The sequence below is a fragment of the Cibotium barometz genome, chromosome 57 (assembly GCF_041138505.1).
Source record: "Cibotium barometz isolate CiBa-2024 chromosome 57, ASM4113850v1, whole genome shotgun sequence".
NCBI lineage: Eukaryota > Viridiplantae > Streptophyta > Polypodiopsida > Cyatheales > Cibotiaceae > Cibotium > Cibotium barometz.
In genome coordinates this window covers 35,451,556-35,595,734 of record NC_141102.1, presented here as the reverse complement: position 1 = coordinate 35,595,734, position 144,179 = coordinate 35,451,556, and the positions used below count along the sequence as shown (strand labels likewise).

Here is a 144,179-nt window from a genome sequence, read left to right as displayed (position 1 = left end):
AGGTCGCGGACCACGGACCCATTGTGCAACAAACCATTATAAGAGCCTTCTTGTTTTGTAACAGATTTGTAACGGTTTCTTGGAAACGGGTAGTACTTGGATGGATGTAAACAACAAAGGGGGAATTATTTGGATATGTGTGGATTAGAGGAGAAGAAATAGAGATTAGAGCAAAAGGAATAGAGAATGCCTTCTTGCTTTGTAACAAACTTGTAACGGTTTCTTGGAAATGGGTAGTATCTAGATGGATGTAAGCAACAAAAGGGGAATTATTCAAATATGTGTGGATTAGAGGAGAAGGAATAGAGGATAGTTGAGTACTGAGTGGATGAGTGGAGATTTTGCTATTGTACTACATTGTATTATTCAAGCTAAGACTGAAGAATGTTGTTGGGGTTGGTCTCTCACTTGTCTTTGCTCTCCTTTGCATTATTCTATCTATTTTGCATCATTCCATGTTAAGTGCATTTCTGACGAGAACTCTTGTCTGGAATCATGACAGGCCTATGAACTAACGTGCATGTAGACATGATTAACTCCCCTAGATTAATTAGATGGGTAGCTCAACATGTCAGTGTTGGCTTATTTCATTGGGCACAATTGCATTAGTTGTGCTTTTCAGGAGCCGACTAGGTGGTCTAGAGAGGTAAGCCAAGACCTTCAGTTTGTGTGTATGTTTATTTGGTGTTTGGGGGTGGTGCCTTGTATACCTGATATCATCTTGTCTTCCTATAGTGCTAGCTAGTTGTAGCTAGTGTGAGAGCTAAAAAATCCCTCATAACCATGTCCATGATGCACTTTTTTTTTTGGAAACTTTTTTCTCTTTTAAGAAATGTCTTGGGACTAGCATAAAAATGAGCTGCAACATACGTCTCCTAGTCTAAAGGTAGTTTTTACACATTTATATCGACCAAGAAGGTAAGTAATGTGGGAAGGCCACATGCCTACCCTTGCAAAGATATAGAAAAGCCTAGAAGGACAAAGACGTTGAAAGGAGAAGAGAAGGCAGTGAAATCAAAGATGGCAAGTCCTTCTTTGAAGGAAGGAAGCTGACTGGAGGAAACAAAGGAACCAATCAAAGACGTTGAAAGGAGAAGAGAAGGTGGTGAAATCAAAGATGGCAAGTCCTTCTTTGAAGGAAGAAAGCTAACTGGAGGAAGTAAAGGAACCAAGATGACAAGTTGAGAGCTATTTGATTGAGAAACTGACAGAACAAGAGCCAATAGAAATAATTGCTAATTGAACTAGTGCTAATGAAAGGAGGAAGTGAGAGATTCTATGTTGACTAAATTAGTGTTGTCTAAACCACAGCTGACTAGAGGAAGCAAAGGAACCAAGTTGATAGGTTGAGGGTTGTTTGATTGAGAAGTCGATTGAACAAGAGTTGTAAGAAATAAATGCTCACTAAACTAGTGCTGACAAAAGGAGAAAGTGAAATTTTTTTTTGTGCTGATTGAATCAATGTTGTCTAACCCACAACTGACTGGAGGAAGAAAAGGAACCAAGCTATCAAGTTGAGAGCTGTTTGATTGAGAAGCTGACTGAACAAGAGCTGACAGAAAAAAGTGCTGACTGAACTAGTACTAACGAAAGGAGTAAGTGAAAAAAATTATGCTAGCTGAATCAGTACTGTTCGAATCAGAGCAAACTAAAAGAAATGGTAGGATGGGAGCTAATTGATTGAGAGTTGACTGAATGCAAACTACCTGAAACATAGCTGACCAAAAGAGGAAGAGGTAGTGTGCAATTTGTTTGAATTTGCTTAATTTTGCCCATTTTAGAAGGGGACTTGTGTGCAATTTGCTTGATACTATTTTCATTGAGTATTGTGTTGTAGTTTTGGCTTATTGCTTCAATCACATGCATACTTTGCTTGCATGATTTCATGGCGGATCATTTCCACACTTAAGTCTTTTGACATTTGTATTGGAGTGTGAAGGTTGGTTCGGCTTCGAGGAGACAACGGAACGGTAAGAGGTATTGTTGGGTAAAGGTTTGTCTTCTCTATCTCACCAAAAGTTTGCAACTTTGGTCATGAGAGCTTTGTCTCTCTTGTCTGTTCCATGTATGCATGCATATTCTTTGTGGTGAATGAGATGGATTGTTCATCTACATTATATGTTTAATTCATTTGGTATCTTAGTGGTGCTTACAGGAGCAATTAGGTCCCATTTAGCACATCTTTGGAGGTGATAGTTTGGCTACGAACAAGAGGAATGAAGAGGTGGGAAGAAAGGAAAATGTGACCTTGTTTGTGGCTTGGACTTCTTCAGTGAATTACGATACGAAGACCAACTGGTATAGTTGCATGCTACCATTCCTAGTTTTAACACGAAGGAGGTGAGTATTTGATGGGTATTGGTAAGGCTTCTGAGCTCTAAACTCCTCACAACACACATGCACTACTCACATGCACTATATGTTACAACATACACTTTGTGGTCCCTATTGTGAGTCCTCACGAAGTCTACAAGCACATACACGACTATATATGATAGATATATCTTCTTGGGACTAATTTCACTTATTTGGTTTATCTATAGTACATCGCAATCATGTCTACGGATCGATGAGGGAGTGTATCAACTAGAGCTTATGAGAAGATTGAAGACCTTAACTGCTACGGACTCCATTATACGACCACCTAATCTATGGCTACATCCTCAAGTAAGTCCTAAAATCTATTGTTTGTATCCTTGAGTAGCCTATTATGTTATATTTTAGCATTCCAACATGGTTGGGAAGTCCAATTTTGACTGGGTAGGAAGGGGTACGAATTAGAATAAGTGAAAGATTGTTAAAAAGTTACAATTCTCTGAACTACAATGACTTTTGATGCACAACCTAGAATGAGAAATTGTTTACATCAATAGAAAGATCATCTTGAGTAGATAACTTTTGGCTACTTGAACATCCCAATCGGACTTATGAGTCAAAAGTTGTGAGGTGCACAAGTTAACCGTGTCTGTAGGAGTTGTCCATGCTTGGCCAAAAGTTATCCACGCTTGGCATTTTCTCTCAACTCAATAACTCTTTTTGAGTTATGAATTTTACTTGATGTTATAGAGGCCTTGTAGTAGGATTGTGTCACGTATGACCTCAAATTGCTAAATTTAGAAATTGCTTAAAATTGGTAACGCTGCTCTTTTCCTCATTTACGCCTAGCTAAAAATAGCAAGTGGAATTTGGAAAAGAAGACCTAAAGTGCTAAGACTGAAGATTAGTAGTTGGAAATACCACATATTAAGCCTTATCTCATTTCAATACGTGTAGACCCACCTGCAAACCACTCCAAAAATGAACTTAAGCAAGGGTACATGGCTAAAAATCAAGCATTTCTGGGCTGATTTGCATGAGTTATCTACGCCTAGCCTTAACTTCCACACGGAGAGTCCAAATCACTTGAAACTTTATAGGTGGAGGAACCCTACTAGTACTTACACTAAACTTGACAAGGCGGTGAATTGGCTATTTTTAATAATTCTCCGGACCCCAAACCTTAAGCTAGCCTCTTATCCACAACTGGCTATAATTAGCAATCTATATACCTATTCCAAGTAAGCATGTGTATGGAGGTGGTCCTTGCCTAGATCTATCGCCCTGTCCTCCAAACAAAATTCTATTCTGACCACTTGTGTGAAGACGGCTAGGGACCTGGCAAAAATAGCCATCTATAGAGTAAAAAAGAACAAACAGAAATTAAAACTGATGGGTATGGGACCTTTTTGAATTTAAAATTTATAACCTCTGGTTCAACAAGATTAGAAACCTTGGATGGAATCTCCTTTGATTCCTTTGTGAATGGAAGCAAATTGTGTAAATTCTATGGACATCTAACTGAATCCAAGTTGAATGAAATGCATAAAGCTCAATAAAAGAAATAACTAGAAAAAGAGAATAGAAGATTGGATCAGGTGGAAGGCAAGGCCCAAGCCGAAAAAGCAAAACAAACAAGAAAAGAATATATATAAATAAAGCTGAGTGCTTGACGCACAATCCCTTCAGGAGATGATAAAAACATTTTGTCCTACGAAACATGGGAATGAATGGGAAAACCTAAACTTAAGGAAAAAAATCTTGTTTTGAGTTCATTCAATGGTTATGATTCCAAATGGCTCGGCATATTAACAAATTCCTACCATGTTGCAAATGATCTTTTGGAAGGTAGTTTTTATGTTGTTATGAACGTAGGTGAGATGTCGGAAGAGATCATACTGAGCTGGAACTAGATGGCCAAGTTTAGATCAACCCTAACTGGAAAGATCATACCATGAGCATGATGCTCCCCTCTAGAGTAAACACTATATATCTAACTAATGATATACCAATAGTATGGTCTAGCTCAGTAAGGGAACCTAAGCACTACATTTTAGATACGAAGGGGAAGATTATAATTAGTGTAGTAGAACCAGAGCCAGATTTGATGACATTGTTGGCCCCTAAAGCTGAAACCTTTCCAGAAGCTAACCAAGTTCTTGCTAATGAATCTCCTATAGTCTCAGTTCTTCTAAATGCAGACATGCCCAATGTAGTGGTAAATCGATAGTGATGGGTGGCACAAAATAATTTAGTAAATCTAGTTATGCATAAGCATTAAAGTTGTTTTTGGGTTCCCAAAAAGCAAGTACATTACTTGTCAGTGAAGGATGAATGGAGCCCTCTAGCAGTGAAACCTCAAAGAAATCAAGAGGCACCGATTAACTAGATTTAATCTCTCTTTTGCATATTTTATTCATATAATTGATTTTTTCACTTGATTTCAATCAAAGCTTTTGGGATGAGCCTAAACATAAATAAATGATTAATTCTCAGCATATTTTCAGCCTTGCTTATACTTTTCGATCTGTTGTTAGCTTTGATTTGCTATTTTCTATCAAAAAATGTTTTTTCAGCCAAAATTAAGTTGAATTGCAATATTGCTTTTTGATTTCCAATTCATGGTGGTCATTAAATATTAAGTCTATGCAATTTGTATATCCTACTTTTACATATTCTAATCATAATTACGATTTATAGCAAATATGGGAAGGTTATGCCGAAATTTTTCAGATTTTGGCAAAGCCTATAAATTCATCGAAATTTAAAATTTTCAGTGATACATGACTAGAATGACTCAAGATTTTAAATGACAGTCCATAATCATGTTCCACATAGGCATGCAAAACTTTATCCCTATTTGAGACAATTCACTGACTATTTTTAGTATTTTATGCTAAATCAGGCTATTTGGCATTAATTATGAATTAGCTACATAACACAAATGATGAGGGCTGGTCACAAAGTGAAATCACTTCTATGTTAAGTCTCGGTACCCTCCACATACCTATCAAATCTTATACCCATTGAAGGTCACTTGCTGTACCCTACACTAGGTAGCCCCAGACTGCATTTTTTTGGGCTGATATTGGAAATTTGACTATTTTCTTCCAAACCAAGTAGTTTCTGCTCCTACTCATAAGCAACTCTTGCATAATTCGGAATGTCACATCCAAAACCAATGAGATCATGCTTATGCACCAAAAATTTTGAGTATCTATTTTTAGGCAATATCATTTTTGGACCAAAATTATGTCTGAAACTGGCCGAACAAGTAACTTTTTGACTACTTCCTGCTCTAGTACTATTCTTGTTCCCATATCAATTTCTTTTCAAAACCCAACCTAAAATATTAAGAGGATCTAGGTAAAAATGTATTGAGGTTAACAAAATTCTTAGTGTGGAAACTGTAGAAATCTTTTACAAGCAGAAAGTAGAAAGCAAGATAAAATTATGCAGCAGCATGTAACACCATATTATAGAATTTGGGAATCTCCCAATTCCCATTTTTGAATACTAAAAAAGGGGGGACATGGATAACATGTTTGTAAGTTTCTCAAAGCCCTATCATGTGACCTATCATTGGAAAGCGCTTGAAAAATGGAATCTAAAGAGCCATAAACCACTCATTTTGGATTAATGGTGTTCAAGTTATGGAAAATCCAAAGTTTTGACCACATGTCCCAAACTTGTGGGAAATTCCCATATTCCCCAATATGGTGTTATGTGGAACGTATTACCAAGTTGGAGGCAAGGGTAAGGGAGACTGAACAACAAAATCAACTCATAGTTGACCTCCTCACACATCTTGAAGAAGAGAAAAGAACATCTACATTATGGGCTGCAAATTGCAATAAGATTAAGGGAGATAAGGAGCAACTTGAAAGGAGAAATGTAGATTTGACAAAAGAGAAAGAGGAAACAGGTAAGGAGCTAGCCACTATGAAAAGTGAAAGAAGTCAGCTCCAGGAGGTAGCAAAACAACAACTCAAAGAGACAGAAGCCAAGCTAACAAAGGAATCACTCAACACACAGAGAGACTAACTGCTCCGCTGTGATTGATGAAATGGAAAAAAAACTTTGTGAAGCCAAAGAAAACTTCATCACACAACTTCAAAAACATCAAGAAGAAGAAAAGAAGGTTGTACTGAGAAGTATTGAGAATGAGAAGGCACTTTCTTCCCAACTAGAAATAGCACAAAAAGAATGCCTCGGGTTCAAAGTAGAAGTAGAAGAAAAGAGAAAAGATCTAGAGTCCTCTCGGTCGGCTAGGAGAACTCAATGAAGGAGAGTCCTCCCTAAGAGAACAGGACCAAGGTACGCTGCTAGATACTACTGCAAACCATGTAGGCTAGAGTTGGCTACAGCAGTCGCACTTTGAAACCCTCCACAAACCCAATCCTTTTTCACATCACCTCTTCTTTTATCGCTCCTGAAAAAGAAATTTATTTTGAGTTTTCCCCTTATACATAAGGATATAGAGTGGATGGTCTAGAAACAATGCACCTATATTAATTATGGCCATTTTCACAATGAAATGAAGCTAGAAAATGCTAAAGACATCTTTGTGGTTCCAGTTCATCCTATAGTACTTAACTTTAGAGCATGGGTGAAAGTCTTGATGCATTCTCAGAAATTCACAGAAGATGAAGAGATAACCCCCTTAGGTTTGCCATAAAATCTTTCATTTGATTCTCAGAAATTCACAGAAGATGAAGAGATAACCCCCTTAGGTTTGCCATAAAATCTTTCATTTGATTCTCCTTGTCCTCTCCCAAGGATTATATAGCTAATAGAATAACTTGGTTGACCACATATGGACTCTATGAGGTAAGGGATTGCTAAAATTATCTAAAGATTAGAAATAGAAAATCTTACCAACCTTTGGGGATATGGAAGTTATACCTTTGTGCACCCATTTAGAAAATCTAGATGCACAGGGTTCAAGGGAATTTGATTTTATTCAGCTCAACTATCCCATACTGAAGGAAGAGGAAGAAACAGATTTAGCAGAAGGTATTCGTGATTACTTCTAGGATAAGCCTGAAAACCCAGATGTGGATGAGGATAAGAGGAAGCAACTAAATAAATTAACCTATCCTTATACCATGTCTATCTTCTCAACCACTCTTGGCTGAAGAATTCCTGGGAGTCAACCAAGTAATCTGGACAAGCCTACTGACCAAAAAGAAGCAGATACATCTCAACAAAAAGTACATGTACCACCGGCTCAATACTTAGTAAATGAAAGGAAAAAATGGTCGCATAATTCTCAATGGGTAGTATATGAATTGGAGCAGTTGTTTTGGAGATTGAAGCTACTTCTAAGGCCAGCCTTAGAAGAAGCCCGAGAAGCACTTGCTATTGATGTAGAATCTACAGCAATCATTGTGAACCTAATTCAAGATTGTGAGACTCAAACCAAAAAGGTGGGAATTGAAATACAGATTCTCTTCACGAAGATGGAGCGAAAGATACTAGACACTCAGGATATCTTTCATCAAGAAAGGGAGCACTGGGAAAGTAGGAAGGAAGTGGTTGTTAAGGAGGTACAAACTTGGAATATACTCTAGAAAGAATCAGAGAAGAAAGGCCTTGCAACATTTGGGATATTGCCTTAACAGATAATTACTTTCTTCAGTCAGCACCAGTGGCACATAGGAACATTTACACAATAGTTAAAATGCTACTAAGCTGCTTCAATGTGTCAATAGTCACCTTGCACTTAAATTTTCATGACGACATGAGAAAATATACAGAACTTAATGTCATATCTATCACATTATGTTGGGCCCACTCTAGTCTTTGGTTTGTTCTTTGGTGATTTTACAGGGTGTAGGATGTCAGAGATTATTTTCTCTTTCCTATGCATCCATTTGTCCTCAATTTTAGAGCCTGGGCTAGGAACATTATGCTCACACATGCATGGAATGAGAGTGATCCACCATTAGAATTGTCATCTCCTCCTAAATTATACAATTTTTAAAGCCACTCAGAAGATAGTACATGGTGGTTAGAAGTGTATGGTGTGCAAGAAGTGAGGACTATCTACCAACACTTGTTAGGTAGAAATAACTCTTTTTACCATCCCTTAGGGTCTATCAAACTTCTCTACAAAATACACAACTATTTAAAGAATATGCTTTCACATGATGTTGATACAGGAGTCTATGTTGATTTGGTCCAGTATCCACAAGTAGACACACAAGAAATCTACAAGTTGCAAAATAAATATCATGACCTCTCGAAACTTGCAAGCAGATTTAGGGCTGATTTGAGCAAAATAGAGAGAAGCAAGAAGAGCTTAATTGGGCTTAATCATGGAGTAAGGAGGCTTAATTGGAAGAAATTAAGGACTAAAGAGGGAGAAGCTAGTAGAGAGCATCAATTAAGGGCTAAAGAGGGAGAATCAAGTAGAGGGCCAAAAACATTTCATTTTGCTGCACAGTTTAGAGGATTTCAGCAATTTTATTTTAAAAAATCACTAATTTTATTTATAAAAATGCTTCAATTTGCCTTCATAATTAGTGAACATACTAAAAATTCAATGTTATATTTTTATGTGTTGTCTCAAAATGCTAGAAACCTATAAAAATTACCTCGACATGATTGAAACCTATTTACTATTTTTAATAAATCCAAAACCTATTTTTAGGCAATAAAAATGGTATATTTTGCACATAATGATTAGTAAATCAATGAGATAATTAATGGGATATTAATGAAAGATTAATTTTATTGTGTTTTCATCACAAAAATTTCTAAATTGATTATGTTGAAATAAAATGTGAAAAATATATTTTTTATAAAAATTATAAAAATTAAGAAAATTATTAATGCATTTTCTAAAAGGAATTAGGTGAAATGATGAACTAGGAAACGTTTCAAAATGTTGGAAAGATAATGTGAAAAAATATAAAGAGATGGAAATGATATTTTTTGGTTATACTTTATTAATTAACAAAAAAAAGATTAAAATAAATATTAAAGAAAATTCATTTCCATGCATAATCAAATCCATCAAAGTTGTAACACATTATGAAGGATTGAATGTGTATTTTTCATGTTTAGTTAAAAATAATTAAGTGTCAATTTAATTAGTTTTTTTAAGTGTCAATTTAACAAAAAATAAATATTAAAGAAATTAGTTTCCATGAATAAATAAATCCATGATAATTATGAGAGTTGTAATACATTATGAAGGACTGAATTTATATTTTGCATGCTTAGTTAAAAATAATTAGGTGTTAATTTGATTATTTTTTCTAATTATGATAGTTTAGTTGTTAATGAAGGAACCCTAATTTACAATGATATTTTTTGAAATTTTATTCAAAAAAAGTATGATTTCAAAACCTTATTTTGAATTTTTTATGATTATTGGATGCACTTTACTATTTAAAGATTAATTTTGAAAATACACTATTTTATGCAAAGAATTTAAACAAAGCATGTTAATGAAGAGGGAATTATGAGTAATTGAATGGATCAAAGTTATATCAAAGTGTGTTTTAACTATATAAAATTTATGAGTTTCATCATGGTGGTGTTCTTGGAAAATTAAGGATTTACTTGATTTATAGTATTATAAATAAGGTTGATATTTATTAATAATTAGTAAACCATGTCTAAATCTTACCTGTAATTAAGGGAATGTTTTAGAGTGATGGAGAGTAATCCTAAAAGTGTCAATATACCAAAAATAATAATCTAAACACATAATATTCATTTTCTTGATTTATGGGTGCTATTTTAGAAAATTAATATCTCCAAAATAAGTGAGGAATTAAGGGCAGTATTGAACTATGACTTATTTTAAAATTATATGAAGTTTTTCTATGTAGAAAGGTTTTAATTTATGCTTCCTTTGTGAGTATGTTTTAGTGGAGGGTTAATAACTTAACATAGAGATATATTTTGGGTATGTCTTTAAAGAGAAAAGTTCTTACTTTTCTATATAGAATATGCCTATTAAATTTCAAGCTTAGTTAATTTATTTTGAGAGTATTTCCTTTGTAAATTGACCTTGAGTGGTAATTTCTTGGAGGATCTATGAATGGAGATCTAGGAAGAATTTTAGGGTGGTGTAAAGAGCTAAGTTTCCTATATCATGAGCCTTGTGCCTTCATTTCTATTATTGTTGCTAGTGATTGCTTTTCTTATGTGTCATTGCCATTGAGCTCTCTCTCTCTCTCTCTCTCTCTCTCTCTCTCTCTCTCTCTCTCTCTCTCTCTCTCTCTCTCTCTCTCTCTCTCTCTCTCTCTCTCTCTCTCTCTCTCTCTCTCTCTCTCTCTCTCTCTCTCTCTCTCTCTGTGCGTGACATTGCACAAGCCCTCCTCCCTGCTCGCACTGCGCGCTGGTTGTCTCTCTCTCTTTGCGCCCCCCTCCACCCTTGCTTTGATGCCCTTGTTTGTACCCACCCACCCACGATGCCCTGCTCGCGTTGCACGCTCGTGGTCTCTCTCTCTGCGCGCCCCCCTCCGCCCTTGCTATGTTGCGCCTGTTTGTACCCATGCACCTGCGTTGCTGTGTTGCGCCCATTTGCACCCGCGCTCCTAGCGCAACACCTCCCTTAAGTACACTATGTGGTGTACTATGTGTCGGCCTTGTTTTTCCCACCCACCCTTGCTCAGGCCCCCAAAGGGCAGCAACTAGGGGGAAATAGCCACAATGAACCTATCATACATAGCCAGGTATGAGTAGGAGTTAGCTTTTCGAGGCGAGACCCGCACATCAGGAGGAGTACTACGTGGCTCTAGGGGGTAGCTATCCTTTTTAGATCCCATCTCCAATAGATTCTCAGCATTGTCCCCGGAAGGACGAGGATGCACGATATCTTTGGGTGCGGCTACAGAGCTTAGTAGTGTGACAGAGTAATCCACATTGCTGTGTGTTATTTTTCACCACGCCACTCCCCTTATGCTGCTGCACAGCATGGCTAGTCACCGTACTTACCATTATATGGGGATATCATTGAGTTCTCATAGCTGGGGAAAGTCCTCCTGCTGCTTGAGATTTCAACGCCAAGATGGGAAGTCAACAGGTCCCACTACTCGATCTAGACGACCCTATCAAACTACAGGAGCTGGACATCACTGACACAAGGCTGCAGTGACCATCACAGGACCATGAGGAGGTCATAGTGTATGGAAGATATTTCTTAGAGCTGGGAGCTGCACATGGTCTCATTATCTATAATGAGATGTCCCGATGGCCCTCCTCCAGCACCCTCACTTCCTTCCCTCACTCAAGAGGTACTAGCATTATGGACTACCTTACGGGATCTCCATCTTGGCACACCTTCTCCCCGACTTCTCCATTCCGCCACCCCCTTTTGAAGCTTACCATGCCTACCTCTCTTTCACTCTTACCTGCACATCACCCGTCCCTCCACCACCACCCCATCTCACATTACGCCAACTCCAGGATGTGGAACCTACTGTCCCCCTATCCACCCTCACAGCACAGCTCACCACCATACTCCACTGCTTCTTTCATCTGCATGTGAGTGGTGGTCTACCGCCACCAAGCCACCTTGCGGTTCCATGCCCTAGAATTGTTGGTATGATCTTGGGCTCTCCCATTGCGTAGTCTACGAGGTGGTACAGATTGGGAAAATCACGAAGTGCCAAGCGCAACGGATTTCTCAATGGCTCACCCAACGCAACAAACAAGAGTTCCATGCTCGAAAAGAGGATGAGTTATACCAACTTTTCCTAGGGCCGCGAATTGCAAAGAGACCTGGAGGAAACTCCGAGAACATCGCTCTCCCACACCTACCCGGACACATGGCACTCCTATGCATGCTCCCTCTATCATATCCTCCATTAGCCACGCCTACCCCCACCACCAGATCCCCGCCCCACCACCTCCACCTTCTTCACAAAGGGCATGGTCCTCAAGGCCATTCGTAGACTACGTAATGGTGGGCAAGCCCAGGATCATGAGGGACTCACTGTCGAGTACATCTTGCATGCCGATGATACCCTGGCACCCCTACTAGCCTACATGTTCAATAGAGCCCTTTGTGAAGGATTTCCACCCTCTTGGTCCACCAACACCATCACCTCCATCCTCAAAGCCCGGAGATCCACTTGATCCTAATAACTACAGGATGATCATGATTGGCCACACATTGGCCAAACTCTGGATCAGTGCTAGAGGTGAAGCTCAGTTCATTTGCAGAGAGCTCGAGATAGGCTAGCTTTCGAAGAGGAGCTACTCTACCCTTGACCACATCTTCACCCTCTGTGCCATCATTGAGGAGGGTAAAGCACGACATCAAAGGATTTACTGCTGCTTTGTGGATTTTCGCAAAGCTTTTGATACTATACCCCGAGCCCGGCCTCCTACACCATCTACAGGAGATCAGAGTCCCATCTAACATGGTTTGGAGCATCATCGCCCTCTATAAGTCCGTCACACCGGACGAGTGAGAGCCCCAAGAGGTACATCACATGAGATTTCCAACACTATTGGGGTGAAACAGGTCTGCCCTCCTTTATCACCCACTCTTTTCGGCCTCTACATTGATGATATCTCGAGCTTCATTGATGGATTAGGTGGGGCTGGCAGGCATATTGATCCCCATATTACTTTATCCAGATGACATCGCCCTCCTCTCAGACTTAGCCGAAGGGCTTCAGAGATAGTTGGATGCCTTAATTGACTTTTGCACTTAGTGGGACCTCTTTGTTGACCTTTGTGTGGGTGAGCAACAAGAAAAGGGCTTATGAGCCCAAGTATGCCCCGGATAATCCCATACAATTCATCTCAAGGGGCTTTGTCACGGATGGGGAACCTGAAGAAGGGGGATGGACAAGGCCCTAAATGCAAGAAGTGTAGAACTCACATGCAAAGGTGATCCGGATGTAAAATTTTGTTTACTCAAGAAGAAAGCAATTCTAGTTACACAAGAATAAGATCAACCGCGATCAATTGTAGTTTTCGCCGAGCAAAGGCCATCAAGATTTGGGCTCCTTCAAGTGGACAACAATGATCATCAACTTTGTGGGCTTCGTTGTTGCTAGTGCAACGTCCACCGTGATCGCTAGGTGTTGGCAGCCATTCAACCATTGGCCCCCGCCCAAGCATATCCGTTAGACAACTCCTCTAGAATGGAATCTTCTTTCTTGTAAACAACCTTGTAACTATTCTTGCCAATGGGTAGTACCCGGGTGGATGTAAAGAAAGTAAGAGGAACTATCCAGATATACTAGAGAGAGAAGAGAGTAGAGAGTGTGACCTATGGGCGCAATTGCGTTGTACTTGGTGCTAGTCTTTCACTCTGATGATACATTGATTGTTGGTGTAATTGTCCATTCTATATACTATGCAATTCTATTTGATTTCTAGGTTGTGTTAGTGCTTTTGTCTGGATATGTCTTCTAACTGGAATCTGGATCCAATATCATTCCTATCCGAACGTGACATCTATGTGGAAATAGAATCAAGAGTCATGTTAGGAATCTAATCAGATGTGGAGCTAACCTCTGTGATATTGCGACTAACTCCCTTAGCTTAGACAGATCGGTGGCACAAGTTACAACGCGTTAGTGTTGGCTTATCATGTTGGGCATAGTTGCATTAGTCACGTCTCTCCGGAGCTAGTAGGTGGTTTGGAACCATGTAAGTGTTGGTGGGTCTCGATCGACACCGATAAAAACCATTCGTGGACACTTGTGTGTCATAACATCCAGCCCAATCTGAGTCTGTAAATGTATGCAGCTGTGATCTACGCCCCTTGGGATAAAATAACCCAAAGTGTTTAGTGTCCTTTAGGTAACGGAACACACATTTGACAAACTGCCAATGCGTTGTACCTGGGCTATGCATAAATCTACTCAATATTAAGACCACATACTGAATGTCAAGCCTGGTGTTACACAAAAAGATAAGGCATCTAATACAAGCCGGCATCAAAAGGATCACCTGCATCTTCAAGACTTAGTCGTAAACCTGGCTCCATAGCTGTAGCCACAGGTTTATAGTCTTTAAGATCGAACCTCTTCAACAATGTATTTATGGATTTCCTCTGAACAAAACCACAAGGCTGACCTCCTCATGGAAATCTCCATTCAAGATGCAAGTTTGATATCCAACTAACGTACATTCCAACCTTTGTGTGCTACTAATGCAATGATACTCCACATGGTAGTTGTACGACATGTGGGTGCAAAGGTTTCACCATAGTTAATGCATTTTTCTTGTGCAGAACTCTTTGTTGCAACAATCCTTGCTTTCTATCGCTCGCAACACTACCATCATCTTTACGTTTAAGCTTGTAAATCCATTTGCCAACAATAGCCTTCTTGCCATGAGACAAGTCTACCAAATCCCATGTATCATTTTTTAGTATCGAATCATACTCAGCTTACATAGCACTCATCCAAATTTCAGATTCCTTTACTTCATCAAAGGAGACATGTTCCTCTTCATTACATAAACTAGCATGACCTACATCAACATGAGATACATGATGAGAACCTGTTTCTCTTCATTACATGTTCCTCTTCATTACATGTTCCTCTTCATCATTACATAAACTAGCATGACCTACATCAACATGAGATACATGATGAGCCTACTCACCACAAGAATCCGCTTGGTTATAGAATGATAGAGACAATAATCCTTACTTTCTGATCTGTATCCCACAAAAATACATTTAACAACCTTATCGTCAAGCTTGCTACAACAACCTTATCGTCAAGCTTGCTACAAATTTTCTCAAGCGCAAGTGCATAAACAAGACAACCAAAAATACGTAAGTGAGACACAGAGAGCTTTCTACCATTCCAAAGCTTAAAAATATATAATTATATGCAAAGCCTTTGTATGACACTTGTTCAAAACATATGTTGCACACATGACTACTTCTAGCTAGAAACATGCAGTAACTCCTAACTTTTAATCATACTACATGTCATCTTCATGAGAGAGGTTTTTTGCGTTTAGCTACACTATTTTGCTGAGGTATATAGGGCATAATAGATTGGTGTTATATCCCATGATCAACCATGTATGTGTTAGAAATCTAGCATGGTATCATACTAAACTAAAACATGAGGAAGACCGCAAAGGAATGAAGCAAAACTGAGAGATACTTTCCATTGATGTGACCCCTGAATAAATAGGGCCAAATACAAGACCATGAGTGAGAGTGCTTATGGGGTAAATGTAGAGGTGCCACATGGCACACACTCGAGACTCAAGACAAAACTGAAACTAGGCAAATGTAGACTAGAGAAATAGTACACCTAGTGTGCACTTATTTCCAACACCCTTCTTAAGTGGACACTAGGAGGAAGACAAAAAGACAAGACTAGAAGACAGACATAAAGACCTATAGACTGAGAGACAAGACATAAGACATGACAGACAAAGATCCTGAGACACCCCTCCTCAAGTGATATCCTCATATGGGTCCACAAGGGTAGGTACAAGAGTGGATCATAGACAGACAGAGAGAGAGAGAGACAATCGGCCAGTAGAGTGGTCCCACAGAGAGAGAGACTGTCAGATAGACATGAGAGAGTCTGACAAATAGAAGATGAATGGGGACATTGACAGAAAATGCCAAGAGAATGTGGATAGCTAATCCACAAAAGAGAGGCATATAGACTGATAGACAGAGTGTCAGAGACATGTGACTGTAAGATCACACAAGATAGACACATAGACAGAGAGACTGACTGATTGTAGATAGACAGAGAGATGGACCTTGACTGATAATCCCTCCTCAAGGGCAATCCTTCTGCTAGAGTGAGTAATGCAGGGGTGCCTCTTGGATAGGGACAAAGATAAGTCCATGTAGACAAATAGTCATGACATTACCCCATGATCTACATCATTGGTGATCAATGGTGGTAGATAGCATGAAAGCATAGACAATTATGAGAGAGATGGGAAGGTCTTACCATATTTGGCAGTGTCTAATCCCGTACAAGATAGAGAAGTAAATGAAATTCAGAATTGAGATTTTTGATTTTTCAAGAAATAGAGAGTAGACTAAAAATACTTCTTAGATGGAGAGTGCCTTGAGCTGCTGCTGTAGAGGTTGCTAGAGTAGAAGATGAAGACATGGAAGTTGGAGTGGAGGCCGGAGAAGAAGATGATGAGGCACAAACTGACTGAACAACAGCACCCGGCCTGGTATAGACAGCAGCTCCACAAACACGCAGCAACGAGAGAATGGCAGGGTAGACAGGAGCGGCCAGAGGCTAAGGAGACAAGCGGGCAGTTCCAGCAGGAGATGGCGGGGCAGATGCAGCGCAGGCCTTGCTGGAGATGAAGAGGCAGAGGCGTAGAAGGGAGCGCGGTCCAGGGGAAGATGGCGCAGATTTGCAACAGGCTGGAGCTGAGTCGTGGCGCGACAGAAATATGGCGGGGCAGAGATTGCGCAGGAGCAGAAGCAGCAGGTGGGCAGAAACAGGAAATGGCGCGCAGATTTTTGGGACAGATATCGGAGAAGGATAGTGGGGCAGAGGTAGAGGATATCTGGGAGAGGTAAACTGAAAGGAGAAGAGCATGGTATCATACTAAACTAAAACATGAGGAAGACTGCAAAGGAATGAAGCAAAACTGAGAGATACTTTCCATTGATGTGACCCTTGAATAAATAGGGCCAAGTACAAGACCATGAGCGAGAGTGCTTATGGGATAAATGTAGAGGTGCCACATGGCACACACTCAAGACTCAAGACAAAACTGAAACTAGACAAATGTAGACTAGAGAAATAGTACACCTAGTGTGCACTTATTTCCAACAGTATGCATGAAACTCCTTAGACATGTTTTTTGCGTTTAGCTACACCATTTTGCTGAGGTGCATAGGACATAATAGATTGGTGTTATATCCCATGATCAACCATGTATGCATGAAACTCCTTAAACATATACTCTCCCCCTCGATCAGTACGATTATATGTAGAAACACTTTCAACCATAGTAACAAAGTGCTTAAAACACATAAAAACCTCTTATTTCTATTTCAATGGATATACCTAGGTATGTCTGAAATAATCATCAATGAATGTGACAAAATAGATGTAGCTCCCAATAGATAGTGTCCTCATAGGACCACATGTTGGGGTAAAGGCGTTATGCCCACCCTTATAGTGTGTACAAGCCCATAAGTTATAGTACATAGTACACTTAGTACTTTTAATGTACTAAGTGCACTATGTGTACTAGTGCAATATACATGTGTGATAGGGGAGTCACACACTCATGCTTTTTCATGAGTTGACTTATCCCCACAACTCTCTCTCTCTCTCCCTTGCTTCTCTGTGTATGTCTCCCATGAATGAACTCTAAACCCTAATTGCAGTTTCTCCCCATCAACTGGTATCAGAGCGTTGGTCTCTCCAGATTCTTCTTGAGTGCTGATTTCTGTCATTCCTTGCCCAGCCAGTAGGCGTGGGCTGGCTCAGCTGTTGCCCAGCCAGCAGCGTGGGCTGCCCCAGCTGCCCAGCAGCCAAGCGATGACTGCCCAGCAGCCAGGCGGGCTGCACAGCAGCCACGAGCGAGGAGGTCAGCACACGGCGCAGGCAAACGGCGCAGGCGAACACTGAAGCAAGGCGCTGGTGGCCAAAGAAGCGAGTCGGCTCAGCAGCGAACGCAAGCGTGTAGAAGGCGCACGGCGAAGCAAAGCATAAGCAGCTACGTGAGCGACTCTAATCAGCAAGGCGCTAGGCGAATACGTCAGGCGGGCGTTAAGCGCTAGGCGAAACTGGAGGGTGTGAGCGTGGAACGAACACGCGTGAGCAACGGGGGGCACCTACTTCCGACTTCAGGCGCCTACAACAACTGAAGCGCAAGGACAGTCAACGCAGCAGCAGCCACTTTTTTGCATCTGAGCGTGGAGCGAAGACGCGTTGGGCAGCACTTCTTGATCTTCATCGCTGCGCTCTCGGCCATTTGCTGCTGCAGACTCGTCAGGCTCGCTATGGTCCCTCCTTCCTTCGCATTCTGCCATTGCCCGCAACAGTCACCTGTGTAAAAGCGCCTCTCTTGAGCCCGACTACAAAGGTTTGCATGAACAGCAGCATCAGCATCAAGCATCAGCACCAAATTCATCAACCCGCCTGCAAATCAGAGAAAAATCCAGAAAATTCAGAGGTATTTTGCTTCAATTTTTTTTTGGGACTTGCAATTGAGCAGGTACAATTATCAACTGAGCAGGTACAGGTGCCCAATTGCTCAATTTCTGAGCAAAATTGGCAAAATTGGGTGACATTGGTCACATCCCACGTCAATTGGCAGGAAATCGGTGACATTGGTCACATTTGCAGTCAATTGGCAGTAAATTGGGCATTGAAATTTGGGGCTTTTGATGTAAATGTGCAATTAAGCACTCATACATGCTGTATGATGTGAAAAATCGCACATTTGGGCAAAATTGCAGCAAATTGCAGTGCAAATCAAGGGGCTTTTGTGCCGATTTGGTTGATTTGCATGCAGGCAATCGCATTTGATGCTGTGAATAATGTGTTGATGCCTTACAAGCACTCAATGTGCCTGTAAATCAAGGGGCTTTCATGTATTTGATGTATATGTGGCCAGGGGGAAGCATCGTGAACACTCTGGATGCCTTCATGTGCGCCAATGTACCATGCATGATCAGAAATTGATCTCAAATCAAGGGGCTTTTCAAGTTCGTATGCTTGTTGAGCTTGGCAAAGCAGCAGGCAAGCCATTTATGCCTTGAATCCTCAAAAATCAGCTTGCAGTCAAGGGGCTTTTGCCCAATTTCTGTTCGGGACTGTTGTATGCAGTGTTCGTGACTGTAAAAGTCTGATTTTCACTCATTTGGACAGCCACGAGAGCATTTATTGCTATTGTACCTGCTGGTACAGATTTGGCACAGCTTTGTGCATGTTTTGGCATGGCTGTACACTGTTTTGAGTGATCAAAAGGTTCAAATTCAGCTGCTGAAATTGCCGATACAGGTTTGGTACATCATTGGTGAGCGCTTAGTACTGCTGTACAGTACTTTGGAAGGGCAAAAGAGCACATTCAAGGTGCTGTCCAAAATCTGCAGCAACCAGATTTTGGTGTTTTCATCACAAAAAGTGGGAGAAAAGTTGCATTCTTGCTTCCGCAGTGGGAGATAAAGCTTGGGAGAACATTTGTGAGCACTTTGTGTGCTTTGGGTGCAGTGTTTGCACATTTGCAGGGAGTCAGGCATTACAGGTTGCATTTTGCTATGGCAACCACAGGTGAGAGCTCTTCATTGCTTCACATCAAGAAGCTTGAAGGCTCGCATAATTATGATATTTGGCAAACCCAGTGCTACAATGTGTTGCTTCAGAAAAAGCAACATAAGCCTATCAAAGAAAGGGGTGTGATGCCCGCTTCTCTTACAGCTGAAGAGTGGGAAGATATGGATGAGCTGGCAAGATCTACTATCATGTTGTCTGTGTCAGACTCATTACTTTTCAGCATTCGTGAAGAGAAGACAGCTTGGGGAATGTGGCAGAGATTGCAGGACTTGTATGCCCAACAAAGTGCCTCAAGCAAAGTGTATTGGTTGAAGAAACTCATAGGTCTTCAGATGAAGGAAGGGGCGTCTATGACAGCCCATTTAAATGAGTTTAATGGTATTGTCAGCCAGGTTATCAATCAAAAGTTGGCAATGGACGATGAGTTCAAAGCCACTTTTCTGTTATGCACTTTGCCAGAGAGTTGGGACACATTCAGGACAGCCACTAGCAATTCGAATGCTATGCTGTCATATGCAGATGTTGAGGGTGCTCTTCTTCAAGAAGAGATGAACAGGAAAAACAACTCTGTTGGCAAGTCTAATGCAATGAATGCACGTGGGAGATCCCAGCAAAGGGGGAAAAGCCAAGAAAGGGGAAGGAGCAAGTCTCGCTCCAAAAAGGATTTGGAATGCCATTATTGTGGCAAAAAGGGACACATCAAAAAGCAATGCTACAAATGGAAAAATGATCAAAAGGAAAAGGGAAAAGGCAAAGACAAAGAGAAGGATGAAGCCAAAGATGTAAAGCCAAAGGGCAAAAGTGGAGTCAAGATCGAAGAAATCAATGTGTCACATGCAGGTGGCAGTGAGGATGAGGTCCTATTTACTTCTTCACTTGATGCCCATTCACTTCTTACAGGTGGTCATGGTATGCACTCATGGATCATTGATTCAGGTGCCTCCTTTCATGTCACAGGTTGCAGAGACTTGTTTGTCAGGTACACTGCTGGCAATGAAGGAGTGGTTTATTTGGGTGATAACCATGCATGCAAAATTCTTGGCAGAGGTGATGTGAGGCTTGTATTTTCAGATGGCTCACAGCTTATGCTCCATGATGTCAGGCATGTGCCTGAGATCAAGAAGAATCTGCTTTCTACTGGACAGCTTGATGATGCTGATTATGTAACCACATTTGGTAGTGGAAAGTGGAAGATTAGTAAGGGCTCACTGGTTGTTGCCAGAGGCTCTAAGGTGGACACTCTTTACTTTATGCATGCAGGTGTTTGTCACCATGCTAATGTAAATGCAACCGAGCTGCCGGAAATTTCTATGTGGCATAGCCGGTTGGGACACATGAGTGTCAAAGGAATGGAGCAATTGTCTCGTTTGGGTTACTTGCCTTCTCTAAAGTTTTCAAGTTTTCAGTTTTGTGAGCATTGTATATATGGTAGGCAACTACAGTGCCCCCACAAGAAAGCTCTTGGACAGAAAGATGCTCAGTTAGAGCTTGTGCATACAGATGTATGTGAGATGCCTCAGCTTTCTTTGGGAGGGGCAAAATATTTTGTGTCTTTTATTGATGATGCCACACGCAAGGTGTGGGTTTATCCTCTTCGTTTGAAGAGTGATACATTCTCAGTGTTTGAGAAGTTTGTTGCTCTTGTTGAGAATCAAACTGGCAAAACACTCAAAGCTTTGCGTTCTGACAATGGTGGAGAGTACATGTCCAAACAATTTCAGGACTTTTGTGATGCTAAAGGCATCAAGAGGGAGCTCTCTACTCCTTATGATCCTCCACAAAACGGGACAGCAGAGAGGATGAACAGGACCATACAGGAGAAGGTCCGTTCTATGTTGTCACATGCTGCATTACCTCATGGTTTTTGGGCTGAAGCTGTTATGACAGCCGTTCACCTTATAAACAGGTCACCTAACACGAGGCTTGGTGGAAAAGTGCCAGAAGAAGTATGGACAGGGAAGCCTCCGTCATACAAGCACTTGAGAGTGTTTGGTTGCGTTGCGTACGTGCACATACGCAGGGAAATGCGCACCAAACTTGATCCCAAGTCTCACAAATGCATATTCCTAGGATATGGTGACAGAGGTGAAATGGGGTATAGACTTTGGGATCCCATGAATAGAAAGATCATACGCAGCAATGATGTCATTTTTGATGAAACATGCATGTATAAGGAGCCTGCAAGGCAACAGGAGCCTGGCAGAGTCATCTTTGATGATGATGGACATCATGGACAACAACAAAGGGCTGTAAATCAGCCATTACAGCAGGAAAACCAGCCCTTAAATGGTGCTGAAAATGGTCCAAATGGACAGCCAGATATGGCAGAAGATATCCCTATGGATATACCACAGTTAGAGGAGATACCGGGCATGATTTTTCAGCCTTATGGCATGGAACAGGAGCCACCAATGGGTGATATGCAGGCTGGACAGCAACCTGCAAATGATGGTCATTGGGTACGGAGGTCCACTAGACCCTCCAGAGCGCCTGACAGGTTTGTTCCAGGGGTTGACTATTTGATGCTTACTGACTGTGGGGAGCCCTCATGTTATAAAGAGGCTTTACAGAGGGCAGACAAAGCTCTATGGGAGCGTGCCATGAAGTCAGAGATGGATTCTCTGCATAAAAATGGAACTTGGAAGTTGGTGCCTTTGCCTGCAGGCAAGAAGGTTTTGCCATGCAAGTGGGTATACAGGCTCAAAGTTGCACCAGATGCAAAGCCAAGATACAAAGCCAGGTTAGTGGCTAAGGGCTTTAAGCAGGAATATGGTGTGGACTTTGATGAGATCTTCTCTCCAGTGGTCAAAATGACCACACTTAGAGCTGTGTTGGCTTTGGTTGCGCATGATGATCTGGACTTGATTCAGATGGATGTGAAGACTGCTTTTCTTCACGGTGATCTCCATGAGGAGATATATATGCAGCAGCCAGAGGGTTATGCAGTGAGTGGAAAGGAGAAGCTTGTATGCAAGCTGAAAAAGAGTCTTTATGGGCTCAAACAGGCACCAAGGGAATGGTATCATAAATTTGATACATTCATGAAATCTCAGAAATTCAGGAGAAGTGACATAGATCACTGCTTGTACACCAAGAAAGCTTTGGATGGCAGTCTCTTGATTCTCATTTTGTATGTTGATGATATGTTGATTGCCGGGAAATCTCGTAAAGAGATGGATGCTTTGAAAAAGAGGCTGCATGAAACCTTTGATATGAAGGATTTGGGTGATGCAAATCACATTTTGGGTATGCGGATACTTCGGGACAGAAATCAGCATGTGTTGTATTTGTCTCAGAAGGAATACATTGGCAAAGTCTTGCAGAGGTTCAATATGGACGGGGGGAAGAAAGCTAGTACTCCTTTGCCTCCATATGTGAAACTCAGTGCTATGGACAGCCCACAGTCAGATAGAGACAGGGCTGATATGGCCAAGATTCCGTATGCTTCAGCTTGTGGCAGTCTCATGTATGCCATGGTTGCTACTAGGCCGGACATTGCATTTGCAGTGGGAGTGGTTTCTAGATACATGGCCAACCCTGGCAAGAAGCATTGGGAAGCAGTGAAAGGTGTCATGAGATACCTGAAGGGCACACAGGATTTGTGCATTTGCTTTGGCAAACAGGATGCATTAGTGCATGGTTACACGGATTCGGATTATGCCGGTCATCCAGATAACCGGAAGTCTACTACCGGTTATGTGTTTTTACATTCACAGGAGGTGCTGTGTCATGGATATCCAGGATGCAGAAGTGCACAGCCTTATCTACTACAGAGGCCGAGTATATTGCAGCCACAGAGGCTTGCAAGGAGGCATTATGGCTATCTCGGTTAGTGGTTGATTTGGGCTATACAGGGGATATTCCATTGTTGCATTGTGACAGTCAGAGTGCCATTCAGCTGGCAAAGAACCCTGTTTTTCATGCAAAGACGAAGCATGTGGATGTAAAGTATCACTTCATCAGAGAGGTGATAGAGAACAAGCAAATTCAGCTTGTTAAGATTCACACGGATGACAACCCGGCTGATCTGTTGACGAAGAGTTTGCCTCCGGAGCGGTTTGCTCATTGCAGACACTTGATGGGCATTGGATGAGGCCAGTTTCAGCCTTGATATGGCCTTGTATATTATCATGTACATGCTGATTTTTTCTTTTCCTTTACTTAAGGGCACTTTGCCTTTAAGTGGGAGGTTGTTGGGGTAAAGGCGTTATGCCCACCCTTATAGTGTGTACAAGCCCATAAGTTATAGTACATAGTACACTTAGTACTTTTAATGTACTAAGTGCACTATGTGTACTAGTGCAATATACATGTGTGATAGGGGAGTCACACACTCATGCTTTTTCATGAGTTGACTTATCCCCACAACTCTCTCTCTCTCTCCCTTGCTTCTCTGTGTATGTCTCCCATGAATGAACTCTAAACCCTAATTGCAGTTTCTCCCCATCACCACATACATCACTACGAGCTTAATCCATTTATATGCTAACAAGGCAAATAAGAATAATTCAATAAACTAAAATAGAATGATAAATCTAAATACTTACTTTCTTTTTTCTCATATAATATATTCTTTATTTATTTTAAAATTCAATAATCTCCTTAAGGCTACTCCTCAACGCACTACTATCATGGCACTCGTGGAGAAGAGATGGAAGTGAATGAAGAGGCATATCCATGGCCTTGCTGCTATCCTGCCTACAAAGCACTCTCACTTTTCATAGATTAAGAGTTGCTTTCAATTAGGGATGCTTTCTTACCGAAAGTAGTACCCGATGATAAGAATGGACAATTTCAATTCTTACAGAAGCTCATCAACTATAACGATCAAAGGAGTCCCATATTCGCTAATGCCGTATGTTGTAGAGATTCTATGGTGAAGTCTCTCTTTTGGTGGAAGTCATTTGCTTACTTACCTACAAAGAGTAGCTTTGAGGATTCTAGCACAAGTAACCACTAACCACTAAGTTACTAACTTGTTAAGAGATTCTAACTCTTAAGACTTGAGCTAAAAATTATAATTATGTATACATACTAGAATCCTGAACATTGTTTATGTTTATTATGGATTGGGATTGCTCTTCAAGTGTATCTGAGAGGAACTGGAGTTCCTACTCACTTATACACACGAAGTTACGCAATCGATTGAGCACGAGACAGATAGAGCGACTACTCTATTATCGCAATAACTTGCATGGTGCATGCAATGCACGATATGACTCAAGCTAAACAGGTATACTGCTACGTTATACCTATATAACTTTCAATATTGTATTATTTACAATTGAAATATATTGTAACTTGTGGATTTACTAATAAGCCCAAAGCCCCTAATCAATTACAAAACTTGTAGATAAACATCGACGAATTCAAGTTGACGGTGGTGGAAACTCTTAAAAGTGTCCACAAGGAGCGTAATGCAAAGGAGAAGGCCATATATGCGGAGCTCTACGAAGAGCTAGAGGAGATTGATAGACGAGTCTCTCGCACTCGTCGGTGGAGAACAAGTTTGTCTCATTCTTACTTTTGGCTCCCGAGGCTCTGGTCGCCGACTTTTTATATATTCATGACTCTTTGACATGTACACTTATCTACTTTCATTTTCTATGCAACATTCTAAATTTCTATATTTTGGGTAAGTTGTAACTTCTCTAAGTTTTGCATCTATGTGTATGTGTGTATAACAATATATATTTATATTTTTAAGTATTTTTTAAATGGACCGTACCTCCACCGTATTTTTATTTTCAAAATTTAGTGGTGCGTTCCGAGACCGTATTTGAACGTATTGTACCGAATCGAGCTTTTCGTACTTGACAACTATAGTCCCTGAGGCTGCACTCAAGGGAACGGAGAAGATCATCGCGCAACTCTCTGGCACCAATGGTCGGGAAGGATGGAACAACACACAAATCCAAATGGAAGCTACATTCTCCTCGAAAATATCAGCTCCTTCGCCAGGGAGACATTTGAAGAAACTGTAATCCACTGGCAGTCCCACGATCCTGGGGGAGCCACCTGGTGACTCTGGTGGAAGAGCCCTCAATGGGGAGGCAGCAATGGTCATCTCTACCGGCTTCGAGACGCGATGAATCAATCGGCAGACGGAACTCGTTGTCTGCCTCTGCTCCGGATCGGGTGCAGCCAGAGGGCGGCGGGAATGCTCAGGAGAGGCGGAGGGAGGGGGGGAGTGCGGGTTCAAAAGAAGAGGACAGGGCTAGGGGGACTGCTGCAGGAAGAGTCGGAGGCGAACACGAAGCTCTTGACAAGCTCTACCCAACAACATGAGTTACAAAGTTAGTTTATGATGTGACTAAGTATAATTAGTTTTTAAGAAGGATGGAGGGACCACGAAGAGGAATAAAGCAAGGAGAGCAAAAGATAAAAAACACATTGTTAGTCCATGAGCTGATGTCAAAAGCAAGGATAATCCATTCAGGCATCCTGCTGGGTTAATGGTGAGGCTTAATATGCCCATCAGATTGTAGACCCTCCAAACTGCCACCCAACCACCCAGATCCTTGATAGTAGCCGTCCATCATCTCCTGTACACCATCATCCTTGCAGTTTTTTCATCCAGTATCCTAGCAGTATGCCTAACCCTGTATGCACATCCTTGCAGTACGTCCCTACACACAATCATCTAATGTCCTCACACGAACACATGAAATACCATGTGCACCATATATTGAACACATGAAATACCCCATATATTGAACAATCTCTCTTTGAACACATGCATGTGTGCACATGCAAACATGAACATTGTTGGTGATTGTTCTGCTGATTTTCTGGAAGACGTGACAAATAAATTGTATTGGACACATCAAAGGGCCATCCATCATTGGTGATATTAACAGAGGGGGCCTCGAAACATCAACTGCAAGAAGCCTTTCTGGTAACCACAGATACAACCTATCAACCCTGCATTTCCGTAACAAGCTTCCAGTGGGGCCCCTTTATGATGATGAGGAGGAGGATCTTTGCCTGTCAGACTTACTAGACTTGCGTCTCTCCATTGCTGCAACATCTTTCCGAAATGCCTCTGCCAACACTTCTTTCAATTCACAATAACGGCGTTTTTTCAACCTCTGCTCCTCAGGACTTCCCAGTTCTATGCAACTTAGCTCCGATGGATCATCATCCGTGAAACTGTTCAAGATGGCAGTACAGCGAGGAAACATCCTCCTCCCTATTGTAACTGACCACATGAGGAAGATACCCAGAATGTACAATCAGTACTGTTAATCTCGCTCTCTCTCTCTCTCTCTCTCTCTCTCTCCGACAGTCCAAATCATTACAGGGCACCAGGCTCTGGTTAGCTGATGAACTCACTCCCCTACAGCTTAAAAACAAAAGTGCAGAACTCGCCAAAGTCCGAGCAGCCTGCCAAGCTGGAAAGTGGGCAGTCTACCGTGACGGAAGGGTAATAATCGAGGACTTCCGTAAGCCTAAACCCAATTGACTAGCATTCTAATGTGCCATCGGCATTTTTTGTATCACAGATAGTTGTTTATCATCCTAGGGTTTTCATTAATCTTTTGCTTGTGCCTAAGTGCACCCCGAAGTGGATTGTAATGACTGTGAGGTACCGGTTTTTGGTCCCATATGCCTTCAAGGCATTCCGTGGACGTTAATATGACTTTCTTTTTTCTCTCTCTCACACACACACACCAATTGACAAAAACTGCTTCGAATAGACAAAGATTACCAGTTCTCTGAAGAGCTTCAACTCTCTTGAAACGAGCCTCATTCATCACAGGGGTAGGCATAGAAGAGCTAACTGTTGGAACCTGGTTGATGGGAATATGATTCAGCGGAGATTGGTTTAGATCCACATTGGCTTCCCTTTTCAACAGGTTAGAGAGGTCGGAGACTCCTAACCCAGTAAACTCTGATGTAGACTCCAGATGCGATATACCTGTAACCAGCTTTACTTCTTGTGGAAAAAGCAAACGAGCAACCGCCACTGTACATGATAAAATTCTCACGTAAGCTTTAAGCAAAAGAAAGAATATTCAAATTAGATCCAACTTCAGACTCAAGATGGAATGGTTACATCCTGCCTCACCCATGGCTGTGACTCAATTTCTCTCAGCCCAGTCATGCAAGCATATGCCTCTAGTGCAACTCCATCAAGCATATGTGATCATTCTGTTGGTCTGGTGTGTCTTCTGCTTTATGATTGTGCTGCTGGCCCACCATTTGCAAAAGCCATGGCAGACGTCCTTAAAGAGCTTCACGAGGACGTGTGCAAAAATCTTGCAGCCATGAGAACTGAAGCCCTTTGTGGTCGTTAGGTCTTCCATTTTTTAGCTCATGAATGGCTTTGGTGATATATACAAAGTAACAGGGTGTGGATTGTTATAGACAAGCCAGCAGGAGGAATTACTAAGGATGCTGTATAGTGTTATAGACTAGCATTATAGCTAAATAAACTTACAATCAAGAATAAATATCCATTGCCTTGGATCAATAAACTCTTTGATCAATCGCTATGTGTCGTCCTCAGAGGAGCCGGAGACACCCGGAACTACGTAACCACAGGACGTTTTAACATCCTTTTCCATCTAAATCCTTTAATCCATTTTGGGCCATTACCTTTGACAATGTTCATTTTCATCTACATCTTTTCTCTCCTTCTCTAGATTAAGCTTTTCTCTCTCTAGATTAGCCAGTTTAATCATCTATTGACTTGCTCAGATTCAAAGGGTTTATTGCTGAAAATTCTTTCTAATTCAAGATTTCATCATTTTAATTCATAAAGGGATCTATTTCAAGTCTAGCTTGTTTGCGCCAAGCTAGTGCACAATTGTGCACATAGTTCCACACACCAATCTTTCTTCAGGATACTAACCTAGGCTTGGATCTGCTTTCGATTTTTCATATCAATTTCTAACTCCATTGAACACCATCCATCTACACTAGAACTCCTTCCATAAGGCCGAGAGGACTGACTTCACGTTAGTCGGCCATGCACACGCAGAAGTTGGCAAGCATGGTTCATCATTTTAGTTCACAAAGGGATCTATTTCAAGTCTAGCTTGTTTGCGCCAAGCAAGTGCACAATTGTGCACATAGTTCCACACACCAATCTTTCTTCAAGATACTAACCTAGGCTTGGATCTGCTTTCGATTTTTCATATCAATTTCTAACTCCATTGAACACCATCCATCTACACTAGAACTCCTTCCATAAGGCCGAGAGGACTGACTTCACGTTAGTCGGCCATGCACACGCAGAAGTTGGCAAGCATGGTGATTTGAAGCCCGACGGCATGCAAGGTGAAATCTAGCATCAAGTTGACACCGGATCCACAATCTATGATGGAGCCAAAAAGTGACATGCTATTGTGATGTGGAATCGTATGTTATGTTTGTTAACATTGTTATGTGTTGACTTGAACAGGGGAAACTCCGTTATATATGTTGTAAATGTTGAAAAACTTGTAAGCCCCACTTTATGAGTGACTTGGATGGGCAACTTGTTAAAAGCGTGGGTACCCTTTTACTTTATTTTTATTGAGATATAAAGCTTTGTACTATTGTAATGTGGGGGGAAAAGCTATTTTAATAGAAGAAAAGCATGTTTTAGCTTTTCCCCACCCGAAAAAGTTAAAATCACTTTGTAAATATTTATTGGGCTAAGCCCCGTTGTAAATCAGCATCGTGTATTACTAGCTGTCATGATTGTAACTTTCTCTCTCTAACTACTCTTGATTAGCCTTCAATATTGAAAGGACACCAGTGAAGGATCACACACTCTCACATGGGTCATCACCAAAGGACACATCTCTTCAAAGAGACACATCTCTAAGTCCAAAGGACATAACTATTCATTCAAGGGTCACACCCTTTTGTCAGGAATGTGCCTCTTTATTTGTATCTATTCACGCCCTATTTAACAAAGCCTTGTGTCTCAATGCAACAGCATAGCTTTTCGCTCTTTGCCTCATATTTAAGTATTGAAGTATTAATCTCCTTAATTATGTTTAAATATTTAATTAAGCTAAAAGCTTAACAACTTTGTATTTTTGCTGGTTGGAGCCGTCTTCTATACACTCGCAAGTCTTTTACAATAGTCCTTTGGGACGCTCTGGGGTTCCCTCACTAGTTCTATGATTGGCTCTAGACTAGGGTCAGGGATACACATAGGCAGGGTCACTGGTTCATATTCGACCACTTGCTCAAGGATGGGCTCTGACTCATCCTGCACCTTCTTTACAAGCTCTTGGTCTTGTTTCATCCCCTCCTCCTCCAACACGGGGTTGGGGTACTCCTTGAGTTTCTTCGGAAGGTTTGCGTAATCAATGGGTTTCTTCTCTTTGGAAAGAGCTGGTTTGAGCGGGGAGATCACTCGAGGTCTCCGTAAGGGAGGCAGCTTCGAAACTCTCGTTCCGAACCAAGCATGACTCCACCTTCTCTTGCTCACGTGATTGATGATGGCTATTTTTTGTTTCTTGGATTGTGGTAGTTCATGGTTATACACACATATGGGAGTTATGTGTAGTTTTCATGTTTGTTCACCGAGATAGTGGTTTCTTAACGCTCGGGGTACCTGTAGAGGGATAGGTGGTACCTGTAGAGGGATAGGTGGTCCTTGGTATGCACATGTGAAAGCACGGGGTTGGTTTGAGTTATCCCACATGAAGGGATTGTAATGCCTACCAGTTTTTTGTCTAAAAGGGGTTTTCCCTACCCTTGAATGCAATCTAGATGTTTCTTTACTTTGTTCATTATTTGTTTAGTCATGGGTGTTAAGTTCAGCTACATCAATTTGCCACTGAAACCATACAAGCGAAGAGACAAGCGAAGAGTGTCCATTATTGAGGCCTAGCCAGCAACAATTTTGTGCTCATTGCGAGTGCCGTGGGAACCATAATGCAGTCCATTGTTGGTACCAAGGAAACCCAACAGGGTGGACTCCAGAACCACAACCCATTCTCCTAGCGCCAAAGCAACCACTAGCACCGAATGCTCCTCAACCAACAAATAATCCAATGTCCATTTATCAAAACCCCTAACAGGGAGGAATGTACAAACCGCCACTAAAGCCATACCCACCTCCGGTGTTACCACCCCAACCAGTTCCTCCCAGAACCCCACCAATACAACAGTACTCGGTGACTTTGCCAATGGGCTCCGAGAATCCAAAACAAGAGAGCTATTATGAGTCATATGAGCAATACGATTCGTATGGATACAAAACAACCTCTAGGCATTGACTATGCTTCGTTGTTCAAAGCCATGGTGCAACAAAGGATGAGAGACTTCAATAACATGTCATGGCGGCCACCTGTTAAATGTTTCCATTGCAAGGGTCCGCACCGTGTTGCCAGGTGTCCTAAAAGAGCTGTCGTACCAAGCACCCCAACTCGCCAAGCCCTAATGCCATTCCATAGGAGGCACCTGTTACAAGTGTGCATGCCTTCAAGGATTGTCCCAACAAAGTGACAACTGTCGGAATGAGCAATGGAAATGAGACAAACAATTGAGAGAAAAGAAACGCAAAAGTACTGGAGAGAGAAGCGTTGTATAAACTCTGCTATATCCACAATAACCGATACAACTTAGTGTGGGGGGGGAGTGCCGTATATATACAACCTAGGGCTTCTAGTCGGCCAGTGTAAAACAAGCCGACAGCCCCATAAAAAGGACCCACGACTAGCAACAAACTTGGTCGGCCAATAAAGGCTAGTCAACCAGCATACAGTCGGCCCCTCCTGGCCAACAAAACACCTACAGCCGACCACGGAAAAATATAGCACCGCACGACTAGCAAAACTAGGGGAAAATATGGACAAAAATGGAGACTCCTCACAAGCCGGCAAGCACACCCACAATATTGGCCCTCACTCCCTACTATGAAATATGGTACAGACAGGAGATGACTGCTAACACCCCCTCTCAGCTCCTAGATGTGGAACCAACCCAAATGAGCTGGAGTGCTGACGGAGCATTTGCTGAGGTAGAGGCTTCGTGAAGATTTCTGCCACATTGTCCTCCATCGAACAAAAGACTAGCAAGATGTCACGAGCCAAAATCTTCTCACGAACAAAGTGATAGTGTATCTCTATGTGCTTGGTCCAGGCATGGAAGACTGGGTTCCAAAGAATAGCTACACAGCTCTGGTTGTCGCACTCGATGACTGTGGGTTCCTTCTAGGGAAACCCAATCTCGCTGAGTAACCTCCACAACCACACCACCTAACACGCAGCACCACAAGCAGCCCGATACTCTGCCTCAGTAGGAGACAAGGCAATAGTTGGCTGCCTCTTGGTGCTTCAAGAAATCGCTCCTAAGCCAAGGGTAAAGCCGTATCTTGAAGTAGATCTCCTCATGTCTGGATCTCCTCCCCAATCAGAGTCACTCCAACGTCGGAGACTGACTCGGTCCTTCGTTCCCCCTCCAGTGTTATAAAAGAGTCCAAGATTCTTAGTACTGTTGGGGAAAAGGCGTTATGCCCACCCTTATAGTGTGTACTAGCCCATAAGTTTATAGTACATAGTACACTTAGTACTTTTAATGTACTAAGTGCACTATGTGTACTAGTGCAATATACATGTGTGATAGGGGAGTCACACACTCACACTTGATGAGTTGACTTATCCCCACAACTCTCTCTCTCTCTCTCTCTCCCTTATTCTCTCTGTGTGTATGTCTCCCACATGAATCTCTAACCCTAATTGTCTCTCCCATTCAACTGGTATCAGAGCCTTGAGCTTGGCACGAGCAGAGGAGCTTTCTGGTGCTCAGCAAGGAGCACATGCGCTGCAAACAAACAGGCTGTCGTGTTGGGCGCTGCAAAGAGCTTGCTGTCGTGTTGGGCGCTAGACGGCTGGCTTTCAAGCGTTGGGTGGCGCACCAGGAAGGGGGCGAACCTTCAACAAGATCGCCGTCGACCATTAGCTGGGAGGAGTAGCCGTGGGGCAGCGTCAACAGCCGTGAGACGCCGACTCGTGAGAGGAAGGCCCGTCGCATGTAGTGCTATCCACTAGGCAGGCGGGCGTCAATACAACAGGCGAACCACGTCAGGGAAGTCCTTCTCGTCCGCTTCCAGCAGGACGGAGATGTGTTCGAATCCTTCTACTGTATTGTCAATAGCGAGAATGCGGATGTGCTGTTCACACTCTTCTGCCAGCTTCACGACATAGGCCGCCTGTGTGACGATGAGGCGGGCCTTGGCGGACTGCACCTGACGATGAATCTCCGCCGGCTTGTAGAGGGAATTGGTGGTGGTAGCCACGGCGCCTCTCATAGCCACGCCCAAGAAGAGCAGCACGAACTCGGAGAGCTACGCACTTACGCTTCTGTGTATAGAAGCTCCAACCAGCTGCAGTTCATCTGCACAGATTTTCAGTAGCCATCAGCACCAGATTTCTGCAGCAGCACCAAATTCAACAAACCCCCCTTTCCTGCAACAAAAAATCAAAAAATTACCTAAGGTATTTGCTTCAATTTTTTGGAATTTGCATGTCCAATTTGCAATTGAGCAGGTACAATCATCAATTGAGCAGGTCAGGTGCCGAATTGCTCAATTTTTGAGCAAAATTGGCAAAATTGGGTGACATTGGTCACAATCAGGATCAATTTGCAGGAAATTGGATGTCGAAATTTGGGGCTTTTGATGTAATTGTGCAATTAAGCATTCATACATGCTGTATGATGTGAGAAATCGCACATTCGGGCAAAATTGCAGTGCAAATCAAGGGGCTTTTGTGCCGATTGGATTGATTTGCATGCAGGCAATCGCATTTGATGCTTTGGGCAATGTGTTGATGCCTGACAAGCACTCAATGTGCCTGTAAATCAAGGGGCTTTCATGTATTAGATGTATATGTGGCCTGGGGGAAGCACTGTGAAGACTCTGGATGCCTTCATGTGCGTCAATGTACCATGTATGATCAGCAATTGATCTTAAATCAAGGGGCTTTTCAAGATTTTATGCTTGTTGAGCTCGGCAAAGCAGCAGGCAAGACTTTTATGCCTTGAATCCTCAGAAATCAGCTTGCAGTCAAGGGGCTTTTGCCCAATTTCTGTTCGGGACTGTTGTATGCAGTGTTCGGGACTGTAAAAGTCTGATTTTCACTCATTTGGACAGCCAGGAGAGCATTTATTGCTACTGTACCTACTGGTACAGATTTGGTACAGCTTTGTACAAGTTTTGGCATGGCTGCACATTGATTTGAGTGAGGAAAAGGTTCAATTTCAGCTGCTGTACTTGCCGGTACAGGTTTGGTACATCATTGGTGAGCACTTAGTACTGCTGTACAGTACTTTGGAAGGGGAACAGAGCACATTTAAGGTGCTGTCCTAAATCTGCAGCAACCAGATTTTGGTGATTTCATCACATACAGTGGGAGAAAAGTTGCATTCGTGCTTCCGCAATGGGAGATAAAGCTTGGGAGAACAACTATGAGCACTTTGTGTGCTTTTGGTGCAGTGTTTGCACATTTTGCAGGGAGTCAGGCATTGACAGGTTGCATATTGCTATGGCAACCACAGGTGAGAGCTCTTCATTGCTTCACATCAAGAAGCTTGAAGGCTCACATAACTATGATATTTGGCAAACCCAGTGCTATAATGTGTTGCTCCAGAAGAAGCAGCACAAGCCTATCAAAGAAAGGGGTGTAATGCCCGCTTCTCTTACTGCTGAAGAGTGGGAAGATATGGATGAGCTGGCAAGATCTACTATCATGTTGTCTGTGTCAGACTCTTTACTTTTCAGCATTCGTGAAGAGAAGACAGCTTGGGGAATGTGGCAGAGATTGCAGGACTTGTATGCCCAGCAAAGTGCCTCAAGCAAAGTGTATTGGTTGAAGAAACTCATAGGTCTTCAGATGAAGGAAGGGGCGTCTATGACAGCCCATCTAAATGAGTTTAATGGTATTGTCAGCCAAGTTATAAATCAAAAGTTGGCAATGGACGATGAGTTCAAAGCCACTTTTCTCTTATGCACTTTGCCAGAGAGTTGGGACACATTCAGGACAGCCACTAGTAATTCGAATGCTATGCTGTCATATGCAGATGTTGAGGGTGCTCTTCTTCAAGAAGAGATGAACAGGAAGAATAACTCTGTTGGAAAGTCCAATGCAATGAATGCACGTGGGAGATCCCAGCAAAGGGGTAAAAGCCAAGAATGGGGAAGGAGCAAGTCCCGCTCCAAAAAGGACTTGGAATGCCATTATTGTGGCAAGAAGGGACACATCAAAAAGCAATGCTACGAATGGAAAAATGATCAAAAAGAAAAGGGAAAAGGCAAAGACAAAGACAAAGATGAAGCCAAAGATGTAAAGCCAAAGGGCAAAAGTGGAGTCAAGGTTGAAGAAATCAATGTGTCACATGCAGGTGACAGTGAGGATGAGGTCCTATTCACGTCTTCACTTGATGCCCATTCACTTCTTACAGGAGATGGTCATGGTATGCACTCATGGATCATTGATTCAGGTGCCTCCTTTCATGTCATAGGTTGCAGAGACTTGTTTGTCAGGTATACTGCTGGCAATGAAGAAGTAGTTTATTTGGGTGACAACCATGCATGCAAGATTCTTGGCAGAGGTGATGTGAGGCTTGTGTTTTCAGATGGCTCACAGCTTATGCTCCATGATGTCAGGCATGTGCCTGAGATCAAGAAGAACCTGCTTTCTACTGGACAGCTTGATGATGCTGATTATGTTACCACATTTGGTCGTGGAAAGTGGAAGATTAGTAAGGGCTCACTGGTTGTTGCCAGAGGCTCTAAGGTGGACACTCTTTACTTCATGCATGCAGGTGTTTGTCACCATGCTAATGTAAATGCAACCGAGCTGCCGGAAATCTCTATGTGGCATAGCCGGTTGGGACACATGAGTGTCAAAGGAATGGAGCAATTGTCTCGTTTGGGTTACTTGCCTTCTCTAAAGTTTTCAAGTTTTCAGTTTTGTGAGCATTGTATATATGGCAGGCAACTCCAGTGTCCCCACAAGAAAGCTCTTGGACAGAAAGATGCTCAGTTAGAGCTTGTGCATACAGATGTATGTGAGATGTCTCAGCTTTCTTTGGGAGGGGCAAAATATTTTGTGTCTTTTATTGATGATGCCACACGCAAGGTGTGGGTTTATCCTCTTCGTTTGAAGAGTGATACATACTCAGTGTTTCAGAAGTTTGTTGCTCATGTTGAGAATCAAACTGGCAAAACACTGCGTTCCGACAATGGTGGAGAGTATATGTCCAAACAGTTTCAGGACTTTTGTGATGCTAAAGGCATCAAGAGGGAGCTCTCTACTCCTTATGATCCTCCACAAAACGGGACAGCAGAGAGGATGAACAGGACCATTCAGGAGAAGGTCCGTTCTATGTTGTCACATGCTGCGTTACCTCATGGTTTTTGGGCTGAAGCTGTTATGACAGCCGTTCATCTTATAAACAAGTCACCTAACACGAGGCTTGGTGGGAAAGTGCCAGAGGAAGTATGGACAGGGAAGCCTCCGTCATACAAGCACTTGAGAGTGTTTGGTTGCGTTGCGTACGTGCACATACACAGGGAAATGCGCACCAAACTTGATTCTAAGTCTCACAAATGCATATTCCTAGGATATGGTGACAGAGGTGAAATGGGGTATAGACTTTGGGATCCCGTGAATAGAAAGATTATACGCAGCAATGATGTCATTTTTGATGAAACATGCATGTATAAGGAGCCTGCAAGGCAACAGGAGCCTAGCAGAGTCATCTTTGATGATGATGGACATCATGGACAACAACCAAGGGCTGTAAATCAGCCATTACAGCAGCAAAACCAGCCCTTAAATGGTGCTGAAAATGGTCCAAATGGACAGCTAGACATGGCAGAAGATATCCCTATGGATATACCACAGTTAGAGGAGATACCGAGCATGATTTTTCAGCCTTATGGCATGGAACAGGAGCCACCAATAGGTGATATGCAGGCTGGACAGCAACCTGCAAATGATGGTCATTGGGTACGGAGGTCCACAAGACCCTCCAGAGCCCCTGACAAGTTTGTTCCAGGGGTTGACTACTTGATGCTCACTGACTGTGGGGAGCCCTCATGTTACAAGGAGGCTTTACAGAGGGCAGACAAGGCTCTTTGGGAGCGTGCTATGAAGTCAGAGATGAATTCTCTGCACAAAAATGGAACATGGAAGTTGGTGCATTTGCCTGCAGGCAAGAAGGTTTTGCCTTGCAAGTGGGTATACAGGCTCAAAGTTACACCTGATGCAAAGCCAAGATACAAAGCCAGGTTAGTGGCTAAGGGCTTCAAGCAGGAATATGGTGTGGACTTTCTCCAGTGGTCAAAATGACCACACTTAGAGCTGTGTTAGCTTTGGTTGCACATGATGATCTGGACTTGATTCAGATGGATATGAAGACTGCTTTTCTTCACGGTGATCTCCATGAGGAGATATATATGCAGCAGCCAAAGGGTTATGCAGTAAGTGGAAAGGAGAAGCTTGTATGCAAGCTGAAAAAGAGTCTTTATGGGCTCAAACAGGCACCAAGGGAATGGTATCATAAATTTGATACATTCATGAAATCACAGCATTTCAGGAGAAGTGACATAGATCACTGCTTGTACACCAAGAAAGCTTTGGATGGCAGTCTATTGATCCTCATCTTGTATGTTGATGATATGTTGATTGCCGGGAAATCTCGTAAAGAGATGGATGCCTTGAAGCAGAGGCTGCATCAAACCTTTGATATGAAGGATTTAGGTGATGCAAATCACATTTTGGGTATGCGGATACTTCGGGACAGAAATCAGCATGTGTTGTATTTGTCTCAGAAGGAATACATTGGCAAAGTTTTGCAGAGGTTCAATATGGACGGGGGGAAGAAGACTAGTACTCCTTTGCCTCCATATGTGAAACTCAGTGCTATGGACAGCCCACAGTCAGATAGTGGCAGGGCTGATATGGCCAAGATTCCGTATGCTTCAGCTTGTGGCAGTCTCATGTATGCCATGGTTGCTACTAGGCCGGACATTGCATTTGCAGTGGGAGTGGTTTCTAGATACATGGCCAACCCTGGCAAGAAGCATTGGGAAGCAGTGACAGGTGTCATGAGATACCTGAAGGGCACACAGGATATGTGCATTTGTTTTGGCAAACAGGATGCATTAGTGCATGGTTACACGGATTCAGATTATGCCGGTCATCCAGATAACCGGAAGTCTACTACCGGTTATGTGTTTACATTCACAGGAGGTGCTGTGTCATGGATATCCAGGATGCAGAAGTGCACAGCCTTATCTACTACAGAGGCCGAGTATATTGCAGCCACAGAGGCTTGCAAGGAGGCATTATGGCTATCTCGGTTAGTGGTTGATTTGGGTTATACAGGGGATATTCCATTGTTGCATTGTAATAGTCAGAGTGCCATCCAGTTGGCAAAGAACCCTGTCTTTCATGCAAAGACGAAGCATGTGGATGTGAAGTATCACTTCATCAGAGAGGTGATAGAGAACAAGCAAATTCAGCTTGTTAAGATTCATACGGATGACAACCCGGCTGATCTGTTGACAAAGAGTTTGCCTCCGGAGCGGTTTGCTCATTGCAGACACTTGATGGGCATTGGATGAGGCCAGTTTCAGCCTTGATATGGCCTTGTATATTATCATGTACATGCTGATTTTTCTTTTCCTTCATTTAAGGGCACTTTGCCTTTAAGTGGGAGGTTGTTGGGGTAAAGGCGTTATGCCCACCCTTATAGTGTGTACTAGCCCATAAGTTTATAGTACATAGTACACTTAGTACTTTTAATGTACTAAGTGCACTATGTGTACTAGTGCAATATACATGTGTGATAGGGGAGTCACACACTCACACTTGATGAGTTGACTTATCCCCACAACTCTCTCTCTCTCTCTCTCCCTTATTCTCTCTGTGTGTATGTCTCCCACATGAATCTCTTACCCTAACTGTCTCTCCCATTCAAGTACCATGCAGATATCGCAAGATCTGCAATCCTGCATCCCAAGGAGTCTTCAAAGGTGGCTGCATAAATGAGCTCAACAGCCCCATTGGAAAACCAATCTGGTGTTCAGCAACCAAATCAATGAACCGACAAGCTTCCGATACAAGGAGGCATTAACCTGCTCACAAGGATCATGTAGAGTAAGTTGGGTATTCGGGTCCATCGGAGATGAAATAGGCTTGCAGTTGTCCATTCCAAAGGCCTCTAGCAACTCATGAACATACCACGGCTAAGAAACAAAGAACCCCCTCTGAGCTGCCAAATCTCCAATCCCAAAAAGAAGTGAAGTAAGCAATCACCGACAAGGCAGCCTTCATCGCAACTGTGGTCCACATGACCGCCAGTGAGAATAAGATCATCCACATAGAGGATAATCAATTTGACCATACCGTGTTCCCGAAAGAGATACAAGTTTGGATCTGCAACTAATCTCTCGAAACCCTTTCGCAGAAAGAAAGAATCAATCTTCTAGTTCCAAGCCCTAGGAGTCTGTTCAAGACCATACAAGGCCTTCCGTAACCTGTAAACCATACCTTTTGATCCCGGAATCTCAAAGCCTGGAGGTTTCTCAACATACACCTCCTCCTGCAAGTCACCATTTAGAAATGCAAATTTCACATCCATTTGATACACCGGCCACTGCTGAGACGAGGCAAGGGCAAGAACTGTCCAAATCATGGTCATCCTAGCTGTAGGTGCAAAAGTGTCCTCATAGTCAATGCAAGGCCACTAAGCATAGCCCTTAGCCACAAGTTTGGCCTTGTGCTTGTCTACGGACCCATCGGACATATACTTGGTCTTGTAGACCCACTTGACACCAATGACTGACCGTTTTGGCAGCCTTGGTACCAACTCCCAAGTTCCATTCTTCTCTATGGCTTCAAGTTCCACTTGCATGGCTTTCCTCCAAGTCTCCTGGGAAAGAGCTTCCTTAACTGAAGTAAGCTCTTTGTCCCGATGATACAAGACATCAATGCATAGTTTACCTGTAAAGGCTCCTCTGACTCACTTTTATCACGAACTCTGTGCGATCTTCGAGGTCCATCCTTCGTGGTCCACTCAGAGGGGTACTCCGTCACACCTGACTCCCGAATGGTATCCAACAACCACTTTGGTGCCCGAACACAACGCGGAGCCTCCTACTGCTGCTGTTGTGGCACATCTCGGGCTCAACCTCTACAACTGACTAAGGTTGGCTAGCTGGAACAACAGCCTAGGACTCATCCCCATACACATCTGGCCCTCCAAGAAGCAGTGGCTCCTCAACAGTGGAAGCTGGAACATGCTCATCAAAGACAGCATCTCTATTGACAACAACCTCATTCTGCTCCGAGTCATATAACCTATAGCCTTTGGAAAGAGAGTTATATCCCACAAAAACAAGCTTCTGGGACTTTGAGTCAAGCTTTCCCCCCTGCTTCTTTGGAATATGAACATAGGCATCACTCCCAAAAACACGGAAATGGGAGACATCTGGTTTCCTACCAAAATAAGCCTCAAACGGAGTCATCTTAGGCACTGCAGTCGTCGAAGATTGCTTGAGGATATGGAAAGTCGTAACCAGAGTCTCTTCCCAAAGTGGATGAGCAAGGTCTTGATGCTCCAACATCATCCTCACCATCTCCACCATAGTCTGGATCTTACGCCTCAACTACTCCATTCTCTGAAGGCGACCCTGTATTGGCTAGCTCCCGCTTGATGCCATGCTCCGCACAAAACTGCACAAAAGCATTGGAAGAGAACTCCCCTCCTTTGTCAGCCCGAACAGTCTTCACCTACAATCCAGACTCCTTTTCCACCAAAGCATACCAGTCCTTGAACCAAGCAAAGGCTTGGTCCTTATGTGGCAAAAAATACACCCATGTGAACCTACTACAATCATCCACAATCAACATGAAGTACAAAGCTCCTCCCAAGGATGGGGTTTGCATAGGTCCACACAAGTCAGTGTGTACTAACACCAGTGGTTTCGAAGCCCGCCTAGTAGCCTGCTTCTACAGCTTCCCACAAATGCAAGAACTACAATGTCCCTGCTTGCTGCCAACATCTGGCAAGCCATCCACCATCTGGTCCCAGAAAGCCCGCCACAGCGCATCCACATTCAAGTGACTTCGACTGTAAAGAATTCTCTTTGCTCTTGTTGCTGCTGCTGCTGCTGCCTTTTGACCGCTGGCCAATCAAAGCCTCTGAACCTCCGCCCTGTGGAGGGTTCAAAAACCACTCCTCTTGGTCCATGATCATCAGCACAAGCTCCTCCCAAGTAATGGTGCTAAGCCTCCCACTAGTGATCAAAGAGGAACAGAAAGTTGAGTACTGAGGGGATAAATGTGACAGCAAGGTGATGGCCATGTCCTTTGATAATATCTCCTTCCCAACCTCATGAACCTCCTGCTGAAGAGCCTAGAGTTTGTTGATGTGCTCTCGCATTGTCGAAGACTTTGCAGGATTCATCACTCGCATCTGCACTTCCAAGGAAATTCTCTTCATGGGTAATACCCGATTGTACAAAGAGGGTGAGCAACCACTGTCCTAAAGAGTTATCCCGAAACTAGAAGTATCTTCCATTTGACAACCATGCTTTCATCTTGATGTCCTCTATAAATCTGGTCTAGAAAGCAAATTGATAACGCTCGCTGAAGCCCCCCCCCCCCCCCCCCCCCCCCCCCCCCCTGCTTGAGCCTGCTGCCCGCCTTCGCCTTCGTCTCTCGCCTTCGCCCCCCGCCTGCTTGCCTTCGCCCGCGCCCTCGCCCTCTCCTTCGTCCCCCCCTGCTCGCGCCCCCCCCCCCCCCCCCTCCGCATCCCGCCCTTGCCCGCCTGCCCCCTCTTCCTTTCGCGCGCCCCGCCCCCCTTTCGCGCCCTTCTCCCCCCCTTTTCGCCCCACCCCCTTTCGCGCCCTTCCCACTGCCCCCTCCTTGCTTCCCCTCGCCTCCCCCCCCCCCCTTTTTCTCTCCTCTGTCATCCGCCCCTCCGCCCCTCGCTTTCGGTCTTTCCCTCCCCGCTCCGCGCTTCCCCCCGTTTTCGTGCAGCTTGGATCTTGCAGGACCCTCCGTCTCCGCTTCGCCCTCGACTCAGCTTAAGACTCTGATGGAGGCCCCTCCCGCCTCACCTCAAAGGGACTCTTCCGCAGCCCCCTCGCCCGCCCCTGAGGATACCCCCATCAGGCTTTCTCTTTCGCTAGAAGAGGAAGCGAGCCTTGCCGCAAAGGTGGAACGCCTCCGGGTACATTCCACCATCTGCCGTATAGTTGGGACCCGCCCCAACAAAGAGGAGATCCAGGATCTTTTCCAAGCCCGCCTTCTTGCAGATGTGGGCAAGATCCTGGATGTTCAGTTACTGGGCTGCGGACACTACCAGATTGAGTTCGAGACAGCCCAGAGCGTGGCCTAAGTCCTAGCCATGAGTCCCCTTGACATCAGGGACGCTCGGGCCTTCTTCAGACATTGTCAGCATGGTTTCGACCCAGCAACAGCCGAGCAAGGAGAGCGCCTATTCCATGTCACAGTTTGCTTTCCTGGACTTCGCCGCAAGTACCTTCCGCTCCTTTCCAGGATAGGATCCTTGGTGGGCTCGGTGCTTGAGACTCGCCCCACAGCAGCTTCAGTGGTGGCTAGAGTAGCTGGCCTTCCTTCAGTCAGAGTTTTGGTTCCTAACATCTCCTCCCTTCCGAAGGTCATTCAGTTACCTAGGATAGGGGGGGGATGGATCGAACAAAGAGTGGAGTTTTTGAGGCTCCCGAACCAGTGTTTTATATGCAGGCAGGTCGGCCACCTGGCCAAGGCCTGCCCTCGTAGGAGACCCCGACCTTCACCGCAGCAGCAGACCTCCGATGGCCCGTCCACAGATGCGGCTCGACAGGCAGCCTCCAGGACACCTGCTCAGCCCACAGAGACCTTTGATTGGCAGCCTGGACAGGGGCGCCGTCAGCCACAACAGCATGCCCAGAGACCGACGCAACAGCAGACACAGCCTCAGCATCATTGGGTTCCAGTGAGGAACAGCTTTGCTCCCCTCCAGGAGGAGACCCCACCGCAGACTGAGGATCAGGAGATGCCAGCGCCCCCCCCTTCACCTCCACCCCCCCTCCCCCGTCCCCCCCTCCCGCCTCGCTTCCACCCTCACCTCCTCCCGTTCCCGCTCCCGCATTTTCAGCGTCTCCTTCCCCACCCCCTCCTCCCCCTCCGCTCGTCTCAGCTCCCCGGGAGGCACTGGTAGTGCTCTGGCGCTCACCTGCAGTCCGGCGGGCACTAAGCACCGACCTTGCTCGTGTACCGCAGAGCTAGAGCGGAGGGCCCCCATGAGCCAACACCTATCAGAGTTCATGTGGTAATACTTCCGGCCCGAGGGGAGGAGGCACTTGATTCAGCGGTGGCCTTTTCCTTCCCTCTTTGCGGCACTCGCGACCGGGAGTGGACTCTGGATCTTGCTCTTAGTATTTTGCAGGCACAGGCAGTTGAGTTTTCTCACCATGTGAGCGACTTGGAGATTACATACATGGTAGGCCGACTCTGGGAGTTGGCACATTTCTTTGACACCGGGAGTGCGGATGCCTCCGGGAATCGACACTTGGTGGTTCGCATAGTGGCAGACCTAGCGCGAGACCCTGGCTATGTATGCATACATGAGTATTCTTTCTCCGAGCGCGAGGCAGTCGCTATGGGACACAGCCACTGGCGCTTGGTTCGAGACTCTTGTAGCACACCGGGTGGGCAGATTCGTAGTCGCTCGGATATAGATTACTCTCCATCCAAGCCGCTTGCGAAGGCCCGCCGTATGGCTGAGACAGCCTCCACCTCAACAAGTCATCCATGAGGATCATCGCATGGATTGTACAGGGCCTTGGCGGTGCACACTATGTACGTTATCGTGGTTGCTTGAGGCAGGAGCTTCAGAGATGCCTGGTTGGGGGCAGTATTGATATTCCGATGATGCAAGAGCACCATTTGAGTGAGAGCAGGATTCGGAGATATGGTTCGGTGATGCCTGGTAGATGGGACACTTTTTGGTCTGCAGGTTTTGGCCCCTTGGGTGGGCAGGGAGAAGTATGTATGGTCATTGCGGATGCATGGCGGCAGGCCGTTGTGGATCGCGGGGTCACTGTGCCTGGTAGAGCGCAGTATGTTATTCTAAGGATGCACGATGAGCACATTGGTGTGCTCAATGTCTATGCGCCCAATCATGCTAGTGCCAGAGCAGAGTTTTGGACCCTTGTTTACAGATGCATTGCCCGAGGCCGCACATTGGTGTGTTGGGGGAGACTTCAACATGCTTGAGGACCCGGCCGATAGGATGGGAGGCAGTCATGTTGCAGTGCACGGCACGGAGCTTGCAGCTTGGGAGCGATTTTGTATGACACTGCAGATCACTGATGCATGGCAGCATGAGGCTTTCTCCCGTTCTCAGGACAGTCTTAGTTTTTCTCGGTCGGATCGCCGGCAGGGAGGGACTAATCTGTCACGGATTGATCGCTTCTATGTCGGCGACAGGTTCGGGGAGCGTGGTGGCTCCGTTGGCATTCTCGCTGGCACCTCTTTCTCAGACCATGCGCCAGTTATTTTGACTCTTGAGGAGAGGACACGGGAGACCAGCTTGCAGTTGAGGATCCCAGAGAGGATACTTATAGACCCCAGTCTTTTTGAGGACATTGAGAGGATATGGCAGGATAGCCAGAGCTCTGACCTGGATGCAGCAGGCCAGTGTGCCCACGGGCTCATCGAGCTCAGCTCTTTTTTGCACGCTACAGCCTTGACACGGCTGGGAGAGACACGAGAGCGGGAGCGTCGCTTGAGACGTAGCCTTGCTTCGCTCCAGCGCCTTCAAGAGCAGCAACCTACATGTGAGGGGTGGCGTCCCAGCTAAGCCAGGCACGCCAGGAGGTTAGAGAGGCAGAGGAGCAGAGACACGAGTTTTACTATCATCGCCAGGCCTCTCAGTGGACTCAGCTTGGTGATAGAGTGACTGGGGGGTTTTTTGAGATCACCGGACCCCGCCATGCTCGAGCAGGAGTACGCCAGCTCAGGAGGCAGGACGGATCGTTAGCCACTGAGCCCGAGGAGATTAGAGCTATTGCCACTGAGTTCTACAGAGACCTGCTTTCAGCGGAGCCAGCCACGGAGGCACGTGATGCTTGCAGACAGACTATGTGGGCCCATGTGCAGAGGAGGGTCACAGATCGTATGCGCACAGCTTTGGGTGAGCCCCTTTCAGAGGATGAGCTTGGTGAGGCTTTGAGAGCCCTCCCGCGTCATAGCTGCCCTGGGGAGGATGGATTGACGCCTGCCTTTTTTATGCGCTATTGGGACCTTTGGAGAGGAGGAGCGATGGAAGCTTGACCCCTCCCCAGCAGGGCCACAAAAATTTAGTTGTACCTGTAGTTGAACTTAATGCCCACAACTAAACAAATAATGAACAAAGTAAAGAAATTATCTGGATTGCATTCATTGCCTGCAAGAGTAGGGAAAACCCCTTTTATACAAAAAGCCCATAGGCATTACAATCCCTTCATGCGGAATAACTCACACACACCTTGTAATTTCACATGTGCATACCACGGGCAACCTACCCCTATACAATTGCACACCAAACCATATCTCTTCATGGCAATAAGTGTGGGTGTCCAGCTTGAGGGACTGGCTGGGACTGGCCTTGAGGTTGCCCTTGGGGTTGGCCATGCCCACTGCTAGCCTGTTCGGTTGAGCAGATTCTCTGCCAACTCGTCCATGCTCATGTGGGAAGGAGGCGGCTAGGATACGATCACAGGGAATGAGTACACGGCGTGTGAGGAGCTGGTCCTCTCCCTGCACTTACCAAAGTTTGGCCGAATGCCAGGAAGCCTTCGCTTCTCCAAATCAGACTAGAGGCTGATTGACAGATTTTATGCGGATGAGTGGGCTTGCAGCAGATGTGGTTTGGTTGGTAATCTCTCAGTCCCTCACTTTAAGGCCAGGAGAGGCGGCGGCCACACTCGACTTTGGACTACAGGAGATCAACACCGTCTTGCAGAGCACATCTCAGGACAGACTCACCAGGTTCAGAGAGCAGGAGATCACTCCATGCCCTTCCGCGGGGTAACTGTCCAGGCGATGATGACTTGCCGGTCACTCTCTTTCTGCGTCATTGGGATCTCATGGAAGACGGTTTCATGGCCGCCTTCAATGGCATCATGGCCTCACGTCACATTCCGAAGAGACTCTCTAAGGGGCTGATTCACTTGATCCCAAAGGAGGATGGTTACCGGTTGGAGAATCGGCAAAGACGCCCCATCACCCTCTGAGGAAACACTTGCAAAATCCTCATCAAAGCCATCAGCCGTCGCCTGCAGCCTCATCTCCCCGACCTGATCCATGGCACCCAAACCGGCTTCATCCGGGATAGGAGCATCCTCGTGGATAACGTCTTCACTTTTTGGGAGGCGACAATTGGAGCAAGACTTCGCAGGGAAGACATGGCAGTTCTCCTTCTGGATTTTGAGAAGGCTTATGATAGGGTCAATTGGGCTTTTCTAGAGGGCACCATGCTTACGATGGGATTTCCAGCTGGATGGATTAAAGGTGTCTCCGCCCTATATTCGGCAGCTCACAGTCGGGTCCTCATCCACCAGAGGGCCACGGGGGATAGGTTTCCGATCTAGAGATCAGTCAGACAAGGATGCCCCCTCACCCCCTTTCTCTTCCTCTTCGTGGCGGAGGCGATGGGTAGCTTTCTCTCCCCGCAGGAGACAGGACTACAGGGTCTCTTCCCCTCCATTAGATCCCAGGAGGAGCCTCTTGACTCAGAGTTTGCAGACATCATAGCCGCATACCTCTCGGGAGAGGAGAGTTTTTCCCTCACCATCGAGACATTCTACTTAGCCTCCAGAGCTCAAATTATCTGGCACTAGTCGTGTAGTTTCTCGGTAGGATCTTCACGCACCCCGGCTTGGCACCCAGTTGAGTCATTTCAGCGAATCCCCAGAGGCACCCTGATCAAATACCTCGGGTGCCAAGTAGGGATTGACATCTCAGCCAACAAGCAGCAGCTAGCCCCCCTTCTTCTAAGCATTTGGAAGAAGCTTTTGTATGGAGCACCGCCCACCTCTCCCTCGCCGGCCACGTGATTGTGGCCAACCATGTGCTCCTGGCTGAGAGAAAGATCATCACATGTTGTAGGCCCAAAGCACAAACTGTAGAAGGCTGGAAACAGTTGATTATTGCTGAAAATGAGCACGAGGGAAGCCCGTAGGTGCTTACAAGCATAAGAGACTGTTGCTGCAGCCAATGACCTCTAGCAGATATGCAAGAATGAGATGAAAAGTGGGGAAGGGTGAGCACCCTTATATATCCCTCCAGAGAGCTGGTTGGCCAGCTGTAGCAGGTTGACAACTAATATGTAGCATAAAAATACTATAAAATGCCTTTAAAATGGTAAAAATACCTAAATAATATCTTGCTAAATATGCCAATGCAGGGTCTCATAAAATGATCAATACAAGCATGAAAAGGTGGTGTAGACCCTCTGGAGATGATATATTCCATGTGACATGTGGTGGATGAAGACCGTAGTAATCACAACCTTAGTCTACACTTAACTGCACTTAATGATGTTTAAGAGACAAATAGATATGTGTCAATGCAATGCAGCTATATTAGATGAATGAAAGATGTTACAATGATGATCCAAATGGATCTGGAAAGCTGAATATGCTGCCTATATGCTGTAAATGCGGGCTGAACTGCTGTCCACTCTTTCCCTTGTCTCCTGGAGGGAAACGCTGAAGGGAGCTTTGGGAACAGAGGCTGAATGCTGATGAATGATGAAAACGCAGACCTGAATGGCTGATTCTGGACTGTATGCTGCTGCGTTTGCTGAATATGAGGCTGATGATGATGCGTTAACTGACTATGCTGATGGAGATGCGTTAACTGAATGCTGATGGAGATATGCTGAAACGCTGCTGATCCAGATGGAGGATGCGCTTCACTCTGATGATCCCCTGATGACTGAATGGATGATCTTGCTGTGGAGAGGCGCCTGTATTTATATGGGTGAGAGAGGGCTGGTCGGCCAGCACTAATGCAGTCGGCCAGTTCATATCTCCCATAACATGCTAATAAAATACCATAAATGGTAGTCGGCTGCCCCATAAATGCATAAAAATGCCTGAATAAATGCTGGTAAAATACCTGATGATATCTGTGATGCTAATATGATGCCATGTCACTGTACACCTGACTGGTGTGCACGTGACATTCCAACACCTACTCTTCAGCGCAGAGGGGCGGTCCAATACCAGCACGCTGAAGAAACACCTCCGAAGTAGCTCTCGGAAGTGGTTTGGCGAAGAGATCAACCACCATGTCCTTGGTAGAACAGTAGGCCAACCAAAGAAGTCCCAACTCGATCCAATTACGTACAAAATGATAATGCACTTCAATATGCTTGGATCATCCCCGTATCACAAGATTCTAAGCTAGAGCAATAGCACTCTGAGAATCCGAGAAGATGGTAACTCGGGAAGTGTCGGCACAACACAAATGCTCCAGAATCTAGAATCTGATGAATCCAAAGTGCTTCGGTAGAGGAGAGAAGGTAGGATTCAGGCCTTGAAGGCCCTGGGGTAGAATTTGGAGAAGGAACAACTGTAGAGAAATCTCTGGAAGCCATGTTTGCTGACAAATAATCCTCCTCTGACTTAGGTAGTCCACTGACAACTTGCTAAGCACCACCGCTGTAGTGCGTAAGGGTGTGGAGAAGAAACGGCAGCAAAGGAATCTCCGAGAGCCCTGTCCTCTGACAATAAACCTCCTCTAAAGCAAGAGGGCTGTAAAAAAAAACAGCAAATAGCCTACTCTAAAGCTGTGCACAACAAGAGGAGAGAAAGAAGAGAGGGAGGGTGGGAAAAGAGAAAAAGAAAAAGCAAATCTCTCAGGAACCCTGTCCTCAGCACCTAGAAGAGAGCTTCAGTCTCCAACAGCAAAACGCAACAGTCTCAAGCTACAGATGCAAAAAACGCAGCCAAAATGCACAAACCGCAGAAACTGCTAGAAACCTCTACTCCTAGAGAGAAAACGCAGCACTTTCCTACTTGTAGATCATCGTTTGGCTCTGATACCATGAAAGAAAGAGCATCACAGGTTGTAGGCCCAAAGCACAAACTGTAGAAGGCTGGAAACAGTTGATTATTGCTGAAAATGAGCATGAGGAAGCCTGTAGGTGCTTACAAGCATAAGAGACTGTTGCTACAGCCAATGACCTCCAACAGATATGCAAGAATGAGATGAAAAGTGAGGGGAAGGGTGAGCACCCTTATATATCCCTTTAGAGAGCTGGTTGGCCTGCTAATATGTAGCATAAAAATGCTATAAAGTGCCTTAAAAATGGTTAAAAATGCCAAAATAATATCTGCTAAATATGCAAATGCAAGGTCTCATAAAATGACTAGTACAAGCATGAAAAGGTGATGTAGACCCTTTGGAGATGATATATTCCAACACTGGCCACCATGTGGTACATCACTTCTTGATGGGCGTTGTCCATAGCTTGTCTAGGTCAGATATAGAGGCTGATCCAGAACTTTCTGTGGGCTGGGTCCGATGCCCAGCTGGCTCGGGCCAAGGTGGCCTAGAGAGTGATTACTCAACCTCGGACATGTGGAGGATTGGGCATTATAGGCCTAGCTGTGCAGAGCAAAGCCCTACTCGACAAGTTAATCGTCAGAGGCCTTCTATCTGGTGGTGAGCCCTGGAAGGCCTTTCTAATTGATCAAATCTCAACTCGGAGCCCCTCACTTCGCGGCCTCTGGACTCCCAGTGTTTGATGGATCTTCACATAGGCCCGATCTTGAGGCCTGAGCACCACTTTGAGGACAGATTTGCAGCCAATTTGATGGGAGCTTGGGGTCACCTCAAGCCAACCCTCTTGCAGCTCCCCCCATCCTTGGACGAGGAGAGGCTCCGCCAGTTTAGCCACCGTTGATTTGGAACCGCCTCTTCAAGACGACCAATGGTCAACCTCTAGGTGCGTATTCTCAAATAGCCTAGGGCCCCCTCAACTCTCACCCAGCCCAATCTGTTGGTGAGTGGTCTAGCTTCAAGCAACTTCCTCAAGAGGCTCGGGATAGACGCCTCGCAGAGATTCGAAGCAGAGAGTAGATAGTCCTCGCCACCAACTCAGCCATACCCCCCTTCAGGACTCCTCCCCTCCCTAGTGGCTCGGAGCTTTCACACGCCACAACGTCCTGGCAGTACTAGGCTCAAATGGGGGACCAACTCTCATTTTCTTAGTCGATACCATGGGAGTCTGACCCTTTTCCCATTAGAGGACTTTAGCAGGGCCGACTTCAGAGTGTCCGGATCATCAACTTCCATGAGCACCGCTGGCACATCCCTAAACCCCCATGGCGCAAGTAGCCCGAGATAGGTCCTAGAGACTCTGGCTTTTGGGAGGGCCAGCCTTTGATGCGGATTCAGTGGGACCCTGGCAAGTGGGAGTGGACAGATCCCTTTAGCCTAGAGAGCCCAGCCACCCCCCTTTTCCACTACTCGGCAAGGCTAGGCCGGCAGATGCAGATGCACGAGATTGACAGTGGTCTAACACACTGCACGAGGTGCATGCAGGAGTCGCAATGACATTGCCTTTGGGCTTCCCCAAAGGGCAACAGATTTGGCTGAGGAATCTTGGACTATTCACCACACCTCAGACCTCTTTGAGAAGTTGAGTGTGAGGGTGGGTGGGTGGGTGTGTGTGTGTGTGTGTGTGAAGCTTGAGAGAGTGTGTGTGAGGGAGAGAGAGTGTCTTGAGAGGCTACAGCTTGCTTGTGTGAGAGCTTGAAACTTGAGACCTTGGCTCTTGAGGCTTGCCGCTTGAGGGAGAGAGAGTGTGTGTTTGTGAAGATAAAGCTTGAAGTGTGAGAGGGAGTGTGTGTGTGTGTGTCTTCTTATAGGGAGAGAGGCAAGAGAGAGGCCAAGGCCCAAAGCCTCAAAGGTTCAAGGCCTATGGGCCAAGGCTAAAGGCCCATGAAAAGCCCCTCCCAAACGGCAAAAAAAAAGGTCAAAAATGTGACCATTGCCCAAACAGTAACCTGCAGACGTCCCCCACAACCGTCCCCTCCTGGATCCGTCCCCGGAATGCCATCCCTTGTGAGGGACACCCAGCTGGGGACGTCCGTCCGTCCCCGTCCCACAATGTTCCCGGGACGGTGTCCCCTCGTTCCAAGGGTCCGTCCTCTCCGTCCCCTATGACTATGAATAGAAGGATCTATTTCCAGGGAAAAAACAAATCAGTTCAATTTGTCCAAAAGAAGGCATTAGGTCTCACAAGTGATGATTCTCAATATTCTATCGGAGGCAAAGCCACTGTTCCACTTCAAACACCATCAAGCTAAGTGAAGGATCTATCTAATGTCCTTGTTCCGGGAGTTCAAAGATAATGGCGTGTTAGTTGCTTGGAAGGCTTTTTAACTGTAGGTATGCAACCCATTTACTGATGTACTAGGACTAGATGGCATAATCGTCTTTAAAAGTTGCATACGAGTACAGATTTTAGTCCTTTTATGCTTAAATTTGGTGTCAATGCTGTGTCTTTGTGAAATCTCTATGGTCAGGAGCTTGGATCTAGTGCAGACGTGCACCTGCTTCATGCAACCGAGGCCGGCAGCAGTCTCGAGGCCCACGAGGGTAGCTCCGTGGCGGTATGGGACGTCACGGGGTAGAGATTGGTCAGTACGTCTTGCTAGTTAGCTCAGCTTGTGGCTCGGTGGGACAACCAAGACTTGTGGGTTTTGCCCACGGCTATCAAGGTTGGGTGGTGAGTCAGGCCTGCACCTCCTTCACGTTATTTGGCTTTGTTTTGCAGGTTTCGAGTCGTGTTTCAAGAGCGTTCTTCGAGAAGATCCGTGGGGATTTGACATAGAGGAACTAGAAACGTTTATGAAAAATTAGGGAAAATGAGAAAAAAATTGAAAGATTCAGGAGAAAATGGGAAAATTGGGGAGGGAATTGACAATTGAAGTAGCATAAGAATTGTTAGAACATAAGGGACTTTCTTTTCATTTTTTACCCAAACCGTTGAATGTCAATGCTTAAATTTGGTGTCAATGCTATGTCTTTGTGAGAGCTCTATGGTCAGGAGCTTGGATCTAGTGCAGACGTGCACCTGCTTCATGCAGCCAAGGCCGGCAGCAGTCTCGAGGCCCACGAGGGTAGCTCCGTGGCGGTATGGGACGTCACGGGGTAGAGATTGGTCAGTACGTCTTGCTAGTTAGCTCAGCTCGTGGCTCGGTGGGACAGCCAAGACTTGTGGGTTTTGCCCACGGCTGTCAAGGTTGGGTGGTGAGTCAGGCCTACACCTCCTTCACGTTATTTGGCTTTGTTTTGCAAGTTTCGAGTCGTGTTTCAAGAGCGTTCTTCGAGAAGATCCGTGGGAATTTGACATAGGGGAACTAGAAACGTTTATGAAAAATTAGGGAAAATGAGAAAAAATTTGAAAGATTCAAGAGAAAATGGGAAAATTGGGGAGGGAATTGACAATTGAAGTAGCATAAGAATTGTTAGAACATAAGGGACTTTCTTTTCATTTTTTACCCAAACCATTGAAAAAAAAAACTACTCCCTCTAAAATTTTATGTACCCGTATGAAATCTATGGTACATTACATATTGTACGGATAATACAAATCTGTACAAGTACGGAATGCAACTGTGAAACTTAATGAATAGATTTTTGACAATTGCACAAATAGCACTAGAGTTCTAGACAAAGTGCCACAAGCTGTATCAGGCTGCATGCTGTTAGGTGCATTTTGTCAAAAGAAAAGTGATGCAGAAGACACAAACGGAAAAGCTGGTAGCAAACATCTTGACAAAGGTTTTGATAAATACTTAAGAGGTCAGTTGGAGGTTCATCAAAAGTGGATTTGGGCTTATGAGAAAGTGTTGTTGCATGCATGCATTAATGGCCTGGCATGTGGACATGGACCTTACTTGCAGCCACCTAAGGACAAGCCAGGATATAGTCTCATTTGGGTTGTTTGGAGAATCCACCGGAGGTGCCCAAGACGTGCACCAGTGGATGGGACATAAGTTGGGTACAGTGTGAACATGTTTAATGGCATTTTAGATGATAATTATGAGGCTGAAATCTGATCGCCAATCAGCCTACGACCTACTATCAGATTCCTACATCAGGTCACGGGTCATTTGAAGGCATCCATTAGCCAGAGTCTGCATGACCAAAAGCAAGGCACCAAGGCACATGGTGGATAGGCCACCCTCACGTGCGTTAGGGCATGCACAAGTGGAGGACAACCAGGAACCTTTTGTATGCACAGTAGATAGGCATGCATGAACTGGATTTCATGCCAATATCCAAGATCATCATTGTACATAATCATGTTCTGGAATGTACAGGAGATTAGGGTTTACATCTCTTGTCTATTTTGTTTCCTCAAGTAGTTTGATTGGTGTTTGTCATGTGCACAGTGGGTATCTACCGTGTGCTATACACATGCAAGACTAGTTTCGAGGCTCGGGGAAGCTTGGAACTAGGCATGCTGATTGACGAGCTGAGTTAGGGAAATACTAACGGGCGGGCACCCAAGTATGGACGGGCGGGCGGCCAAGTGTGGACGTCCGATGACCGGCCAAGAGCCTATAAAAGGGTGGCCAAGGTTAGTTATTGTATGATAGAGAGTCTCGCGAGTTTGTGAGAGCTCTATGGTCTTGGAGCCTGGATCTAGTGCAGACGTGCACCTGCTTTATGCAGCCGAGGCCGACAGCAGTCTCAAGGCCCGCAAGGGCAGCTTCGTGGCGGTATGGGGCGTCGCGAGGAGGAGATTGGTCGGTACGTCAACCTAGTTAGCTCAGCTCGTGGCTCGGTGGGGACAGCCAAGACTGTGGGCTTGCCCACGGCTGTCATGGTTGGGAGGTGAGTCAGGCATGCACCCCCTTGCTTGCTTGTTGTTCGTTTGTTTGCAGGATTCGAGTTTCGAACCGAGATTGATCACGAGGGGATCCGTGGGGATTTGACAATGGTATCAGAGCATACCTCGTGAACGAGCAAGTCGGTAGGTAGAGAAGAAGAGGTCGAAGAACGGTATGTGTTAAAAACTTGCTGTTTTTTCTGTGCATACTGCAGATTTCAGAAATAGTATGTGTTTTCCTTCATCAAAGAAACCCATGTTGTTGATGGAAGATGGTAGTTTTGGTAGGATTGATTGGTTTGCAAAGAAGAGAGAGAGTTGTGGGTGCAGTCGCATGACCTGCAGGGAGAGAAACAGAAAAAAAAAAGCATGATGCTTTTCGTTGCTTTTTGTTGGACGAGAGAGAGAGCAAGAGGAAGTGAGCTAGCCGCATGGTCGTGAAGAACTGCTGGTTATGAGCACCTTTGCGTTGGGCAAGTGTGACGGGCGGCCAGGCTTGCAACCAGCCACGTTTACGCAAGCGCCCAAGGCTGGGTAGGCAAGCGGCTTAGGCCGTGTAGGCGCCCAGGCCTACGCAGGCGCTCCAGCCAAGCAGCGCCCAGGCCAGGCCTGCGCAGCCAGCCCTGGCAGCGCCAACGCTAGGCGCTTTATGGCCAGGCCTATGAGACAGTGGCGCAGGCCACTGCAGGCCGCCTGTGCGCAAGCAAGTGCCGGCAGTCGTCAGCAGACAGGCGCCGGCAGTACAGCACTCGACGTCAGCACCGAGAGGAAAAGCATGCGCCGGCAGCTCACCGACGGGTGAACCTAGGAGGGAAGCGAAAAAAAAAAACACAAGGAAAGCATTCGTTTTTAGTGCTTTCGTTTTTTTTTTTTTTTTTTTTTGGAGTTTCAAATTTTAAATTTTAAAAGAACCCTCCAAGGTTTCAAAGGTTTCAAGATGTTTATTTTTTTTAAAGACAATAGAATATATATATTCATATATATATATATTCAAGAAAAAAAAAACACAAAAGCTAAAGCAAAAGCTAAGCTTAGCTTTTGGGGATTTTTTGGCTTTTGGGAAACCTTTATAAACCCCCTCAAGTGGGCTTCTTGCCACACATCTCTCAAGTTCTCAAGTTTTAAAGCTCTCAAGCTATCAAGTTCCTGTGCACTTTTGTTGTGCAAAGATCGAATTTTCTCTCCACGTACCCTCTTCACGATGTCAACCCAAGAATCAGAGTTGGAGCCCCTCGTGGAACGCGAAGGCTTGCCGGCTACGGAAGGTACCGATGCCGATCTTTTTGACGATTTTGTGTCAAAATCAGATTTCCAAGAGTTCAAAGTAGCTCTCGAAGCTTCTTTGACGGAACGTCAGGCACAAATCGCAGCCCAGATGCAGGCTTTGCAGAACTCCATTGCTCTATTGACCACTACCCTCTCTACTTTCTCGGGAATGGATACCTTGGCTTCAGCTTTAGGCACCAACATTACTCCGGAACCGTTCGGGGGCGAGCAAAAGCAGCGCACCAAGGAGATCGTGGACACGTGGCTACACAAGAGGCAAGTTCACTTTCAGTTTCATCCATATGATGATGGAAAGAAGATCCAATTAGCAGCAGGTTTCCTGTCCGGCAAAGCTTTGCTTTGGTGGAAGGAACTGAACCCTAAGCCAACGACTTGGACACAATTTGAAGATATCTTCAAGAAAGAATTCCTCAAGAAAGAGGATGATTACGATGTTGTTGTCCGGTTCATGACCTCGCAGCACCTCACTTATGAGGTCTACCTCCAGAAGTTTCGTGACTTGCAGATGAAAGCTACAAAGGTGGATCCCACTACTCTTTTGGGGTTTTTCGTAGCTGGTTTACCAGACTCGTACCGATTACAGGTTAAAAATAACAAATGTAAAACTTTGAACGAGGCCATTCATTCAGCTCGTATCTATGACGATACGATGGTCTCTTCCAAGTCGAAACCCGTTACCGAGCAGGGGAACAAGCATAAAAGAAAGTTCTCCGCACCTATGGCTAACACGAATGAAGGCAAGTCTTCGGACCAACCTTCGAAGAATTCAAGTTCGACACCAGCGAAGAAGAAACGACTCCTTAGGGCTTTAAAGCTCAAGAAGGAAGGACGTTGTTTTATCTGCGAAGAAAAAGGACACATGCGTAACGAGTGCCCAAAGCAAAAGGGTACCAAGTCAAACGCAGGACCCAAGCCAAAGACAGCTAACCAGTTGTCTTTGACAGGTACGTCAATTTCTGTACTTTCTCGCCCTAGTACTTGTTCTGATTGTCTGTTCAATTCTAAGGTATTTGGCATGCATGATCTTCTCCGCGTTTATGGAGAAGTGAATGGCCATAAGGTTCACGTTCTTTTAGACCCTGGCAGTTCGCATAATTTTGTTAACTACAAACTTGTGCAGAAATTGAGTCTTGATACGACACTCAGCGACCATACCTATGAGGTACGTCTACCTGCAGGAAGACAAGTTTGGGATCGCAAGGTGGAGATGCTTCCAATCCAGATTCAGGACTACAAAGACACTCTCGAATGCTATGTCATGCATCTGGAAAATGTAGACTTGTTATTAGGGATTGAGTGGTTTAAGACTCTTGAAGTCCAGATAGATTGGTCTAGTCATATTTTTTCTTTTCAGCATAGGGACACCAAGTATAGTATTTTAGGTGATTGTATCCATCTCTCTCAGGGACCTCTTGTAAATACAATTGATTTTGGAAATATAATGAATTCTTCTTTGTATACCGCTTTCCACTGTGTATTGATTCCACTTTCTTCTTTTCTCATCCCTTCCATGGATGTGAATGAATTAAGTGTGTTTGAAAGCAAAGAATTACAGAAGATACTTGATTCGTTTCAAGACGTATTTCCTAAGGAACTGCCATCGGGTTTACCACCTGAACAGGCAGTAGATCATCGTATTGACTTGATCCCTGGTGCTCATCCTGTGAGTATTCCACCTTATAGGATGAGCCAAGCTGAGGAAGATGAGTTGGCTAAACAACTCGAAGATTATTTGAGGATGGGCCAGATCCGTCCAAGTAAATCACCTTGGGGTGCACTTGTGTTGCTTAGGAGAAAGAAGGACAATACTTGGAAAATGTGTATAGATTACAAAAGATTGAACAAGCTGACTATTAAGAACCGTTATCCTCTCCCTAGATCAGATGACCTGATTGACCGGTTAGCAGGAGCGAAATATTTCACGAAGATAGATTTACGTACTGGCTATCACCAGATACGTATTCATGAAAGGCATGTCGAAAGAACCACCTTTCGGACTAGGTATGGCCATTACGAGTTTCTCGTATTACCTTTTGGGTTAACCGATGCTCCAGCCACTTTCCAGCAAATGATGAACGATCTTTTTCGTGAACATTTGGGAAAATTTGTGGTGGTGTTCCTGGACGATATTTTGATTTATAGTCGTACTCTTGAGGATCATGTCAGACACCTCACGATTGTCTTATCTATTTTAAGACAGAATCGACTATATGCTAAGTTGAGTAAATGTGAGTTCTTTATGACCGACATCATTTACTTGGGACACAAGATTACTAGAGATGGATTGAGCATTGACTATGACCGAGTTCAGAAGGTTTTGGACTGGCCTATACCGCGAACAGTGAAACAACTTCGTTCTTTTCTCGGTTTTGTTGTATTTGAAAGGAAGGAAAGCTCGTTGGACAGAGTTAATGCAAGATTTTGATTTTGAGATCCGTTATCAGAAAGGGTCCATGAATAGTATTGCAGATGCGCTTAGTCGGATTAGAGAGGTGAATACTTTGTCGTTCACCGAGATTTCTACTGACTTATTTCAGTCATTGAGAGGGCTTTGCAGGACTGATAGTTATTTTGGTCCATTTTGGCAGAAGATCTAGGACGGGAGCTCATTGATTAACCAAGACTCGGTGACTGAGCAGTCTACTATTCAGGCTGCAGGCGGTCAGTGGATGATTCGGAATGGTTTGCTATTCCGTAATGACAAAATTTGTGTACCACGGATCCCGGACATCAGGTCCAAGATTCTGAGGGAGTGTCACGACGCCCCTTCTGCTGGACACCCTGGGGTACATAGGACACTATCATTAGTGAAACACACTTTTTATTGGTCGAAGATGAAAGGGTATGTAGAAGATTATGTTCTCAAGTGTCAAATTTGTCAGACAAATAAAGCTAAACGCTTTAGACAGGCTGGGTTGTTGCATCCTTTGCAAATCCCAGGTAATAAATGGGAAAGTATTTCCATGGATTTTATTACCGGATTGCCAAGAACACATCAAGGCCACGATTCTATTTGGGTTGTGGTAGATCGCTTGACAAAAATGGCTAGATTTTTACCGACCCGGAAGACTATTACAGCTACGCAATTAGCTCGGCAATTTATCGAGCAATTGTTTAGACTGTACGGGCAGGACATAGTCAGTGATAGGGACTCTAAGTTTACGAGTGACTTTTGGAAACTTGTTTTTGAGAAGTTGGAAACAACTTTGAATTTGAGTTCCTCTAATCATCCTCAATCTGATGGCCAGACTGATAGAGTGAATCAGATTTTGGAGGATATGCTTCGAGCATATGTATCCAAAAGACAGAGTTCATGAGAGGATTATCTTCCTATGTTAGAATTTGCATATAACAGTACTAAGCATACGAGTACACGGTTTAGTCCTTTCATGCTTATGTATGGTTTTCAACCTAGATCACCTGTTACAGTAGGATTCTCAGGACTTCAGCATGATGCAGCACGTAATTTTTTGCAAGATATGCAAGAAATGTTACAAGTTGCAAAGGAATCTATTAGAAGTGCTCAAGACCGAGACAGGTTTTATTCTAATAGACATCGTTCACGCAGGGAGTTCTCTGAAGGAACGATGGTGTATTTGCGAGTTCCGAAAGATTCCAAGACTTTACGGACAGGTAGATCTCCGAAATTATCCCCTAGATACTGTGGACCATTTCGTGTTACATGACGGATTGGTTCAGTTGCATATGAATTAGATTTGCCTTCTCATGTGAAAGTTCATCCTGTATTTCATGTCAGTAGACTTAAGGAAGTACTGGGTGGAGCAGATCAGTTAGTTACTCCTCAAGAAATTATAGATGTCCAGGACATGACATTTGTTCCGCACGAACCTGAAAAGATTCTTGGCTTTCGTGAACGAAGATTGCGTCATACGCTTATCACGGAATACAAGATCAAGTGGAAGGATCGTGTTAAGGAGGACGTGAAGGATCGTGTTAAGGAGGACGCTACATGGGAGACATTGACTTCTCTTCAGAGAGATTACCCTGGCTTTTTAGTGAGCTCAGGAGTGAGCTCTTAGAGAAAGGGGAGTATGTCATGTGCACAGTGGATATCTACCATGTGCTATACGCATGCAAGACTAGTTTCGAGGCTTGGGGAAGCTTGGAACTAGGCAGACTGATTGACGAGCTGAGTTAGGGAAATACTAACGGGCGGGCACCCAAGTATGGACGGGCAGGCACCCAAGTGTGGACGCCCGATGACCGGCCAAGAGCCTATAAAAGGGTGGCCAAGGTTAGTTATTGTATGATAGAGAGTCTCGCGAGTTTATGAGAGCTCTATGGTCTTGGAGCCTGGATCTAGTGCAGACGTGCACCTGCTTTATGCAGCCGAGGCCGGCAGCAATCTCGAGGCCCGCGAGGGCAGCTTCGTGGCGGTATGGGACGTTGCGAGGAGGAGATTGGTCGGTACGTCAACCTAGTTAGCTCAGCTCGTGGCTCGGTGGGGACAGCCAAGACTGTGGGCTTGCCCACGGCTGTCAGGTTGGGAGGTGAGTCAGGCATGCACCCCCTTGCTTGCTTGTTGTTCGTTTGTTTGCAGGATTCGAGTTTCGAACCGAGATCAATCACGAGGGGATCCGTGGGGATTTGACAGTGTTAATATGCCATGCTTAATGTTAATCACACATCAAGCAGCTAGCATGTTACATTTGCAAACATAAGCCCAAACTTAAATTTAGATCACATTTCAAAAGACATGATGATGCTACACATAATGAGTTGGCATGGTAATATCAAGCAAGCATCACACTTCATGCAAAGTATACAAGAGGATGTGTATCACGTCTATGTACCTATTAGCAGCTCATTTGTTTTGGGCTTAATCAATTTCATTTGGTAGACAAGCATTTAGAACTTTCTTATGATGCTCAGCACCCTGTATTTGACATGACCTGATGATGCTACACATAAGGAGATGGCATGGCATGATAAAGAATTCATGCCAGACATGCAAGAGGATGTGACATCCTCTCAGATCCATTCACTCACTAGCAGCCTACATAGCAGATGCTCCAAATAACCCCATACTTGACCATAATATGCAACAACATGGAGTTGAAAACTTGAACAAACACATAGAGCATTAAGAGGGCTATTGCAAACAGAAATGGATACTTGCCTCTATTTTCAAGATACAGTAATCTCATAAATAGCTCTTTTTCATCAACTGCAGGAGGGAAGGTTGCATCCTCAAATAGATTATTCATTCCAGCCTGATAAAGGATCTCCACAGAAAGGCATTCCTTCTGTAGATCTTCTGCAGAATCAGCATTGCTCTCATTATTGGACCTTCTCATCAACCTTGAGCATAGCTGAAGTGCCGTCCGCCCATCCGGAGTAGTCTCAAAGGGATTGGCCCCCTTAGAAAGAAGCACGACCAAAATGGAAGGATCGCGGCGCATGGATGCAACGTGTAGTACAGTAAAGCCACGATTGTTCCTAAGATTTACATCTGCCAGCCCCAGTTCCAAGACATCCTTTACTGTGTGAGGATCACAATATGAAACAGCATAGTGCAGACCATGGGCTCCATCCAAGGTCACCCGCCCTTCTTTCAGTAGAAGCTGCACTAGCTCCACATCATCTGAATCCAAAGCTTTCCTGATTCTCTGGCATTCCCTTTCAAGAGTAGGGTTTAAAGTCTCAGGTTGCAACAGACCCATCTTACATCGAAGAACAAGAACCTCATCAGCTAGCGCCAAGGGAAGTTGTTTCTCCAAGTCAACAGTGCCTATGTTTGAGATGGCAACTAAGTGCTTAGACAAGGACACTAGTGAAACTGCTCCATGTACCTTGGCTGCAACAAGAACAGGAAGGACCTCATCTACTTGCGCCTTTTCAATTATATTGTGAAGATTATGCTGCAACAATACACTACATAGTTAATCAGAAGCTCAACCCGCCCCAATCAAATATATGCCAAAAGAAACTGAAATAAATGCAAGGATGCATACAAACTACCTACAAAGAACATTAAAACCACAAACAATGCTTTTAAAACATTAGCATGAGTATTCAGACAAAAAGGCTGAAAGAAGAGCTACCAAACACTAATGGAGTCACCCTCCAAGGCCTCTCTAAGACTAAAGTGCACCTACCAGCATCACCAAGTCATGCCTTTGCCTTCTCAAGCGTGCTGTTGAGCGGACACCCAGACAATCTTGGATGAGTCTAGAAGCTGCGCCAAGACATGCATGCAACCCCAACTCACCAGAGCGCAGACTCCTCTCTCTCTTTCTGCTTCTATTTGCAGCCTCCCTTCTCCTATTTGAGTCCTCTTCCCTGCTTCCCCCAAACTTATTTTGCAATATTCAGAAAATCAACTTGCTGGTGTGTTCTTGGTCAATTTCCCAAATCTATCCCCTTTCCTCTTAGCAATTTCTTCAACTGACCCATGTCTGCACTTTTCCCCTTTCACTTTTAGCCCTGCAGTTTTCAATTTTCAAACTTGGATTTTCCTCTATTTTTTATTTTTCTTACACAGAAACCTGAAATCCCAACCCCCCCCCCCCCCCCCCCCAAAAAAAGAAACTCATACCCCCTATGGTCAGTAGGGGCAGCTTCAGGGCGGCTCAGACCACATGAGGAAGCGTTGGGAGGCCTGTTAGAAGTCATCTCGTGTGCCCGCCCTTTGTAGGTGTCTTATCAGTTTTCCTCACTCCCCGTATTTTTCCCCCAGTTTTCCCTATTTTTCTGTGGCATAGGAGGCAGTCTTGTAGTGGCAGGAGGACCTTGAACCTGGCCAACTGCATCTGTGGAGACTCTGGAGGGACTGCTCTGCACAGGTCGTGGACCTCCCTGATGCTGGCCGATCCCTCTTGCTGCTGGCCGACTATGCATTTCAGCAGTCGTGGGGTTTTTGTGTCCTGTCGGCTGCCCTACAGCAGGCCGACTACTGTTGGGGGGCCATATAAAATGGCCCCCAGCCCCCTTGTCACCATTGTATCATTCCGGGATTCTTTTGTGTATATAGAGCAGAGTTACACGCCTCTACCTCTCTCTCTCTTGTGCTGTTATTTTCTGCATTGCGTTTTGCTCGTGTGTTCCCAGATCTAGTCATCATCTCCGCTGCGTAATCTGACATGGTATCAGAGCCTAGGCTCTAGATAGTTCTTGGGATTTGTGTGAGCAAGAGGGGGACTGTTGTATTGCTGATTGGTGGATTGTTCGGGAACAGGAGAAGCAAAAGAACGGCAGGCTGATTTGCTGGACTTTGTTCCCACCCACCCACCCTTTTCAGAGTACATCCCCGCAATGGAAGATCTGTTTGAGATGGCCGAGAGGCATGTGAAGATCCCGACACTCCCCACGTTCCCGGTGGACCGTCAATTGGATGGGAACAACTACGGCATATGGAAGGTTATGATGGAATCTATTCTAGAGTCTTACAACCTCGCTGATTTCGTCGTTGTTGGGGTTCCACGGCCGGAAGTAGAGGAAGGGAAGTTACCGTCGATCCGAAAGGACCGGGAGGCTCAGACACAGATGTGGGATCGTGTCAATGCCAGGGTCCGTTCGTTTATCTTTCTCAACTGCACACCGCAGGTAATCAATCATGTGAAGCATATGACACTGGCCAGAGGTATATGGCAGCATTTGGCCTCTCTTTACAACAGGGTATCGCCCATGAAGAGGATTTCCTTGGAAGTGCAGATGCGGGTTATGAGCCCTGCAAAGTCGTCGACGATGCGGGAGCATATTAACAAGTTGCAGGCTCTCTAGCAGGAAGTTCTTTAGGCTGGGAAGGAGATATCGTCAAAGGACATGGCCATAACGTTGCTGTCGCACTTGCCCTCTCAGTACTCAGCATTTTACTCATCTTTGATTACCAGTGGCAGGCTCAGCACCATCACGTGGGAGGAGCTTGTGCCCATGGTCTTGGACCAAGAGGAACGATTCACGAACCCTCCTCAGGGTGGAGGTTCGGAGGCCTTAACTGGCCAACGGTCGAAAGGCCGTAACACGAGCAAAGGGAAGGCTTCATCGGAGAAGTCTTCTGAGAAGAAGTCCGTTTACTGATCGCGAGAAACTAAAGGCAGAGAGGACCTGTAATGATTGTGGCGAGAAAGGCCACTATTGGAGGCAGTGTCCCAAGCGGAAGACCGAGAAGGGTGAAGATTCCTCCGCAGCAATCATGAAGACTCCGGCTTTTGTGCACCTGGAGGTGATGGACACCGATGTTTCATTTTCTTCAGGCAGGGAGGAGGTTGGAGGATTCTCCACAACGGATACTCGGGAGTGGATTCTAGACAGTGGTGCTTCCAGGCACATGACTCCTTCCCGTTCTGATTTACAGGATCTCTGCAAGTATTCTGGCCACATTCTTACTGGGGATACATCCAAGGGGGGGAAGCATTCCTCCCAGGTGTTGTTTGTTCCGTCACTTGGTTTTCATCTGTTGTCAGTGCATCAGGTTTGCAAGACTGGCGTACGGGTGGAGTTTGATGAGCATTTTGTTGCTCTCTGGGACAAAGCAACAGGCCAGGTGGTTTGGGAAGGCGGAGTGGAGAATGGAGTTTACAAGCTTTCAGCACTCTCTCTCCTTGTCTGGTAATGGCCACTTAAGTGTGGATACGCTGCAAGTGCAGGCTTTCCAGGACCAGATAGTGGATAGCTTGCCAGTAGATGGCAACAGTTGGCAGGAACTCTCCAGTACTGATGTTGGTAGTTCTTGTGTTCGTCAGTCAGAGGAAACTGAACGGGTAACTTATGCTCTGATGTCTCGTAGTATTCGGGACAAAGAACCTCCTGTAGATGAGGATGTTCTTTCCACGGGGACCTTTCGGAAAGCCAAGCAGGTGGCAGTTGATTACTTGCAGAAGGAGGTGCATACTCTAGGCTTTGTGGTTCCGGATTTAGAGGGGGTGGTTGACAGGTTTCAGAAGGCCTTGCGTAGTCTTCAGCAGGTTTCCAAGACTTGGTTTTGCACCGTAACAGGTGTTGATCCTTGTGAGCAGTGTGATGCCTCTTTGACTCAAAAGCAGAATGGTTCATTGATCTGGTTGATGGACGCCAGATTGGACGGGAGCTTCCTGATGAGGCAGTTGAGCTCATGGTTGCGGATGACTCTTTGGGAGGCAAGATTGCGTTTCCTGTGGTTTCTGCAGCATGCGAAGGATCATGGACTCTTGAACACAGGAGGGGGATTGATTGATGGAGTCCGACTCCACGGTTGGAGTGACTCAGTTTGGGGAGGAGATCCGGACACGAGGAGATCTACTTCAGGCCCAAGAGTAGTTTTATGGAGCAGTAAGAGGCATTCATCTTTTGCCTTGTCGACGACAGAGGCAGAGTACTGGGCTGCTTGTGATGCTGCTCATGAGGTGGTGAGGCTGCAGAGGTTGCATTGCAGGATTGGGCTTCCACTGGAGGAACCCATGGTCAGCCAAAGGCACTTTGTTCGTGAACAGATCGTTGCTGATGACATCTTGCTAGAGTTCTGTTCGACGGAGGATAGTACGGTGGACCTCTTCACAAAGTCGCTATCTCAAGATTTGCTCAAGCGGCACCCCAGCTCCCTGTGGTTGGTTTCACAGCCAGGAGCTGAGAGGGGGTGTTAGAAGTCATCTCCTGTCTATACATATACACCAGGGCCTCTGTTGTGGGTGTGCCTGCCCTTTGTAGGTGTCTTATCAGTTTTCCTCACTCCCCGTATTTTTCCCCCATTTTTCCCTATTTTTCTGTGGCATAGGAGGCAGTCTTGTAGTGGCATGAGGACCTTGAACCTGGCCGACTACATCTGTGGAGACTCTAGAGGTGGCCGACCGCTCTGCACAGGTCGTGGACCTCCCTGATGTTGGCCGACCCCCCCTGCTGCTGCTGGCCGACTGTGCATTTCAACAGTCGTGGGGTTTTTGTGTCCTGTCGGCTGCCCTACAGCAGGCCGACTACTATTGGGGGGTCATATAAAATGGCCCCCAGCCCCCTTGTCACCATTGTATCATTCCGGGATTCTTTTGTGTATATAGAGCAGAGTTACACGCCTCTACCTCTTTATCTCTTGTGCTGTTATTTTCTGCATTGCGTTTTGCTCTTGTGTTCCCAGGTCTGGTCATCATCTCCGTTGCGTATTCTGACAAGGCCTTCCTCAGGATCTAACGGCACAATCCCTTTCTTATAGATAGAGGTGGTGAGCCCACTTGGCATAACAGACTACCTGTGTGGTTATCCCCCCCCTCCCAAAAAAAAAAAAAAATGTATGGGATATCCTTCTCCTCCTACAACGGTCAACCAGAGAAGTGCATTGTTGCATGCACGGAAGCTTTTCTACTAAATCCACAGCCCTAAGCCTCATTAAGAACAAGATGCTGATTAAACATGATTAAGACAGAGAAGAGAGAAGAAGAGAGAGATAGTTGGTGTCAAGGTTTTCTTGTATTAATATGGTACCAAAACGTTACTGAAGATTGTACATGAAGGCCCTTGGTCTCCCTAGGGGTGACCTCTAGCCCCTTCTACATGCTTGATGATGACTTCTACTTCTGAAAATGATGAATGACTAAATGTGTCATGACATTATGCCTTTATATATGCTTGGAAGTCCTGGTCGGAAAACAAGACTATTGTCGGCTAGTTCTTGGACAAAATATTCCTGATATACTGCTTTAAATGCTGCACTTTATTCAATGTTTTGCCCCCCTTCTGCTGGCCTTCACATGGTTGCTGCCGACTAGCTGCCTAGGTGCCTGGCTAGTTGCCGACGGCTGTAAGACAGCGTGGCTGGCTGCCGAGAGGTTGTCCAGACCCTCCATGATCATGAATCTGTTGATGGTGCTGATGATGATGATGATGATATTGATGCTGATGATAATGATAATGATAATGATGCTGAGGCTGATACTGATGATGATGCTCTAAATGTTGTCCTAATCAAGGATTATGATGTTCCTGCTGAAGATTAGCCATGGCACGAGCGTGCACGCAACATGCATCCTCCCCCTTTGTTCATCTTGACTAGGGTTTCCCTTTGGGGATGGATTTGTACTTAGCCATTTTGGCTGTTTTCTTGGTAAATAATCTTGGTAACTCAGAGATGTAGAGAAAAACAGATCTTGATCTTAATTTTCTTTCCATTTTTTTAGCAAGACCCCCAAAAATATCAGAATTTTTTTTTCATTACAACCTAATCTCTCTCTCTCTCTCTCTTTGCTGGGCCCCACTGAGGGTATTTGGGACCCAATCGGGTGTACTATGCCTTATTCTCTCTCGTCAAAGTCTTCCACGCTTTTCTCTCTCTTGGCAAAAACCAGCGGGCTGGACTGCGCTCACTCTTTCTCTTTTTCTCTATGGTGGAAGGAGGCGCAGGGCTGCAGAAAAGCGAAGGACTAGATTGCACGCGGGGCTCTCTCTTTCTTAGTGAATGGCTGCGCAGGTCTACAGGGGCAAGCCGGCGGCTGCAGGACAAGAGGCGGACTGAATTAACAGCAACACGTGCTTTTCTCTCTCTCTCTCTCTCTCTCTCTCTCTCTCTCTCTCTCTCTCTCTCTCAGGGCTTGCGCTTATACCTTCAGCAAACGACAAACTCTCTCTCCCCGTCACTTCCTCTCTCTCTCTCTCTCTCCCGTCGCCGCTGCAGCAGGGCCTGCCCCTCCCGTCGCCGCTTCCTCCCCGTCACTTCCTCTCTCTCTCTCTCTCTCCCGTCGCCGCTGCAGCAGGGCCTGCCCCTCCCGCTGTAGTAGCAGCCCCCTCCTCTGCTCCTCTGCTCGCCCTTACCCTCTCTTGAGTAGGGTTTAAATTCAGTACCCCCCTGAGGGGGAGGGGGGGGGCTCCCTGTGGGCTATTTTCAGCACCCCCGTGATACAACATGGCCCCTAAACTGAAGTCATTTGCAACCATGGCCTCGAACCCACCCCCCCTTCCACCCCTTATCAAACCTCAATCCCCATGGGAGATCTTCATCATGGGAGAACTGAAGAAATTGCAGCAGGAGGTCTCCACCCTCAAAACTGAGCTGACACACAAGGAAACAAAGATTGCCAGTCAAGAAACAAGGATTGCTGGCCTCGAAGCTCAATTGCAGGACATCAAGAACAAGCAGGAGATTCAGGAAGCAGCCCAAGAAGCAACCCAAAAAATACAGGAAACACAACAAGAAAGCACAAAACCTCAGGTAAAATCAGAGAACTTTGTCAGTGAAGTACTGTCAGTCCTGAAAGAAAATGAAAGGGTCAAAAGCCTGGAAACTTTTGTTCGAATTGGGGGCTTGCCAGAAGACTGGTCAGTAGGTACCAACACAGATGAACAGCTAGAGGGATACATCTTGGATGTAGATATCATAAAGGAACGACTCACTAAAGTGGTACCTTTTATAGACCTTGGTGACCCAACTGACATTCAAATTAAAGGGAAACAGGCTAGGGTTCGATACTATGATATGATTGATAAGATCAAGGTAATGAAGCAGACTAAATCATTGCAAGGTACCTCGGTGTGGATTTCTGATGAGTTGACCCCACTACAACTAAAGAATAGAGCGGGGGAACTGGCCAAAGTCAGAGAAGCAAGGAAACAAGGGAAGTGGGCGGTCTATAGAGGAGGAAAAGCTATCATCAAAGATTTTAAAGGTCCACCCTCCTTTTGAAGGACATGAACTTGATACTTATACATATCTAATCACATTAAGCACATGGTGATTTTACCATTGTAACATGTAACTCTCATGAGTCATGAGAGCTTTGAAGTTAGTTTCTTTTTGATCCCACATGCACTTTTCTTTAACCGATACCCCGAAGTGGATTGTAACCAAAGATGTATTCTGATCTGTCCTATAGGTCAGCTTTGGCCTCGACAGGACGTTAATATATCTTTCTTTCTTTCTTTCTCTCTCTCTCTCTCGCACAAGATATGTCAGCTTTGTCACACAGAGGCTGAGACAGAGGCCCACTATGTATGCAGATGCCCAGTATACTATGAGATTAGGGGGAGGTTCCACTGCCTCTTCCAAGATGGATTTGGACCACTTTCCAAGATCATGGATTTTCCATACCAGAGATGCTTGGGACTCTTCCTCTTGGAGCTTCGCAGACACAAGGAGTCCCTTCTACAGCCTAGACCAATGGTACCCGCAAGAATGCCATGGCTTTGGTGGTATGATCGTGATGTTTCTCCTTTCCTTAATGCCACTTGTGATCTTCTTCTTTCTCTTGATGAGACCAATACTACAGAGAGCTCTCACCGACTTCTTCTAGACCAGAGTGACGAGGGCAGACTCACCCACTACACTCGACCTTCAGGCTGATGTAGGAACTCGGCCGAGAGGAGTGACACTAGACAGAGCCATTGAGATATGCAAAGCCCGGCGCCCTCGACCTCGTGGTCCTGGCCCACACCCACATGACTACAAGAGGATCAGAGCCATCATCTCCCACCACCACAAGACTTTCTCCTGCCGGGAAATGATGTAACCTTTCGGTCTCATAGGTCATTTTGGCCTTTTGTAGACATTAATACAGCTTTCTCCCTCCTTCCCTCCCTCCCCCCCCCCTCTCTCTCTCTCTCTCTCTCTCTCTCTCTCTCTCTCATATCAAAGCCCCGAAAGAGTTTTAACACATGTTTCTTTTATGCAATAGTTAGAAGGGCAATGGGCAGCCGCCGGTGTTGAACCTCTTGGTGATATTATTGCCCTCCTTTTCTGATCAAATGGATGAGGCCACCTGAAAGCCACTCTATGCATGATCTCGTTCTTCTAAGAGCTCCCCGCTTACCTGTCAGTAAAAACTTGGCACCCCTTACCACCAGAGCCAACCTATTTCGTGTAATTGGCCTAACACTTCCCTGAGCTTCCCCCAATGGGTACTTTGTTTGATTATACAGACTTGTCTTGAGGTCAATTTACACTAATTCATTAATTGATGACTCTAAGACGTATTTCATGCTTAAGCATTATTCTAACCTCATCATGAAATGTCAGCTTAATTATGTAACTGCACATGCATGTTATGCATACCTGCCAAAAAGCCTTCAAATCAGTGATATCCAAAACTGATGAAAGACAAAGCATCTCAACTGCAAACTCCACAACTGGTCTACAAGCTTCATGCAGACACTGATCATCGATGCATTTGACAACTGGAACAGTTTGCTTTCCACTGTACAGGAAGCCTATGGTGACCATGAAAGCATCATACCCTACTCTGCCCGTATTGGGGCATGTGTCGAGGAGCCGGCCCAAGTCTATTTTGAGTTTGGTAGATTCATTGTCAGTCCGTCCAACAGGAGCAAGTGACTCCAGGTATGTCATGTCCTGGGAGAAGAGAGACATGAAGAAAGGGCACCGTACAGCCAGGACGCAGCGATGGAGTGGTACAGCATGATCCGAGACGTAGATGAAGACATCACTGAAGATGTCCCTGGAGTCTGCGGAAATCAAGCTATGGAGGTTGGAGCTGAGCTTTTGGTAGGTGGTGTTGTCATCAGGAGAGGCGGGCGGGTTGAAGATGGTGCTGAGAGCGGCCTCGGTGGAGCTGCTGTTGCTCATGGAGAATGGAAAGGGGCTATGAGCTAGGATTGGTGATGACAGGTGAGCTGCTCTTATGTGATGATCTTCTTCCATGTGGATATAACCCAACTTGTCTCATTACCATGTTTTGCTAGCCTTTCCACGCTCCGGTTGTTGCCCTCGTTGCAGAATGCGGCAAGATGAAGACATGCAGGAAACCCTAGGGTTAGCTTGAATGCAGAAGAATGGCTCTGTGTGGGTGTCTTCGCTACCACGCTGGCAATCAGGACATCAAGGAATCCGTCTATTGCATGTAAGAAAGAAACCCATCAAAGGTTACCTGTATTGGGGTGAAATTCCACTGCAATTGCCTTGTTTTACAGGTCACATAGATGCTTCCCAATCCTTCGTTCTGAGAGACAGATAAGAGAAGGACTGTCACCGCACGTCGTATTACAGAGGTGTGCTTCGATCGTCTGTAGTGATCGGTAACCATTGAGGTACTGGGTCTACTATTTTTGAGTACTTCGTCAACATTACTATTTGAATCTACTTTTTCTTCTTCTTCTTCTTTTTTTGGACCAATATAAATATATATTAATACTACTTATACATTGAGTACTTTTTTTTAACTTAAAGTCGAATTCTGGGTGGGGACAAATAGCCCAACTAAGTTCCAAATAGACCAACCTTATCTGCACATTGGCTTACATCGATCATCGCCAGCATCATGCTTGTTTTTGGGGGCATTTTGGCTATAACATAAAACCGATCGTCAAAAAATAAGGTAAATTGTGAAAAGACATGCATTATTTTTACTGAACCCGTCATTCTAAAGGGTGACCCAACCCGTCAAAAATCATCCATATATACGTATTATTTTTACCACTAATGGTAGCTTTCACCATTTCTACATTGACCCATGAGTTACGAAATAATTGCTAGATTTTTAGCAACCTAGCTCCTCCTCATTGTAAGTTGGTTGTCCCATCTAATCTTAGCAAAACATGAAGACCTTGGTAGCAACCTAGCTCCTCCTCATTGTTGTAAGTTGGTTGTCCCATATGATCTTAGCAAAACATTAAGGACTTGGTAGCAAGGCAACTCAATGAACATTTACTCACCATTGGGCGAGCTTCCACGTTTCCTCTCTTAGCAAGGCAACTCAATGAACAATAACTACTCACCTTCATTGGGAAAGCTTCCATGTTTTCTCTCTAGCTTAACAATTAGGTTACAGGTAACACCTTTGTAAGAGCACACTGTATTCATCAAAAGTTCAAGCATGCAAGGAGTGTCAGGAAACTCCATCACCAACGAGAGTGCTGAAATATGTGATAATGGATGCTGTGTGATTCAAATGTGCATAGTCCTTTTATATGCTATATGTGTGTAAGGTCTTAATAGCCTAAAAGATAAAGTTGAGTTTGGTGAATGCAATATGGTGAGAAAGGTTAAAAGAGTAGAGATTGATGAGATCGTGCTTGGTATATTTAGAATGATATCATGGGTTCACATGGAAAGTGCTAATCTCATTTCCAATGGAAAGTGCTAATCTCATTTCCAATGGAGAGAGAGAGAGAGAGAGAGAGAGAGAGAGATATCTTTCATGAAGCGATCCACATTTCTCTTATAAGCAACAAGAACAGACACATACACACACACACACACACAGATAGAAAGCATGTGTGTAATGCTATACTGGGATTTCGAAGAACGTACTCTCTTGTTCTTATTTTAAAAGAGATATTATAATACAATTATCTTGATCATTTTGAGACTAGCCTTTACTTATTATTTTGTTTATTATTAACTATGGATTTAATTGTCTGTTATAATCATCTGTAGCTCTTGATTTAAAAAAACCATTAAAGGGCTGATGTTGAAATGGAACTCTATTTAGTTCACCTTTACTTAAATTGTTTTTGTACTTTGAGATAAGCATATAGTTATTATTATAAATAGAAAGTTGCTTACAAATTTTAATCTATCGATTATTTGAGGCATATATCTTTAGAGTTTTCACTTTTTAGATGGACACTGAAACTAAGATTCAAAAATATTTAGCTATCCATGATGGAATATCACAATATCTTTATTGCTAAGGCATTGATTTAGTAGCTATAAGCCATCCTACATTCAATAATCTTTTGCTATCCATGATGGAATACAACTATATCTTTATTGCAAAGGCATTGATTTAGTAACTATAAGCCATCATGCCAAGGCATTGAATACCATGATATCTTTATTGCAAAGGCATTGATTTAGTAGCTATAAGCCATCATGCACCATTTCATACCATGATGGAATACCACAATATCTTTATTGCAAAGGCATTGATTTAGTAATTATAAGCCATCATGCACCATTACATAGCATATCTTATTTCCGAATTAGCTTTACACCCTTATCTTTAAACAATTCCCCACCCTTCATCCTCCTAGGCCTTAGCAATGTATCCCTCCTTGTAATGAGTCAATGACTTTGCTTGATTTGGTTGCCAAGTCTTACTCTTCATGCCCCATTTACATTTTAAATTATTCCCCATAATCCAAATAGGCCCTAAAGACCCTAGTGTTTTTTATTACTCCGAACCATAGGTGTAGCTCATAGTACCCTCATCCAATATATAGTCGTGTCATTCTCCACCAAATGAACTAACCGTAAGGAAGAGACTTGCCACAATAGTAGCCCTTTTATACGACCTATGTGAGCTAAAAGACCAACTTTTGCATCAAATATGAAGGCATTCCTAGTTAACCAGATATGCCACAAACCTGTCCACTTGAAAAAATAAAAGAAAACTGAATGTTATGGGTTATCCGTCCCATTCAGAATCTTGCCAAAAATCCAATCTTTAACCATTACGAGCCTATCTGTCAACGGAATCTGTACGCGAGAAAGAAATCAGAAAGAAAATCCCACACCTTCTTTGCCACCGGACATGAAATGAAAAGATGCGGGCATGTTTCCAAGCATGTAGTACAAAACACATAACTACCAGAAGCAATCCACCTCTTTCATAACTGGTCCCCCAATAGTAGCCCTCCACCAACTAGCATACACCATAGGAACACCTTCCCTTGATATGGAATCTTAGACCACCAGCCCTGTATCACACACACACATAAACTCAATTCACGTTTTTTTTCTAATCCTTTATTGAACTCTAGTGCATTTTTATAAAGTTGGGCATTAGTAAATTATGAGAATGTTCAAAACAACATATGTTCAAGCATTTGCAATATAATGTTCAGTTTAAATGTTTGATGCTTTTTTCACTATAATTTTTACAATATAATGTTCAGTTTAAATGTTTGATGCTTTTTTCACTATAATTTTTGCAATGGTATAACTTTATGTTTATCTTCCATTGAATGAATGCCTATGTGAGCTATTTTTTCTTTGAGCAATGGGATTTTGTGTTTAATAGCTAAATGTTATACCATTTTAAAATTGATAAATGGCAAGAAATGCTAGTCTATAAGTAAAGGTGGAAAGGTGGCAATGTGTGCGCCCTTCACAAGTAACATTTTATATTTATGGTTTATGTTAAGTTAAAACTCTTGATTTTTATTGGCTTTAGAACAAGACAATGTCATCACCAACAAATCTCTACATTAAGAACAACCAGAGTTCACATTAAAGAGCTCACCGAGTTATGGCTTGCTTTCAAACAGCTTGTCATAAAAATCACACACTTTATTAAGAAAGAGTTTTGTGAGAAGTGTGATTCAAAATTTTCCTGAGGTGTTGGTCCCAAAATGAATGAATTTTTTTTTGTATTTAGTTTCTAGCAAGTGGTTTTAAACTCTCTCTCTCTCTCTCTCTCTCTCTCTCTCACACACACACACACATGGAGGGCCAAAGAATATTTGTAAGGTCCTCTTATTTATAGTGTACTACTCTTTCCAAATTCTTGTAATATTTAAAGACCATTGATAGTGGGGTAAAATGCATCTAGCAGATAATTTATAGTGGGAATAATATAATCCTACTATGGTAAATTAGATAAACACATTATGAAAAAAAAATACTAGATTCAATAATTAAATCTCTCTCTCTCTCTCTCTCTCTCTCTCTCTCTCTCTCTCTCTCTCTCTCTATCTGTCTCTCTCTCTCTCTCTCTCTCTCAAACTCTCAAATAAGGTGTTATAGTGAATATTGAAAACAATTTTAAAAGACTCAAAACAATTATACACAACTCAAATATGTTAAAAGACCATAAACATCACAATGAATGTACAATATGTGTCAAAGGACTGTGTGGCCTCACTAGAAGTGGTCCATGAAAACAGTGGTGTGGAGGTTCCATCGAGGGACCGGTGGAGAAAGGATGCCTACAAACATGATGGAGTGGAGGGTAACCCAAGGGTGTAGATGTGATGGACCTCAAATTTTAGGGTATAAGGAATGGGCATGAGGCTTCTCCATGATGGCAACTCCATCATTTGGCTCCCACGGCAAAACTCTCAACAGTTTTTTGCCGCCGAAACCACACCAACCAAGCCAGTACTTGTCCAATTGATAAAGATGGACAAAATCCTACATACTTTCCCACACCTAACCCATGGGCACTCAAAACCTCGAATTTCCCACCCCTTTTCCCCAACGAAGCCTCATCCACAAAGCTCCACCCTGCCCTCTTCGTCACCAAACCAAGGGGCAGTGCTACAAATGGCTAAGCTTATCCAACCCCTCAAAGATAAACTCAAAAGTAAGCTCACAATCTAGCTACATGGGCCACTCAGTAAAAAACCCTCTTTAGGGGTGCTGACCAATAATAAAAAAAGTCCCTAGGTGATTAAGACCATAGGCACATCTTGGTTAACACATTCTTACGACAACTATGTCCGCACACTTATGTAATAGGCACCATCACTATATATTGTAAATCCCGTCATTTGATGAGGGAAATGCCCTAAAGATGCTCCCAAGTATTGAGCTTCGAAGGACAAAAAAGAGGATCTTGGTCAGTTGGCCAAACTATAGAGAAAAGCCTTGTAACTATGTTTTGGGCACCTAGGGTCACTTACTCTCGAGCGGCCTAGTGGGAAAAGGCTTGGAATTCTAAAAGCCAATTTCTCTTGTTTGTAACTCATTCTCCCATTTGTGCAATAGAAGTGGAGTGTTCTCTCTCCCCCTCTCTCTTGTAACTCAAATATAGCATGTGTGGTGTGCTTAGGGTTAGGGTTTGGGAGTGATTAGTGCTCATCACTTGTTCACTCTTGCTTCCTCTCTCTCTCTTTCTTGTAGGCTAACCAATGCGATCCTCTTTTGCGAGAGATCCCACATGATCTTCGCGAGAGAGCTTTCATTACCCGTAGGATTAGGGCAACCGCCTCGGTGGTGTGACAACGAGTGCAGGAGAATGGCAGTGATAAGTGGCTAAAGTGAAGCTCTTGAGCTATGCTCGAGCTTGGCAGATAGGCAACTTCCCATGACACATTAGAGTAGGGTTTCCTTAACACCAACCTTTCGGCTAATGCATTTTTAGTGTATGGCAATTTGCAGGCTGGGAACTAAAAATTCCATATGTATTACTGCATCAATGTCATAAGCTGGATGGAAGGGAGTGTATCCCGTCGCTACCTTATATGATGTTGTGCGATAGGCCCATAATGCTACAATCAGCTTGTGTTCCCAATTCGTGCGACTAGCTTCCAAGGTTTTAGTCAAGATAGCATGTAATATCTTGTTTGTGCTCTTGGCTTGGCCGTTTACTTGTGGGTAATAAGGTGATGATTTGTAGTGTACTACAAGGAATCCTGTAAGTAATTGTTCAATCACCTCATTAATGAAATGTGAACCCCAGTCACTAGCTAATTTAAGTGGACAGCCAAATCTGGAAATGAACTGTTCATATAAGAACCTGGCTGTAGTCTAAGTATTATCTCTTTTAGAGGCTCTCGCCTATGCGCACTTAGTGAAATAATATGTAGCCACGATCACGTAACGGGCTTGTGTGACGGATGTGCTACTGGACTAATGGGTCCAACAAAATCAACACCCCATTTCTCAAAGGGTTGTCTCACAATCACAGGGGTGAGTGGCATCTTGTCCTTTTGTTGTGGAATACCAAATCATTGACATTCTTCGTATCTCTTTATAAATTCTATGGCGTCCCCGAATAATGTAGGCACCACATTCCCACTTGAAGCACTGTACGAGCTGTAACTTCTCCAGCAAAATGTCCGGTTATTCTTGCATGTGCTTCTCCTAACATCGTGTGACAAACTCATCTTCTTGCACACATCTCCTGAGGATATCGTCCTTGCCTAGCTTATATAATTCCCTAGCACAACGAATTGATAAGGTGCGGTTGGCTTAATAAGCCAACACATCTTATCATTGTTCAAGGGTCGATCTTGTGGGAACCCCATAAGCCAGATAGTCAAATATTTTCTCACTCCACCCAGGCACCATGTCAAGTTTGAATAGACAAGCATCTGGAAAGGGCTTGTTGCTAGTTCTCTATTTAGGAATTCTAGACATATGGTATGCCAAAACATGTTGTATTCCTTTTCTCACCAACCATGACTATAAAGTCGAATTCTAGGAGAAGACGTAACCATTGGGTGATTCTTTCTGTGGTGCAAGGCTTGTTCACCAGATATAATAGGGCTTGATGGTCCACAAAGAATACAAATTTATTGGCCAACAGGTAATGTCTATATTTCTTTATAGCATAAACAATGGTGGCTAACCCTTCACGCTCCATGGTGGTGCAGTTTATCTCTGCATCATTTAGTTAACGACTCGCAAAGAAAACTGGGTAATCCAATTTGAATTCCGTAGGATGCACTAATACGTATCCTATAGCAAAGTTTGATGCATCGATGTGCACGTAGAATATAAGATTCCAATTGGGTGGTCTCAGGATTGGTGCACGAGCCAGTGCATTCTTCAACTTATCATAGGTCTCTTGGCATTCCTCAATCCATTCAAAGACAATGAGTAGTTTATACAATGGCCTAGCAATTTCAGCATAGAATGATGAAGCGCTGATAATACCCAATGTGGCTCGTAAACCATTGTACACCTTTGTAGTTGGTTGGTGAGGGTAATTCTAAGATCAATTTTACCTTGCTCTCGTCAGTGAAAATGCCATTTTTAGACCCAATGTGCCCTAAGATTACACCATGCTTGACCTAAAATTGACACTTTAAAGGGTTTAAGGATATATGATATAATCGACATCTTTCAAACACCTTCCTCAAGCAAGCCAAATGCTCAGTCTAGCGTGAGTGTGCACATAGATTGTCAATGAATACCTCCAGCCACTTTTGCAAGTAGTCCTTGAAGGCCATGCACATCAATCATTTTGGAAAGGTACTAGGGCATTGGTGAGGCCAAAAGGCATAATCTTATAAGCATATGTCCCCCACATTGTATTGAAGGCCATCTTGTGCTGGTCTTCTGGTGCTATGGACACCTGATTATAGCTTGAAAACCTATCTAAGAAGTTGTAGGCTTCTTCACCTGTTACCCATTCTAATACATGTTCTGTATATGGCAGTGGGGGTAGTGGTCTTTCCTAGTGGCTGCATCGACCTTTTTGCGATCAACATAAACTCTCAATTTTCCATTTTTCTTTGGCAAAATCATGATTGGTGAAAGCCAATCTGTGTGCTCGATTTCATAGATGAAATCTACAGCAATGAGTTTATTAATTTGCTCCTTTACAATTGTCGCATATTTTTGATTCATTTGATACGAATTTTGCCTGATGGTCTTGATCCTTCCATGATCAGGATAGTGTGTTGAACCACCTTGGGTGGTACACCCTTCATTTCCGTGTATTTCCAAGAAGAACAGTCCTTGAATTCTTTTAAGAGAGCAATGAGCTCTTTCTTCTTCTTCAGCCGCCCCCGCAGTTAAGTCTTTAGTAATGTAGACAAGTTTGGAGTCCTCCCCTGGCTCTGCAATATCAACCTCCTTAACTTCAGCTGGGGACCGTCGCTCGTAAGAAGTGGATTGGCCATCTTCCTTTACTCTTTTAGCCATCAATTGGACCACTTTTTGTTCCTCAATGGTGGTGTATGTTTTGAAATGGTCCGACACCGAGAGTAGGTCTGGCTTATCGTCTCCTCATCTTTCGTATGAGCCATTGCCTTTTTTGCCTTGCGCTTGGCTTTAGCTAGAGCCTTATTTCATTTTTAACGTTCGGCCTTAGTGAGTTTAGGTGTTTCTGGCTCTTCTGGCATAGCCTTTTCCCCTCATTTTCCTTCCACAATTATCTTAACTCCTCACCCCAGTTCTTAGAAAACTCCTCGTGCACCTTAGTGACCTCGAGATATCTTAGCCACTGGGCATCCGTGGGTTTACTTTGTAATAGGGAATTTTGTCGAGCGATATACCTCTTTTGTTTATGCCATCTCCTGAGGCGTTGGGTGTTGTTGCGGCCTTGCAAGTCAGACCCTTCTGTGCTGGTGGTGGTGTTGTTGCGGCCTTGCAAGTCAAACCCTTCTGTGCTGGTGGCTTCATCCTTTGTTTCCTTGTCTCTTAGTTGCACATCTACCATGCGCATTGAGGTGGTAGGAATATTTCCCAATTCAACGTATTAGGTTCCTCTAGGGGGCAACATATCTAAAGTGGTGAGCACATGCATCAATTTTTCACTAAAATTTGGAGGTGGAAATGATGCATACAATGCGGTCTCTTCCTCTTCTCGTGAATTCTCCTCAACTGGTTGGTAGACTTGTAAGGATGTGGTTTGCTTGGTGGTGGTGACCAAATCATTTCCAAACAGTTGCCCTTCCATGGGATGTTCCTTCCACATTTGTAGATCAATTTTTAGAATCTGCAAATCCTTTCAAACATACACTTGATCTAACACCCCCAATCATGCACCAATTCGTGAAAGGTCTGCCCAAAATAATGTCATATGAATTCGGCTGGCGCAGAAAGTCCATTACAATAAATGTATGATGGTAGCGTAACAAAAAGACCTTAAGCCTAATGTTTTTCAATAGCCCCGTTGGTCTTGAGGATGTTCCATCTACCATCTTGACGATTAGATCTTCTCTTTCCAATTCTGGTTTTCCCCAGTTCTCCCAACATCGTTTGGTAATACTGCTCACACCCGCGCCTCCATCCAAGATAGTCAGTGCTTGGTAGCCATTGTGGTGGATTGGAATTGTGGCATTCGTATCATCACTCTCATAATACCGGCCTAATTGGTTGACAAATATTTTGATGAATCACGATGTTCCTTCTTCCTCGTGCACTCGGTTTTTCTCTGCCAAAGGTGACTGGCTCCCCTCTATAGTGGACATTGGGTTCAATCTTCCTTCTACCCAGTCCTCGACATCTGCCCACAATGCCGGTGTGTTGTGTAGCAATGGTCCTAACAGCATTTTGACAGTTGTGGAAAGTATGGCTGCGAGATTGCCTATGTCTCTAGGTTCTTTGGCAAGTGAGGGCTCCTTACACGTGTTTGTCACATATTCAATCCTAGGGAATGAATGGATTAACAAATCTTAATCTGGTTCCTCAAACATTCTTGCCATGAGGTCACTTTGAGTGCCTTCCTTAGACTCTTCTGGGATTGGAGTAGGCACGTCCAATCTCCTTTCCTTTAATAGCTCAGTTCTTGGATACATTGTATCCCTAGCCTGGTTAGCCCTTATCTTGGCTTCATGATTGTGTTGATACTCCTCAACCAGGGCCTTAGCTTCTTCAAGCTTTCTTATTTCTTCTTCAGCATTTGGATATTCTCTGATCCCCTTAGGGGTTAATGGTCTCTCTCTTGGCAGATTCTTGGGCATGCCCGTCCTGTTTTGACACTTGGTCACCTTCTTTCTCTTTAATTGGGTGGATTCGATGTCAATGGTATCTTCTTCATATCCATCCTAAATTATGACCATGGTATCTCCCTTGTCCACTTTTTTCACTCTTTTTCTTCTCCCAGTCTTAGAGGTTGTACACCTCTTGGGTTTTCCCCTTTGTCCACTTGTTTCACTTGTGCTCGTGTTAGGACATTTAGTGATACAATATTCCCAGGGTGCACACTTATAGTCCTGAGAGTGGTGTGGTTAGTAGTAGAAGTGAAACTATTGGCACTGACGCGATGAGCCTGGCTAGCATTAGGCACATTCTTAAGAGGACACTCCGCTACTCGATGAGGTCCATTACAATGAAAACATTGTATGGATCCCCTTCTCATAGTTGAGTTTATGTCTTTTTCTTTCCATTGTACAGTGGTTTGAAACAATGGTATTGGCGTGCTATTCTATAAGACATAATACTCTAGTGTGATCTCCGTGGGCTCCTCATAGAAGTCATTATTATTTACTTCTACCTCACGCATGATTTCTCCCTTATCTAAGGGCTCCTCAATCAACACTTGGTTGATTTTGGCCTCTGGTGGCTGTGGGGGTAGAACATGTGGCGGAAAAGGTGACATGTTCTGCATTCAGAACATATGTATTTGGCTACCATATGTGCAGTCACATTGGTTTGCATTGGTGGTGATGGCAAGGCTAGCGGCACTTTGGGGGTGCCGACAGTTGTGTTAAGGGTTGGACCCTCAGATATCTGCACATGGCAGTGTCATGGTTTCCCAATCTCTGACAGTGAAGAAGATCCACACCAAGAAGAAAAGCTAAAGGAATCATTGAAGGAAGACATGGACACGAGAAGAGAAGCTACCCCCATAAGAAGACTGAAAGAAGAGGAAGACATGGATGCGTGAAGAGAAGCTGCCACCACGACAAGAAGACTGAAGACAAGAGAAGATGTGAGGCTCCAAAGAGTGAGGAGCCATGTGAAAATCTCAGAGAGAGAGAGAGAGAGAAACCCCACAACCCAATGTAACCTGCCCCAACAAAGTAAAACCACCTCTGAGCCACCGATGATGTAGGCCATGTGGTAGATGTATGTGTGAGCACTTTAGTCAAGGTCGCGGGCACTTGTAGTAGCCTTGGACACATAGAGAGAGAGAGTGTCAAGGACTATGAGTTTGGGGACTTGAGGCACTGGTCGCGGACTATCAAGTAAGAGAGAAACTTGATATAGGGTCCAGGTGTGCTAAGATTGTTCACTTGAGGGGAGGTGTGCTAGGCACTAGTCGCGGACTATCAAGTAAGAGGGAAACTTGGTATAGGGTCTAGGTGTGCTAGGAGTATTCACTTGAGAGGAGGTGTTGAAATATATAAGTTAATAGGGTGTGTGATGTTCAAGTTCCATGTTTCATACCCAAACTTCATGCCTAAGCATATGATTTATGCTTCAGGAAATACACCCACATGTACCTCGAATAGTCATCTACAATCAACATGTAGTAGAGAGACCCATTCAAGGAGAGGGTTGGGGATTGCCCACTCAAGTTGAAGTGAATCAACTTTGAGATACCCTGAGCATGATAAAAGTAGCATGATGTCGGAACAGTGTACAATGCTGCTTACTAATTTGACATGGTTGGCATACATCCTTGGTCAATTTGAGGTGGCGTATGCCTTCAACCAAATGGTCCCTAAACTCATAGAGCGTGCTATAGGGCATGTGACCATAGCGATAGTTCAGTGTCTGAAGGTGCTTTGGTCACATAAGCACGAACTCAATGAAACTTAAAATCCTCAAAAGATGGCTCAGATAAAAAAGTAGACATCCAGTATAAGTCATCCTTCTAGCTGCTACTGCCACCACCGCCTAGGAGTTGCCATTAAAAGAACTGTAGCAGCTTGCACCAGCCAGTGTCGTCTATTGCTAGTCAACACTTCCAAGTTATTGTACGACCACTTGCGCCACCAACAACTGGCATGCGCTAAAAAACTACTTTTGAGCGAGAGAAGACTGTAACAAAGGAATTTTAGGCTTGCACATGCACATGGGAGATGGGCCTAGGCACATGGGACTTAGGAGCATTTACGCATGTGGTGTTAGGGCATGAGGGCCTTAGGACTATAAAAGACACTAGCCCTAGGATGATGGCACCCTTTTGTATACCCTTGAATATAACTTGACATTGAATAACTTTAGACTTCTCTAGCTTTCTCTCTAATCTAGGCTAATCCAAGTTAGCTAGCTTTATCTCATCCTAATCTAGATATTACTTTTCTTGTACTAGTATCAGAGCTCTTGGCTTAAATCTTCATGCTTTGATTCCGTATTGATTAATACTTAATCATTTTTAAGATTGATCGTTACATAGTTTTTAGATTTGCTAATTTCTTTATTTGAGAAGATTAGCAATGAAATTTGTGTTAATCATTTTTGAATTTATATTAATCATCGTTTTAAAAAATCCTAATGATTTTCTTGAAATTGTTTTGATTCTCGAAATTAGGGTTTACATAAATTTCAACAACCAGTTTTAAGTGATTTCTTGTATTATCTTTGCTTAGGGAGCATACCTTTTCAAAGCTTAATCCTTAGAGCTCTTATTTCTTCAAGATAAAAATCCTAGGTTGCCAAATTTATAAGTTCTTGAAGGAATACTGCAAGAAGAAGGTTGATGTGTAAAACCTTGGTGTATAAGTTTCAAGAAAGTGTGCAGAATAGAGTTGCATACAATATAATTTAGTTGATGGTATGATTGCTTTGCAAGAACCTGATCAAGAAGATCATGGACCAAAATAGATCCTGGAATGAACAGTGAAGATTTGTTTCAAGAGCAGTGCAGAATTGGAGATTCAAGTACAGAGCAAGATTTGTGCAAAGATTCACAATTGTGAGTGACATTCGCCGAAATCTTGTACATTCTTTGCATCTTTTTGCTATATGTTATAGTTCTTGTTAATTTCTTCCAAACAAAACTATTGAAATACCAAGAAACAGTTGAAATGCCAAGAAATGTTTGCAAAGAAAGATTCAATAGCATTGGTTTGTGGAGACTATCCTCAGATTAGGTTGTTTACAACTCAAGTGGACTAGTACTAATCTTCAAAGATTAGTGTTAATCTTATGAAAGTTTAAGCAAGCAAGTTCATAGAAGTGATGTCTTGATAAAGCAAATACAATTTTAGAAAAGATTTGAGTGCAGATTATAACTTAATATAGAAACATTGTAAATTTATGTGTATTTGATGTAAATATAGAGTATGACCCTACTTGGAATTGAACCCAGTCCACTGGTCCATATGCCACAGGGTTCCCAAACTTGCATGCAAGCATCAACAATAGTATTGAGAAAGAAAATAGAACTCAAGGAAAAGCAAGATTACATTAAACTCAAGAGTCATTACAATGTAAGAGGCTTGGTGAAGACCAGCAATTCCAATCATAGAGTTTTCACAAAGAATCTACATGATGATGTATTACCTAGCTTTTTGAGCAGCAACCAAAGACCCATTTATGTCTTGTTGGAGCCAAGAAATCCATATAGCAAGACTTGTGATGACAGAGAAGGTGATCAAGGTCATTTGTTTGGCGATGCCACAATGAAATAGAAGAGCTTATGCCTTTGATCTATGTTTTGGCATCTACAATTGGAGCTAAGTATTTGTCCAGCCATTTCTCAGCTCAAATAAACAACAATAGTTATATTTTGGTAGCAAAAGTGTTGAAAGTCCTTTTTTACAAAGCCTAAAGAAGTCGGTGGCAAGCTCTACTGCAAGACCCTCTCGAAGGAGGTGGCGGCAATGGCATTGGCAAAGGCCTAGTGAAGGAGGTTCTAGTCGATCTTTCTCGTGGTACTCAATGCAGTAAACTGAAGGTGATATGTCTACAGCAAAGGTGATAACCTTGTTGTGATACACGTTGCATACAACACAGCTCACTAGATACCTCTATAGCTTGGGAGGTTCACCTCCTTAAAATATGTAAGTATACCACGTGAGTTCAAATGAATGAGTTTTTAATTCAAAATTTTAAGGTAAATTTACAAAAATATATTTACGGAATGTATTTTTTTAACTCAACTTTGGGAAAAAAAACCCGTAACTCCATAAAGAAACAAAGGTCATTTTATTCATGAAAAATTTACAAGTAAGGGGTTTTTTTAATACCCCTTGAACGCACATGATACATAGAAGTCAATATTAGATAATTTGGAAAAAATCTCACATTTTGGGAATCAATTACTCCATATAGTTTTGGACATATCTTAAACATACTAACTCCAAATTTATCGAAGATTATAGATTTAGATTCTACTCTTCAAGATCTTTCCGATGATATGTCACATGAGGGGGTTTTGACAAACTTTTGGACAAGTTCACCATGCTCCCATTTTTCAAATGGGAATGGGATTTTTCCCAAATTATCTAATATGGTGTGTTATAGGCTTTCTTAATAGTGCACCCCTCGAGCTCTATAGCAAATGTAACAAACAAGGCCTTTCTAATGGTACTCAATGGAGTAAACCGAATGAGGAGATACCTAGGTGATACCTCTACAACAAAGGTAATAACCTCTAAGCAAATGTAACAAACAAGGCAACAAATGTAACAAGCATCATAGAAAACCTCTCAACACAATAGGAGGTTGCCGCATCAGCTCATCATCGCGTCCAATCTGGGTAGGGAAATTCCTTTTCGAAAACCCGTCGGGTATACAGAGTTTTTAGTGGGTGAGCTTAAAGGCAAGTCCCACAGTACCTGGGCTCCCTCGGGAATTCTTGGTCGATGTCGTGCCCAGTCTCTGAGACTTCCGGGGCCATGTCATAAGGAAGTAGCGAAACCGTCCTCATGACCCAGGCGACGAAGCTAATGACAAAAGCGTTTCTCTGTTCAAGTCTCACAAACTATCGTGAAAGTCTCTAACCCAGGCTGGAAAAACAAAAACAAAACTCATCATCGTCAACATCATTGAACGGGAATAAGCAACGTAGCGCACATCATCGTCGTCATCATCATCAAAGGTTCAGAGAGTAAATTGGAGGCATTCTCTGCCATCGCTGGAAACGCTATCCCTAATCAAACCCATCACTAGAAACGCTCTCCCTGCCGTTTTCTACAGTGTGCAACAATCTTTTTTCCCTGCCGTTTTCAATAGCATGCAACAGTCATTTTTTTTGTTTTTTTGGGTTGTCCTTGCTGTTTTCTACAGCGTCGCGCAATAGTGATTTTTTCTACTGTCTTCTACGCGCAACAGTCTGGTTTTTCTCCCTACATTTGTTTGCTACGTTACGTCTCACTGGCCATAGATGTGTCAGTCAGCAGTTAAGCGCAGGTCTCCTGCACATGGTGGTTTTTGATCAACTACCTTGGCTTTTTCACACCTTTTAGCCCATTCACACTTACATCTTCCCTTATTTGCCAATCTCCAATTTTCACCTTTACCCATTTACATTTACTTTAACTTGTGGGGGGATTATGTAAACATTGGTCAGATTTGGTACATTTTTAGGGTGCTCACACGATTGCGTGTTTTTTTTTGGGTGATCATGTGCTTGGTGATTGTTGGCTCTTTTGGGCTTACTCACATGTGGTGTGAGTTGTGTGTTTTGTAGAGTGTTCACGCATTTGGGAGTACTTTGTGGAGAGTGTTCACACGCTTCGTGGTTTTTATGGGCTTGGGGATTTTTCTAGCCTTTGTTTACATGCATTTTGCTTTGCTAGCCCTCGTTCATATGTGTACCATGTTTTGGGTTTCTTTTACACAATTTTTTGGGAATTCTATAGAGATTGTTCAATGCATAGTTATGGGCTATTCATTTTATTACTATCCTTCGTATGATCGCCTTGCTACTCATCAGCATCATCGTCATCGTCATCGTCAACATCACTATGACACTGTCTCAGACTCTCATCAATTGACATCTGCTTACGCTCTATTGAGATTGCTCTACTTGCTCTATATTGAGCTACCATTTCAAGTCACATGTTGCATATCATTTGTCGAGTTCACACATACATTTGGCATCACAAGACTCCGATCGTTAGATCTTTCTTCACCGACATCATGCTATGATGAGGCAGCATATTCATGTCATCTATGGATGTATGAGCTTGAGGGTTTATTACCTAGTTAGTTCAGACATCTACTCGATGAGGGAGCTATATGTGCCAGATGGTCTTCCACACATGGTGATTTTCTTGTTGACTTATGTGGCTATCTTGACACGGACAGTTCAGCATTGTTTGCTTGGGATGATGTGTGTGGAGACTTGAGCAAGTGCCCTACACTTGTGAGTAGTTATGATCATGTCCCTCAAGATGTGAACTATTCAGATGATGATGATGTATCACACCCACATACATGTGATGATATACCGCACACACACTTATGATGATATTGATACACGAACACATGATGATACACATGCACATGATAGCAATAGCGATAGCGATAGTGATAGTGATGTGTGTGAGTTAGATCATGTGGATATGCATGTACTATGGATCTTGCTTGTGTTCTCATATGTGATGGGGACCATGCCTTGGTTTAGCTTACAAGATGATTCATGTGTTGAGGGCATGGATTTACTTATAGTTAGGCATGATACATCACCTCTTGATGATCCAAGCATTGATTTGGATTATGAGGCATTCTTTTGCTCATGGATGCCTATGCATTGACACGGATACCAATTTTAGAGAATTAATTTTTGGTCATATTGGAGATCATCTTGCGAGCATTATAGCACACCATCACGATGCTGAAATATATGATGTAACACTACAAGGGATCGGGCTCATACCCGCGCTCCTAGCCGCTAAAAATGACTTGTGAAAAAAAGTAGCGGGCCCGTGTATCAGCGCGTGTATCATCGCGGCCACACAGACATGCGTGTAAAAGCGCGTGTATAGGACCTCTCAGACGCGCTTATACACGGGTGTGTAGCCGCGTTCTTTTCACAGACGCGTTGATACATGCGGCTATACACGCCTTTTTTTAATTTAGACGCGCTTATACACGGGTGTATAGCCGCATTTTGTTCAGTTCAGATGTCTCAGACACATTGATACCTGCGTCTATACACGCGTTTCTTTAATTTAGATGCGCTTATACACGCGTAATTGTCAATTTTGATGCATTAATACACGCGTATTTTACAGAGTATCCGCGTAAATACACGCGAGTTTTAGCAGTTCTGACGCGTTTATACACGCAAACAGAGAGCAAAAAAAAAAATCCAGAGAGTGCTATTTGGTGCCTGAATACTGTTCCAGCATTCCAGCACCCAATAGCACTCTCTGGATTTTTTTTTTGTGCATTAGACCATCCCATTAGACCATCCACGAAGAACATATGCACGAGGGAGATTAAGACAAGAACGACATGAATGCATACATTGTCAATACACAATTCAAGACAGACATGAATGTAATACTATCGATCAATCAATTCAATATTACTATCAAAATTTCATACATGTATACAAGGGAGTCCATATCTCGAAGTAGCCCATGGCTTCAATTTACAAAAAAATATATACAATCACATCCTCAATATGGAATGTGATACTATAAGTCTGAGTACTACTCAGACCCAGATGATGACTCGGTGCTCCCTCCATGCTCAGATGAGCTCACATTGGTCGGAATGTCCGATGAGTAGTGCTCACGTCCACCCTCTGCAACAACAGGCGACCGGTGGATCATCAGCAGCTTGTGCCTGTTCAAGTAATATATAGTATATAAGTATATATATATGTAATTCAATAAACCAAAATCATTCGTTTAGAATTTTCAAGTACCTGTCGACCGTATGGTCTCATGGCCATCTCAAATTGCGCGTCCGTAATACGTCCCTCGGCTCTGAAGATGGCCCACGTGTCACGTCTGCTATGCCGGCGAGCATACGCAGTATCGTGGGTTGTGGGCTTCCTCCCCGTAACCCGTCGCTGTATCATAATCAACACAATTTGTAAGATTAAAACAATCATAGAATCAATGAATTAAGTAAACAATCAAATAAAGTGGCAAGATACTTACGAACTCTGCCTCCCATGACTCGACGTCGCCAGATCCGAAATACGAAGATCCAATGGTCTCCATCTGGATCCGTCGTGCCTCCACATGCTGCCTGCTCTTCACGCCACCCTGCTCGTTTCTTTGCCTCCTTCCACTCGCGTTTGTGCGCAGTGGTGGCAGGTTTCTCGGCAGGATAGCCACCCGCAGCTACATTTAGCCGGTCATCGTACGCGAGTTTTTTAAGGTGAGATCTTTTATTACTTAAGATCTCCCTTATTCGCGTCCTTCCCCATACATCCGAGAATGTAGCATGTGGGGGATTGGGGTACCGACTATGTACAGCCTCTATCACCTCCCCAACTAATCGGCTATTTTGATCTTTAAATTTAATAAAACAATTTCTATATGAGTTTGATACTACCCCACGCATGTACTCCATTACCTCCCTCCCCCTCGCATCCATCACTATCCCGTCCCTATACTCGGAGGAATAGACGGCACTGGAGTGCCCTGGATACTCGTGGTAGGGGTATAGACACCAGGCAGGGAAGGAGGGGGATGGGCATACATATACTCTGTAAGCTCAACCGGACCAGGATGGCGCCCAAAATGATTCAGCATCTCCATCAGCCAATTGCTGTACGCAAATGGATCGGATGAAGAACCTGGAATATCCATAAAGAACCTGCAAACAACAAACATCTTCATGTACATCATGGGCTGTCTCTTGACTCACACAAATATCATCATTCAAGTCAGTTGTGTTGCCTGCAAATCATGAATTCTGAAACGTAGTCTCGTGTATACACCCGTGCAGAGACACGTGTATACACCTGTCAAAAAACGCGTGTATACACCCGTCAAAAAACGCGTGTATATCTGCGTGAACAGACTCTGCAGACAGAGTACACACGCTTTTACACGCGACCTGCGAAATTTTTTTTTCAAAAGGACCGACCTCCGACAAAGACAAAGTGTCCTTATAAAAGGACCATTGTCGCCCCTGTCAGAATCATTCACCCAATCGTGTGCACAGAAGCAAAAGGACGGAGACAAACCCAAAAAGCAAAGAGCAAATAGCATAAACAAATCAGAGGAAAGAGACAAGGCACAGGACAAACTGACTCACCTCTGAAAAAGTAAGTCTTCTCTGCTCCTTCTTTGCTCCCTCCTTCTCCTGTGTGTGCTCCTTCTCTGCTCCCTCCTTGCACTTAGGTTTCGTTACTGTTGGAAGAGGCGAAAACGAAAGCAGTGTTGATATGTTAGTTCAAAATCTATATTTGGGGAAGGCGGGCTATTTTTAGTTTGAACTTACCGTCGCGTTTATAAACGCGTGTATATTCGCGTGTATGATATTTTAGCTGCGTTTATACACGCGTTTTGCAGGAATTACCCGCGTTAATACACGCGATTTTTAGGAAGTAGCCGCGTTAATACACGCAATTTTTAGGAAATAGCCGCGTCAATACAGGCGATTTTATACTTTCATTAAAAACATATTATTATTTTGTGTTTTCTGGTTTGTACATAGGATGTCATCAACCTCTTCAAGCAGTTCTGGGGAAGATGAGACAATGCGTCATCGTAATCGCGATGTGTGGTTGGGACAACGGATCAAATGTATGTATAATCGATGTCAAGGATGCATTGTACGAGCACGTCGAATTACCTTGAATCACATCTCCATGTATGGAGAATGGAATCAAACAGGTTTAGAGGTGAGTAGATGTAAATTGATGGTATTCAAATGACTCATGGTATCCAAATTAAATTAATAGAGTTGTAATATATAAACTCTAATTGAAGCAGGATGCAGTACCACACCCTAACATGGTACCCTACGCGCGACGAGAGCACGTAAAGCGTCGACGAGATGATGCTAGAGCTTCGGGATCTATTGTCAGAGATGAGTGGGAAAGGGATGACAATAGCCCTGCACCCCACGAAGTTGTGGAAGAGGAGGTGCTTGATGATATGGTGCGAAATCTTTTTAAGGATGATCCCAAAGGTATGGACGACGATGATATGGAACAAGAGCATCTTTATAAGGCTTCATCGACACCGGTGTTTGAAGGGTGCACATTCTCTGTTTTACGTGCTTCACTTGAACTACTTAATGTACAAACAGTTTATGGATGGAGCAATGCAAGTCTTGACGCATTATTGAAGTAAGCATTCTAACTTACAAATTTGAATTAGTGCTTTAAGGTTTAGGATTTAAGACTAATTATAATTGATGATATTGGATGCAGGCTATTATCAAACATGCTTCCAAAGGAAAATAGACTACCCACCTCAAGAGACATAGCGAGGCGCTATGTGACATCTCTTGGAGGACTGGATTATGATAAAATACATGCATGCGTCAATGATTGCATTCTCTTTCGTGGGACGCATAAGGAGGCTCTACATTGTCCCACTTGTGGTGAAACAAGGTACAGAACACATATGAAGAGTTTTGATGTACCTCGTAAAGTCTTGCGACACTTTCCTATAATTCCTCGCATCAAACACATGTTCAAGTGCAAATCCATAGCAGAGCTCATGTCATGGCATTCCTCACATCGATCGGATGATGGCATGTGGAGAATTCCCGCAGACACTCCTGCTTGAAAGCATATTAAAGATGAGTGGCCCAGCTTTAAAACAGAGCCCAGAAACTTGAGACTTGGCCTGGGAATGGATGGAGTGAATCCATTTGGTTTCAAAAGCACCGCATACAGCGTGTGGCCAGTTATGTTGGTGAATTACAACCTTCCACCATCAATGGCGATCAAGAAGGGACATCTTATGTTATCCCTTCTAATTCCAGGGAAACATAAAGTCAAGCATATGGATGTTTATCTTGAACCATTGATTGATGAGTTGGAGGAACTATGGAGAGGTGTTGCGGTGGTGGACATTAGTAGGCCTCCCTCCTCTCGACACTTCGACCATTGATTGATGAGTTGGAGGAACTATGGAGAGGTATTGCGGTGGTGGACATTAGTAGGCCTCCCTCCTCTCGACACTTCGACTTAAAAGCAGTGTTGATGTGGACAATGCATGACTTTCCAGGATACAGCGATTGTTCTGGTAAGAATTCTAATTACCTCCCTACTCTATTACTATTGGCTATATATATTAATCGGTTTGACTTTATTATTCTAACTTTTATTTATATTTTAACAGGTTTGAAAACATCGGGTAAACATGCATGTCCTGTTTGTGGCCCTTCGTTAGTACATGAGTATGCTGACGGTTTGTGTAAGACTATATTCGATAATCATCATCGATTTCTCCCCTCAGATCATCCTAAATATGTTGCTAGTAAGAGTAACATTCCTCCACAAACACTTCGTGCAAAAGATTGGAAGCGTATTTGGGAGTCTACAACTATTCTTCCTCCAGATGGCATGAACAGGTATAGTGATGTTTTTTCAATCTTGTTTTGTGTAGTCTCTCATTGGATTAAAGGTCACATAGAGCAATCCCTTGTGTAGGTACTCCATTTTTTTTCGGCTGCCATATTGGACCCATCTTAAGATCAACCATCTTCTTGATCCCATGTACATCTTCAAGAATGTGGGATCTGGTATTTGGGAACATATTATTGGTAAACGAGATAATGTTAGCGTACGTGAGGACTTGCGGGTCGCAGGACGTATGCGTCAAGCTTGGCCACGAGAGGTGGGTGGGCACGTTCGTCTTCCGCCTGCACCATGGATTATATCAAAGAAAGAGGAGAAGCAGGTAAAGCAGGCCATCACCACTTTGCGTACTCCCACTGGATGCATGAGATCATTGAAGGGAGCCTTTACAACCACTAAGAAAAGAGGTGTTGAGCAACTATATGGGTTGAAGTCCCACGATTGGCACAAGATGCTTCAAGTAAGTGTTTTCCAAGTCTTGTACATACGTTGAAATTAAATTTTGTAATGCCATAAACCATACATACATGTGCTCTTATGTGCGCAGTTCATACTGCCTACTAGCATCGACCATTGTGCAAATAAGAGTTTGAAAAAACGTATTTATAAGATGGGCGAGCTTGTGAGGTATGTAAAACCCATGCTCAGATCACCCTTCATTATACCTTGCAAAATGAACGTGCATGAGGTATAACGTACTATTTATTTATTTTTCAGATATGTTAGTTGATCCAGCCACGTTGGATGATGCGCGTGTTATGGCAGTGGAGGTGGTTTGTTTGGTAGAGGAGACTTTTCCGCGAACCATTCTCACAAGTCAACTACATCTCATTGTGCATTTAGTGGACGAAATTGCTTTATGTGGTACTGTGCATGCACGCTGGATGTTCTTCCTAGAGCGCTTCATGAAGACCTTAAAAGACTTTGTGAGGCAAAGTGCAAGGCCTGAAGGAAGCATGGCCGAGGGTTGGTTGATACAAGAGTCTCTTGTATATATTTCAGAATTTCTTGGTCAGGTGGACAGCTCTTTGCCACGACTATGGAGCAATGAAGAGGACTTGAGGATGACCTCTATTGTGCCTCAAGGAAAAGGACAGAGTAAAGTAATTGACAGAACATTGATTGATGATCTCAATTTCACTTGTATCCTTAATAGTGATGTGATGAGCAGATGGGTTACAAGATATGAGGATGCAAAGACAAAAAGGCAAGCAGAAAGAGCTCTCTTTCGGAGGCAACATAGCTCTCGAAAGACGTACCCTAAGCATCTAGCAACACTTCCGAATGATATCCATGTTGATTGGTTGCATGAGGAAATGGAGAGAGCAGAGAGCAACGAGGGGCTGCATATCACGGCGGAAGAATGGGAGTATGCACGAGGATGCATGTCAAAGGTACATAGAACTAATGTTTTGCATTAGTTGTAAGTGATTTGCTTTTAATATTTATTCACATTGCTTACACAAATATTGCTTCTATTTTGGTCCCGTGCACTATGTTCAATGCTATATGGTGTGAAGGCAAGCATTTTCGAACACAAAGAATTGATGAAAAGAGAAATACACAAGATTGCGGTGTCATTAGTAGCTTTGAGGGAGCTAATGGAAAAATGGATGATTATTGTGGCATAATCCAAGACATATTTAGGCTTGACTTTCGTCGCTTCTTTGTGTATGTTTTGGATGTCAAATGGCAAATGAACGTGGTGGAAAAAGGGCCTGATGCAACGATAAAACGCCATGCAAGTGGATATGTAACTATTGACTCTACAAAGTTCTGGCAAACAAAGAAAGATAGACTCGTATTGCCACAACAATGTGAGCAGGTATGCATTTTTTTACTAATGTGTTTCATGTACATATATATCTAAGCTCGCGTACCCCTTGACTTTTGATATGCTAATTAATTACTGTACTATGTGTATTTGAGTAGGTTATCTATCTACCAATGGTGCATGACATCAAATGGTGGTACATCATCCCTATTGCACCACGTTCCAAAGTGATGTATAATACATTCACTGATATGGAGCATATGGAGGATGTAGCAAGCCGCAATGAAGATGATGTCGAACATGCCATTGAAGATGTTGTGATCGATGATCAAGAAATAAGAGATGATCATGATAATGAGGATGAGCATGCCATTTCTCATGATCATGAGAATGACCCTACCATTGAGGATGATGGTGATGTTGATGAGGATGATCAAGACATCGATACCATTATCAATGGAGTACAGAATATCGATAGTGGAATAAATTTAATCGTAGCCTTAATCGTAGCCTTACAAATTGATCAAATGGATATTGATGTTGATCGTTTGGCAAGGATGGATCTTATTGAAGATGAGATCGAACCCTAACCAATCCGTCACTGTACATTCTAAATTGATGACATTTCTATCATCTCATATGCATGATTTATTTTTGAATATATTTCAGTGTTGTAAATGCATGTAGTGGGATTGTGTAATGATGTATACTGTAATGTACTATGAGATGGTTTAAAGAAAATAGTTTTTAATTTTGTAAAGGAATTCAGTTTTTCTTCAGTTTTTCTTTGCCATGCGTGTATTAATCCGTGTATAGTGGCGTATATTAATCCGTGTATAATAGCGTGTATTAATCCGTGAATATTACCGTGTATAGATGCGTGTATTACTGCGTGTATATAAATGCGTTTATACACGCGTTGATAAATGCAAATATACACGCAAACTTAAATGCTAAAATACACGCGCCCGATTCTATTCAAATACAGGCGCGACCATACACGCGTTCGTAATTTATCGCATGTATGAAACGCGTGTATGGCAGCATTGTCTTGTAGTGTAAAAGTGATAAAGGGTGAGAGAAAGAGGTCATGTAGGTGTGAACACACCCCAAATAAAGTGGGCATGTGGGTGGAAAAGGAATCTAGGTTTGGCCCAACCCTAGCCCTTGGTGAACCCTATATAAAAGGCAGGAGGCCTCACTTTTCGTAACACAACACAACTCAAGAGTAACACAATACTTAAAGATGAAGGTTAAGCCAACTTTGGAGTGGCTGAAATAGAAGGTAATATAGAAGCTTTCTATACATCTTGTGTTCTTGCTCTCTCTCATATATGTTGCTCTATCTTGCCATCAACTATTGCTTCCGTTGTGCATACTCCCCATTATTTTGACATGGTATAAGAGCCTTGCAAAGGCTAAGTTTCTCTTAATCCCCTTTTCTTTCTCTCTCACTATCATAAGCCATTCACATCCTCATCAAGAAGGACGGTGGTAGAAGAAGGTGAGAAGCAAAAAGGCATCAAGAAGGAAGGCAACAAAAGAACTTCAACAAAGAGGAGAAGAAGAAGAAGAAAACGCAAATTTTCGTCAAAAAATTATGTCCTTGTTCTCCGTTTTGATGATCTCCTTGAAGCTTTGGAGCCGTGAAGAAGAGGTATGAAAATCTTTTGAAGTTGCTAAGCTATTGTTTCCTTAGCTTCACAAACAAGAAGGTTGAAGACAAAGGAAAGAAGAGAAAAAAAAGTGCGTTTTTCCGTGCGTTTTTTCTGTCCGTCCGCCCATTCTGCAATTCCATCAACGTCACCGTCCGTTAGCGTTTCCGTCGCCGTCGAAGTTCCGTCCAGTGTCGATGTCGCCTTGTGTATGGTGGTGGTTGTTGCCTAAGCAACAGCTTTGTAAGCTACAACTGCACAGCCGCCAAATGACAATAGCGCAACAGATCTACTGGTTCCTTCGGGCGTCGTCACGTCATCGTCCGTGCACTGCAGTCGATTCTGTTGCTGTCGCCATTTCATTGCTACTTCCGTCCAGTGGTGCCGCCTTAAGCACAATAAGCAAGCCGTTCTATGTGTGGTGCTTGCTAGGTTGGCAAGGTTCGACAGCAACAACAAGCAAAGATACCTTAAGGGCATAACGCAACAATGTGCGGTCCCAACTGAGTTAGTGTAGTGGTCAAAGCTTGTGACTTGTAACCTCTAGGTTATGAGTTCTGTTATAAAGGGACACCTATGCTCGCATGATGTGTTTGGTTGCTCGGGCTCTTGCCCCTTGAACACTCGAGTGACTCCTCCTCCTCGGGTGGTGGATCACCCGAGATAGGAGGATCCATACGAGACCCCTCCACTGTTCCAGCGCTCGACTCATCGTGGTGGTCATGGTAATTCGTGGCTCTTGCCCGATGGTACGTGGCCCTTGCCCGGCCGACCATGATAATTGGCTAATTGTTGTAAGGGGAAATCGGCTCCACCCACTTGAGTGGGCCCCGGGGTGTGTACGAAAAAAAAACGCAACAATGTGCGTTTTTTTCACAGAAGGAAAAAAAATGCATTTTTTCTTAAAGGTTTTAAAACCTTTGTTTTTCCATCAATTTTTTTAAAAGAAAAAAAACTCTCTTCTAAAGGTTCTTTTGAAACCTTTCAAGGTTCCTTTTTTAACTTTTTTAAAGATCCCTCTCTAAACCTTTTTCTCAAAGGTTTTCCCACATTTCTTTCAAGCTCGAGGCAAGTAGAGGAAGAAATTATTTATTTGTTGTTCTCGCTTGGGAAGTGCAAGGCATGCACAATTTTTGAAGCCAAGCAAAATTCAACGCATCAAGCATGAAATCTGATCCTAATTTTTTTTTGATGAACTCATATGCATGGAAGTCATCTATCGTATTGTAATGAAGTTAGACACTACCCTTGTGTTGATAAACAAGTGGTAAGACCTCTCCTAAATCAATGTCCACATTGGTGTATGTATTTATGCATCATGATGAAGTGGAAGGTGGAAGCAAGAAGCATATTGAGAAGCACATGCATAAGCTATTGAAACATGGGTGGTAGCCTTGTGTTAGTCTATGTGGCAGCTGGACTAAGGAAGCTCGCATGATTGGAAGGAGACATGTACACATGAAGCATGTCTACCATGAGAAAGGATTGGAGAAGCACGAAGATGCAACCAATGAAGCCAATGTAATGAATAATGGTACATCCAAAACCCACTTAAAGATTGTCTTTTGCAAGAAGATGGTTTCATCAAAGCGAAGGAGCAACAAGGGTGGTGCACGAAACCACTATGGAAGAGATGGTACCAAAGATGTTACTAAGGTTGAGGGGAATTTTGATAAGCAACTCTTCTAGTTGAGGAGTGAGGCATGTTTACTAGAATTGGGAGTGAACCACATTTCTCTATAACTCATCACTTTTGTAAAAGCCTAATCTATAAGGCTACCTACCTTGTAATCTATCCTATGGTTGAGAGGGGGTATTTTATTCTTGTATGTCCAATGCTCACCTTGCTCCATGTTTGGCATTGTCCCATGGTGGCATTGAGAGGGGGTGTTGAAATATATGATGTACAAGTGATAAAGGGTGAGAGAAAGAGGTCATGTAGGTGTGAACACACCCCAACTAAAGTGGGCATGTGGGTGGAAAAGGAATCTAGGGTTGTCCCAACCCTAGCCCCTGGTGAATCCTATATAAAGGGCAGGAGGCCTCACTTTTTGTAACACAACACAACTCAAGTAACACAATACTTGAAGGTGAAGGTTAAGCCAACTTTGGAGTGGCTGAAATAGAAGGTAATAGAGAAGCTTTCTATACATCTTGTGTTCTTGCTCTCTCTCATATATGTTGCTCTATCTTGCCATCAACTATTGCTTCCGTTGTGCATACTCTCCATTATTTTGACACACGATGCATTCCTTTTTGACCTTGGTGGGTATCTAGACCATGATCTTAATGGTATTATTGATGGATTTCCATTTGATTTAGGCATCCTTATTGGTGACCACCTTTGACGGTTTGGTGGCGTTACTTGGTGGGTATCTAGACCATGATCTAGACCTTGGTGGGTATCTAGACCATGATCTTAATGGTATGATTGATGGATTTTCGACCTTGGTGGGATCTAGACCGTGATCTTAATGGTATGATTGATGGGATTTCCATTTGATCTAGGCATTCTTATTGGTGACCACCTTTGACGGTTGGGTGGCGTTACTTCACGTTTGATCCAAGAGACCGTTGCACACTCGTGGCTAGGGGTGATATGATTTACCCTTTCGATCCAAGTGACATGAGGTCTATGGCGTTGATCATGTAGCTTTTTGGTTTTCCATTTGATCCAAGAGGTCCTTACATCATTCAAGTTGCATTTAAGTGCGTTCGAGCTATATATTTGATTTTTTGGGCTTTTCTATATAGCCTTTGTATATGTTTTTTTGTACACGACCACCCTTTGATTTTGAGGACGAAATCATTGTAGGAGGGGATGGTTTGTAAAAAAGGGATTTTAGGCTTGCACATGCACATGGGGAATGGGCCTAGGTACATGGGGCTTAGGAGAATTTATACATGTGGTGTTAGGACATGAGGGCATTGGCACTATAAAAGGCACTAGTCCTAGGATGATGGTTACCCTTTTGTATCACTTGATATTGAATACCTTTAGACTTCTCTAGCGTTCTCTCTAATCCAAGCTAATCCACGCTAATTAGGTTAAGCTAGGTTAATCTCAAGCTAATCTAGAGATTACTTTCTTGCATGCTCTGATCTGCGATTAACTTAACATGGATTAACCTTGGTTAACTTGGATTAGAGAGAAAGCTAGAGAAGTCTAAAGGTATTCAATGTCAAGTGATATTCAAGGATATACAAAAGGGTACCATTATCCTGGGGCTAGTGTCTTTGTGCATAGGCCCATTCCCCATGTGCATGTGCAAGCCTAAAAACCCTTTGTTACAACATAAATAAAATGATAGGACTTTTATATTTTGTTAAAAGTTGTGAGAAATTATAGAATATTTGATGTCATTTTCCACTTAGTTATCCCATGAACAATAGAGTTGGCGTATGTATAGTAGAACATTGAGTCACTTCGCTCATGTTGTATTTAGTTGGCTCATTTCTTCCTAAATCTTCTTGCTTTAGGTGGATCTCAAGGAGTTTAACCTTCTTATCAAGGAAGCACTCTACTGAGTTTTTCTGGTCGTTTGCTAAGATTTAAGGTTGAGGAAGTATGGTTTGATGCACTATAATTGACTGAGGAAGTGTGCTTTTGGAACAAATGAAACTTCCCAATGCGGGTGCACTAGCTCGTCTGTCTTGTCGATGTGTCCTGGAATGCTTCTTGCCAATGAGGTGAAGGGAGAGCTCTCTTCGCCTAGATAAAGACAAATAGAGATGTCATTCGCAATGGTTCTCTCTCACACAAAGCGAAGAAAGGAAAAGAAGCTAATGCAAGAGGAAAACCTACAAGCAAACCTATTCAAAGCAAGCAACCATCTAGCATGCATGAATCCGATAGTAACCAAGCAAGCAAGAGTGGAGAAGAGGAGAAGCTCACAAGTATCAATTGCAAACGAATGACTCTATATTGCTAAGTGTCGAAAATGACTTATATACAAGTAACTAGTTTTCACACTATACCAACCAAACTTAAAAATGGCCGGGTCTCTATTAGTAGCCTTAAGCAAGTATATACAGGAAGTCCTTTAGACTTTCCCTATTTGATGTTAAGCTCAAGGTAAGGTTGCTTTATATGTTCTGTTCCGTCTTACAAAAGATTAGTTCCGCTTTGAGCAAATAAAATAACAAAACACCTTATGACAGGTCAAACGAGTGAAACTATGTTAACCTATGGAGTACATATCCTGAGAATCTGATTGCACAAATCATAACAAAACACCTTATGACAAGTCAAACGAGTGAAACCATGTTAACCTATGAAGTACATATCCTGAGGATCCGATTGCACAAATCTATATACTATATTACTTTCTTCCATGTTCCTTGGATCTTATAATGTTTTGAAAGGAAGTGTGTCAACTCTCTACCCATATGAAAGTATGGTTACATCACACGCACGCGTGCATGCGCACGCATACACACATAATAATTGTATGTTAACACAAGAAAGTGTGTTTGTGCTTTTGTTATCCATTAATAGAATCCGCATATTATAAAGCTTTGAAATCAACTTACTAGAAAAAAAGAACACTTGCATATTACAAAATGTGAGATTATACACCACTTAACTCAATTCGCTAACTCTACATGTCTTGTTTAAAATTTCTTTTATTTTAATTGTGTTGGCATTGTGTTTCCAACTATTTTGATTGTTTTTACTATTTTATAACAATTTTTTATACAAACAAATCTATTACGCCTGATACCAACTATAACAAGACTATTTTTCTACTAAGCATTAGCTCTAACAAGATTGTTTCTACTAACAGCTTCAACTGCTACCCAAAATAGCAAAAACAACCGAAATAGCATGAAACATCGTAGATCAAATTAAATGAACAAGACAATAGAGAGAGAAAAAAAAGAAAAAGACTTTTACATGGTAAGAGAGCAAGTGATCACATCAACACACAAGTAAGCTAGCTAGTAGCTTTTGTCCTTTTTATGTATCTGCATACACCAATCCTATTGTTTATGGGATAACTAAGCTACCCAAACGACACATGGCATGCTCTCATTAAATCCTACAATACAAAAGTATACAGACTGTAAATGAAAACTATCTACAACCCAATCCCTTATAAAACAACCTACCTCCAATAGGAGTCTACAACCTAAACAAGAAGGTAGATCAACTGTCTAATCCAAAGGTGAGCACTAAGCGACTCTTCACGCTAGGAACTTACAAGAGGAAGTAGGGATACCACATCGGAGGAATTAAGAGTACCCAAAGAAGGTTTGTAAAGGAGAGGCTAAGTGGATGAAAGATTGAAGGGGCTTAACAGAAATGGATAAGAATGGATAGAGTACCAAAAGAAAGTTCGTACAGGAGAGGCTGAGTGGGTGAAAGATTGAAGAGGCTTAACAGAAATGGATAAGAATGGGAACATGTTTTGCATGTATTTTTGGGGAGGATTAAAAATCTATTCTTTGTTCTTTTTCCCAAATCTCTTTGCTCTATTGGCTTGGAGCATAGTAACAAAAAAACCTGTTTCTAGCTTTCGAAACCTCGAAACGCTTTTTAAAAACCTCGAAACCTCTCAAGTACGACAGCTTCGCCCAAATTTCTCATGCCTCCCTCCTTCCCTTTTCCATCTTCTGCTACTTCTTTCACGTCTACTCCTCTCTTCTTCTCTCTTCTTCTCTCGAGTTCTACTCCCTTGCTCTTCTTCTCCTTTTCTCATCTTCTCCTCTCTTCTTTCCCCTTTTTCTTCTTTCAATGTCTTAAATCTTTCACAATTTCTACCTTCTCTTCTTCAATTTCTTAAGAGTCCTTGATTGAACCACTTGTGGCGTCTAATCAAGAAAAATTACCATAATACCTCACCAAAATAAGGATGATTCCTTGAGATGTGTAAGAAGAGACCATTTTTTCATCATTACATTGTATTTAGATGACTATTATAAGTTCTTTAAGTTTGTTTCCTTTATAAAATTATTGATTTTTCGAAACCTCGCGGTTTCTTAGCTGAGGGACGAAACCTTTCGAAAAAAAACCCCAAAAACCTCGAAACGTTTCTTGTGACTATGGCTTGGGGGGGGGTTATCGTACAAGATCAACATGTAAATATTATCTAGTAGCCAATGATGTGTATTTTGTCTAAAATACTAAAAGGTGGCAACCAGGAGCTGTTGCAGAACCCTTTTCACCAAGTGGCGCCTACCCAAGTGGTAGGTAAATCCTAGGCCAGTGGTCGTCCGGGTTCATAACCCTTCAAAATAGGAACCACACTCAACTGCCATTTCCTTCACTATCATATCCAAGTAGCCTTCAGAAAACAGCGTAAGTTTATAGCCTCTCCACGTCAAAATTAGCTTAACATTCCTGAGGCCATGGCTGGAGGGCCCAGACCCAGGTGCACTTCAAACTATTTACAAAACCCCAGACAGACCCACATCGCCAATGTCCATTCGTCTGCCGTGCAATGTTTGACCTGGCCATCCCGTGTAATTGAGGCCTGCTGCTACTTATCATGGCTTCATGGGCCTAGTTAACATTGAACTAAGGTCATTTTAACCTTAATTTTGTGCTTTTGGGCAACCACTCTACCAATACATGTATATGAAACGGCTGTCTGATTTGGTCCAACCCTAACTTCAAAGGGTTGTTCATATGGACCCAAGTATTAGGATTCCTTGTAATGCAGCCAGCAAGAGCGAGAACTTTGAATCTGAGATATAGAGTTGTGGTGATGGCAATGTGGACTGGCTTGACAAACTTCTACTGGCAATCTTGGCTTGTGCTGTTGGAGTCATCTAGCTTGGACGATGTACAAAGCCCACTAAGAGCTTTGGTGGCAAAACGGCTAGCTAAGATGCTGGTTGCATTGCACAGCAGGACAGCACTGGTTGCATTGCACACAAGGTGGCACCATCAAACAGACAACGGCAAGGCTAGAACGACAGCTTGAAACGGTAAACTAATGGAAACCTGAAAGTCACCATACAATCGTTAAAAGAAGTCGCACCTTCACCAACTCAAGACTGGCTAGGCATGACGGTACGATGTGGAACAGTAGCCACAAAGGTGTAGCAGCATAACTGTCAAAAGAACAAAAAGCTATGATCCTCCTTGTATGAGATTCCTCTGTCCACTACCCACAAAAACCATCCACTCTCTTCATCTCAACCAAGGTCCTCTGAAACAGCATAAAGGAGAGTGGAACATTGGCAACACACTCCTTGGTGAGGGAAAAGCCTTGTGTGATTCTTTGAAATTATGACCCCCACATTTGCTTGTCCGACCACCATAATAAAGCATATGAGATGTTTGCTTACCACAACATTGCTTAGCCCAACTACCCAGAATATGATGGTGTCATTTTCTTTTGACGAGTATGCCAATGCAATGTAAACCACAAAGAAAACTGAACAAGAGCTGATTGTTGCACTTAAACCTTGTATCAACTAGCCACTTAATCTGAGGCAATGATTAATGAAAACTTCTAAAGTGCTGAAAAGCAGAAGGCATGAGTGAGCTTTTTCTTCTTTCCGAAATTTACTATAATTTGTCGGCGTAATTGGGCTTAACTGAAAAGCAATGACGATTAATCTTATAGGACAAAACAAAATACAAGCTTACGATCTCAGCTTTGGAATTGCCACAAAAGCTCTGACGAGATTACCGAAGAAGCCACCCTTTTGTTTAATACACCAAAGAGAGAAACCTTGAAAGTTGGGCTTCCACCTACCCCAGCTAGCTTTTGTGTACCATAAATTTGATAGCATATTTGCAGGTGTCTTTGAACGCTCTTGGCAGCTGTAGCGAAAGAAGCGAACTGCAATGACTCACATAAGCCTCCACTTGGCAGCAGCATCGTCTGTGATATGCTTGTCATACATTCTTGGAAGGACTGGTCAATGCACAACACTATCCCAATGATGGAGCTGCAGCCGATTTAAAAGGAAGCTCCACCGATGTTGCATTCCCATAAAACTCCTCAAGGTTGTAGAATGCTCTTTCCTTGGGAAGGAAAACATGCACCACTACATCTCCTGCCATATAAAGCGAACATTACACAGCATGCAGATTGCAAGGACAATCCAGAGTAGAATTGATCACTGCAGATGTGTGCGCGTGCATGCATGCACCCACACACACACACACACACACGCAGGTGCCAAGTAGCAAATAAAGATACCATAATCAAGCAGTGTCCATGAATTGGGTTTTGCATCGCCTCTAGGAAGTATCTTGAACCGTTCATCTCCCACATCTCGCATCTTCTTCCTGTGCATTTCAAGAAAACAAATGTATCTGATTGGTTGCCTCAACATAGTAATTTTTATGCTGTTCACAAACTTGGTATGCTTCTCTAGCTGTGTGCTGCATTGAAAGATTATACGTACGCTATAGCAGCCAGTTGTGGGCGGGAGAAGGCGGTTGCAATGACAAAAAATCGTGTCCAGTAGACTAGAGGTTTCACATGTAGAACTATTATATCCACTGCCTTTGTATCATTTGCTGCCTCTGCAAGAGCAACTGCAACTGCACAAAGAGAGAAATTCATTGAATAAAAGAGCTATATAGACGGGTTTAAGAAAGGCTACTAGTTCTTCCCATGAGTATATCACCAAACAGAAACAGATGTGTATCCTTACGAGCTAAGCTTTGAGAATCATCATCGACCTCAGCGGAGGCTGGCCGTGGATTACAATCTGCAATCACAACCTCCCCATGCTCTTCAAAGAGGGCATCCAGCTCATCTTCGTCAAGCTCCTCGTCCATGTCCTAAAATCAAGTGTTTAAGCATGCTTAGGATCAATATATCAAGCACACTACTTAGTATTAAGGTACTTGAGCACTAGATCCACTACTCAGGAACATAAGGAAATCAAGTGCTTATCCATAGTTAAGAACATTAGAGCCAAGAATTTGGAAAATAAACTTTGTGCATGCCTAAAAAGTTTAAACCAAGTATCTATGTAGACAAAGGATTTGTGTGCAAGAAAATTCCTGAGTTAGACTGCCGATCTGCTCCTGCGAGCTCCGCCTCATCCCCCCTCCCGTCTACCTTCCCCCTGCTGCTTCTCGCCGTCACGCGCCCCCCTCTCCCCCCCCCCCCCCCCCCCCGCCATCTCCTCCGCCTCTCTCCCTCGTCTCCTCCCCCGCCATCTCTCCCCCCCCGCCTCCTTCCTCGCTTCCTCCCCCGCCATCTCTCCCCCCCTCGCCTCCTTCCTCACTTCCTCCCTCGCCATCTCTCCCCCCCTCGCCTCCTTCCTCGCTTCCTCCCCCGCCTTCTCCTCCGCTTCGCGGCTCTTCCCTCCGCCTTCTCCCTCACCTCCCCCTCCGTCTTGCCCCCCCTCCCACCGCTAGCTCCCCCCCCTCAGCGCCCCCCCCCCCCGGCTCCGCCCCCGCTATCCTCTCTCCTTCCGCCTCTCCGTTTCCTCGTAGGGCTGTGTCCCTCCCGTTGGTGACCCCGGTCTCTGGACTTTTCCCTCTGGAGGACTCCATGGAAGCCGCTCCGACTACCCTTGCCAATTCCGGTCTCCGTCTGGAGTTCACAGATGCAGATCATCAGTTGTTTGTTTCCACAGTATCCGCTCTTGAGGCCTCCTCCTTGGTCTGCAAGATAGTGGGTAGCCGTCCGATGCGGAGAGCTCTTCGCGACCTTCTGCAAGGCAGCCTCGTTGGCGTGCCTGCCAAGATCGTCAGCGTCGATTTTTTGGGACGTGGCTACTACCAGGTGGATTTCGAGTCCCCCCAGGCAGCTCAGACGTGCTGGCTCGGAGCCCCATTGCCCTCCGCTCATCCCGGGCGTTCCTGGCGCGATGGACTCACGGTTTCGACCCCGCTTCTGACCCGCTAGCAAGCGCGACAGGTTTCCCCATCACTATCTGCTTTCCTGGACTCCGCAGGGAGTACTTGCCCCTCTTGTCATCCATTGGCAAGGCGTTCGGGCAGGTGGTGGAGACGCCTCAGACAGTGGCTTCAGTGATAGCTCGGGCAACAGGACTCCCGGCCATTCGTGTTGTGGTTCCGTCACCGGAGTCCCTCCCGAAGACGATCCTCCTCCCTTGTCTTTCTGGAGGACATCTGATACAGCGCGTGGAGTATTCGGGCCTCCCCGGCCAGTGCTACATCTGTCGGGAGATGGGCCACCTCGCACGCACCTGTCCCCGCAAGGGGGTTCATCCTTCACCCTCTGCCGCCTCTGGACCCCCTTCAGGAGGCCCGAGGGGTGGCCATCCTCCTACGCCCAGCCCACAGGGACCGTCGCAGACGCCAGCAGGCAGCACAGGCTGGCGGACAGGCGACTCCGGCTGGCGTCCAGGCACCTACCCGCACTTATGCTCCAGTCAGGGATAGGCGGCCAGCAGGTCCCACCCCGATGGACGAGGATTCAGTCTCAGTGCCCGTTGAGGCCGCCGGTGGAGCCCCCCACGTGGAGACCCCGCTCCCGCCTCCCCCGCGGGGGGCCCCGCCCCCTCCATGGAGCAGATTCCTGAGGATCCCGGGCCGCACTCTGCGACCCCCAGCCCCTCTTCCCCTCACTCGGAGAGCACTCCTTCCACCCCCCCCTCTCCCCCCCCAGCCCCCCCCCTCCCGCCTCCCCCGGCGGCCCCCCCTGACACCTCTCCTTTGGCAGATGCCTCTCCATCCTCTCCTCGCTCTCCCCCCTCCTCTCCGCGAGCCACCATCCCTCCCTCGGCCTCTCCAGGATACTCCTCCAGACCACCCACTGCCCCGGGGCAGCGCAGCTGGGTAGGCCAGAGTTCAGTTCAGCGGCTGTTCCACTGCCACTCCGGGCCGGTGGAGATGGCGATCCTAGCTTCGCCCGCCACAGAGTTCTCTCCAGCCTCCCCTGGGGGGCCCCCGCGAGTGATGGGGCTCCCAGTGGATTACGGTTTTTTCAGGTGTCTCCAGCTGGATGCTGGCCCATTCGAGACACTGGTCGCGCCCTTGCGAGTTTGCGTGGTGTGCCATCCCTCTCGTTCTCCTTCAGTGGTGAGCAGCATGGTGGCCTTCTCCTTTCCTCTCAGTGTTGCCCCAGACACAGCATGGGATTGCAACTCTGTAGAGGAAGTTTTGCGTGATCAGATACTGGAGTTTTCTCACCACTTCAGTGACTTGGGGCTCACGGACCTATTGCAGACCCGATTACACTCAGCCCGCATGAGTTTGTTTGGTATAGGAGATTGGCGGGCGGATCCGGTCCACACCTCAGTTGAGGCGGTGCTACTGATTCTCCTCCACGCCGCCCCGAGGATGCAGCCTACCTTAAAATACATATATGCAGAGGATTGGTCTCACGCCTATGCCCTGGACAGGGCGAAGGTGGAGTGGGGCTGGACACAGAGACAGGTCACCCTCTTTTTGGAGAGACTCCGCACCCGGACAGACAATGACTATTCTCCCTCCAAGCTGGCGCCCAAGACTCACAGAGTGGAGGGCAGCTCATCCGGGCCGGCTGAGAGGGGTGAGCCAGTGGCGGCTGCTTCACTTGCCATAGCTCATCCATGAGGATCCTCTCATGGAACATCCAGGGTCTTGGTGGACCTCGCTGCTACATTGGTCGGGGCAGACTTCGCCACGAGATCCAGAGGGCTCTCATGGGAGGACCCATAGATATCCTTTTCATCCAGGAGCACCACCTTTCTGCCGGGCGTACCCGCACCTATGGGAAGATCTTGCCAGGCAGGAGTCACACTTTTTGGTCACCGGCATATGGCTCCCAGGGGAACCAGGGTGGAGTATGCATCTCAGTCAGCGAGCAGCTTCTATCCGAGGTTGTGGATTCTGGCACTCTGGTCCAAGGTCGAGCGCAGTGGATCTTCCTTCGGGTTGGGGAAGACTGCATTGGCTTCCTCAACTTCTACGCCCCTAATGGGGCGACCGGGAGAGCTGAGTTCTGGAGCACCATTAGGCAGTCCCTCCCCATGGCAGACCATTGGTGCCTAGGGGGGGATTGCAACATGCTGGAGGATGCAGAGGACAGGATGGGGGGCAGCCAGGAGACCATTCATGGGCCGGAGCTCGCTGCCTGGGAGGAACTAGTGCTGCAGGTGAGAGGCCAGGATCCGTGGACTCTCTCGGAGTTTGGCAGGTTGCAGGGGAGTTTATCTTTCTCGCGCTCGGATAGACGGGCCACAGGAGTTAACCTTTCCCGCATCGACACGTTTTACATTGATGAGTGGGCTTGCGATAAAGGTGGCACTGTGGGTATACTTGCAGGCTCCTCATTTTCAGACCACTTTCCAGTGCTTCTCCAGATCGAGGACCCTACGAGAGGAGAGCGAGGCCAGAGCGTCCGGATTCCAGATTGTCTCATAGAGGAGCCCGAGATTGCGACCAGAGTTGAGCAGGTCTGGCAAGAGCTTCAGTTCAGGAGAGGATCGGCAGCCAGCGATCTTGACAGGGGTTTACAGGAGATCAGTAGGATGCTCAGACAAGCTGCCCTGGACCGTCTGGAGGCTTTCAGAGAGCAGGAGAGGAGCCTGCGGAGGAGTCTAGCTTCCCTTCAGAGACTTCAGGAGAGGGATCCTACGAGCCCTTGGATTTCAGAGCAGATGGAGTCAGCTCGCACAGAGATCAGATCCATTGAGGAGAGGAGGGTGGAGTTTCGAGTCCATGCTCGGGCTTCTTTTTGGACACAGGCTGGAGACAGTGACTCGAGATTTCTTTGAGGCGACAGGGCCTCGCTTCAGACGAGAGGGTCTCAGGCGTCTTCGGCGGGCTGATGGCCAGGTAGTGGTGGATCCCCCCAGGGTTCGGGCGATCGCCACAGATTTTTACAGGGATCTGCTTTCTGCTGAGCCAGCAGATGACAGGGTGAGAGAGGCTCGGGAGGCAGTCTGGACCTTCACGAGACTGGTTGTGCCGGCCCATTTGCAGCACTCCCTTCTCTCCCCCTTCTCGGATACGGAACTGGCTCTTCAGGCACTTCCTCGGGGCAAATGCCCAGGAGAGGACGGTCTCTCAGTGGCTTTCTTCCAGAGGTACTGGGGTCTCTTGCATAGGGGTTTCAGATTGGCATTCCAGGAGATCATGGAGTCGGGAGACATGCCGGACAGCATGGCAGAGGGGTTGATTCACTTGATCCCCAAAGAGGGAGGAGACTGACTGGAGATTAGACAGTGGAGACCGATCACCTTGCTAGGCACGGCCTACAAGGTCCTAGCTAAGACGATCAGCAGGCGGCTTCAGCCTCACCTTCCGGACATCATCCACTCCACGCAGACAGGCTTCATCCAGGATAGGAGCATCCTGGATAAAACTTCTCTTTCTGGGAGGCTACGGCTTTGGCTAGATTTCGGCAGGAGGATCTGGCAGTGCTCCTTCTCGACTTCAAGAAGGCATATGATCGGGTGGACTGGGCCTTCTTGGAAGGCACTATGGAGAGGATGGGATTCCCCCCTCAGTGGATCCGTGGGGTCTCTGCACTCTACACATCGGCTCATAGCCAGGTGCTGATACACGGCGTGCGCGGAGAGAGGTTCCAGCTCTCGCGCTCGGTGCGGCAGGGGTGCCCCTTGGCGCCCTTTCTTTTTCTTTTTGTGGCGGAGGCCATGAGCACTTTCTCGACGGCACAGGATACAGGTTTGCGGGGCCTCCAGCTCCCCATCCGCACCTCGGAGGAGCTCCTAGACTCAGAGTTTGCGGATGACACTGCTGTCTATCTTCAGGGAGGGGAGGAGAGCCTCCGCCGCTTCGCCTCAACCATGGACAGGTTTTGCAGAGCTTCGGGCGCTTTGATCAACTGGCACAAGTCGTGTGGGTTGTGGGTCAGTTCTGTGCCCCCCCCGACTTGGAGGCCAGTTGATGGGTTTCAGTGGCTGCCCCCCGGCACTACAGTGCGCTATTTGGGATGCTATGTGGGCATTGACATATCTCCGGAGCAGCAGATAGCCCCCCTTCTTCTGAGCATTCGGAAGAAGCTTCTGTATTGGAGTACCGCTCGTTTATCTCTCGCTGGCCGAGTGGTTGTGGCCAACCAGGTTCTGCTTAAGGCATCAACACATTATCCACAGCATCAAATGCGATTGCCTGCATGCAAATCAACCAAATCGGCACAAAAGCCCCTTGATTTGCACTGCAATTTGCTGCAATTTTGCCCAAATGTGCGATTTCTCACATCATACAGCATGTATGAGTGCTTAATTGCACAATTACATCAAAAGCCCCAAATTTCGACATCCAATTTCCTGCAAATTGATCCTGATTGTGACCAATTTCCTGCAAATTGATCCTGATTGTGACCAATGTCACCCAATTTTGCCAATTTTGCTCAAAAATTGAGCAATTCGGCGCCTGTATCTGCTCAATTAATGATTGCACCTGCTCAATTGCAAGTCCCAAAAAAAATTGAGGAAAATACCTTGTAATTTTCTGATTTTTTGTTGCAGGAAAGGGGGGTGGTGATGCTACTGCAGAAAATTTGATGCTGTTGCAGAAAAGGGAGGGAGGCTTCTTGCTGATGTTGCTACACGCTCAGGCTGATCCAAACGCTGCAGAGCTCTGTGGACAGCAGCACGGAAGACCTCAAGAGGGCAGCCACAGGCACAAGGTGCACAAGATGTAGAACTTGCACCTTCCACGAAGCGCCAGCAGCAGTTTTTGAATTTCCCCTTGCGTGTGGACCTCCAGCGCTGAAGGCCTGTTCCGCCTGGCTGTTGCAGGCGTAAAGTCACGAGGTGTAAACTTCACGTCGCCTGTGTTTCCGCCTGGTACGCTGCTTTCGCTTAGCGTATGAACGCCCAGCGCTAGCCTCCTCGCTGTCTCAGCCACGCTACACGATTAGCGTATGTTGACGTATTCGCTATGAGCTCGCCTTCGCCTGTGTGCTGTGCGCTTCGCTCACCTTGCGGATGAGACTGTTTCGCCTAGCGCCAAGCTGGCCTAGAATTGCCCGCTTATGCTGCCTTGGCTATGTTCGCTCGCTTATGAGCGCCACCCGCCTACAGCAGCAGCCGCTGGTGGCCATAAAGCGCAACAAGCTTTCTTGTACGCAGCCTTCTACGAACGCTCACAGGAGCTTCTTACTCGCTCCAAATTTTGCCACCACAGCCTCTGCGCCTGGTCTTCGCTACAAGCTTGCCTTCACGATTGCTGGCTCGACTTTGTGCTCCAGTTGATGGCTCTGATACCAGTTGATGGGAGAATTAGGGTTAGGTCATGTGGGAGACATACACAGAGAAACAAGGGAGAGAGAGAGAGAGAGAGTTGTGGGGATAAGTCAACTCATAATGCATGAGTGTGTGACTCCCCTATCACACATGTATATTGCACTAGTACACATAGTGCACTTAGTACATTAAAAGTACTAAGTGTACTATGTACTATAACTTATGGGCTTGTACACACTATAAGGGAGGGCATAACGCCTTTACCCCAACAGAAACAGTTAGGGTTTCACTTGTGGGAGACACACACAGAGAAGAACAAGGGAGAGAGAGAGAGAGAGAGTTGTGGGGATAAGTCAACTCATGAGGCATGAGTGTGTGACTCCCCTATCACACATGTATATTGCACTAGTACACATAGTGCACTTAGTACATTAAAAGTACTAAGTGTACTATGTACTATAACTTATGGGCTTGTACACACTATAAGGGTGGGCATAACGCCTTTACCCCAACAACCTCCCACTTAAGCAAAGTGCCCTTAAATGAAGGAAAAGAAAAATCAGCATGTACATGATAATATACAAGGCCATATCAAGGCTGAAACTGGCCTCATCCAATGCCCATCAAGTGTCTGCAATGAGCAAACCGCTCCGGAGGCAAACTCTTTGTCAACAGATCAGCCGGGTTGTCATCCGTGTGAATCTTAACAAGCTGAATTTGCTTGTTCTCTATCACCTCTCTGATGAAGTGATACTTCACATCCACATGCTTCGTCTTTGCATGAAAAACAGGGTTCTTTGCCAACTGAATGGCACTCTGACTATCACAATGCAACAATGGAATATCCCCTGTATAACCCAAATCAACCACTAACCGAGATAGCCATAATGCCTCCTTGCAAGCCTCTGTGGCTGCAATATACTCGGCCTCTGTAGTAGATAAGGCTGTGCACTTCTGCATCCTGGATATCCATGACACAGCACCTCCTGTGAATGTAAACACATAACCGGTAGTAGACTTCCGGTTATCTGGATGACCGGCATAATCCGAATCCGTGTAACCATGCACTAATGCATCCTGTTTGCCAAAACAAATGCACATATCCTGTGTGCCCTTCAGGTATCTCATGACACCTTTCACTGCTTCCCAATGCTTCTTGCCAGGGTTGGCCATGTATCTAGAAACCACTCCCACTGCAAATGCAATGTCCGGCCTAGTAGCAACCATGGCATACATGAGACTGCCACAAGCTGAAGCATACGGAATCTTGGCCATATCAGCCCTGTCACTATCCGACTGTGGGCTGCCCATAGCACTGAGTTTCACATATGAAGGCAAAGGAGTACTAGTCTTCTTCCCCCCGTCCATATTGAACCTCTGCACGACTTTGCCAATGTATTCCTTCTGAGACAAATACAACACATGCTGATTTCTGTCCCGAAGTATCCGCATACCCAAGATGTGATTTGCATCACCCAAATCCTTCATATCAAAGGTTTGATGCAGCCTCTGCTTCAAGGCATCCATCTCTTTACGAGATTTCCCGGCAATCAACATATCATCAACATACAAAATGAGAATCAATAGACTGCCATCCAAAGCTTTCTTGGTGTACAAGCAGTGATCTATGTCACTTCTCCTGAATTACTGAGATTTCATGAATGTATCAAATTTATGATACCATTCTCTTGGTGCCTGTTTGAGCCCATAAAGACTCTTTTTCAGCTTGCATACAAGCTTCTCCTTTCCACTCACTGCATAACCCTCTGGCTGCTCCATATATATCTCCTCATGGACATCACCGTGAAGAAAAGCAGTCTTCACATCCATCTGAATCAAGTCCAGATCATCATGTGCAACCAAAGCTAACACAGCTCTAAGTGTGGTCATTTTGACCACTGGAGAGAAGATCTCCTCAAAGTCCACACCATATTCCTGCTTGAAGCCCTTAGCCACTAACCTGGCTTTGTATCTTGGCTTTGCATCAGGTGCAACTTTGAGCCTGTAAACCCACTTGCATGGCAAAACCTTCTTGCCTGCAGGCAAAGGCACCAACTTCCATGTTCCATTTTTATGCAGAGAATCCATCTCTGACTTCATGGCACGCTCCCATAGAGCCTTGTCTGCCCTCTGTAAAGCCTCTTTATAACATGAGGGCTCCCCACAGTCAGTGAGCATCAAGTAGTCAACCCCTGGAACAAACCTGTCAGGGGCTCTGGAGGGTCTAGTGGACCTCCGTACCCAATGACCATCATTTGCAGGTTGCTGTCCAGCCTGCATATCACCCATTGGTGGCTCCTGTTCCATGCCATAAGGCTGAAAAATCATGCCCGATATCTCCTCTAACTGTGGTATATCCATAGGGATATCTTCTGCCATATCTGGCTGTCCATTTGGACCATTTTCAGCACCATTTAAGGGCTGGTTTTCCTGCTGTAATGGCTGATTTACAGCCCTTTGTTGTTGTCCATGATGTCCATCATCATCAAAGATGACTCTGCCAGGCTCCTGTTGCCTTGCAGGCTCCTTATACATGCATGTTTCATCAAAAATGACATCATTGCTGCGTATGATCTTTCTATTCATGGGATCCCAAAGTCTATACCCCATTTCACCTCTGTCACCATATCCTAGGAATATGCATTTGTGAGACTTTGGATCAAGTTTGGTGCGCATTTCCCTGCGTATGTGCACGTACGCAACGCAACCAAACACTCTCAAGTGCTTGTATGATGGAGGCTTCCCTGTCCATACTTCTTCTGGCACTTTCCCACCAAGCCTCGTGTTAGGTGACCTGTTTATAAGGTGAACGGCTGTCATAACAGCTTCAGCCCAAAAACCATGAGGTAATGCAGCATGTGACAACATAGAACGGACCTTCTCCTGTATGGTCTTGTTCATCCTCTCTGCTGTCCCGTTTTGTGGAAGATCATAAGGAGTAGAGAGCTCCCTCTTGATGCCTTTAGCATCACAAAAGTCCCGAAACTGTTTGGACATGTACTCTCCACCATTGTCGGAACGCAAAGCCTTCAGTGTTTTGCCAGTTTGATTCTCAACATGAGCAACAAACTTCTGAAACACTGAGAATGTATCACTCTTCAAACGAAGAGGATAAACCCACACCTTGCGTGTGGCATTATCAATAAAAGACACAAAGTATTTTGCCCCTCCCAAAGAAAGCTGAGGCATCTCACATACATCTGTATGCACAAGCTCTAACTGAGCATCTTTCTGTCCAAGAGCTTTCTTGTGGGGACACTGTAGTTGCCTACCATATATACAATGCTCACAAAACTGAAAACTTGAAAACTTTAGAGAAGGCAAGTAACCCAAACGAGACAATTGCTCCATTTCCTTGACACTCATGTGTCCCAACCGGCTATGCCACAGAGATTTCCGGCAGCTCAGTTGCATTTACATTAGCATGGTGACAAACACCTGCATGCATAAAGTAAAGAGTGTCCACCTTAGAGCCTCTGGCAACAACCAGTGAGCCCTTACTAATTTTCCACTTTCCACTACCAAATGTGGTAACATAATCAGCATCATCAAGCTGTCCAGTAGAAAGCAGATTCTTCTTGATCTCAGGCACATGCCTGACATCATGGAGCATAAGCTGTGAGCCATCTGAAAATACAAGCCTCACATCACCTCTGCCAAGAATCTTGCATGCATGGTTATCACCCAAATAAACCACTCCTTCATTGCCAGCAGTATACCTGACAAACAAGTCTCTGCAACCTGTGACATGAAAGGAGGCACCTGAATCAATGATCCATGAGTGCATACCATGACCACCTGTAAGAAGTGAATGGGCATCAAGTGAAGAAGTAAATAGGATCTCATCCTCACTGCCACCTGCATGTGACACATTGATTTCTTCAATCTTGACTCCACTTTTGCCCTTTGGCTTTACATCTTTGGCTTCATCTTTCTCTTTGTCTTTGCCTTTTCCCTTTTCTTTTTGATCATTTTTCCATTTGTAGCATTGCTTTTTAATGTGTCCCTTATTGCCACAATAATGGCATTCCAAATCCTTTTTGGAGCGAGACTTGCTCCTTCCCCTTTCTTGGCTTTTTTCCCTTTGCTGGGATCTCCCACGTGCATTCATTGCATTGGACTTTCCAACAGAGTTGTTTTTCCTGTTCATCTCTTCTTGAAGAAGAGCACCCTCAACATCTGCATATGACAGCATAGCATTCGAATTGCTAGTGGCTGTCCTGAATGTGTCCCAACTCTCTGGCAAAGTGCATAACAAAAAAGTGGCTTCATTGCCAACTTTTGATTTATAACTTGGCTGACAATACCATTAAACTCATTGAGATGGGCTGTCATAGATGCCCCTTCCTTCATCTGAAGACCTATGAGTTTCTTCAACCAATACACTTTGCTTGAGGCACTTTGCTGGGCATACAAGTCCTGCAATCTCTGCCACATTCCCCAAGCTGTCTTCTCTTCACGAATGCTGAAAAGTAATGAGTCTGACACAGACAACATGATAGTAGATCTTGCCAGCTCATCCATATCTTCCCACTCTTCAGCAGTAAGAGAAGCGGGCATTACACCCCTTTCTTTGATAGGCTTGTGCTGCTTTTTCTGAAGCAACACATTGTAGCACTGGGTTTGCCAAATATCATAATTATGCGAGCCTTCAAGCTTCTTGATGTGAAGCAATGAAGAGCTCTCACCTGTGGTTGCCATAGCAAAATGCAACCTGTCAATGCCTGACTCCCTGCAAAATGTGCAAACACTGCACCAAAAGCACACAAAGTGCTCACAGTTTTTCTCCCAAGCTTTATCTCCCACTGCGGAAGCAAGAATGCAACTTTTCTCCCACTTTATGTGATGAAATCACCAAAATCTGGTTGCTGCAGATTTTGGACAGCACCTTAAATGTGCTCTGTTGCCCGTCCAAAGTACTGTACAGCAGTACTAAGTGCTCACCAATGATGTACCAAACCTGTACCGGCAAGTACAGCAGCTGAAATTGAGCCTTTTGGTCACTCAAAACAGTGTACAGCCATGCCAAAACTTGCACAAAGCTGTGCCAAATCTGTACCAGCAGGTACAATAGCAATAAATGCTCTCCTGGCTGTCCAAATGAGTGAAAATCAGACTTTTACAGTCCTGTACACTGCATACAACAGTCCCGAACAGAAATTGGGAAAAAGCCCCTTGACTGCAAGCTGATTTTTGAGGATTCAAGGCATAAATGTCTTGCCTGCTGCTTTGCCAAGCTCAACAAGCATACGAACTTGAAAAGCCTCTTGATTTAAGATCAATTTCTGATCATACATGGTACATTGACGCACATGAAGGCATCCAGAGTGTTCACGATGCTTCCCCCTGGCCACGTATACATCCAATACATGAAAGCCCCTTGATTTACAGGCACATTGAGTGCTTGTAAGGCATCAGCACATTATCCACAGCATCAAATGCGATCGCCTGCATGCAAATCAACCAAATCGGCACAAAAGCCCCTTGATTTGCATTGCAATTTGCTGCAATTTTGCCCAAGTGTGCGATTTTTCACATCATACAGCATGTATGAGTGCTTAATTGCACAATTACATCAAAAGCCCCAAATTTCGACATCCAATTTCCTGCAAATTGATCCTGATTGTGACCAATTTCCTGCAAATTGATCCTAATTGTGACCAATGTCACCCAATTTTGCCAATTTTGCTCAAAAATTGAGCAATTGGGCACCTGTACCTGCTCAATTGATTACTGTACTTGCTCAATTGCAAATCCCAAAAAAAAAATTGAAGCATGTACCTCTGAATAAAAAATTCTGTTTGCAGGAAAGAGGAGGGTCGTGTTGATGCTGCTGCAGTTGTGCAGGTGAAGGACTCCTCAGGCAAACTGCAGAAGACTGAGCCAATGGAGGGCTCCTGTTTGCAGCAACTGTGCAGAGAGGTGGTCGTGTTGCCACTTCACGGTCAAGCACAAGGGCGCTGGTAAGAGCTGGTCGTCAAGCTTTGCCACCAAGTTGCCCTTCGCAAATGCAATAGCCCGATTGCAGTGCCTTACGCTACGTAACAGCGTACGGTGACTTCCTTGCGCAGAAGCCTTCGCCGTGCTGTCGCCGACTCACCTTCGCTCCACGTCAGTTCGCTGCTCCACGCTCGACGCCTTCGCTTCAGTTTCGTCTAGCGCCAGCCGACGACTAAAGCCTCCACGATTACACGCAGCCTGTTGACGCCTGGTTTACGCCTTACGCCTTGTGGCTAAGGCTCGACTACGTCAGCCACCAGTTCTCAGGCGAGCGAAAGGGCCCCCTGTTGCGAGCGCTGCTGTAGGCACCTGGCAGCGCTGACACGCCTGTAATTCTTGCTGCCTCCTAGCGCTGGCGCTACACGCAACTTGGGCTGGCCTGTTGGGCAGCGTAGGCTACTTGCTGCGCTGCCTGCTTGTATTTGGTCGCTTCTTCTCCAGGCGTATGATGTCCACCAGCTTCTGTAAGCGCACACACTTAGCTCGTTTTGCAGCTCTTCTACGGTCAATTTCTAGCTCTGCACCCTTGAGAACAAAACCCTAAAACCAGAGCTCTGATACCAGTTGTGGGGGAGAAACAGTTAGGGTTTCACTTGTGGGAGACACACACAGAGAAGAACAAGGGAGAGAGAGAGAGAGAGAGAGAGTTGTGGGGATAAGTCAACTCATGAGGCATGAGTGTGTGACTAAAAAATTGAAGCAAAATACCTTGTAATTTTCTGATTTTTCTCTGATTTGCAGGCGGGTTGATGAATTTGGTGCTGATGCTTTTGCAGTTGCTCTCATCATCTCCATTGGGGTGCACAGCTCCAATCGGGCTCTATGTAATTGATCACCGAGTGTTTTGAGAAACTCTTTGTGGACCACCGTATCTTTGAAGTTTGTAGACTTCCTGTTAACGGGAAAGCTAGAATCCTCGTAGGTCACCTCATAGATGGATGAACTTCAGTGCAGAGGTGGCTTTCATTAGCTGCAGAACACCAATAGCAAAGGCTTGTGACTCGGGCTTCAGGAGAGCAGTAGGTTGGTAGTGTGAACACGAGCTACCACTATGGGCAGGCGAGACGCAAGGCGAGTCTCGAGGCGCAAGGCGAGTCTCCAAGCACAAGGCCACGCCCAGATGCAAGGGCAAGGCAGGGCAGGTGCAAAGCTGGCCTCCTGCTTACCAAGTGCCGAATTCTTGGCCAGCTCTGATACCAGTTGTGGGGGAGAAACAGTTAGGGTTTCACTTGTGGGAGACACACACAGAGAAGAACAAGGGAGAGAGAGAGAGAGAGAGAGTTGTGGGGATGAGTGTGTGACTCCCCTATCACACATGTATATTGCACTAGTACACATAGTGCACTTAGTACATTAAAAGTACTAAGTGTACTATGTATTATGACTTATGGGCTTGTACACACTATAAGGGTGGGCATAACGCCTTTACCCCAACAGATGGTAATGCCGATCCTGATTCTGATGTTGTAGATAATGCTGCTACACTGATGACTGACTTATTTGATGATTAACCTGGAATTAAGATGGTTCATGCAGATGATAATTGATTAGCCTTCATGCTCCACTTTGCCTGCGATGCTACGCATACCTTCTACCATGCTGCTGGCACCTGGCCGCCTACTGCTTGGGTGCCCTTGCTGGCTACCGACAAGATGCCAAGCACTCCTTGATGTTGGTGATGATGCTATTGCTCAGGATGATGTTGATGGTTCTACTAATGATGATGATGGTAATGTCGATGCTGATTCTGATGCTGTAGATAATGTTGCTACATTGATGACTGACTTATTTGATGATTAACTGTCACAAAGTTCCTTAAAGCTTCCATTTTTCTACTGTTCATGTGTGGCATGTGGAGCTTGACATGACATACATGTATGGCTGGTGTAGCTTGACATGGTGTGTCTATGTGGCATATGGAGCCTGACATGACAGTACACGTATGGCTGGTGTAGCCTGACATGGTAGTACATGTGTGGCTTAAGGGGCTTGACATGGTGCAGTACATGTCCCAAAGGCCTCAAGCAACTCATGAACATACCGTTGCTGAGAGACAAAAAAACCCCTCTGGGTCTGCCAGATCTCCAATCCCATAAAGAAGTGGAGTAAGCCTAAGTCGGTCATCTCAAACTCTTTTGACAAGGCAGCCTTCGTCACTCCAATGTGCTCCACATGACCGCCGGTGAGAATGAGATCATCCACATAGAGGATGATTAACGTAACCATGCCGCGTTCCGAAAAGAAATACAGGTTGGGATCTGCAACCGATCTCTGAAATCCAGTCCAGATAAGGAAGAAATCAATCCTCTGATTCCAAGCCTTGGGAGCCTGTTTAAGACCATACAAGGCCTTCCTTAACCTATAAACCATCCCTTCTGATCCTGGAACCACAAAGCCTGGAGGCTGCTCAACATACACCTCCTCCCGCAGGTCACCATTAAGCAACGCATATTTGACATCCATCTGATACACAGGCCACCTCTGAGAAGAAGCAAGGGCAAGAACGGTCCGAATCGTGGTCATCCTCGCTGTCGGTGCAAAGGTATCCTCATAGCCGATGCCTGGCCGCTGAGCATAACCCTTAGCCACACGAGTCTGGCTTTGTGTTTGTCCATGCGCGTTCTAACGCGCTCCCTTGAACTCGTCTTCGAGTTGCTCAAGGTAGTGGGGCGGTAGAAACCGCTCCTTAAGGTCGCAGACAAGCTCGTCCCACACATAAGCTGCCATACCTGCTCTGGTGTGGGCATGAGCCCACTGAGTCCACCAAGGAATGGCCTCACCTTCCAAGTAGCAACTGGCTAAGATCACTCTGTCAGTATCTGTTTTCCTAACTGCGGCAAAGTAAGCTTCAAATTGATGTAACCATGAATAAAGAGTTGTGGGATCGAGTTTACCATTATACTTACTAAAGTTCATTTTCTCGGGAAAATGATTCGAGGGCGCCGCCGGTGTCAATCTGGCATCCAAGGCTCTGAGGCAACGCTCGTGTTCCACGTGTCGCATGGCGTCATCTTCTCGCTGTCAGATCTCCAATGCACGCATCTGCAACTCAAGCAAGGAGCTTGGCTGCGGCGGCTGTGACCTCGCGAGAGGGTCCCTGTGTCCAGGATCTGGTATCTGGGATATGGAAGGAGAGGGAGGAGGAGATGGAAAACGCAACGCTGGAGAGCGGGTACGCTCCTCCAGAGCCAAGATCTACGCCTTCTGCTCATCCAACTTGGCTGTCTGTTCTGCGATTGCTCGCATCATCTGCTGGAACATGTCTGTGACACTAAGAATGGTGCCCTAGCTAGACTGCCTGGTGCACTCTGGTCCCATGGTTCTTGGTCTCTCTCGTCGTCGAAGCTCGCCATAGCAGGAAAATGCAATTCCTTTCTGGAACGCAATCTGACCATCCACTATCTGTGTGGGAGACGTCCGGAGGCTTCCGGAGGCTAAAAACCAACCGTCCTTCGAGGGATAGGAGTCACTCCGAAAGGGGTAGTCCACCGGCATCTAAAAACCAACACACGAGCGAGAAAAAATTCTGGTTTCTTTGCTGAATCTTTGTACTTGAAGTAGGCTCTGATACCACTGTAGCTTCGGAGAAGAATCGGTAACTTCAATACTCAGAATTCAACACTCTTTTCGCGACAGAAATTAACGCACAAACTGAAAGGAGAAGTGCAGAAAAGAGAGAGAGAGAGAGAGAGAGAGAGAGAGAGAGAGAGAGAGAGGTGGAGAGGACACAGTATTAGGTCCCAATTACCCTCTGTAGGGCCCCCACCACGGATGGTGTATTTGCTTTATTAGAATGATGAGAAATCTGAAAGAAAATACAGCAATCGTGGACCTTTTCTTAGCTGGGAATACCCTGCCCTTGACCTGAATCCTTCACCCCTTTGCGTTAGCAAGCCCTTGGTTGTCTTGGCCCCTTGGATTGCTTGAGCACTTGGTGAATGATGAGATAAATGAATGGGATTGTGGCCTCCACTATTTATACTACTTCCCAACAGCAGTCGGCCAGTAGATAAACAGGCAGCCAGCACAAATGTCCCACGACTGGTGAAAATTCAGCAATAAATGCTGAAAATATTCACATAAAATGCTGCCTTTTTTCCTTAAAAGGCTGGACATGATGCGCCTGCTTCTGATTGGCTGGACACAGCTTTTGCCCACAATCCAAGGATTGGGCAGCCTGTATGGGCTGCCCCATACATGCCCTACAGCCATATAAAGGCTGTAAACTCCTGGAAATTGCCTTATCTTTGCCCTAGGGCTGTCCTACAGCCCCTCCATGGCTGGTGGGTTCAGCCTCGGCCTTCCTGGCCCTCATGGGGGTGGTTCTACACCATTCCCATGCCCACACTAAGATCCAGGGTAGCCCTATGGGCTGACCCCTTGTCCTAAACACTAACTACTCAGTGCTCTCGCATCCGGTACCATACCAGATACACAGAATCATTGACATCATTCTAGAGGGAGACTCACAACGCGGACTGGCATTGTTTCATGTGCAAGACAGTGCACACCTGACCTTAGACTCCTGTGCCTCGGACAACTGAGATGGATCCCTGGCTGTGACTCGTCCCGGACTGGGCTCACATGGGACCAGTTCACCATCCCAGGTCCTGCACCTTTTGTACAAAAATGTCTACCTGGCATCCAAGTGTGGGATGCACGTGACAAGGTATAGGGTACAATAAGTGATGGGATATAGGAGAGCTACATAAAAACAATCAATCAACCCTGTATGTTAAACCAGGGCCCATCCAGGATATCCATCATGGGTGATACAAGAAGGCTAGAGATGTCCATCATGGGTGATACAAGAAGGCTAGAGATGTCGATAGTCTGCTATAAGGTTGAGGTTGCTCGTTGGCGTGCCAAGATTTCCTGAATCCGGGGCTCAAAAGGGGGCCTACTGGTGTGATCCATGTGTTACGTGTGTATAGCCCCAGTAGATCGTATCGGATCACCCTTCCAAGATTTGAGTACTATGCCATACCAAGATAAATGCTCAACTTCAGCCACTATCTACTACGAGAACTCTAGTGCAAGTCGAGGGAGTCAAAGTGGACACATCTCCCTCACCCTCTGTATACAAGTGTCCGTCTAGAACAGAGCCTCCATCAACATTGACACCGCCGCAACAAACTCTGCCTGGATGATCTGGTGGGGGAACAAATGGCTTACTGCATATCATCCGTGATAGCATCATGATCTGAGGATGCTCTATGCGCTACCAATCTGCCACAGATAAATCTTGTGCCTTGAAGGGAGCTACATACATAAATGTTGGGGTGACTAGGGTGTCAAAAAGCCAACCCTTTGTCCTCGGCTCCTAAAAATGCACCTTGAAACACTGCCTCTCCAATAAGGCTAGAGCTCCATATCCTCTAGTGAGTCTATACTCTGCTGCCTGTCTCATAGAGAAGCGTGGACTAGTGAAGGTAGCTCCAAGATAGACATATGAGTGCACCACCTCAACCCTACTACCCATGTAAGTTTCCTAAGGTTCACTGAGAGCCCCCTCTATGTGCAAAAATCCTGTAAAGTATCCATCTGCTAGAAGAAGCAGAAATGGTCCTGTTTTTCAGATACATACATAATTATATAGGCCTCCAACACATGTAAGCTAGCGGGATTCGAACCCTAGTTCACAGGTCCATAGAAATGTTCTGTTGACATGATAAAATCCCATTTGTGAAGCTCATCTTCCCAGCTTCCCCTTGATGGTTAAGAGCTTGTCCATTCCCGTCTTAGCAGCTTGCTCGAGGCTTTGCTGTTCGTGGGATTCTGAACTGGAATGGATGAGGTATGTCTATTCCATAGTCCGTCGTGGACGTCAGTGTTGGATATTCCCGGAGTCTACTAGGGGTCTAGTGGTGTGAACACCCTCTTATTAAGTGAGAAAAGATAAAGGCCTTGGTGCCTATAAACGCATCATACATGGATTATCATAATACAATCATTCTCGTGTGGTGCAATTTCTCTCGTGTGTGCTATCACATCTCTCTCTGTCTCTCTCTCTTCCTTCCACTCACTCATGTCTATGCAAAACATCACCATGGCTTGATCCCTCCATCTCTGCTTCCACTCTCTCCTATCCTGGCACCATGTTTTCTTACAATCAGCCAGTCCAACTTTGACTACCGTACCCACATCCTGATCCCAACTCCTGCCAGTTAACCTTTCTTGGAAAGGGGGATACCCACATCCATTCCCCGCCTCTTGAGAAAGTTCATGTTTTTAGATGCAGTCTTTGATCTTTAAGAGGGGATTTTAATCACCTCTTTAATAATATCCATCTCAAAAATGAGAAAATCCATCTTTTTCTGTGTTTTCTCATGGCCGTTTCCATCAGATTGGGACAATCCTGTTCATCATCCTCTTTGTACGCCATTGCACATACATTTTTCTTGCTGATTATCTATTTCCTTATCTCGCTGTTCTTTAAACATTCTAATGCATTACTAATGCGACTCCATCAAATTAAATCGTTATCGCCCAAAATTAAAAGAGAAATGTAAAGGGCGTTACCTTTCGTGTGGGTGGGAGGTCTGCCTGCACGCGGGATTCCTTGCCTCGCTGAGAGAGGCGAGGTGGGTTATGCAGAGGCCGCTGCTTGTGATGATGATGGCGGTGTTGCGGCTGCTGCAGCAGCAGTGGCGCAGGTTTGATGGCGCCCACATGAAGAAAATTCAAGCATAGTACACAGTCTCTCAAAGGGCTGGAAGAAACAAGAGGAGACGATGCGGAGGACACCCTCTGCAGCGCCAATGTTTGCAGCATCGCCCTTCCTGATAAGTTCCTCCCACCCTGTCACACAAAGGAAGCTCAGTGGGCACCCTTCAAACAATAACTCTTTAAACAAGTCTCAGAAGAGCAAGTTAGCTTAGAACCAAAAACTCGATAAGGTCGTATGTAACCTTCCAAGTAATGCTTTCAAAGTCACCAAGTTCTTTCCAACTCAACCCAACACACAAGGAGAGGACCTCGGTTCGAACCTAGATCCAGACCTCGCTTGAAGAGCAATTTAGATTCGTTTAGTAGGATGCTGACATGATAGATCTTTGCCAGTGATTCTACAACTGGACTACACCAGCTACCATTAAGTTATGGCATGCTCACTCACTTAGCGTGTTCACATTATGGACCACATGTACATAGTACTTTAGTACTTATGTTGTATTTTCCTTATCTTTTGGTAGAATCCTTTTGTTGAGAAGAAGAACAACAACAATTTTCAGGCTCTCATCTTGTATGTTCTCCTCTAGGGTGTGTTTGTGTGTGTGTGTATGTGTGTGTGTATGTGTGTGTGTGCGCGTGTGTGTGTGTGCGCGCTTACAAGAGCTCAAGCTCTCTTCCTCCCTACATCTTTTCATGGTATCAGGGCCTAGTTCATGCTAAGAAGCTGAGCGGCAAGTAAGAGAAGCATAGGAAGTGGTACAAGGATAGGGGCTTCACCTACTCTTTCCTCTTTGTGTTGGCTACTACACCCTTGTTGGGAACTCTTCGGGGGGCACTGGCAAACAAACTCCAATTGAGGAGTTGTCTTCTTGGGAGCGGAGCTGCAAGAAGGCAACAATATTGTCCTTTGGACTTGATTTTACGAGCGAAAACGCATTTTAGGTGCATCTTGACCTCCGTTTTTCAGTTCCAGGCGTTCACGTGCACTGTGAGTAAGTTTTGATTCTCTACATAATTCTATTTTTTGAACTACACGAAGGGCATTTGATTGTGTAGACAGTGTGTGTACTGCAAAAAGGTCTTACAAGTGTTATTGAGTGTATGTATGCAAGTTGAGGTCATTGGTTGTGACAATTTGGGCGTATTATAGTACCGGTATAGAGAATACAACAGTTTGTGCATGTCAAACAAGAGTGCTATTTTTAGTGATGTTGTGTTGCAGACAAGATGTCAAATGATGGAATAAACCAAATTGTTACAGAGAAGCTTGACAAGAATAAGTTCCATGCTTGGAGGTTTAGATTAACAAATTTCTTTATGGGAAAAGACTACTGGGATTACATTAAAGGTGAACATGAGGAGGCACCAGAGATACCTGAGATTCTGCTACATGTAAAAGAATACAAGGATTGGAATCAAGGAGCAAGGAAAGTCATGTATTGGCTTTCTATTAGCATACAAGACACCATGATTGGGCATATACATGATCCCAAGTCACCCAAAGAGGCATGGGACACCTTGGTGAAATTGTATGAAACTAACACCAAGGCACAAATGATTTAGTTGAAGAATGAGCTTCATACCCTGGAGAAAAAAAACATGTTTGTGAATGATTATGCCTTGAAGATCAAGGACATTGTGGAATCCCTTTTGCATCTATTGGTGTTTCTGTTGATGATGATAATAAGGTGGAAGTATGTCCACGTGATCTTGGGTCACAATACAAGGCATTTAAGACGTCTATTTAGACTCAAGAGAACATTCCCAACTTTATAGATTTGGTGTCAATGCTGATCATTGAAGAAAAGAGTTTGGGTGAAGACCAGTCTTCATAAAACAAATGCAGATCGGAACAACATGCCTTCTACACAAGTGCAGGTGGAGGACGAGGTAGAGGCCAAGGCCGTGGCCATGGCCAAGATGGTGGCCGAACAGGTAATCAAAATTATGGTCAGCAACAATAGTCCCATGAATCACAACAACAACACACATGTGGAAGAGGCTAGTTTAGAGGCAGGGGAAGTCGAAGAGGTCGTGGAAATTGGTAAAGGTAGCAAAATGATACACGAGGCTATTTTTATTGTAGAAATCTGGGCATGTGTAGGTAGATTTCTATAAGAAGCAAAATGACATCAGAAGTGGAAAAGTGCAGCAAAATAATTATCCATTTATGTCTCATTATAATGGGGAATCTACCTTAGGAGTGGGACCTTGGTACTTATGTTTTCCCATCTTATGTTGCCCACTATCTAGTTGTACTAGCCGCACACAATTGATAGTTGTGTGGGGACTCAGGGTACCTGGTATGGGACATGCATGCCTTGACCTCTAACTTAGGGGTGGCACCAAAGTGTGTGTGGTGGTGGTGGTTTAAAGCCTATGGTTGGGTTGGGTGATGAGTTTTAGTAGAACCCCTTTATGTTCCTTGTTCACATGATGCACACGTAAGTGGATTCTTACTTCAGGTGTTTTAGGTGTCATGTTGGCACACGTGGCATGAAAGACGTCAAGGGGCTGGAGGGTGAGTAGTTGTGTGGTTGATGATGAAGGGGGGTAGGCGTGTGGAGGTAATCACCTAGAGAGAAGAGGGCATGGCAAGGATAGCAAGCATGTGGTAAGCACACAAGATGGAGAAGAAGGAAAAGAAGAAAAAGGGGAAGAAGATGGGGACATGGACAAAAGAGAAACACGCTTGTTAGTTTTGTGTGCTTTTGTGTTTTTTTGTGTTTCTGAGAGAGAGAGAGAGAGAGAGAGAGAGAGAGAGAGAGAGAGTTTAATTATTTCCCCTCTTGTTCACATCAAGAGCTTACCTTAACCTTTATCAAATCTTGTGTCGTTTGGTCTTACCTTTGAGCCGTAAATGCAACTTCCCAATATGGGTGTGCCAGCCTCATCCCCATCGCATCCTTTGTCATCACACTAAAATTCTCCATGGGGTGGAAGGAAGAGTTTTCTTTGCTTAGATGGGGGTAAGAAGAGAATGGCCTACACATGGTTCTCTCTCACAGAAGGTGGATGAAGAAGAAGCTAAAGCAAACCTATTTAAGTATACAAACCATCTAGCATACAAGGATCTAACAGAACACAAGCAAGAAAGAGTAGAAAAGAGGGAGATCACACAATTATTCTATTATAATGGAATGAATGTATATTGGTTAATGTCAAAATTGAGTTATATACAAATGCCTAACTCTTACGCTAAGCTGGGAAAAACTTAAAAATAGTCCATTGGCACTAGTTCTAGTCCTAAGTAACTATGTCCATGAAATTTATCACTTCTCCATTTGGAATTAAGTAACTATGTCCATGAAATTTATCACTTCTCCATTTGGAATTAAGTTGAGGGTAAGGCTACTTTATAAAGTCCAATGGCATCTTACAAGAATTGCTTACAAGAATTGGGCGTACGTTACATGTGGGTAAGATGGCAAAGTACCTTACAATAGGTCAAGTGGGTAAGTAGTGGTTATCATATTCTCCTTTTTCACGCATACTTGCATCGCCAAGCTCATATGGTGCAGAAGTTGTCAATTCTAGAGAGGTGTGGATGATGGTCGAATGATATAGTTGGTGACGAGATTGGTCCACATGCTTCGAGGCCTATTGGAAAGAGGGTTTGGTTGGCCCTTAGAGTTAAGCATGCTACATGTGATGTAATGTGGATGAAAGGATGCTTGATGTGAGGCCTTTTCTCCATGTTTGTGAGTAGGTATATGGTGAGGCTTAGTGCTATGTGAGTGCCAAGGTAAGCAAGATGTGCTCATGGATAAGTGTAAATCCCTTGTGTGAGTAATGTAGGTGTTGTGTATGGGTGCCTTTGGGCTCTACTAGGGTAGCCCTTATCTCACAGTGTCAGATTTAGATGAGAATTATCATGGGGCTAGCTCGTGGGACTAGATCATGCATGTGATAGTAGCAATGAATTGTTAGATATAGATGAGAATTATCATGGGGCTAGCTGATGCATGTGATAGCTCATGTGTAAGACCTTGTATTGATCTGTCAACTATACTTTATCTTTTTGACTTAACGTAAACAACTTTTTACCCTCTTGATAAACCAAATAAAACTTGGTTCAAGAGCTTATTGAACATGCTTGAAAACATAGATATTTTTGTCAAAAATCTATAGAGATGTTAATCGCATTTTGGATTAACAAGTATGCTCCTCCATTTGAGGACATTAATAAGTGTCATGCAAAGGCACTATTAAAGTGATATTGGCCACCCAAGGCCTTAGTTAAGTAAGTTTTGGGCGCCCAAGTGTGAATAAGGGCGAATTGTATATAAGGCATTTTCTTATAATAAATGGACACAATCCCCCTTTGTGCTATTGAGAGCTCTTGTTTGTGTCTTGAGAGAGAAATTGAGAGAGAGCATTCTAGCACTTGTGCCTCTTCTATTCTTGTATGTTGCATGCTTGTGTTGGAGAGTGAGAGAGAGGGATTGCCTTATGTAATGGTGCGAGCGACTCTATGTTGACAATGTGGAGGTGGAGCTTGGAGGATTCGAGCTTCTCAAGTGAGCTTGGAGGCCTCAAGGGACTCAAGTTCGAAGCATTAGTAAGTGCCCTACGATAGTTGTATTCTATTGCTCTTACCTTAGGTGAATGCATTGAGTTTCCTCTTGGAGGTGTGGTAGCCCATATCATTTTTGGCACCGCTGTCGGGGAAAGGCCTTTGTTTCTTCCATCCTCTTGGAGTTTTAGCTCCCATTACATAAGATTCATGATTGCCTTTGCATTCTGGTAGTGCATTCTGGTAGTGCATTGTGCAGGAAATGAATGGATAAGATTTGAGTGGAAGTGAAAGATCGTGAGAAATTGGTTGTGTTTGTTGTGTATTTGTATGGTGGAGTGGTCTTGGAAGAGAGCTTCACTGTTTTTTCTAGTTAATTTTGATGTTTGCATCACCGGAATCATCAACACGAGCAGGTTGGTGTTCTGTTTTTCTTTCTTTTCAAAAATTTACAAAAATAAAAAAACTAAGGAGCCATTGATTGTGCCTTGAGCTTGTACTACATTCCTTAGGCATGGCACAATCATCTTGGAAGCAGTTGGATAAGTATTTTGCATCCAAAATCACCTTAGTTGACGCGGGAAGTTTCCACGTGAAACTGTAGGAAAATCGTTCACGACGTGAACCGTTTTTAGTAACTTCACGCCGTGAATCGCTCCCGGGATTAGCGCCATAATTCACGGGATTACGTTGCCAAAAATAGGTAGCCTTATCCTGACACCTCTAACACCACGGGGTCTGACAAAATTAAGAATCGTGAACGTGTAGAAAATTATTCACGACGTGAACTATTTCAGGGCACTTCACGACGTGAAACATTTTCATTTCACGACATGAACCATTTTAGAATCCTTTATGACGTGAACCATTATCACAACGTGAACCAATTTTTTTTCACGATGTGAAACCTTTTCTTTTCAAGATGTGAACTTTTTCTACAATTTCACGCCTTAATCAAATCTAACTCATGAACCTGGTATTGTGTCGGATTAAGGCTAAGGAAGTCTTGAGAACATTGAAAATCATAACAAGGTAATGTGGTATTATGAGTCCAAAGCAAAAATTTTAAACACGTGAAAGTGCAAAAAATCGTTCACGACTTGAACTATTCTCTGCAATCTCACGACCTCAAAAACAAGTTGACAGAATCTGACCACAATTAAATTGGGGTAGAAAAATAGCTTATTAAATCATATTCACATGCACTTAAGGTTTGGAAAGCTCATCCTCGGAGACGACCTCACTCTAGACGATAGTGCATCGAATCACCCAGGATCTTCCTATCAAAAGAGTGTGGGTTCAGACCACTCAGTAAAATAAGCACTCTATTGAGTGTCTTAAGGAATCTGACCACCATTGAAACTAGTAGTGAAGAATCCATGGAAGAAGGGCTGCAATACTCTGGGTTTGGAGAAGAGGAGAAACCACCCTCCCCTACCAGATTTAGTGGTATCATTGATATAGCCCGGGGGGTTTTTTGGTCTCCAAACTAGCAATGATGAAGAAGCGCAATCTGCAGGCATGAGTCTGTTAGCCACCAGCACTGGACTTGGTCCAAGGTAAGAAGTACCTATCCAAACTTCAAATTTGAGGCTGTCAAACACTGGCACCCCACAAATGAGAAGAGACATGGAAAGTGCAGCCAGGATTGGTCAAGTATTCTTCCCAACCTCAGAGGAAGTAGAATTAGATCTGAAAAGGATCGAGGTAGAATGACAACCACGAGAATTGAGCTTAAGGAAACAAGAGCTCGATACTGAAGAGATAGAGCCGAACAAAAGGAGATGGGAAGTGTAAACTTACTCCAATCATGGGGTAAAGAGACGAAAATAGTCATGGGAAGAAGTGAGGGAGAAATTCCAAACTTAGAACCCATTAATTTAAAGAGCCAGGGTTTGTAACCCTAGATGAAGAGGATAATCTACCAAGAGAAGAGGGAGAAATGGAAGACCGCATGTACACCAAAAAGGACATCGAGCAGATGATCAATCATCCCACGTTCCTACAGGACATGGAACTCTTAATTTTGCAAAGGTGTATAGAGGTGGCAGCTAATGTGATGAGCTATTCCAGAATGAAGTGGCCGGACCATCCCATAGACCGGAGATACATAGAAGAGCCAACATAGGAAGAGGAAGAGGTCTAGATAGGGGGGAGCAATTCCTTAAAGACCAAGGGTGGATCTAACCCCCCATCGATCTTAATGCAGCCACAAGGACGGATCTGTTAAATATGGCTGCGAAAATGGACCAAGGAATGGTCAGGGAACTAAGCACTGCTCTAGAATCCCGACCCTCCCAAATGAAGCCACACATCATTTCAAAGCTCGTTCAAGAATTCTTTGGGGATGGGGATCCTATTTTACATGTAGAGATTTTTGAATCCACATGAAAAACCTGCAGACCAGTCTCAGTGATGTAACAATGATTCATGCTTTTTTGACTGACCCTAGAAGGAAAAGCGCATCAATGGTTCTGGACCCTCAAACCCAAGGATAAGGTTAACTTCACACAACTCAAGAATGTGTTTATGCCCAGCTTTTCCAGAAGAAGTGGCGACAGATGGAGTCTTGTGGCACAGCTGCACAACATCAAACAAAAGGAAATAGAGTCAATGACTAAAGCACTTAAATTCAAGGTACAAACTACGAGAAAGGCTAACTAACGATCAGTTATTGCCTTGCTTTTCCAGAGAGGAGTTAGAGACCACAAGATGCATGATTATCTGGTATTAGACCGATCGGCTACTCTAGATGCATGTTGCAAATTGGAAATTGAATATGAAGATAATATGTTGGAATTGCCAAAATCGGAAGATAGAATATCTTCGGTAGTAATGACTTCGCGTATTTCGAGTCACCAAGAGATTGGAACTCGGAGCAAGTCGGAAACATGACGGTGGACGAACTTAGTAATGCAATACTGGAAAAATTGAAGGTAAAGGAGGGAAGAGAAACATCTGGGCATGGGCATACCCATCTTTACCCCCGTAGGGAATTGGTGTGGTGCTCTATGTGGTGCAGATTGAATCACTCTACCACCGAGTGTCCATAGTTAAGAGCAAGGCCACTACTCTATTGTGCACACTGTGTAAAATTAGGAAATTATGACACCTCCATGTGCAGATATCCAAGGTTCCAAACAGTTGCATAGCTGTGGGCACCTAAAGCTCCATTGGCCTTACCAGCACCACCTGTACAAATCATTGCAACTCTGCAGGTCAGCCCAACTCTCCCTATTTACCTAGGGGGAATTTTTTGGTACATGACACTTCGCCTCTGCCGCCACATGTTTTACCACCACAACCACCACATGCTAAAATCAACCAAGTATTGATTGAAGAGCCATCAAAAGATATAGATATGGTGCGTGAAGTAGAACTTAGTGGAGAGTACTATGAGAAAGTTGTGGAGATTACACCAGAATTCTATGTCCTACAGAATAACACAGCAGTACCTGTGTTTCAAACCATGGTACAGTGGAAGGGAAAGAACATAAACTCAAACATGAGGAGAGGGCCACTACAATGTTTTGGTTGTGGTGGACCGCATATCACTGAGTGCCCAAATAAGAATGTGGTTTATACGCACCAACCCCAACAATTGACTGCTCCACCCAATGACATGCCAATACTTACTTATACTAAATGTGGCATTGATCCTTTGATAAAGGATTGTCCATACTGCACGTGGTTTGACTTCCACTTTTAACTAGGCCACCGTCCAGACCATTAGTGTGCAGCCTGGAAATATCATGCCACTCAATGTCCTGACAGGCCTAATTGGGGGACAAGGGGAAGAACTGAGCAGATGCAACCACTTCCAAAACTGGCTCGAGAAGGAAAGTGAAAAAAGTGGGTAAGGGTGACACCAGGGTCACAATCCAAGATGGATCCAAAGAAGATACGATTGACACACCGGATCCACCCAATCAAGAGAAGAGAGGATCAAGCGGTCAACCAAAAAGAGCCTGACCTAGAGATGCAAGGGGAAAGACCATCAACCCCCAAGGGAGTCGGGGAATACCCAAATGCCGAAGAGGAGATAAGGAAGCTCGAAGACGCCAGGGCCTTAGTAGAAGAGTGTTAACGGCTTCATGAAGCCAAGTGAAGGTCTAATCAGGTCAAGGATACAATGTATCCAAGAAACGAACCAACAAGGGATAGGGAATTGGACGCACCTACTCCAATTCCAAAAGAGACGGCGGAAGAGGGATCTCAAGGAAACACAATGTCAAGGATGTTTAAGGAAGATGCGCAGGATGAGTCCATCCATTCATATTCTAGGGATGGATACGAGACACACACATGGAAGGAACCCTCAATTGCCCAAAGAACCCACAGACATAGGCAGCCTTGCCGCTGTACTGTCCACTTATGTGCAAATGACATTGGGACAACTTTTACCAAGATTATGGGCAGACATAAAGGAATGGGTAGAAGGTGGAGTAAGGCCGACACTACAGATGATGTTTTGTCACCTCTGGCAGAAAGAACCTTAAAATACACAAGGGAAAGAACAACCAGAGTCGTTAAAATATCAGCTAATCAATTGTGGCGTTATTTACGAAAGTGACGACACTAATGCTACAATCCCGATTCATCATAACAAGTACTAGGCACTGGCTATCTTGGATGGTGGGGTGAGGGTTAGCATCATCACAAAACGGTGTTACGAAAATTGGGAAAAAGCCGATCTAAAAAGAGCAGATCTAAAAAGAGTAGATCTAATCTTTAAAATGGCAGACGAAACATCTTCAAGGCCCATTGGGCTTTTAGAGAATGTGAGACTCAAACTCTTTACGTTTCGCTACCATCACACATTTGTAGTAATGGACTTTCTGTGCCAACCAGACTCATATGACATAATATTGGGGAGACCCTTCATGAAGGAATCCAAATTGGTGCACGATTGGGCATTAGATCATGTGTATGTGCGTAGGGATTCACAAATTTTAAAGATAGATCTGAGAACGTGGTGAGCACACCCCATGGAAGGGCAACTATTCGGTCACGACTGAGCAGACCACATCCGTACAAATATGCCAACCCACGGTGGAAAATTCCAAAGAGGAAGAGGAAACGGAAATGTATGCATCACTTCCTCCTCCGGATTTCAGTGAGAATTGGATGCATCACTTCCTCCTCCGGATTTCAGGGATGCATCACTTCCTCCTCTGGATTTCAGTGAGAATTGGATGCATGTACTAGCTACCATAGATGTGATGCAACCTCGAGGAACCCAATATGTGGAATCTGGAATTGTTCCCACCACCTCTGTCTGTATGGTCAATTGGCAAACCATTGATGAGGAATCAGAAGAGGAGTCTCTAGCATAGAAGGGACTGTGGATCACAAGGCTGTACCAACGCCCAACGCCTTAGAAGATGGCAAAAGCAGAAACGATATATTGCTCGATGAAATGCCCTACTACGAAGAAGACCCATGGATGCCCAATGGTGGCTGAGATACCTCGAAGCCACTAAGGTACACGACGAGCTTTCTAAGGATTGGGGTGAGGAATTGAGTAAGATATCACTTGAAGGGAAACATAAGAAGGAAGTTATCCTTCAAGAATCAGAAACGCCTAAGCTTACGAAAGTTGGTGCCAAAAATGAAACAAAGCTTTGGTAGAAGCTGAGCGAGAGGCTAGGAAAGTTATGGCTAAAGCAAAAAGTGAGAATGAGGATAAACCAGACTTTCTTTCAGCACCAGACCACTTCAAAACCTACACAGTTGGACGAACGAAAAGTTGTCCGATTGACGGCAAGAAGAGAAAAGGAAGATGGGCTGTCCACATTATACGATGGCCTAGCTGAAGTTAAGGAAGTTGATATCTCGGGACTAGGGGAGGAAGCCAAACCTGTTTATATTGCTAAGGACTTGATTTCAGTTGAAGAAAATGAGCTTCTTACTCTCCTTAAGGAGTTTAAGGATTGTTTCGCCTGGAACTACAAGGAGATGAAGGGTGTACCACCTGAGGTGGTGTAACATACGATCCCAATCATGGAAGGATCAAGACCAACCAAGCAGAAACCATACTAGATGAATCCTAAATATGAGGCAATTGTAAAGGAGGAAATCGATAAACTCATTTCTGCGGATTTCATCTATGAGATAGAACATACGGATTGGTTGTCACCAATCGTAATAGTGCCAAAAAAGAATGGGAAACTTAGGGTATGTGTTGATCTTAAAAAGGTCAACGATGCAGCTACTAGGACAGAACATTATCCATTGCCCTATATGAAACACGTCTTGGAGAGAGTGGTTGGTGAAGAAGCTTACAGCTTCTTGGACGGATTTTCAGGCTACAATCAAGTGTCTATAGCACCAGAAGACCAGCATAAGACAACCTTCAATACAATGTGGGGGATGTTTGCATACAAAGTCATGCCTTTCGGTCTCACCAATGCCCCAGCAACATTCCAATGATTGATGTGCAAAAGTGGTTGGAGGTACTCATTGATGATCTGTGTGCACACTCTCGATACGCAGACCATTTGGCTTGCTTGAAGAAGGTGTTTGAGCGATATCGATTATATTGTATATCCCAAAATCCTTTAAAGTGCCAATTTTGGATCAAACATGGTGTGATATTGGACACATTATCTCCAAGAATGGTATATCCACAACGGATGATAGCAAGGTCAAGTTGATCTTGAAACTGCCACCCACCACTACAAAGGTGAGCAAAGATTTATGGGCCACTTTGAGTATTACCACCGCTTCATAATCTTTCATGTTGAAACCGTCAGGCCATTGTATAAGCTACTCATTGTCTTTGAATGGATCGAGGAATGCCAAGAAGCATATGATCGATTGAAACATGCATTGGTTAGTGCACCAATTCTAAGACCACCCATTTGGGACCTTATATTTCATGTGCATATCAATGTATCAAACTTTGCTATTGAATACGTACTAGCACAGCCCGGTGAGTTCAAATTTGACTATCCAGTCTGCTTTGCTAGTCGTCATCAATTGAATGATACAGAGGTGAATTACATTACCACCCACAGAGCGAGAAGGGTTGGCCATGGTTTATGTAGTCAAGAAGTATCGACATTACCTATTGGCCAACAAATTTGTGTTCTTCGTGGACCATCAAGCCTTATTATATTTGGTGAACAAGCTTTGCACCACGGGGAGAATCACACGTTGGTTGCTATTACTATTGGAATTTGACTTTACAGTTATGGTGAGAAAGGGGACACAGCATGTGTTGGCCGATCATATGTTGAGAATTCCAAACGGGGAACCAGCAATTAGTGTGGATGATGATGACCTCCTTGATGCTTGTTTGTTCAAACTGCACATGGTGTGCTTGAATGGAGTGAGGAGATATCTGATTATCTAGCTTATGGTTTTCGGAAGAAACACCCTTAAACAAAGATAAAATGTGGTGGCTTATCAAGCTTGCTGCACCTTATCAATTAATTACGGGAGAACTATATAAGCTAGGTAAGGATAATGTCCTAAGAAGATGCGTGAGAGAAGATGAGTTCATCCGATATTGGATGAAGCTCATTCAAGGATAGCTGGAGGAAATTTTGTTGGAGAGATTATGGCTTGCAAGGTACTTCAAGCAGGACTAAACTCCACCCAGTGGTCACCGTTGTAAACACCTCCAAATAGAAAGGAAAGGGTAATAAAGGCATTCAGGACCAACTCCCAACTACTACCTTTGGCTGGAGAGGGCACCTTATGGTCTAACATGGCAAGGCACACCAAATCAGCAAATCCACAATTGGCTGACCTATTGGAAATTAGAATAGTGACATTTATGATCAGTTATTGCTTCTGCCCGCCCGCAGGTGGAGGAAGGCTCACTTAGTCCACACAAGAGGGGGGTATACAACAATTATCACAGATGATGCATACCCCAAGCTGGAAGATTTCGGTATACAGCCAAACTGGAGAAAGGAGTTCCTCTCACAATTCCAGAATATAGCCATGAACATATGTGTGCACCACCAACTCAATGAGTTGATCCCTTGTACATGCCACTAAAGAGGAGACGGACACCTCTGGAATTTCAAGAGGCCAAGCAGTGGGATTTACATGTCAACTACATTTATAGACATAAGGGAACAAAGAAAGCAGATGCCGAATTGGATACAGGCATGGCGCCATATCCCAGACCCAGCAAAGTGGCCAATGTTTGATTCTTAAAATTTCTCGTGGTCCTGATCGATCAACCCAAAGAACGGTATGATGCTAAATAGCTGACATGAATCAAGGTCCCTCTATGTTATATGCACATTATGTGTGCATATACTAGGAGGCTAACCCACATTAGGCTTGTGAGCATGGGAGTATGGAAACAAGCTCTAATAGAGCATGGGTTAGGACTAACCTTAAGGGTTAAGGTTAGGGTCAGGCATCATAGGGTCACACATGGGAAATGGAGAGTCAAGAGTCACTTGAGGGCCCTCCTATATAATAGGGGCATGGGGCACACTCAAGGGAGGCTTGGAGGCTTGGAGGCTTGGGCTTGTAAGGCTAAGGCTATGTTATGCTCTCTTGTGTAGAGGATTATAGCTACTCACCTACCATTTCACACTATAGCTACATGCTATTGGATTGGAGTTATATCTCTTGATGGTATGGGACATCAAGGTAGAGGTATGATGTATTTCATTTATAATTTCATAAGTGCATCCCTTGGGCTCGGGGGTGGTTGGGTGGATGAGTTTATGCCTGATTTATGTATGTTTATGCATAACAATTATCTAGAGAGATCTTAGGGTTTTAACAGTGGTATCAGAGCAATCTCTAGTTAATTGTTGTTGATTTTTCTTTGTAATTTTTGGCATTTTTTTGAAGTAAATTTTAATATTTACTAATAAAAATGTTATTTTATTGATTTGTGTTGATGGTTTGTACGTGGATCATCAATATGGCGATTGGAATGCGTGTTACTACTATTCAATGGACGAATCGACGTTGGGGGGAATTCCGTGAGTTTAATGCTATTTTTTTCTATTTTTTGTGGTTTAAAATAAGCATTAATGGAATTTTTTACAAAAATACCATATATTTTATTATGGATATTTTTGGTAGAATAGATTTCCTAAATTTTTAGAACTTTAGAAAATTTTTCCTAATTTGTTTCTAATTTTTAGAATATTTTTATGGTTAAAATGTATTTTTTATACATTTTTGTAGGTTTTTCCACGGGTATGCAATCAAATTTTTGCCGATTTTCTGCTGAAATTCAGTAGGGGGCAGCATGTTGATGCATGGAATGCTCTCCCGTGTGCGTGGGATCCTCTTCATCTCTCAATTTTGAATTTTTCTCTCGTGTGTATAAACCTCTCTTAAAAAAACATATTTTTTATTAATATTAATCATAATTATGATTTAAAAAGATTAATTAAAAGTTAATCCTTCTTCTTGATTAAGCTTAACAGAGAAGGAGAGGGAGTGAGAAGGAGGGATTGAGAAGAGTGGAAGAGAGGAGAGGGCTCCTCCCTCTCCATCATTCTCACGATTGCAACACCGGGGGGAGGGGGGGTGGACTACTCTGCGCTGGGCGAAAATCGCCACGTTAAAAAAAAACCTTAGTTAAAAGTTTCTTTTTATTATTTTTTGCTTCAAAATATATTTAAAAAATGAGTTTTTTTAATATTTACATTTTTTTTCCAAAAAATCTTGGAAAAAGCCTAAAAAAGAGAGGAAAATCCGAATTTGGAGAAAAACAATTATTGGAAAATTTATAGAATTTATTTTCTTGAAACCTTTTGGCTTTCCGCATTCCCAAAACCTTTTGGCTTTCTGAATTCTGGAAAAACTTTTGACCTTCCGTATTCCAGAAACTTTTGACCTTTCACATTCCGATTTTTTTTTTTGTCTTTTCATTTTCTCGAAACTTTTGGCTTTCCGTATTCTAGGAAAACCGTTGGGATTCCAAAATTTTTTGATCGTTCTTATTCTAAATGCGTTCGGGGTTAATTAAAAAATTTAAAAAATTCTTAAAAATTAGTAAAAAATTAGATAAAAGTTATTTTAAATTTTGAGAAAATGTGGGGTTGGTGTTTGGCATGTGGTGTGTCCATTCGGGCGCCCGTGACCATTCAAATTCCTTTAAAAATATATTTTTTGACCCTGAAAATTAGAAAATCCATTAAAATTATAAATTTTCATTGGATTTGAGAATTATCGGGTGGAATTGAAAATTTCATGAATGATGGGATTCTCAGGAAAATAAAGGAATATTCTAGAAATTATTTTTAAAAATCTTAAAAATTGATATTTTTAAAATATCAATGGTATTTTGGCAAATCTAAATTACTAAAAATATTCTGGAAAAATATAGGTTTGGAATGCCATAAGATAGGTTTGGTGGAATTCAAAATTATCGTATTTTGAGGCCCTATAAAATTAGAAAAAAATCATGATAATTCTTTTTCTTGAGAATGTAATATTTTCGAGGGTTATTTAATGTTGAAGTACGTTTTCTCGTGCTGACATTAGATACGATTGTGCCTCGTATTAGTAGTTATTTTTGTACCTCGTATTAGTAGTTATTTTTGTTTGGATTAATTCTAAACGATGTTTTCATGATCTTTTGCCATTGTTTAGCCATTCTTTTTGGACTTGTTCCTTAATTTCTTTTGATGGCTATAATTTGTGTTTAAAGTTTGTTTCACCTTTGACACTTTTCCATGATAATTTATTTTGCACTTGTTTAAGTGTGGTTTGTGCTTAATTTCTTAAGCCTGAGATAAATTCTATCATGGGTTAGTTGATCGGTTTGTTTCGGTGGATTTTATTGGATGTTTTTCAAGTTTTATATGGACTCATTAGGTTTTGCCTAGATCACTTGTATCTAGGGATTTTTTAATGAGTGTTACACCCATGTGTTTCACTTGTTTACTTTGAAGTTTTGTTTGAATGACACTACGTTCATATACTATGGATTGATGAGTTGGCCACCAATTTTATTGCTTCTTTTGGCATGATTAATGTCCATTAGATGGTATGCATTGATTTTTTATGATCAACTATGGTTTTCATGGATTCACGGAGCTTTTATGCTTTTATCCATGGTTTTATAAGGATCTTTTGATCTTTTGGATAATATCATGTGCTTTGAAGGTAGCATTTGCCTTCGTTTTTTTACACGTAATTTTGGAGAATATTTCTTGTACTCTTGTACATATTCCAACTTGGATACCTACCTAGTTGCTTATGTATCTAGGTGAGTTATTTTTCTACCCTAGCTTTATTGTGTTTATTGGATAGTTATCATTAGAAAGGCGCCAATAATTCAATTTCTTTTGTAATGATATACTCGGAAAGAGTTATTCCTTGATGTGGTCTCAGGAATATATAGACTGTTAGAGTTTTCATTTCTAGTGCTCTATTTCTATTTTTTCCCCAGTTTCTTTCTAGCTTTTCTTATCTTGCCTAAAAAGAATATCATCTTTAGATGACTCAGCATGTGGCATGTCTATAAAAGAAGATGCACTCATCATGTAAAGGAAAATCTCATCCCCATTGAAATTATTGAATTTAGACACAATTTTATGTTGGACCAAAGCTAGGATAGCCAATAGCTGCATCCAATTCTCACAATAAAAGGCTCCATAATAGTAGCTATTTCTGGGTCATGGTCATTGACCTCGGCCCTAACTTTTTTAAGATCTACATCAAGGTCTTTATTTATGATCCCCTATTTCTTAACAAAGATCTAATGTTAAATATCTAAGATATTACTTTTGCACATCAGACAGTTTTAAGATTTTTCTTTTGTACATCAGACATACACTTGTCGTAGTGGATTTCCTTGAATGAGATGTCACAATAGATTCTAGATCTATGGGAGATCTAGTGAGGTAGGTGAGCACCATGATTAACCAAGTTGACCTTTATTGTTTGCTCACTCTTTATTTGGTAAATGTTGCTGGTTCCCAAGTCATGGATTATCAATAATTGTCTCATGAGTGGCCTGCCTATGATAACATCATCGTCTATAGGCCTATGGAAATCCATAATAACAAAGGTATGTTCAAAGGTAATTCCACATGTTTTCATGCATATTTTCCTAATAGTCTTTCTAGCAATCCATTAGCCATTTTGAAAGATACTCCTATGGGTTTAATGGTAGGTTTCCCACACTTAAACCAAAATGCTTTAGTTACAATACTAGCTCTCACGAATGGTTGAAATTTGATATCCTTATAGTAGGTGATGGGAATGGTTGCATTCATATCCCCACCTTCATAGTACAATCTTATCCTAGCTTGTTAGTTTGAACTTTCAGAATACTCTCATAGCATTCTTTTTAGAATTTGTTAATTTGTTAAGCCCAAGAGAGGCCCAAGATGGGGCTAGCACCCCCCTACTTGATGTATGTTTTGTCCTAAAAAATTCTTCAAGGCCTGAATGCCCTATCACCAAGCTTGAATCTATGGTGATTTCTACGTGATTACAACTTGTGTAATGTTCTTTTGAAGTACTGATCAGCATCTAGAATGATGTATCAATCATGTCTTCAAAGGTGATGTGTATATATCCTGGCAAGCACATGAGGCGATAATAGTACCAAATCTATTGCTTCTCTGGTCCCCTATTCATATTAAAGCACAATACCTCGTTGCCAAAAGTTTCAACTACTTCCTTTTTCTAGTCAAGTAATACCATAATTAGCTTCATAAATTAGCATAATGCTACTATTATCGGATCTTATATCCTTCTCTAGGCTCTCATCCATAAAAGAAGGCCTTGTCCTCTAGCTCTCGCTCTATCAAAATGAGCTAGATTAAATAACCCTTCCTGGTTCTTCTCACGACGTGAACCCTTTTGAAAATAGTTCATGACGTGAAACCCTTTCTGGTTTACGACGTGAAACATTCTCTGTAGAGTCACGGGTTGGCCAAATCCAACAATTAGACAGCAGACTGAGGCCACGAGGGTCAGTTAAGGAGGGTAGCCTATCTCAAAAAGCGGGGATCTAACCTGAAAGGTAAAAATTTTTGAGCACATGAAAGTGCAGGATATCATTCACACTATGAACCATTTCCTGCAGTTTCACGTCGTGAACCATTCTCTGTAGTTTCACGGCTTCTAAAACAGAGTGATAGAATTGAAAGCAAAATCAAAATTAGGTTGACAAATAGCTTATCAAATCATACATACATGCACTTAAGATCTTGAAAACTCATTGGAGACAATCTTATGCCTGACGATAGTGCATCGAATCACCTAGGATCTTCCTATCAAAGAAGTGTGGGGTCAAGACATTCCGCAAGCACACACCTGAGTGTTTTAAGGAACCTGACCACCGCTGAAACTAGTAGCGAAGAGTCCATGAAAGAAGGGTTGAGATACGCTGGGTTTGGGGAAGAGAAGAAACCACCCTTACCAACCAGATCTAGTGGTATCATTGATATTGCCTGAGGATTTTTCAGTCTCCAAACCAGTCATGTGATGAAGAAGTGCAATCTGTGGGCATGGGTCCGTCAACCAGCACTGGACTTGGTCCATGACAAGAAGTGCCATTCCAAACGTCAAATTCTAGGCTGTCAAATACCGGCACCCCTGAAATAAGACGAGACATAAAAAGTGTAGCTAGGATGGGTCAAATATTCTTCCCCACCACCACCGAGAAAGTAGAGTTAGACCTCAAATAGAGTGAGGTCGAAAGACAACTACGAGAATTGAGCTTAAGGAAACAAGAGCTCGATACTTGAAGGACGAGAGCTGAGCAAAAGGAAATGGGAGGTTTTAACCCGCTCTAGTCACGAGAGAAGGAACTAGAAATAGCTATGGGTAGAAGTGAGGGAGAGATTCCAAACTTGGAACCTATAAACGAGGAATCCAGAACGGAGGAAGGGTTTACAACCATAGAAGAAGAGGGTATTGATCAACAAGCATGGCAGGTGAAGTAGAGGAATGACTCTACACCAAAAAGGATATCGAGCAGATGATCAATAACCCTACGTTCCTCTACAAGACATGGAACTCCTTATTTTGCAAAGATGTACGGAGGTGACTAATGGGGAGTTACTCCAAAGGTACCGCAGCTGTGGACCATCCCATGGACCTGAAATACATAGAAGAGCAGGAAGGGGATGAGGTCTAGGAAGGGGGGGAGAAATTCCTCAAAGGCCTAGGATAGGTCCACCAACCATGGACCTTAATGTAGCCACAAGGGCAGACCTGCTAAATATGGTGGTAGAGATGGGGCGGGGGTTGGTTAGAGAACTAGGAACTACTCTAGAATCCTGACCTTCCTAGATGAAACCCCATATTTAAATTTTTTTCCAAAAGTTCTCTGGGGGACAGGGTTCCTATCCAACATGTTGAGATTTTTGAATCCACATGTGAAACCTCTTGCGGGCCAGTCAGTGATGTGACAACAATGATACATGCCTTCTCACTGACCTTAGAAGGAAAAGCTCATTAGTGGTTCTTCTGAACCCTTAAGCCTGAGGATAAGGTTAACTTCACAAGGCTAAAGAATGTTTTAGTGTCCAATTTTGCCCGAAGTGGTGATAGATGGAGCCTTGTGGCACAATTACATAATATCAAACAAAAGGAAGATAAGTCAATGAGAGATTATGTTTCTCATGAAGCACTTAAATTCGAGGTGCAAACTTTGGGAAAGGTTAATTGATGATTAGTTGTTGCCTTGTTTCTGGAGGGAGGTTAGAGACCATAAAATGCATGATTACCTGCCGACCTGCTACTCTTGATGCATGCTACAAAAACTGGAAATCGAATATGAAGACAATATGTTAGAATTGACGTAACCAGAAGATGTTAAATCCTCTTCAACTACGACTTCGTGTGTCTCGAGCCATTAAGAAATTGGAACTCAAAGCAAGCAGGTCAGAAACATGACGGTGGATGAGCTCAGTAATGCCATATTAGAGAAGTTGAAAGTCAAGGAGGGAAGAGAAACATCTGGGCATGGGCATAATCACCTTTACCCCCGTAGGGAATTGGTGTGGTGCTCTATGTGCAGATTAAATCACACCACCACTGAGTGTCCAGAGTTAAGAGCAAGGCCATTACTCTATTGTTTTCACTGTATAAAATTAGAAAATCATGACACTTCAATGTGTAGATATCCAAGGTTTCCAGGAGGCTAAGATCAATAAAGTATTGATCGAAGAGCCGTCAGAAGATGTTGACATGGTGTGGGAAATAGAACTTAGCAAGGAGTACTACGAGGAAATGACCGAGGTTACGCCAGAATACTACGTTCTACAGAATAACATGCCAATACCTATGTTTTAAACCACGGTACAATGGAAGGGCAAGGACATGAACTTGAATCTGAGAAGAGGACCGCTACAATGCTTTGGCTGCGGAGGACCACATCGAGTCACCGAGTGCCTAAATAAGAATTTGGGTCATACACATTAACCACGACAAGTGGCGGCTTCGCCCAATGACATGCTAGTGCTCACCTATACTAAATGTGGTATTGATCATTTGATCAAGGATTGTCCATTTCGAGCAAGTGGCTCCGCTTCTACTACCAATCAGGCCAACATATAGACCATTAGTGTACAATCTCGGAAGATCACATCGCTCAATGTCCTAACAAGAGCTCAAGCTCAATTAGGAGACAAGGGAAGACATCAAGCGGATGCGATTATTTCTAGAACTGGCTGCAGGATAAGAGTGAAAAAAGTAGGTAAAGGCAACACAAGGGTCACAATCCAAGATGGATTTTAACAAGATACAATTGATACCGGATCCACCCAATCGAAGGAAGAGGGGTGTCAAATCATAGAGGATCAGACCAGGAAAAGCAAGGAGAGCAACCAACAACACCTAAGGGAGTTGGTGAATATCCCAATGCCGATGAGGAAATATGGAAGCTCGAAGAGGCCAAGGCCTTAGTTGAAGAGTACCAAAGGCTTCATGAAGCCAAGCTGAGGGCCAACAAGCCAAGCTGAGGGGGGCCAACCAGGTAAGGGATACAGTTTATCCACGAAACGAGCCAACTTGGGATAGGGAATTGGACATGCCAACCCCAATTCTAGAAGGAACAGAAGAGGAGTCCCAAGCAAACACACTGTCCAGAATATTTGAGGAGGAAAATGGGTTGGAGGAGTCCATCTATGGAAGAATACGAGACAACTAAATGGGAATAACCCAGAGACATAGGAAGTCTCACCCGCTACGCTATCCACACTCGTCCCCAAATGCCATTGGGAAAACTGTTATGCAATTCACCAACCCTATGGACAGACATAAAAGAATGGGTAGAGGTCATACTAAAGCCCAGACTAAAGCTAGCCAATCATTATAGATGAGACTCTGCCACCCCTGGCAAAAAGAACCTTGAGGTATACAAGGAAAACCCGAGTCATTAAGATACCAATTAACCAACTGGAATACTACTACGAAAGCGACGACACAAATGCTACCATTCCAATTCATCATAAAGGGTACTAGGCATTGGCTATCCTGGATGGTGGGGCGGGGGTTAGCATTATTACAAAACGTTGCTTGGAAAACTGGAGGAAACCCGAACTAAAAAAAGAAGATCTGATCATTAAAATGGCTGACGTAACATCTTCGAGGCCCATTGGGCTGAGGGAGAATGTTAAATTCAGACTTCTTACGTTTTGCTATCATCATATATTCATGGGGTCATGGACTTCTTGCGCCAACTTGATACATATGACATAATATTAGGGAGACCCTTCGTGAGGGAATCCAAATTGGTGCATGATTAGGCCTTGGATCACGTGTATGTGTATAGGGATTCATAAATCTTAAAGATTGATCTGAGAACATGGAAAGCACACCCCACGGAGGGGCAATTGTTTGGTAACGATTTGGTCACAACGGAATGAACCACATCTATACAGATATGCCAACCCTCGGAGGGAGATTCCAAGGATGAGGAGGAAATGAAAATGTATGTGTCACTTCCTCCTCCGAACTTCAGTGAAAACTGGATGCATGTGTTGGCTACCATTGATGTAATGCAGCCCAGGGGAAACCCAACATTTGGAATTTGGAACCATCCCTCTACGACCTCTATCTGCATGGTTAATTGGCAAATCATGGATGAGGAATCAGGGGGAGACATCAAGTATAGAAGGTACTGTAGCACGAAGCCATACCAATGCTTAGCGCCTTAGAGATGGCGGAAACAAAAACGGTATATAGCCCGATGAAATGCCCTATTATGAAGAAAACCCACGGATGCCCAGTGGGGCTGAGATAACTTAAGGCCACTAAGGTACACGATGAGTTCTCAAAGGATTAAGGCCACTAAGGTACACGATGAGTTCTCAAAGGATTAAGGCAAGGAGTTGAGGAAGATATCATTGGAGGGAAGGCACAAAGAGAAAGTCATCCTTCAAGAGCCAGATGCACCCAAGCTTACAAAAGCTGGGCACCAAAAACGTAATAAAGCCCTAGCAAAGGCAAAACGTGAGGCTAAAAAGATCATGGCTAAAGCCAAAAGTGACAATGAGGACAAGCCAGACTTGCTTTCAGTACCCGACCACTTCAAAACCTACACTGTTGAGGAACGGAGGGTGATCCGCTGACTGACAACTACAAGGGTGAAAGAGGATGGGCTGTCCACATTGTATGATGGCCCAGCAAAAGTCAAGGAGGTGGATATTGCAGGACCAGGGGAAGAAGCACGGCCCGTATACATTGCTATGACTTCAGTTGAAGAAGAAGAGCTCATTACTCTTCTCAAGGAATTTAAGGAGGTTTGTTTCACCTGGAATTACAAGGAGATGAAAGGGGTACCACCTGAGGTGATACAGCATACGATTCCAATCATGGAAGGATTGAGACCAACCAGGCAGAAACCATACCAGGATAATCCTAAGTATGCGGCAATTGAAAGGAGGAAATTGAAAAGCTCATTGCTACAGATTTCATCTATGAAATCGAACATACAGATTGGTTGTCACTAATCGTGATAGTGCCAAAAAAGAATGGGAAGCTTAGGGTATGTGTTGATCTTAAAAAGGTTAATGCAACCACTAGGAAAGACCATTATCCATTGCCTTATACAGAACACATCTTGGAAAGAGTGGTTGGGAGAGAAGCTTATAGCTTCTTGGATGGATTCTCCGGCTACAATTAGGTGTCCATAGCTTCTTGGATGGATTCTCC

General features: G+C 44.1%; 3 protein-coding genes across 3 annotated transcripts; 1 reads left to right on the top strand and 2 right to left on the bottom strand.

Moving 5' to 3' along the window:
- Positions 1-26,252: 26,252 nt before the first annotated feature.
- On the bottom strand, positions 26,253-69,724 carry LOC147606701 (BTB/POZ domain and ankyrin repeat-containing protein NPR1-like). Its single transcript, XM_086791674.1, has 4 exons — positions 68,662-69,724; positions 59,836-60,577; positions 27,253-27,510; positions 26,253-26,742 (listed from the first exon to the last, which is right to left on the bottom strand). Exons 1-4 carry the CDS (start codon positions 69,265-69,267, stop codon positions 26,501-26,503), a joined length of 1,848 nt encoding a protein of 615 aa, XP_086647800.1. The 5' UTR covers positions 69,268-69,724; the 3' UTR covers positions 26,253-26,500.
- Positions 66,389-67,435, top strand: LOC147606702 (uncharacterized). The gene has a single exon (XM_086791676.1). It carries the CDS (start codon positions 66,520-66,522, stop codon positions 67,294-67,296), a length of 777 nt encoding a protein of 258 aa, XP_086647802.1. The 5' UTR covers positions 66,389-66,519; the 3' UTR covers positions 67,297-67,435.
- Positions 69,725-101,268: 31,544 nt separating the features above from the next.
- LOC147606700 (Lojap-related protein) lies at positions 101,269-121,761 on the bottom strand. Its single transcript, XM_086791931.1, has 5 exons — positions 121,403-121,761; positions 102,416-102,545; positions 102,164-102,302; positions 101,956-102,044; positions 101,269-101,809 (listed from the first exon to the last, which is right to left on the bottom strand). The coding sequence occupies exons 1-5, from the start codon at positions 121,652-121,654 to the stop codon at positions 101,685-101,687; spliced, it is 735 nt and encodes a 244-aa protein (XP_086648057.1). The 5' UTR covers positions 121,655-121,761; the 3' UTR covers positions 101,269-101,684.
- Positions 121,762-144,179: the final 22,418 nt, after the last annotated feature.

What these genes read in the sequence shown, in the direction of transcription:
- LOC147606700 (XM_086791931.1), bottom strand. Translation starts at nt 121,654, where the DNA reads ATGCTGCAAACATTGGCGCTGCAGAGGGTGTCCTCCGCATCGTCTCCT. An exon ending in ACCTCCCACCCACACGAAAG is followed by an intron (nt 102,546 to 121,402) that starts GTAACGCCCTTT and finishes ACTTGATTTTAG; the next exon opens with GACATGGACGAGGAGCTTGA. An exon ending in CCACAACTGGCTGCTATAGC is followed by an intron (nt 102,045 to 102,163) that starts GTACGTATAATC and finishes TGAAATGCACAG; the next exon opens with GAAGAAGATGCGAGATGTGG.
- LOC147606702 (XM_086791676.1), top strand. Translation starts at nt 66,520, where the DNA reads ATGGCCCCTAAACTGAAGTCATTTGCAACCATGGCCTCGAACCCACCC.
- LOC147606701 (XM_086791674.1), bottom strand. Translation starts at nt 69,267, where the DNA reads ATGGAAGAAGATCATCACATAAGAGCAGCTCACCTGTCATCACCAATC. An exon ending in ATTTGAAGGCTTTTTGGCAG is followed by an intron (nt 60,578 to 68,661) that starts GTATGCATAACA and finishes GTATTGTTGCAG; the next exon opens with CATAATCTTCACAATATAAT. An exon ending in ACTGTATCTTGAAAATAGAG is followed by an intron (nt 27,511 to 59,835) that starts GCAAGTATCCAT and finishes TATCATGTACAG; the next exon opens with TGGCGGTTGCTCGTTTGCTT.